This window comes from Carassius auratus, unplaced genomic scaffold (assembly GCF_003368295.1).
Source record: "Carassius auratus strain Wakin unplaced genomic scaffold, ASM336829v1 scaf_tig00216852, whole genome shotgun sequence".
NCBI classification, from domain to species: Eukaryota; Metazoa; Chordata; class Actinopteri; order Cypriniformes; family Cyprinidae; genus Carassius; species Carassius auratus.
Window position 1 is genome coordinate 328,350 of NW_020528767.1, and position 122,790 is coordinate 451,139.

At 38.6% G+C, this 122,790-nt stretch overlaps 6 protein-coding genes, 2 long non-coding RNA genes and 1 pseudogene across 10 annotated transcripts; 6 read left to right on the plus strand and 3 right to left on the minus strand.

Moving 5' to 3' along the window:
• Positions 1 to 553: 553 nt before the first annotated feature.
• LOC113099067 (CD48 antigen-like) lies at positions 554 to 6,340 on the plus strand. 3 transcript variants are annotated; one of them, XM_026264146.1, is made up of 5 exons: positions 2,858 to 3,086; positions 3,321 to 3,650; positions 4,097 to 4,384; positions 4,524 to 4,643; positions 5,678 to 6,340. In XM_026264146.1, exons 1-5 carry the CDS (start codon positions 3,038 to 3,040, stop codon positions 5,683 to 5,685), a joined length of 795 nt encoding a protein of 264 aa, XP_026119931.1. In that variant the 5' UTR covers positions 2,858 to 3,037; the 3' UTR covers positions 5,686 to 6,340. The 3 variants fall into 3 exon arrangements, with proteins under 3 accessions (XP_026119930.1, XP_026119931.1, XP_026119929.1); XM_026264145.1 differs by lacking the exons at positions 2,858 to 3,086; positions 5,678 to 6,340 and adding an exon at positions 554 to 1,071 and having other exon boundaries at positions 4,524 to 5,300; XM_026264144.1 differs by lacking the exon at positions 5,678 to 6,340 and having other exon boundaries at positions 2,859 to 3,086; positions 4,524 to 5,300.
• Positions 6,341 to 20,171: 13,831 nt separating this feature from the next.
• Positions 20,172 to 23,263, minus strand: LOC113099069 (uncharacterized). Its single transcript, XR_003289276.1, has 3 exons — positions 23,117 to 23,263; positions 21,702 to 21,850; positions 20,172 to 20,261 (listed from the first exon to the last, which is right to left on the minus strand). It is a non-coding gene; the product is annotated as an uncharacterized LOC113099069 (long non-coding RNA).
• Positions 23,264 to 29,421: 6,158 nt separating this feature from the next.
• Positions 29,422 to 30,715, plus strand: LOC113099070 (uncharacterized). The gene is made up of 3 exons (XR_003289277.1): positions 29,422 to 29,472; positions 29,788 to 29,895; positions 30,206 to 30,715. It is a non-coding gene; the product is annotated as an uncharacterized LOC113099070 (long non-coding RNA).
• Positions 30,716 to 44,680: 13,965 nt separating this feature from the next.
• LOC113099060 (SLAM family member 9-like) lies at positions 44,681 to 52,162 on the minus strand (annotated as a pseudogene).
• A 4,567-nt stretch (positions 52,163 to 56,729) lies between these two features.
• LOC113099061 (CD48 antigen-like) lies at positions 56,730 to 63,482 on the minus strand. The gene is made up of 5 exons (XM_026264137.1): positions 63,401 to 63,482; positions 60,157 to 60,480; positions 59,475 to 59,810; positions 57,696 to 57,757; positions 56,730 to 56,786 (listed from the first exon to the last, which is right to left on the minus strand). The coding sequence occupies exons 1-5, from the start codon at positions 63,480 to 63,482 to the stop codon at positions 56,730 to 56,732; spliced, it is 861 nt and encodes a 286-aa protein (XP_026119922.1).
• Positions 63,483 to 65,579: 2,097 nt separating this feature from the next.
• LOC113099062 (CD48 antigen-like) lies at positions 65,580 to 98,097 on the plus strand. The gene is made up of 4 exons (XM_026264138.1): positions 65,580 to 65,616; positions 65,848 to 66,177; positions 96,076 to 96,355; positions 97,992 to 98,097. Exons 1-4 carry the CDS (start codon positions 65,580 to 65,582, stop codon positions 98,095 to 98,097), a joined length of 753 nt encoding a protein of 250 aa, XP_026119923.1.
• On the plus strand, positions 70,036 to 78,222 carry LOC113099065 (NACHT, LRR and PYD domains-containing protein 14). The gene is made up of 9 exons (XM_026264142.1): positions 70,036 to 70,119; positions 71,814 to 71,886; positions 71,990 to 72,195; positions 72,389 to 72,425; positions 72,505 to 74,281; positions 74,823 to 75,170; positions 75,682 to 75,843; positions 76,598 to 76,644; positions 76,972 to 78,222. Exons 3-9 carry the CDS (start codon positions 72,022 to 72,024, stop codon positions 77,523 to 77,525), a joined length of 3,099 nt encoding a protein of 1,032 aa, XP_026119927.1. The 5' UTR covers positions 70,036 to 70,119; positions 71,814 to 71,886; positions 71,990 to 72,021; the 3' UTR covers positions 77,526 to 78,222.
• LOC113099064 (NACHT, LRR and PYD domains-containing protein 3-like) lies at positions 83,528 to 92,324 on the plus strand. The gene is made up of 9 exons (XM_026264141.1): positions 83,528 to 83,810; positions 84,625 to 84,725; positions 84,838 to 85,067; positions 85,187 to 85,226; positions 85,327 to 87,097; positions 87,208 to 87,555; positions 90,182 to 90,343; positions 91,097 to 91,143; positions 91,472 to 92,324. The coding sequence occupies exons 1-9, from the start codon at positions 83,713 to 83,715 to the stop codon at positions 92,023 to 92,025; spliced, it is 3,351 nt and encodes a 1,116-aa protein (XP_026119926.1). The 5' UTR covers positions 83,528 to 83,712; the 3' UTR covers positions 92,026 to 92,324.
• Positions 98,098 to 119,387: 21,290 nt separating the features above from the next.
• On the plus strand, positions 119,388 to 121,137 carry LOC113099063 (CD48 antigen-like; the record flags this gene model as incomplete). Its single annotated transcript, XM_026264140.1, has 3 exons — positions 119,388 to 119,415; positions 119,887 to 120,204; positions 120,835 to 121,137. Coding segments are annotated over exons 1-3 (649 nt in total), but the record flags the coding sequence as incomplete, so codon positions are not given.
• Between the last annotated feature and the right edge of the window lie 1,653 nt (positions 121,138 to 122,790).

The window sequence follows — 122,790 nt, forward strand, 5'->3', positions numbered from 1 at the left end:
GGTAAAAAATCTAAAAATGTTTAAGTCCAAATCGTACCGGTTTCGTGGAATGACTCATGTACTTGTCTCAACATGTAGAAGGAGAGATTTAAATAGAGTTAGAATAATAGAAACCCATAGCCTTTTTTACAACTGAATCCTGTGCTGTTGTGAACCATATATTTTTGTCACAAAAAAATTTCTTGGTCTTTTCAGTCTAAATCACCCGTTAACAGAACAGACTCTTTGATTTACTCAGCAGCTTTGAGGTTTCGTACTCATTAGAGCAGACTAAAAAGAGGCTTTTATTTCAGTTAATCAGAGCAGAAGTGATTTTTGATGAAAATGGCAGGAAGGAGTAAACTGGGAGAGGATCTGCAAACCACAAGCTGAACAAAATAAATACATTCGTGCGAAAAAAAATCTGCACCTCAACACAGTTTCTGCTCAAAGTCTTCATCCTGTTTGTGTCAGTGAAAGAGCTGAACTTCCTCTAATGTTCATATAGCTACTGTAAAGACAATCCACGCATAGTTTAGTGTCCATCTTGAGCTCCTCACTGAAGTAAAAGGAGCGGGAGTCGGGACCCTCTGAGGGGCGGAGTTTATCCAGACGAAGTATGCTAACCCAAATCTGCAAGTATGGAAACTGAAATCAAAATTTAGCGTTTTGGATTCTGTTGGCTACTTTTTTCTTCACTTAAAAATATCGTGCGTTTTTAAAATGGATGGATGTACCACAACCTTCAGGATATATTTTAATCGACGTACAGTAACAGTCCAATGCACATCGTAATCTCAACTCTTAATCTTCATGGGCTTTTCTTTTTGTATCTCATCTTGAAAATTTCAAGCGGATACTAATATAAAAGTTATAATAGGCTATTGTTAGCACCGTTAACTGTATTCCTCGAAATGGTCGTTTTTGTTTTAAATGTATTAGGCTACTTTTAATAGGCCTATTCGACTTTGAAAAAAGCGGACGAGCAAACTCGGTCTAATGAAACATGAGTTTATTGATCGGATATTTTGGGAACTGTGAATATGAATCATAAAACTTTTTCCCTCTGCCTATGGATTTGGTTCTCCCATGGTAAGTGATAATTTTTTTATTAAATAGTGTTTCATTCCCAAAAGTTGCCGTTTTTATCTTTTCACACAATATATATTTCGGTATTTTGAATAGCCTGTGTTCAACATCTGGAGAACCTCCTGTCTAAAGACATAAACAACCGACTCATTCTGAGTTGGTGAACAAGTCCTTTTCAGTGGGCTTGTTGTTGTTGTTGTTGTTGCTTGTTTTTTTTTTTTTTTTTATTGGAGAAATATATGAATAAAAATATTGTTGTGTGTTTTTAGGTGTTATTGGTGATACAGATGAAGTGAAGTCAGTGTCAGTGACTGAAGGAGATTCTGTCTCTCTTAACTCTGGTGTCTCTGAAGTACTTAGAGCTCCGAAGGAATAAATTATTTCTGTTTTATTGGACAAAGCTACGAAGTCAGAATTGTTCTAACCCGGCTAGGATTTTATTAGAGGAACACTGGGAACTCCAAATAAAAAAGAGTGTGGGAAGACGTCAATAGGTAAGGAAGCTCAGGATATAGGAGTGAATGATATCATGATCGCACCAGTAATTATTTGGCCTCCAGTACCTCCATGGTTACTGCCAGTCCCTAATGTGGACCTAAGTATTCTAGATCAAATGAAGAAATATGAAGGTAATCCTGTGGATATGGTGTATAATCATTTAAAGAAAATCTGGCCGAGTATGTGCAGATATTTACGGATGGTTCAATGAATTTAAGAAGTAGGAAAACCGCAATAGGAGTAAGTATTCCTCAGCTGAAGTTAATGAATGGAAAGCGGTTAACAGATAGTATGTCAGCCATTACTGCAGAGCTGGTGGCTATTTTATTGGCCTTGGAGTGGGTGGAGGAAAATGGACCAGGGAAAAGAATAATTTGTTCAGACTCAAGTGCTACTTTAATGGCATTAAAGGGAAGGAAAAGTGAAGCCAGGTCAGATTTAGTTGTAGAAGTCTTAATAACACTTAATAGAGTTAATAAAATGGGGAGTGCAGTTGGATTTATTTGGGTACCTGCTCACATTGGTGTTCAGGGAAATGAAGAGGCAGATGAAATGGCAAGAAGTGCAGTAAATAAAAGTGAAGTAGAGTTGGAGGTTATGTTCGGTAGGGTAGAATGTAAAAGTATTATCCAAGAAAGAACAATGAAATTATGGCAAAAAGAATGGAATGAGGGATATAAAGGCAGACATTATTATTCTGTTCAGCCAACAGTAGGACGTAACCTAAATACAACATTAGAAAGGAAAAAGAGTGTCATTCTAACTAGATTAAGGTTGGGCCATTGTGCACTAAACTTTGGGTTAGCAAGGGTTGGAAAACATCCAGATGGCAGATGTAGATGTGGACAAGAAGAAACGGTGAATCATGTAATAATGGAGTGCTCCAACCATCATACAGCAAGACGTCACATGATTTCAGAGTTATTAGAATGTGGAGTCTCTAATATATCTGTTCAGACTATTCTTAACCCAAAGGACTATGAGTCTACAAAGATTTTTATGAAGTTTTTGCACAAGACTGGACTTTACGCAAGGATTTAAAGGATAAACCGAGTCCTCAAATGACCTGAGGAGGGCAGTAATACGCTGGTGATGCGTCTATGCTGCCGCAAATTCAAAAGAAGAAGAAGAAGTAGAAGAGGGGCGGAGCTTTTCCATGCTAACCCAAATCTGGAAGTATGGAAACTGAAATCAAAATTTAGCGTTTTGGATTCTGTTGGCTACTTTTTTCTAAATGGATGGATATATTTTAATCGACGTACAGTAATAGACTAACGCACATTGAATCTCAACAAAGACTGTAGATCTATTGGCTTTTCTTTTTGATCCCATCTTGAAAATTTCAAGCGAAAACGATAACAGTTATACCTTATATTGATAGCACCGTTAACTGAATCCCTCGAAATGATCGTTTTTGTTTTAAAAGTATTAGGCTACTTTTAATAGGCCTATTCGACTTTGAAAAAAGAATATGTTTCTTAAAACTTTTTTCCTCTGCCTATGGATTTGGTTCTCACATGGTAAGTGATACATTTTTTATTAAATAGTCTTTCATTCCCAAAAGTTGCCGTTTTTATCTTTTCACACAAAAACATTAGGTGTTAGGAATATGTTCAAATGGAAAACCTCCTGCCTAAAGACATAAACAAGTCTGAGTTGACGAACAAGTCTTTTTCATTGGGATTGTTTTTTTATGTATTGTTGTCTAAAATTTGAGAAATATATGAATAAAACAATATTGTTGTGTGTTTCAGGTGTTATTGGTGATAGAGATGAAGTGAAGTCAGTGTCAGTGACTGAAGGAGATTCTGTCTCTCTTAACTCTGGTGTCTCTGAAGTACAGAGAGATGATCAGATACTGTGGATGTTTAACATTAACAATTCATACACTCGTATTGCTGATATATACAGACAGAACATCTATATAGATGATAATACTCTGATATTTGGAGACAGACTCCAGATGGACAGTCAGACTGCATCTCTGACCATCAGAAACATCAGAACTGAACACTCTGGAGTTTATAAACTACAGATCATCAAAGCTGGAGTCACATACAAGAGTTTTTCTGTTGCTGTCTATGGTGAGTAATATATCACGTTTAATAATTTCAAGAAATAAAAATTATGTTAACTTATCAGAAGAATTGTTCTTTAAGATGAACATCTCTTTATCTAATAAGGTATAATAGTGTGCTGTATTCAAAATATTATCAAAGCTATAAAACAGCCACAGTGCCTTATTGCTTAAAAGAATATTTATTAAAAAATATTAAAGAAATTGTTAACTCAAAAATGAACATTTGCTGCAAATCTACTTTCTCTCAGACTGTTTAAGATGTAGATGGTTTGTTTTTCATTGAAAGAGATTTTAAGAAATGAAGCATTACATTGCTTTCTCACAAGTTGATTCTCTGCAGTAAATGGGTGCCGTCAGAACGGATTCAAAACACAGAATACCACTTCTTCAATTTTGTGCCCATTTAAATTAAGTAACATTTGTATTTCTATTTATTCTCTATATTTCCAGCTCCTCTTCCCTCTCCTGTCATCACCAGAGACACTTCACAATGTTCTTCATCATCATCATCAGTGTCCAGATGTTCACTGCTGTGTTCAGTTGTGAATGTGAGTGCTGTGACTCTCTCCTGGTACAAAGGAAACAGTTTATTGTCCAGCATCAGTGTGTCTGATCTCAGCATCAGTCTCTCTCTACCTCTGGAGGTGGAATATCAGGAGAAAAACATCTACAGCTGTGTGATCAACAATCCCATCACAAACCAGACCATACATCTCAACATCACTCAACTCTGTCCAGGTACGTCTCTGGTGATATTAGTGATGATAATTGTTGATTACATATTTTCTTCAAGCTTTCCAAGACATGTTAAGTGAGTTTAGAGCTATAGTAACAATATCTTGACTGATAATTATTGTTGTTCTGTTGATCATTACAGAACTCACTCCGCACTCACAGACGGTGGTAATATCACTTTTAGTGATAGCTCTGATCGTGGTTGTAGCTGTGGGGGTGATATACTTGTACAACAAGAAATGCAAACAAGCATGTCCAGAAGGCAAGTATTACTCTTTTCATCACATATTATGAGGATTCTGAGACGAAATCAAGATTTTAAAAGATGTGCCACAATATCTGTTTTTAAACACTATTTAAGACTTAATTGAAAAATGTAACATTATCATTAAAACAGTCCAGACTTGTGAGGAAGAGCTACTTTATGCTGAAACAAGATTCTGTGCACGTAGTGCTCACAGTACGGTAAGACACAGTATTGCAGTGTGCAGTGAATCTGTCTGCAGAAACCACAAGCGCTGAGAGAAACACATGCGCTTACACACGTGAAGATGAAGCAGAAAATGTGCCATTCTGTGCTGATGTCAGTGTTGTACTTATTTGTCTGAGCAATATGTTGCCTTTCAAGCAATTTAAAACACTTATTTTTAGCTCAATTCCTGCTCATGCTTGTTTTTTTTCTGCTTAGGCCAAAGTTTTACATGATAGGCACTATGCAATATCGAGTTGAGAAAGCACATTATACCAGAAAGTGTTCTCATTTCACAGAGCTAGTGCAATTTAGAAAGGATTGAGGTTGACATTTTTCTGAATACTATGATTATTTCTCTGTAAAGCCACAGGCATCTGTAACACGCACAAACAGTGATGCACAGTCATCAAATCACAAAAGCATTCATTATAAACTCTGATTATTCAATGGCAGCTGAATTAAATGCAGCAATTTCCTTGCAGCTCTACAAGAGATTAACAATAAACAGTGTTTAAAAAATTCAAAATAACCACAATGTCCTTCAAAATCTAAAAGCAAAGCTCTTACTTGCCAGTATTTAAGAAAGTTATTTAAAACAATCAAATAAAACACCAGGCTTTTGCTATTATGTCCTTTGCTTGTAATTGTCTGTGTATTTAACCGTTGTCCTTGAGCTGATTTAGTCAAGAAGTATTACAAGAACATCACCAAGACTGTTGATATAGATGTATACACACAAACACTACTTATATACATGTACACATACACAATTTTGTTGTTGTTTTAGTTTTAATTCCTAACGTTTGTGTTTTGTTTTCTTTCAGAAACCTGATGAAGAACACCACATCATATACTCGAGTGTTAATGTAAAATGAAAGGATCAGTGTATTTGCATTTTGGTTACTAATGTGACTCTTGCATGAAAAACTCATTTTCAAGTATATCAGGTTCAATGATCTCAAAGCGCATCTTTAAGTGCAGATTTCAGAGAGTGACAAATGCTTCACAGTTCCGAATGGAAGTGATTAAAGACTAGTGTTTCAGTTTCATCAGTATTTTATCACTATTTCAAGATCGATTAACATCCTGTTTATGTATTATTCATTTCTCTGGAATATTTGACATTGACTGGTCAGTTGGCATTCAGCAAGAAAATATTTCTGCATAACCTCTGCTCGTCTGACTGACTCAGTATAACTTACGACTCATCCCTAAAATCTCATACTATTTAATGGTTTATACCTAATGTTACTTAGGAACTTCAGTGTTCGACGCCAATTTAATCTACCTTTGGCCTTCCGGCATGCTGTTACTTGTTCTGCATTCAGCTGTTTACCTGTTAGACAAGACATGTTCATACACGTTCAGCTCTGTACAGGAATCTTTCTCTTATATTCTGTTAAACATTCTCAGTAGACACTGAAGTCTTAACAAAACATCTTGTTGTTGTTGTTTTTTTTTGTTGTTTTGTTTTTGTATCAGCTCTATTATATATATATATATATATATATATATATATAAAATTGGTTTGCTAAATATATATTTGTGCACTATTTTGTAAACCTTTTCTACATTATTTTTGTACCTTTTAGATTCTTGGATTATAACTTTGTATTGAAAGATGTTTTTTGTATTATTGTACATGCACTTGTAAGCAGATGAAAGTCGGATTCATATGAAATATGAATTCATAAGTTTTTCTACACATTCTAATAAAATATTTTGAACCTTCTGCGTTGTTGTTGTGCCATCAGCAAATCAAAATTGTAAAGATTTTTCTTTCCTGCTTCTCCAGAATGATTATTCAGATGACATTTACAGCATTGGCTCACATGTTGTTCACAGGAGTCCCCTGAACATCACATCTAGTTTGACTGCTTCTGCCTTTGAGATGAATGGAAATTTAAACCGTTCACTGTCTTCAGTTATTATATAGACATCCTTGAGGTAGTGAGCAGACCAATGCTGTACAAAGTGTCTGTTGTGGATCCCAGAGTGTTTGGGGGAGCTGGTGGTGGTGGTGGTGCATGGGGAAAAAGAGGGGAGGGGGCAAGGTCAAGGGAAGTTCAGGTCAGCCTGATGAATAAAAGTCATTCAGTCTTCAGAGCTTCCTCCCTGATGGCAGCAGATTGAAGAAACTGTGTGATGGGTGTGTGTGTGTGGGGGGGGGGGGGGGGGGGGGGGGTGCTCTCACTGTGCATCTTCCGGAAGGATGTGTTGCAGGCGCCATACCACACAGTGATGCAGCTAGTCAGGATGGTGCCTCTGAAGAAGGTGTACATGATTGGGGCGGGACGTATGAGTCTTTTTTGTCTAGATGTTTGAGTGCTGAGTGGAGGGCAGTGGCGATGGCGCAATCGGTTTGAGCAGTCAGACTAATATGCAAACTGGAAGGGATCCAGGGAGGGGGGAGGGCAGACTTGATGTGATGCATGACTAGCCGTTCGAATCACTTCATGAGAATGGGAGTATAGTGCAACTGGATGGAAGTCATGGAAGCAGGGTGGAGACAGCTTCTTCAGGACTGGAATGATGGTGGTATCTTTAAAGAATGTGGGGGCAACAGCCTGACATAGTGAAATGTTGAAAATGTCTGTGAAGACCTGAGTGAGTTCTGTCTTCAAAAGTCGTTCACTAATGTATTTAGCCCAACAATTTTTGGAATGTTCTAAAGAAAGATGTCATTGTGGACTTACACATTAATTATTTGACTAATTCTTAAAACGAACCATGTCTCTGCTTGTCAAGTCTGGAGTTGTTAAACGTGGTGACTTCAAGTCAGTGACATTAGAGGGAGCCAAAACGTTAAACAATGTGCATCTCTTCATAAATAGTATGTGACAATAGAAGTCCAAAAGCCACAATCCATGGTGCTTTTAAGGAGAATTCACAACAACAAATACAAATAGAAAGAACTACAAGAATTTTTAGTTCTGACTTTCATAATTTATTTCATGATTTAAAACCTGTAAATCAATTGCTATTTCATGGTCCACAACATGAGAAAAACTATGTGGCACCATTGTGCAGCAGCAAGCATTTCTACCTCAAGAAACCTCAAAGTTGATCTGTAGATAAATGCGTGCAAATGTATAGGGCCCCATTTCTATATTTCGCCTGGGGCCCTCAAATCATTAAATCCACCCCTGCGTAAATGTTACCATATTTTAAGTTCAAAATAGCCATAATTGAGAAATAAATTTAGTTTGCATCACTGGATATTACTGTCAGTTAACATTTGTCTTTCCTTCAACATTAAAGCTGAAAGTTGCCAGTAACGTCAGTCACAGCAAAACTGTTCCATGTTTTATGTTTTTCAGCAAAATGTACTGTTTGTTATTTATTTAATATCAAAACATTTGCTGGTAGTAATGCCATAAATGAGTTCTACCTGTTGCAACGTTTCTTACTGCCTTCTGTTAATTTTTTTTTTTTATCAAGGTAAATCTGCATATAATTGGAATAAAAATTAAAATATTGTTTAATGTAAAATATGTTAAAGATTAGCAAACAGGTTGTTGATTTATTTGTTTCCTCACAAAAGCTATTTATTCAGTGTAGAGAAGCCTCTTTCACTCACATCCATTCCAAAATACGGACTCTGGTCTCCTGCTGTCATGATCCGGTCTATAAACTTCTGTTCCCACGTTACAGAATACTCTGCCACACAAAGATAAAGCAGCTTTACAGAGGAACATTGGCCAGGTATGGACACTGCACATATATTATTAGCTCTTAAACAAGGTCCAAGTTTGCTGGAGAACTATATTTCGAGAGTATATAGCCATTGCCTATTACTCTGATTTACTAGACTGTTTGTTGATAGATTTTTTCATCACCACAGCACTGCCTGAGGTGGCAACGTCCACTGTGATGCCTCCAGAGGTGGCGGTACATGCTGCAGAACCTTCTGAAGCGGCGGTGCTTGCTTCAGCTCCTTGTATGGTGGTGGCGCTCAGCAATGTTCTCTCAGCCTGTTGTTTGCTGTCAAGGAGACTGTTACTACTGTGGAACTTCCAGAGGTTGCAGGAACTGCTGCAGAACCTTCGGAGGTGTCAGTATCCATCTATGAACTCTCATGTCATGATCCGGTCTATAAACAGGTCACCCGCTCTTCATATGGACTTTCACACTACACTGACTGTTACACATCACCCTGGACTACATTTCCCATGCTCCATTGCTCTAATCACAAGCTCACCTGAAACCAATCACACACAGCTGCTATCAATAAAATACAATATATAAATCAGTCTCACGCCACCATTTGGCGCAGAGTATTTTATTTTTTATTTTTTTTTAGCCTAGCTACCTTAACAAGCACGTCCTAGTTTCCTGTTTCCCAGGCTTGTTCTTTGCCTCGATCGTGTTTCTGTTTTTCTGGGGGATTTTTCTCTATTGTCTTGCCATTTGGACTCTGTTTGCCCCTGGCTGGACTATTACTCGTGTACTTGGATTACACCTCTTGTCAAGCCCTTTGGATATTGTCTGTCGATCGACGACCCACGCATGGAATACTCTTGTGTCTTGACCTCAACATACCTGTTTGCCATTGTTTGACCCTGCTTGTGTTTGACTATATTTCGAAATGAAAGCTTGCACATGGATCCGCACCCCTCATGTCTCGTCGGGTCCCACGTTACCCCTTCCCTGAACACTCAAAAAAGTGTTAGCACTAGCCATTGCAGTTTTTTGGCTAAAGGTTTCAGATTTGCCTTCCAGTTGTTTTGAATTCACTCTCTGCTTTAGTCAACAAAGAATAAAAAGTGTACAGCAAAGCAGTGCAACAATAAGTGCAGAATTCTGCTGTGCACTATATTCTCTAACTGCTACAGAATGATTGACATGCTGGTTTAAACGTGCGCTTGCCGACTAAGCTTCCCTATTTTAGCAAAGTCAAACCATGACCCATCATGGACCTGATTCAGCTGCCATGAGTGACTGATATCAGCATGACGCATCAGCTAGCAGAGTTAAATTTAAACGCTTCTCCTCCTCGATGGTGATTGGTGAGAAAAAATTATCACAAAATATTCAATTTTCCAATCAGCAGATTTTATGTGAGAGTGTGTGCATTATAAAGAGACATAAATACATTAAGTTCCATTTTGTAATGGTTATGTGATTGACCTGTGTTTCTCTATCTTGATTGTGGTTCAAGCTCTGGTGGTTTAACATAGGCTACAGGATGTGGGGGGACGGGGACTTTAAACCCATACAGAGGAAGTAGATCATAAGTGATAGAGCTGATGTGGGAAATTACAACTGTTTGCAGCTAATAGTCTGAATGATTTATTTGATGTATAAAGCTGCATACAACTTCTTTTTAGTTTGTTTTTAATGTAATTATCATGCAAGGGTGCAGCCTCTGAATTGGGACACAGCTGTTGTACTATGAATGGGAGAAAGAAACGCCAACAGCCAATTGATTAAGCCATCACGTCACAGCAGCTGCCTCTATAAGATCTGGTTTGCATAAAAACCAAAAAGTGCCCTGAGATGTGTGCTTAGAAAAGCACACACGCACATTGACTGGGCCAACCTGAAATACAAGCTTTATAATGCTATTTCAGCATAAGAAATACTTTTTTTCCCAGCCGATTTCAAATATATGTGATTTATGTGGCCAAAACTAACCAGAGCAAAATGAACTGAAAGCATTTTATATGAGAAATTGTGGTTCAGCAGGACTTGCATCACAAGATGCACATATACAAACCTGACCACAATAGAAGACCATTTCCAGATAAGTGTTTATTAGTATAGACTATAGACTGTATAGAGATCAAAATCTCATTCTCATTCTCATACTCTTGTGTGAGAGAAAGAAGCCAGGGCATCTTTATGATTTTACATTCTGTGTCTTTAAAACAGTATCAGTGTGCAAAGAGCTTTAAAACCACAAAGTCTTGTAAGCCAAACATATGCAGTTGCTGCAACATTACCACTATAAAATCAACTATAGCCATTGGAAATGGCATTAAGCTGACATGTTTGTCACAAAAATGTTTTGCACTGAAGAAGTTGTGCACAAGGGCCCTTTTTGAAATGCAGAATGAACATGAGATGCTTTGTGCCTTTACTAACAGTTCAGTTTTAGACTCAACATGATACCTGTGGTCAGATCTGTTTAGGTCAGTTTGGGGTATCAAGCGTTTATTTTGTTGAATGCAGAAGCAGGTGTTTTGGCATACACCTATTTTCGGACACACAAGAGTGCACTCAAGTGTTAGTGTGTATAAGGTGTATTTGTGACCACAGCGACTGCTTTCTCAAACTCTTGTAAAACTCCTTTACCACTCTTTGTGCTTCACTGAAAACAAATGTAGCTTCAGAGAACTGGAATACATACTTTACAGCTACAGGTAAAAGATCAGCTTGAAATGAAAGCAGTGTTTAGTGACATTTACGAAGGAATGTTTCTCTTTTATGTTTCTCTTCAGCTTCACTGCCATCATTCTAGAAGGTCTGCATTATTCTAGCTTTTGAATAACACCCATCTGATCAGTAAACTGGAACTGGAATTTCTATTGTGTTGAATGTAGCTTGTCATTAAGATTTGGAGTTCGGGAAAAGCATCATGCTTCAAAACTAACAAAATAAATTGCAAGAATCTTTTTGACCTGATTGTGCCATTAGTTTAAGTTTAAGAGACCCAGAAAAAAGATTACAAACAGATTTCATTGTTTGGCCACAGATAGCATTTTCACAAATAAATATGGAAATAATTGAAATAAAAGTAATAAGAAGCATTTTAAGTGTAATAAAATTTGGTTTCGTGTTGTTTCATGTTGCTTAGGTTAAAACTGAGCTGATGTCTTAAAAAGTATGCTACATTAATAAAACTTATAATTCATGTTCTCCACAGTTAGGATTTTTTAAAGTATTACAAATATATTTAACCTTAAGCATCTGATGAGAAAGTTGGCAAGGAGGTTGAGTTTTAGCTGAAAAGGAAACGGTGGCCAACCAGAAACCAAAGTGTCAACAGAAAAAACTCTTCTAGAGGTGAACTGAGAGCAACAAGTCTGCTACAGCTTCTCGTGGTTTAGGGGTCATGCGTTAGTGCTGTGTGAACTAGCATACTACCATTTTCCTCTGTTCACAAAGTATCTATTTACACTGGGTGAATGTCGGTGTGCTTACCTGAAAGCTTCCTGAAATTTTGTAAACTCTGGTTTGCATTGCAAATTGCATGTTTGGTCACTCAGACTCTCACAGACACAGCTGCATTGTTATATCCCATCCTAGAAAAAGATAAAAAGAACGTAACATGAGATGTTCACTATTAAATGTGGTCCAACTCCAGCTGGAAGATCATTATTTTAATGCCATGGCTTCATGGGGACCAAAGGCAAAAACTAACCAACAAAAGAAGTCATCAAATATAATTAACTTGATTAAATGAAACCAAAATACAAAGTACCTTTCCTAACTACCTGACAAAAAACTAAACAAATCACAAACTATTTCAAAAATAAATGTCAGGTCATCCCTGTACAATGTATTTAACAATGTCTGTAGCAATTCTGAACATTAAAGGGATAGTTCACCCAAAAATGAAAATTATATCATTAATAACTCACCCTCATGTCGTTCCAAACCCGTAAGACCTCCGTTTATCTTCGGGAACACAGTTTAAGATATTTTAGATTTAGTCCGAGAGCTCTCAGTCCCTCCATTGAAGCTGTGTGTACGGTATACTGTCCATGTCCAGAAAGGTAAGAAAAACATCATCAAAGTAGTGCATGTGACATCAGAGGGTCAGTTAGAATGTTTTGAAGCATCGAAAATACATTTTGGTCCAAAAATAACAAAAAACTATAGTTTTATATGACTTTATTCAGCATTGTCTTCTCTTCCGGGTCTGTTGTAGTGATGTCAGGTTCACGATCAAATCATTCGATGTAACCGGATACATTACAATTTGGATCTGCTGATGTGAGGAGAATCTATGGAGCTCTTCTCTCCAAGAGAATCAACACTAAAATGAACACCCTGTCTAAAGACTTTTTAAAGGTTTGTGCTACATTATCCACCAATGCTCTTCCATCTGACACGCAATCCTGCATGTATGTTTATGTGTGTACCAAGAGGAACACTTCCCAGAAAGAAAGAAAAAAATAAAATAATAAAAAACCTTTGCCCCTCTCAATCAATATATGCATAAACATCTCAAAATTGCACTGGCACAAACATTTTAACCACTGTTCTTGGATCTGGGCTAATACTTAAGGTCAATTATGGTAGAAACATAAATGGAATGGACTGCCTTTAATAAATGATTCAACTCAGCAACAGAGATGCAAACAAAAGACGATCAAAACAAGCATTTAATGCTGAAATAAGCATTTAAGTATTTAATGCGGGAAGTATTGATTGTGAATTATTATTGGTATTACTACTATTTTTATTAATATTTGGCAAAACGATTTTTACAAAATGACAAACAAATAACTATATATATATATATATATATATATATATATATATATATATATATATATATATATATATATATATATATATATATATTACTTTTAAATAATAGGAATTTAGAGAGTGATTCGCTCTTAGGTTTAATGAAGTTTATTTGTAGTATTAGAACTTAGCGCTGTTTGCTGATTACTATACTCATAGTGTAGACCAAGGGTGGATAAAGAGAGAGAGAGAGAGAGTGAGAGGGAGAGAGGGAAGGCTTGTCTAAGTGTAGCGTAATGCGTGACTTTATTTTTCAGAACCGAACATTCAAACCTATTGGGAAAACCTTCATGTAACCTAATTGGATTATTTCTCGCTTGTAAACTTTGTTTGTTTGTTTTAATCTCGGACGTTGTTACTGAAGAGGTGATGGAACACTTTTGCTACATCTTTTTGTGAGCAGAGGACCAGGTCGATGAAGTTGTTTTTCACACGCACTCAGTTTTCGCGTCATGTTTAGACAGTTGTTGGGTGTTTATGAAGAGCTTACGAAAAATGATTCACAGCGCATCTTTTTTCTGTCTGTGTCTTTCGCTATCGACTGGTACGTTATAACTTACTACTTTGTCAATTTATTGCAAATGAAGAATCATTAAAACAAGTTTTTTTCTTTTCTTTTTGTTTTTGTATTACAACTTCTCTGAAATGTGATATGTAACTAAGTCATCTGATTAAATATGAACTCAATTGCATACATTTCTGAAGAAAAAAAAAAAATTGGATAATGCAAGGTCCGGAATTCCTGCCTGAAAAGTAATAAATAATAGCCTAATAAACCCTCGGAATATAAAACTGTGCAAGTAGCCAAGGTGTATTTTTTTATTTTTATTATTATTATTATTATTTGTCTGTAGTTTCTTGCCTTAAGAGTAATTAAGTTGTCCTGCTGGATCTTCCTCATTAATATTCTGTTTGAACTTAAACAGGTTTTTCATTTGCTTTATAAACTGTTTTCTGCAGGTGTGTTTGGTGATACAGATGAAGTGAAGTCAGTGTCAGTGACTGATGGAGATTCTGTCTCTCTAAACACTGATGTTACTGAAGTACAGAGAGATGATTACATACTGTGGATGTTTGGACCTAAAGAGAGGAGAATAGCTGAAATCCACAGACAGAACATTTATATAGATGCCACTTATAAAATATTTGAGAAAAGACTCCAGATGGACAATCAAACTGGATCTCTGACCGTCAGAAACATCAGAACTGAACACACTGGACTTTATATACTACAGATCCTCAGGAACAAAGAAATAGGAACCTCATACAAGAGAGTCAATGTTTCTGTCTATGGTGAGTAATTGGTGTCCTGCTAATGATGATCCAGACTGATGATTCTCAAAATTACAACATTTTTTCTCCTGATTCATCTGTGATTTATAAGCATTTAATGACAAACCAAAGTGTAAGTGAAACTTATTTTCTACACCCTGTTTTGCAAGACACTTCCCTTATAACGGTTATTGTTTTATATTTCCTGACTGAAATACTTATGAATAGAAGGACGACAATATTGTTGATATTTTAGGTACAATAAAGGTAAGAAAAGCTGTAAAACACATTGAGAAAGAGAATTAAATCATTACAGTTTAGATTGATAAATTGGTGTAAGAATGAAAAGTCGGTTTAGTATGCAGATATAACTGACATCATCGCTGGTTCGAGGGTCTCTCTGTGTCTGCGGGGGGTTACGCCGGGTGATCCGGTTTTCTCTCACAGCCCAAAGACATGAAAGTCAGGTCAACTGAAGATTACAAATTGCCCCCAGACGTGTGTGTGTGTAAAGACGAGACTTGTGAAAGGATCGAATTGTGTATGGATGAACTGGTTCTGGCTGTGAATATGATAATAGATGTCGGAATGGCATTAAGGAAATAAACAAACAAACAAACAAACGGACATCATCACCAGTCTGTTACATTTTGAAAGTAAAAAAAAAATAATGAAAAAATATGGTATAGCAAAGGCAGAGTTTTTATGTTTAAATGTTCTTGCTGAACAACATTTATTTTTATGTTTTCCAGCTCCTCTGCCTGTTCCTGTCATCACCAGTAACTCCTCAAACTGTTCTTCTTCATCATCATCATCAGTGTCCAGATGTTCACTGTTGTGTTCAGTTGTGAATGTGAGTGCTGTGACTCTCTCCTGGTACAAAGGAAACAGTTTATTGTCCAGCATCAGTGTGTCTGATCTCAGCATCAGTCTCTCTCTATGTCTGGAGCTTGAGTGTCTGGATGATTCCTACAGCTGTGTTGTGGCTTATTCATTCACTAACAGGACTAAACATCTCAACAACACTGATCTCTGTCAGCCATGCCCAGGTATCACATTATCTCTTTTCCTCTAATTTTACATCTTGACAGTTCATTGTTAGCAGATATTATCATATACAAGTGTTTGTCTAGCCAGTCAGGGTATGGCATTCGTCTGAAATGAAAGCCTGTAGGCAGTTTAAAAATATTACAGGCAAAGTAATGACTTTAAATTTAACAAAGTAAAGAATTAATAATAATACAAATAAAAACTGTTGTGAGCGGTAAAGACCCAATTCAAGTATCAAAATATTCACATACTTTATTTGAATACATGCTTAGGTGAAATTGAATAGGTTCAGTGACAGATTGCACCATTAAACTATTAAGATTTTACACTATTGGCTCTTTTCCGTGCATTACAGAACGAGGAGAGAGTTCACGTCTCATTTCAATAGTTGTTATAGCACTGCTGCTGCTGTTAGCTGTAGTTGCAGGTTTGATCTACTGCTACAGGAAGCATAAACTATTGGGAAAAGAAGGCAAGTATTGAAATGCAATATATATATATATTCCAATGTAATATAATATGTAGTTAGGTTTATTAAATGTGATTATCATTAAAACAGATAAGGCTCATGAGGAAGAGATACTTTATGCTGATACTACATTCTGTGCAGATCGAGTTAAGCGTACGGTAAGATATATCATATTTCTGTGTGAACTCTGACTTTTGTGTGTGTGTAAACACCCTTAGCTTCTTTAAAAACCTGAAGTCTGTTGTGTATGTGTCTGAGAATATGTTATCACACTGCTGTGTTTCTCTCTGATGTGATGACGCTGAAAGCTTTTCTTCACTCATTCTGCTCAACTGTGGAAATAGAGCTGCTGTTTTCATTTATTCTGTCCTTCACTTTTAAAATTCAGTTTTCTGAACACTTGATTTTATTTTTGATTGTGATGTTTCCTTGCAGGATGTCGTTGCAGCAGATCAAATATTATATTCATCTGTTAAGATATGAAAGACCTCGGATGAAAGAAGAAAGCCATCGCATTTACAACTGTGACAATAAGTTTATCATAATGCAGAATTTTCAAATATGTAAAGTTTGCACCATAGACATATAAAATATGTTCAAGATTTTTACACAGCGGTCTGTTATTGAGGGAACATTTTAATGCCCTTAAACATGATGTGGCACAAAATAAAATATGATTAGTTGCTTTACCTGTCGATCATGGGCTCTTGGAAGTCCTTTGCCATTCCAAGCCCTTCACTTCTGTCATAATAATTTGCATTTATATTGTACCTTTGCAGTTTAAGTAAGCCATACATGTCATTTATTTCAGCAGGGCATCTTGCTTTATTAATATTTATTATAAATGCCTTAAATAATGAACTTCAACAACATAAGGGCAGATCCCTTTAAAACAGCAGATGATGCTTTGATTGCTTCGTCCTCATTTCCTTTCCTTGTATCTTTTCCTCATATCTTGGTGGAGCTAAGACGCGAGGAAATGTAGCAAGGAAAGGAAATGAGGATGCACAAATCAGAAATGAGAAGCACCACTGATGTCACTTTGATAACACCGGTGTTTGCCCTTACATGCGTTTCATTACTTTTAATTTAGGAGCAGATAAAGTTAAATATTAGTGTCAGGTTAGTGAGGTAGTTTTTGTAAATACATATATTTTCATTTCACTCCACCTTTCACAGTATTATTTTTTTATGATTTTATATATTTTGTAATGCTTTAAGAGTGGGTATCACACACACACACACACACACACACACACACACACACACACACACACACACACACACACACACATATATATATATAATTTCCATCAGCAGTTTTGACGTTATAATTGAGTGTCACGTTAATAATGATGTAAAAGTTCTGATTTGAGCAGCCAGAGGACTGAGACACATCTGTTAAGATTTTCCTTTCTGTTTTTTTTTTTGCGGTTCAATTTTCTTTTTCTTTCATTTGTGATTTTGTTGTTTGTTGGTGTACGTGTTGCTGTTTGTTTCTTTCAGCTGTTGTTGACTCCTGAAGCTGTGCTTCCACTGATGTAAAAAAAGAGAGAGAGAGATAGAGGCATCATTGTTCTTGGTTCCTGTTTGCATTGCGTCTCCATCCTCAACCTATTTATAAAAAGCACTTAAAAAGATGATCCATGTATTACATTGGTGATTATTAAAGTATCTTTTCAAGACTTAAAGTATTTCTTAAAGACTGCTACTCTGGACCGGCACCTAAAGGTTTATACTGTATGTGATCTCCCTCTCTCTGTTATCAGTGAACGAGCAGCACGCTGGCTCCATCAAAATGAAGAACAAATTTGTTTTCCAGAACCTTCACCCTCTCTGTTCCTCAGTGTTGAAAGAAGCTTCCAGCCTCCACACCCTTCACAAAAATCTATAAAAATGATGGAAGCAGATAATGACATCAGTGTGACCTTAAATGCCTTTCAGACAAAACAACTCTTAGTGATTGTAATGAAGGCTAATGGGTGTTGTCTCATAACAATGTTGCATTCAGAACATTTCCTGAGAAACTTTAAATAATGTGCCATGAGAAGGTTGTTTTCACAATTCTTGAAGGTGTTGAAATATTTTCTGAGATCCAACAGTTTGTGAGATTCACAATAAGACTCAATTCTAATACATATCATATATTTCAATAATAATAGATCATTTGTGTCACTGTGTACACAGCATAGGTTAGCACTTGAGAGTCTGTAAGTATTTATTTGGGGTCAAGTTGTGTTATTTTAATCAGAGGCTTAATAACAGCCAGTTTGAAGGTTTTTGGGACATATCCTAATGGCAATGATGAGCTAATAATATTTAGAAGAGGATCTATGATTCTGGAAGCACCTCTTTTAGTAGTTTAGAGTGGTAGGAAGGAAATGAAGTTAAGTGCCTCCCCCTACAGCACACAGAGTGTAACTGTCTCAGATTGACCTCAGTTTTCCAGTGTGCAGTTATAGGAATATTGATTATTTATTTTGTGAAATGTATTCAATGCAACATTTTTTTTTTTTTTTTTCAAATCTCATCATCTGTGTTGAGACACATAATGCACTAATAAATTCACAGTGGAGAGAACAACACAGAAACTTTGAGTCCATCATTAAATAAAGGACTAGCTGTTTTTGTCCACCGAGTGGAAATAAAAGCAAGAATTATGTTTATTTAGTTTCTAATTCCACTGAACACCTTTGGCTTAATAGTCACTCTGTCCAAATGTATTTATTTTTTTAACAAAAATGTCAAATTCATTGTCAAAACAATGTTAACACGAAAGCCTCAGTTTTTGTTAAGTATAAATTTTAAAGGATTAGAGGAATCTGAAATATTACACTTTAAGCATTTTCTCATCATAACATGAGTAGATAACCTGCACAAGTACATAACAATGGATGAGCACAAGATCAAATGGGGAAAACCAAAAAGATGAAGAGAAACTAATGTAATTTATGGTTGTTATTTGTAAATTGTCTATAAAGCTAACACCTGCAGGTATGGCACAATTGTATAATGAGCTATTATGAGTGAGTGACATGACATTCAGCCAAGTATGGTGAGCCATACTCAGAATTCATGCTCTGCATTTAACCCATTCAAAGAGCACACTCACACACACACACATCCGGAGCAATGGGCAGCCATTTATGCTGCGGCGCCCAGGGAGCTGGGGGTTCAGTGTCTTGCTCAAGGGCACCTCAGTCGTGGTATTGCTGGCTCGAGATTTGAACCCACAACTTTAGGATTAGGAGTCAAACTCTCTAACCACTAGGCCACAACTTCCAATGTCAATAAAGGTGTGACATTTCACATATGGTTAATGTGGGAGAATTTTTTTTTTAAAATAATTTATTTAGTGATTGTAATACTGCTAAATATTAGAAATACATTTTATGATGGGAGTCATAAAGTAAATAAAGTACTTTATATATATATATATATATATATATATATATATACACACTGTTAAAAATTTATTGTCATTTTACAGGAAATTCCTGGCAACTAATTGCCGTGAATTTACAGCAAGTAATATACAGGTAATATATTGTTTTTTTAATACAATAGAGTCCTGTATTTTTACAGCAGTGCTACTGTGATTAAAGTAGCATTATTACAGTAAAATGCTGTAATTTGTTTAAATTTACTGTATATTTACTGCAACTCAGTTGCCAGGAATTTCCTGTAATTTTACAGGAGACAATTACAATATTGTAATTCAAAATATATTGTAATTTCTAAATATAATAAAATACTGCAATTTTCCATCTTCCAAAATTAAAACCAAAACAATGGAAACTTTTTATTATTTTTTATTATTAACACACTATGCAACATCACATATTACAAACTTATTTTATCTTTTTTTTTTCATACAAACAAAATTACAGTTTCACTGAAGAATCTAGCTCACTTCCAGACGTCCAGACAGTCTATACTCAGGGGGAACATGGTAATAAATAACAAAAGGTCCCAACCAGTCTTGAACTGGGGAAGCTGTGGGGTGTGGGTGGGCATCAATACTAGCCCATCAACTCAAAGCGTCAGAGTCTTCTTAATAGGGTGCAGACAGGTGCGTTGATCCCCCGTCTCTTCTCTGCTTTGCTGACATCTTGGAATTGATTACACAAAAAGCTCTGAAAACAGAGAGAGTAAAAACAAGTTTTCATATCAGGTAATGATAAATACTGTGTAAAAAAAAAAAACATAAAAAGTAAACTTGCTTGTAGAACAAAAATGACGATGATGTATTTATTTAACATCAACACATTTAACAACATAACATTTAGAATTACATTGGCTTTTACATTGTTTTTCTTAAATATATAATGTCACTGTATGCACTGTAAATTGAATGTCGCTTTGGACAAAAGTGTCTGCAAAATGGGTCATACGACGTTGCTAAAAAGAACATTATTTTGTGTATTTGGTGTACTGAAATGTTTAAGCGGGTTAAAAAAAACACATTATTGTTTCTCCTCTACAGGTACTCCTCTCCTCGCCTTCTGAAACGTGTTGATTTTTACAAAGCTCATCGTTCTGAAAAGCAAAGTGTGCTCTGATTGACCAGCTATCCAATCTTTCTATCATGTGACTGAAATGTTATGCCTCTTAACATACTGTGCCCTGTCCAGCCGAAGCAACGAGACAAACATTTAAATATAATGTTTATTTCATTATAATGTCAAAACCCATTATAAATGTGATATAAACATGATTTCTAGTCGTGTTCTCTTTTGGAAGGCCAAACAAAGTAGTTTCCCTTTTTAAAGAAACAGCGTTTAAGAGTGACGCTTCAATTCAAACGAACGAACAAACACATGAGAGCAATTTCAAAAGCTTAAGGAGCTGTCTGTTCTGCTCTCTTTAGCTCTCGATCGACCTGGATGTTTTAGGCAATATTAAAATCCTGGCGGGGACGTGTCCCATATGAACGGCGCATATGGCCACCCTCTACAGATCTTCTTCATTCACCAAGAGCTTGTAACACTCCAAAGAGAAAGTAAAAAGTAAAATCACATCTAATGACTTTAACCCCCAAAATTTACTTAATGAAAATTGTAATGTTAAACTGCTGTCTGTCAGACTTCTCTGTGTTTACATAAATGTCGTGCAGGGCAATACCAACTCTATGTTAGACACTTAATAGCAATAGCTTTGTCTCCATCCAGCTTTTTAATGCACATTTTAACATTTTGAAAACAAACAAAAAAATCCTGAATGGAAACGGTTCAAATTCACATAAAATATTCTAATGTGAATAAAACTTTTTATGTGGATTGACTTGCTAATAAATGCAACATAAATGCACATTTGTTGCAACTCTATCGGCTGTTTTAAGTTGCCCCTTAAGTTTTGATCCCACAGCGTTTCATGACTTCTCTCCTGTCCATTTCTAATTTACATAACAGAGCTGATGGAAATGCTCTCCAGTTATAGGGTTTCTTTGCCAAATTTCTACGAATGCGCTTAAAAGGTGCAAAGGAATTGGATGGAAACCTGTCTTTTGACATCAATGCATAGAGTATATCATAGAGTCTATTTTCTTTATAAGTGTGCAAACAGTTTTAACATACCTTTAGTGCTTGAGGCCTCTTTAGGATACTGTTAGTTAAACATGTAGACAGTGAAGGTCGCTGCACTCCATTCAGAAGGTTGTTGTGGGGCCCCATCACAGTTGTCCCTTCCAAAGACATCATCCATTTGTCTGCACTTAGTGCCTCTCCTGAAATGCATACACAATATGATAACTAAAAGAGCACTAGAACGCTTCACTACACACACATGAGTGGCAGTATTGGCAGGATGGGCAAAAGTACCAATTTTATTAGGTGGGAGACAAAGTTATGGTATGGTTTTTCCTAATTTAGACTAGGCATTTTAAGTATTTTTGAATTACAGCCTTTCCTTTCTTCTTTGACATATAACCATATGACAATTATTAACAGGGCTTAAAGCAAGCAAACGTATGTTCCATCTAGCAGCCAGTGTGCAGCTGATCCTGCGGAGTGTCTGTAACGTTAGCTGTTCCCGCTCAGTCTTTTCCTTCTGCCTTGACCGTTCATGACCGTGGTACAGTTATGCCGCGTTTCCACCGACCCCCCCTCATTTCAATAAGACGAAATATGATATCAAACACCACTGCCTCCTTTCGTTCTCCTTTTCATTCGTAAACATAATAATAGCCGCAGAAATAAAGTTCAGGGAAATGTGTAACGTTAGGCCTTCATTATATAAAACAAAATATTATACCAAACAGTAGCCTATTGTTTCCTTTTTTCATTTTAACATATTAAAAGATTAACTGAATAAAGACCAAAGATTACCTGTTCGGTTCACCCAAAACGAATTATATTTTATGCTTTACCACTAAACAGACATCACAGCCAGCGGCAAATGTCAGAAGGTCTAGCCGAGTTGAGAGTGCTCCCGACGGATTAATGATCCCTGAGCTCCCGCTGATCGCGTGGAGTTGACCGTCTCCGACATCAGCGAAACACATTTTTTAATAGACGCAGTCTTTATAAATAAACCGCATATTTGAGTTTTAGACAACTAACTTACATTCTCGCCTGAAATAGTTAAAACACTATACCTTTCATGACACGATGACAGTAATATTTTAAAAAATTATCAAAAGAAATGGTTGAAATTACAATGCTGCATTGCCACTCCCGAAAGTTCAGTAACGTTACCTTTGAACAAGTACCTCGCGAGCAGGGACTTTCTGAGGGGCATTTTTTTTTTTTACCCAGAACTTTATTTAGATCATGGTAGCTGCGGTGGAAGCACACCGAGTTCCAGCCCAAAGTCCATAGTTTCTGGGTAAAGTTCTTGCGATGTAAATCTGGATAGAGTATGAAGACGCGATTTTAACTAACTTCACCCTATTCCACTGAATTAACGTTATACCAAATGAAACAATCAGCACTCACTCAGATCACCAGTATTAATATATAAAGACTTATAAAACAAATGTTATGTTACATACCTGAGACATGTTCTTTCTTCCAAAAAGTACCGTCCGTTGGCCGCGTAATTTCAAAATTCAAACAGCAGCGATCCCACAATGCTATGCGGTTGCTGTAAAAAAATGCTTCTACAGTGTAGTTACAATAATTTTACAGGACTGTCCGTTAATTTCCCATCATGCATTTGCATTTACAACAAAAACATGAATACAGTGCGTTGTTGTAAAATTTATTGTAAAAATTACATCAACTGCTAACAGTGTATATATATATATATATATATATATATATATATATATATATATATATATATATATATATATATATATATTAAATGTAGTTAGGTTTATTAAATGTGATTATCATTAAAACAGTTAAGGCTCAAGAGGAAGAGATAGTTTATGCTGATACTACATTCTGTGCAGATCGAGTTAAGCGTACGGTAAGATATATCATATTTCTGTGTGAACTCTGACTTTTGTGTGTGTGTAAACACCCTCAGCTTCTTTAAAAACCTGAAGTCTGTTGTGTATGTGTCTGAGAATATGTTATCACACTGCTGTGTTTCTCTCTGATGTGATGACGCTGAAAGCTTTTCTTCACTCATTCTGCTCAACTGTGGAAATAGAACTTCTGTTTTCATTTATTCTGTCCTTCACTTTTAAAATTCAGTGTGTTTGGACACTTGATTTTAGTTTTTACATCTGTTAAGATATGAAAGACTGATCAAGGTCAGACATCTTGTAGACATCTAAATTCTCTACTTGCACCATGACGAGGTGAAGATCGAGGAGTGAAGAGGCGTCCTGAGGAGTCATGAGCGAGGACACACAGATGTATCATATGAGGAAGTCTTTTTTGGTGAAAAAAAAAAAAATATGCACAGATAAATTCTCCTCCCCCTTCACATCTGTCATAATAATTTACATTTAGATCTTACCTTTGCAGCTTAAATAAGCTATAAGGCTCAATCCCAATTCTATTTTATACCCCTTTATGCCAAAAAAGATTACATTTATGTGTCTTTTTGTTCGCTGTAGCAGCCATGTTGCTGAGATAATTCATACCCCTTCGTCTGAAGTGTGGTCCCGATTTGTTTGAAGGGCTATCTGTCCCTTCCCCTTACCCCTACCCCTCCAACCAAAAGAGAATAGGGAAAGGGGAAAGGCTAAGGTGTAGAATTGGGATTGGACCTAAATGTCATATATTTCAACAGGCCATCTTGCTTTGATAATATTTATTCTGAATGTCTTAAATAACAAACTTTAACAACATAAGGGCAGATCCCTTGAAATGCAGCTGATGATGCAAGTCAGTGATTCTCAACCTGTGGGCCTTCGAGCACCATCTGGTGGGCCATGTAGGCAGTGGTAGACTATGGAGGTATATCAGTAGCTAAACTCAAGAGGTTGAAAATCTGAACATGAGAGCTTGTCATATTAACAACTGTATTTGTTAGTTGAAATTTACACTCACAGCTCTGATGTGAAAACACCCGTGTTTTGAATTGGAAGTTGTGGATTAATAGTCACAAATGTGTAAAATGACATTCACAAAAAGAAAATGACATACACAAATGTTTACGTCATATTTACTTCATACTTCGTTATTTTGGTTCGTTTAGCCGGCCCTGACCCGGTTGGAAGACGTGGGCCAGCACACGGTTTGGTTGGGCTCGGGGTGTGGTACCGGTACCCATACAGTGTGAGCACTAACCAAACAGATAGTATTTTTTGCGTGTGCTACTGTCATCATTATGACCACCAACATATTCTGTTACTAGCCTACTACACTACACTTTTCAATACATTTATTCCAATCAAGTATATTTAGGTTTATATTGGCTCTGGTTACCTTATTGATCCATTTAACAGAAAATGTAGTTTGAAAGTAAAGCTATCATTAAGCTGTTATTCTGTGTGCATACTATTATATTTGGAAAGGTGGTCCTCGGGATGTTTTTAAACAGTCATTGGTGGGCCATGAGTTGCAAAAGGTTGTGAACCCCTGCTTTAAAGCTGTGGTAGGTAACTTTTGACGCTCTAGCGGTTAATAAACACAACTGCTTGCGTCTTGCGGAAGAACATCGTAGCCGGAACTACTTCTCTCCGTTTATGTCTATGAAGAATCACAAAGGTACTGGGTTACTCCGCCGTGGTACCCCCGAACCAATCTAAAATAGTCCGAATATAAACACTTATTATAGGTGCACCCTAGTGATTCAGAAAGCTAAAAACACGGTTTGGAAAATGGATTCATGGTGTACTCGCTTATTATGTTCATTTTTCTACATTTTGAACACAAACAAAGTTACGGACCGCAGCTCTGATTGGTTATTTTTTACAGGGAGCGATGGAGTTTCTGCAAATGGCAATAGGACCACTGGGAGGAGCCAGAGGAGCTTGATTTTTTCACAGATTATCTGTCTCATATTCTACTGTCAGGACATAATGACAGGTTTAACAAAGATGTAAAAAAATATATTTTCACAAAAGTTACCTACTGCAGCTTTAAGTGACGCTCGAGTATTCTAATGTTCATCCTTTAATAATGGATTAATCTAATGTTCATCCTTTGATTCCTCCATCCTCCTTTCCTTTCCTTGCATCCTTCTCTCGTATCTTAAAGGGGGTGGAGCTAACACACGAGGAAAGGAATTATGAAAAATAAAAAGCCCCACGAAGTCACTTTGATAACACTGGTGTTTCTCCTTACATGTTTCATTACATTTCATTTAGGAGCAGCTAAAGTTAAATATTACTGTCAGATTAGTGAGGTAGTTTTTGTAAATATATAAATAAAATTTTCATTTCACTCCTCATTTCACAGTATTATTTTTTATGTTTAGGTTAGTCATTTCTCTCTGCAGTTTTTATGTTACAGTTGTGTCAAAACAATAATTGTGATATAAAAGATCTAATTTGAAAAGCCAGAGTATCCGGACTGAGACAAATCTGGTAAGTTCAATTGCATAAACCACCTCCAAACCACATCCATTCTGAATGATATCTGGATATGCATATATTTGTTGGTACATTGCTGTTTGTTTCTTTCAGCTGTTGTTCTCTCCTGAAACTGTGCTACAACTGATGATTAAAATAAATTGAGAGACATCATCATTCTGTGTTTCTGTTTACATTTACATCTGGTTCAGGTGTGATTAATTAATTGGTTAAATTAACTCTGCAGGACAGTGGCCCTGCAGGAATAGATTTGTTTGAGTTAATGCTGCCCCCTACAGCACAAAGAGTGTAACTTTCCCAGATTGACAGCAGTGTGTGCTGTTATATGAATATTGAGGTTAGATCTTTTGTGAAAAGTAACCATTGCCATTTTTGCATTGCATTGCATTTTCCCAACTCTAACATCTGTGATGAGCCACATAAATGACTAATAAATTCACAGTGAAGAGAACAACACAGAGACCATATAAGTCCATATTTGAAAAAAAGGACAATTCAGGCCCCATCATATCACAGAAACAGTACTTGTTCAAAATATAAACGACCTGCTTCTTGCGTCATATCAAGGATCCATCTCATTGCTAGTCTTACTTGATCTTAGTGCTGCGTTCGACACCATAGATCATGACATACTCATAGATCGATTACAAAACTATATGGGTATTCAAGGGCAGGCTCTAAGATGAATCCACCTGTCCGATCGCTACCATTTTGGTTATTTAAATAGGGAGTCATCTCATTGATCACCAGCAAAATATGGAGTGCCACAAGAATAAACATTTTGTACCCTTGGTAATATTATTAGAAAATCCGGGATTAGTTTACACTGTTATGCTGATGATACTCAACTATACAGGTGCTGGGAATATAATTAGAATATCATAAAAAAGTTGATTTATTTCACAAATTCCATTCAAATAGTGAAACTTGTATATTATATTCATTCATTACACACAGACTGATATATTTCAAATGCTTATTTCTTTTAATTTTGATGTTTATAACATCTTTATTGATTTTAATTGAATCCTGCAATGTTGAAAACAATAGATTTTTGTATTTTACTCAGCAGCTTTGCAGTTTCGTACTCAGAGCAGACAAAGAGGCTTTTATATCATTTAGTTAATCAGAGCAGCTGGGTTTTTATTTTATTTTATTTTTTTGCTGAGAGGAAAGGTGGGAGAGGATCTGCAAACCACAAGCTGAACAAAATAAATACATTCATGCAAAAAAATCTGCTCTTCAACACAATTTCTGCTCAAAGTCTTCATCCTGTTTGTGTGAGTGAAAGAGCTGAACTTCCTCTAATGTTCATATAGATACTGTAAATACAATCCACGCTTAGTTTACTGTCCATCTTGAGCTCCTCACTGAAGTAAAAGGAGGGGGACACCTCTGAGGGGCGGAGTTTATCCAGACGAAGTAACCCAAATCTGCAAGTATGGAAACTGAAATCAAAATTTAGCGTTTTGGATTCTGTTGGCTGCTTTTTTCTTCACTTAAAAATATCGTGCGTTTTTAAAATGGATGGATGTTCCACAACCTTCAGGATATATTTTAATCGACGTACAGTAACAGTCCAATGCACATCGTAATCTCAACTCTTAATCTTCATGGGCTTTTCTTTTTGTGTCCTATCTTGAAATTTTCAAGCGAAAACGATACTAATATAAAAGTTATAATAGGCTATTGAGAGCACCGTTAACTGTATTCCTCGAAATGGTCGTTTTTGTTTTAAATGTATTAGGCTACTTTTAATAGGCCTATTCGACTTTGAAAAAAGCGGACGAGCAAACTCTACTGAAACATGAGTTTATTGATCGGATATTTTGGGAACTGTGAATATGAATCATAAATCTTTTTTCCTCTGCCTATGGATTTGGTTCTCACATGGTAAGTGAAACATTTTTTACAAAATAGTGTTTCATTCCCAAAAGTTGCCGTTTTTATATTTTCACACAATAACATTATATATTTCGGTATTTGAATATTTTTTACATCTGGAAAACATCCTGTCTAAAGACATAAACAACTGACTCAAGTCTGAGTTGATGAACAACCCTTACGAAAATTAACCATGGTTTTACTACAAATAAAACCAAAAAAAACATGGTTACTATAGTTAAACCATGGTAACCACAAAATAACCATGGTTACTACAGTTTTACTATAATAAAATCATGGTTATTTTTCGTAAGGGAAGTCTTTTTCAGTGGGCTTGTTGTTTTTTTGTTATGAATTGTTTTCTAAAATTAGAGAAATATATGAATAAAAGAATATTTGTATGTGTTTCAGGTGTTATTAGTGATACAGATGAAGTGAAGTCAGTGTCAGTGACTGAAGGAGATTCTGTCTCTCTTAACTCTGGTGTCTCTGAAGTACAGAGAGATGATCATATACTGTGGATGTTTAACATTAACAGTTCATACACTCGTATTGCTGATATATACAGACAGAACATCTATATAGATGATAATACTCTGATATTTGGAGACAGACTCCAGATGGACAGTCGGACTGGATCTCTGACCATCAGAAACATCAGATCTGAACACACTGGACTTTATAAACTAACTATCATCAAAGCTGCTGGAGTCACATACAAGAGTTTTTCTGTTGCTGTCTATGGTGAGTAATATATTACATGTTTAATAATATAAAAAAACGAAAGTGATGTTAAATTATCAGAATAATTGTTCTATAAGGTATTTACCCTTACGAAACAAAAATATATTGCAATATACTAGAATTTATATTGCAATACCTTAGAAAATATATTTCAGTGTATCGGAAACTTCCTCATATATTTGAAAATATATAGCAGTATATGGATGGATATACTTTTTATCTGACTGTTTAAGATGTAGATGATTTGTTTTTCATTGGAAGAGATTTAAGAAATGAAGTATTACATTGCTTTCTCACAAGTTGATTCTCTGCAATAAATGGGTGCCGTCAGAAAGAAATTCCAAACACAGAATACAACTTCAATTTGGTTCCCATTTAAATTAAGTAACATTTGTATTTCCTTTCATTCTCAATATTTCCAGCTCCTCTTTCCATTCCTGTCATCACCAGAGACTATTCAAACTGTTCTTCATCATCATCATCATCATCATCTTCATCATCATCATCTTCATCATCATCATCATCTTCATCATCATCTAAACGTTCATCAGTGTCCAGATGTTCACTGCTGTGTTCGGCTGTGAATGTGAGTGCTGTGACTCTCTCCTGGTACAAAGGAAACAGTTTATTGTCCAGCATCAGTGTGTCTGATCTCAGCATCAGTCTCTCTCTACCTCTGGAGGTGGAATATCAGGAGAACAACATCTACAGCTGTGTGATCAACAATCCCATCACAAACCAGACCACACATCTCAACATCACTCAACTCTGTCACACGTGTCCAGGTACATTAGCAATGAAATGAGCGATTTAAATATTGCTCCGGATTATTTTAATGATGCTTTTGTTTTAATGAACACATGATCTCTGTAATCTCAGTTTGAGCATTTTGGAGAGTTTTCCTGTTCTGTGTAGTTTAACACCCTGCCATTAAATCTTTCTGAGCAAGGAGATAAAACAGCTGAGTGGGCAGATCTTTGATTAGATTTTTTTTATATCGTCTCTCTTCACTCTCTAATGACTTGTGTCTTGGCTGATGAAGGTTGCAGTAAGACTCTTTTACAGTAGATAAAGTGTTGTTTTCTATTTGTTTATTACAGGACTGAGGCATCATCTCATACCACTGATCGTTGCAGTGCTGCTTGTAATTGTGGTTTTTGGCCTCATGTTCAGCTGCTGGATGAACTCTAATCAGACCAGAGAACAGGGTAAGTATCACCACAAGTGAGTTTTTAAATGTGTAGGGAAAGTTATCATTTTCACCAGTTCAGATTAATGTTTTATAGTTTGACTGCTACTATTAAAACAGTTGAACGTTTTCAAGAAGTCATGCCAAAGAGGAAATGGTGGTGAAAATTTGGTAATAGACATCTTAATTTGGACCTTCTTGGTGAATTTTCTGTCTGTAGTTTGTTATTCCAACAATTATTTCTGACCTTCCCCAGTGTTAGTTTGTTGCTATAACAGCATCTTTCTTTTTTCCCTTTTCTAACTTTTACCTGTTTCTGATTCTTACAGAAGCCTGAAGGATCTGATTATTCATGCTGTGTTCCCTCATTCAGTGTTTATTACTAAACATTGTGTCTCAAGCTGCTAACAGTAGCACACAGTTGAGTACTGAAGGAGTTATAGGAATACATATGAAGGAATATGGATTAGTTCCCATTCAAAACTGGATGTAAAACCTTCGGTTGGAACATGAAGAAACACACACACACACACACACACACACTTCCTCCTGATGACAGTATTACATGTAAACACTTTACTGCTGTCTACAGCCGTCCATACGAAGGCCAATTTCATGAACTCTATTGTCTATCTCTCAAATATAACCCATTGTAGAATTGCTGCTGTCTCTTTATGAATGAATGGAAGATTCACGTTAGACAATGTGGAGTAATAAATCGCAGTGAATTTTCAGACTAGGGGTGTCCTGGGATTTTAACAAAGTGCTCATAGTCCTTTTTTTTAATACAAAACATTCTCAAAACAACATAAGATGACAGTTATAAAGGGCTTATTATAAATAAATAAACAAATAAATAAATATTTTATCCAAATGGTACCAGAAAATAACTGCAGGGGTTTTATATATAAAATTTAAGAGCTTTAAAGACCTGCCTTTAAAATATTTTTAAGAAAAGGAAAGATTCAAAAGTATTAATTATTATATTAATTTAAATAATTAAATACTAATAATTAGGACTTTGTATAATTTTAGAGTTAACATGGCCTTAAATTCAAACGATTTAACTTGTGTTTTTAAGGACCAGTGGAAACCCTAAGAACATAGTTCAGTGCAAACATTTGGAAATAAGCTTTTGTTGACTATTTATTTTATATATATTTTATATTTATTTTATATTATTTTATTTGAAATTTGAGGCAAGTGCATCTCTGGCGTCACGTTGTTTGTGCCTAGTGATGTGATGGTGATTTTAATAACAGATTTCCAAACAAACCAAACATATGTAAGTATCCCCTTGAACTTGGTAAACACATAATCTGTTTACCATCTTCAGTTTTTCATGTATTTTTTGCTAGTGTTAGTTAATGTTTACATTAGAGTGCACGTACTACTACACTGAAATTGGTTTTAATGGAAACTGTAATGGTGGCTGCTGGTCTCTACTGTTAACTGGTCTCCTTCTGTTGGTGGCAGAAGCGTCTGTTTGTAGTTTTGGTGGGCATAATTGGGAAAAAATCCAGGGCTGTTTTTCACTCCCAGTCCATCCCTGGCTTCTAGTCTTACTGTTTGATGTTATTATATGAGTTTATGCTGTGGTTGTCATAAACAACAAGTGTCATCTCTACTTTATAATATTTCAGCATTAAATATGTCATGTACTACACCGAATCAAAGCAAACAGTCAAATAAACCTTTTTTCTTCACAAACTGCAAAGTGTAAGTGATCTGAATTCTTTAACACATTAAAACCCTCCGCTTGTTCAGCGACCACTTTCCCAAAACTTTCCTGACTAGACATGTTTCCACAGGTCTGACTTCTCTTCGCTTCAGGCACAACTGAAAACTATTCCTACGAATCTTACATGATCTACTTTGGATATTGTGTGTAAACATACAACTTATGCAAACTTGGGCCCCGTCCACACGGAGAATGAGCTTACCCCAATCCGATCTTTTTTTTCCTCGTCTCAAGAAATAGCCGCGTCCACACGAAACCGCAAAATGATGTAGTATACATGCCAGACCAGTATGTGGCGCTGTAATTCTGACACAGAGATACACTAAAAACAGAAAAGAAGACTTGGACTATGCTCATAAACCTTCCGCGTGGTACACAAACGAACATGGAACAATACATTTATTAATCAGTGTTAATGTTAGTTAATAAAAAGACAATCGTTCAGTGTTTGTTCATGTTTTTGTTGCTGTTACGTGACGTAGAGGTGTCTGACTAGGGGGGAGACGTGGGCTGATGACGTCATCGTTTCAGAAAATATACGGATTAGCCGTCCAGACGAGAACGCAAAGACGGCGTTTTCAAATTTATCCACTTTGGGACCCGGTTTCAAAAAATAGCGGTTTCTCCTTACGAAAACGTCGGATGCGTGTGGACGAAACGCCTATCCGATAAAATATTTGTGCGTATTCACAGAAACGCGTCTCCGTGTGGACGGGGCCTTGTTGGTCTTATATTTGGCTTTACTTTTTACATTGTGATTTTAGTTTGTTAAATCTTTCTTAATTGTGAAGTGTGCAACTCTCATGTCTCACAACAGTACAAGTAGAGGGATAAAAAGAAGATAAAAGCCAGTTTGATGTGATTATCAAATAACCTGCTAATTTTCTTTCCTTTGGCACTATAATTTGCGGTCGTGCATTTGTGAAAGTACTGATGTAATAGCCGTCCTCATCCCGATTTAACCCGATACTATCAAATATTATGAGGATTTTGAGACAAAATCAAGATTTTAAAAGATGTGCCACAATATCTGTTTTTAAACACCATTTAAGACTTATTTGTAAAATGTAACATTATCATTAAAACAGACCAGACATTGTGAGGAAGAGCTACTTTATGCTGAAACAAGATTCTGTGCGCGTAGTGCTACCAGTACGGTAAGACACAGTATTGCAGTGTGCAGTGAATCTGTCTGCAGAAACCACAAGCGCTGAGAGAAACACATGCGCTTACACACGTGAAGATGAAGCAGAAAATGTGCCATTCTGTGCTGATGTCAGTGTTGTACTTATTTGTACATTATGTTGTCTTTCAACCAATTCAAACCACTTTTTTAGCTTAATTCCTGTTCATGCTTGTTTTTTTTTCTGCTTAGGCCTCGGTTGTACCATGATAGCATCCCCAGGTCACTTTGCAATATCAACTTGAGAAAGCACATTATACCAATAACTGTTCTAATTTCTCAGAGCTAAAGTTTAGAAAGTGTTGAGGTTGACATTTTTTTGTGAATACTTTGATAATGCCTCTGAAAAGCCACAGGCATCTGTATCATGCACAATCAGTGATGGCATCAAATCACAAAAGCATTCATTATAAACCCTGATTATTCAATGGCAATTGAAATCAAACGCTGGAAAGCAATGTTTTCCTTGTAGCTCTACAAGAGATTAAACAATGAACAGTGAAAAAAAGAAACACAATGTTCTTTAAAATCCAAAAGCAAAGATCTTACTTGCCAGTATTTAAGAAAGTTATTTCAAACAGTCTAATAACCCACATGGAAAGAACCTTAAACAGATATGTTTTATTATAGGTTTTGGTATAGGTTTTTAATATGTGACATAAACATCCACAATCGCTGTAATCAAACGTGTTCTCTATGAACGAAAATAATAAAATAATGGAAAGGATTTCCACATGATTAAGTTGCTTTATTTCAGCATTATGCAATTCTGTTATTCCAATTTAGAGGGCTTTTACACTGGGCTCGTTTGCTGTGGTCCTAGACCAAGCACGATTGTTCCCGGCACTGCCCGCAGCGTTGGTCTACTTTCACACTCAGTAGTTGTATCAAACCCAGGTGCGTTACAGTCACCTTACGTCATTGCAAATGCACGCGGAAAACACACGGAGAACACAACACGACTGAGCATAGTAGTAATTTTTTTTGTTATTTTGGTGCTATTGTGCACAACATAATAATTAATTGTAATTATTTAATTTTAATTAATTTTACTTTTAGGAGTGTGTTTCCCTTTCATAGGTCACTTCGATGCTGCGGTGACGTCACCACGTATGGGAACACCTTCGGTGTGACGAATGTCTGAAGCCCTATACCATCCCGCCAATCCTATTGGCCAAATAGCGCTTGGCACCGCCCTTTGCATGCGTAAGCATCGTATACCCCGGGTGCCGCGCGCCATTTCGCTCAGATTTCATTCCTTCAGGAATAGCGAATCATCTGTGCCCTATCATCTCGCGTTCTCCAGCGATTTTCTTCGAGCAGTGTTTAACTCCTCTTTCGCGGACGCGATGAGTCAACGAAAGGTAAGAGCCGTATAATGGGTTTATCACAGGGAGGCACTCGTGAGAGATTCGTTTGCAGCCTCTCTACATGTTCTCTCTGTGATAGCCTACGGCTATGGTAAAATATAAGAAAAGTATCCGCGCTCTGGAGTGTATTTCTTGAGTCGCCTCGCATCTAACCCCCACCGTTCGCTTCTGCGGTTGCCGAGGCCCCGCACGAGGTGTTGGTTAGGGGCGATATGTGCGGCTTGACTATGAATACAGTGATGCACTGGAGTTTTTCCACTTGCTCGCTCTTCCCCACTCGAGCGCGCTAATCAGAGCAGTTTTGCTTTTAATATGTTTGTCTAACCGCGGCTTCGAACTCAGAGTAGGCTCTGGCCGGCATACGTGGTTCTCATATGCGGTTCTCTCCCTCCGAGCGGACAGGAGAAACGCGCCTCCCCTTCCTCAGTGTGCTATTATGTGGCTATCCGCGCGGTGGATAAACTACCCTTCTCACGGACCTCCACCAAGAGGTTTCGAGGTCCTGGAAGCAGCCTTAATCAGCGCATATCACGAACGGCGCGGTTTTTGCCATGATTAAGTGACATGGCGGACTGCTATTATATAGCGATGCCGTTTGACTACCTCTCTAGCCGAACGGATCGCACCGGACTCCGCCGCGACCTAAGTCTCGTCAAAGACGTATCGAGTCGTGTCTTTTTCGGCAAATTTTATTCTCTTTCTTCACCCCACGCTCTAACATTGACTGTCTCGCAGCACAGGCACTTCGAGCGTCACTGAACTGAGCTGTTATTTGAGCGCCCCCTCAGACACTGCACTATTCAGTCTTCGGAGATTGATGAACGGCATAAGAGACTGGCGAATATTGCCAGTCTATGATGGCTCACACAGCTGCCGCGTTTTTCGCTAGCGGCATGGCCCTATGTTTATTTTGTTGGATTAAATCCTGCCGTGGACACGCTTCAGGATTATACACAACGAAACGCAGCGAGTTTGTCGCATGCGCTTTCCTTCAATGTTTACCAGGGTCTGTGCCCTCCACTAGAGAGTGCTGTTGGACTGCTAATGCACATCCAACCCTCTCACTGCAGTCTCCATGCTCTAACATTGACTGTCTCGCAGCAAACAGCGCTTCGAGCAGCATTGGATCTGGCTGTAACGCCAAAGTAAAAAAAAAAAAAAAAAAAAAAAAGATCCCTCAGACACTCTGCGCAATCCAGCTTTCAGAATTCGAGGGGCGATTCAAGGGTCCTACACAGACGACCCGTTTATGACGGCTCGCACAGCCGCCGCTTTTCGTTAGCGGCAGAGCCCGATGTTCAATTCGTTGGCCTAATTCCTGCCGTGGACACGTTTCAGGATTATACACAACGGGACGCAATGGCTCTTATGCATACACTTCCCCTGTGCACGAATGCCGCAGGTTTTTCCATGCACGGACATTTAATGTGTATTACAGCGTTGCAGAAAGTGGAAATTTTGAGACCGCTAGTATGGTTTCGGGCCGTGTGGAACACTTGCCCGGCCTTTCTCAATGGGTGTTACGCACAATTTGTCACGGATACACTATTCAGTTTTTTAAGAGGCCCGCCTCCTTCCGCTGAATTCTTTCCACGGTGGTAAACCGATGGAAATAGCGGAGTTGCGACAGGAGATGTCAACTCTGCTGAGCAAAGGGGCTATAGAAGACGTACACCCCTCTCAGATGGAGGCAGGGTTTTTACAGCCGTTATTTTGTGAAAAAATAAATAAATAAATAAAATAGAGACGGCGGATTGTGACCCTGTACTTCTCAAAATGCATGGATGCAGCTCTGGCCCCGTTGCGGCTCCAGGGCATCCGTGTTTGAACCACTTAGACGATTGGCAGGTTTTAGCGCAATCGCAGACTCAAGCACATTCTCATCGGGTTCTTGTTCTGAATCACTTAAGAGCCTGGGCTTACACACGAATTTTCAGAGAAGTGTTTTATCTCCTCTCAACGGATAACCTTTCTGGGAAAAGAATTGGACTCTCGCGCGATGACAGCCAAGCTTTCTCTCCCGCGCGCTCAGTCGATTGCGTCATGCGTGTGGCGCTTCAAAGTGGGTCGCAAAGTGACAGCGAGATTGTGCCTCAGACTTTTAGGTCTAATGGCAGCGGCATTCCCCGTAATTTGTCTGGGGTTACTTCACATGCGCCCTTTTCAGTGGAAAAATGGGCGAAAAGATGAAATATTTCACCCCGTTGTCTTCCGCATCGGACGATTTCTGTGACACGGAGTTGTGTGATGTCGTTAAAACTATGGATGCCAACCGAATTCTCCTACCGGGGTTCAGCTGGGGATTTGTGCTTTCCCAGACACCGTCACGACGGATGCGTCTTTGACCGGTTAGGGAGCTGTTTGTCAAGGACGACCAGCCCACGAAGTGTGAACAGCGGCACAACGCAGTTGGTATATAAACAGGTTGGAATTACTGGCAGTTTTTCTGGCTCTCCGGTAATTCGCGAATCTGCTGATCGGCCGTCTTGTGCTGCTTAGATCAGACAACACAGCGGTTGTGTCATACCTGAATTATCAGGAAGGATTACGCTCTCGCCCCCTGTGCAGGCTGGCGAGACATGTTCTTCTTTGGTCTCAGAACAAATTTCTGTCGATCCGAGCTGTTCATGTCCCCGGACGTTTGAACTTCGGAGCGGATATGCTATCCAGACAGGCTCTGGAACAAGGGGAATGGAGATTACACCCCAAACGATGAATCTCTTATGGCCTACGCATTGCCCACTATGCTACTCCCCATCGCCCCTGGGCTTTGCTGCGTTAGCTCACAGTTGGCCCAGGACCAGTCTGTATGTTTTCCCCGATTCATTTGATCCAGCGGTATTATCCTAATAAGGCTGGAAAGAGTGGAACAGCTACTACTGGTGGCTCTGCAATGGCACACGTAGCCGTGGTTTGCGGACCTGATCAGTCTGTTAGCGGGCTCTCCATGAAGTTTCCCCTCAGCCAGGATTTATTATCCAAGCACAGGGACTGATTTGGCACCCTAGGCCAGATCTGTGGAAACTGTGGGCGTGGCCTCTGAGCAGAGTGAGTTGGTATGTCCCGGTCTTTCTGTTGAAACTACCGAGACTATTCTGAATTCTAGAGCAGCTTCTACGAGACGCTTATATGCTTTCAAGTGAAGACTGTTTACGACCTGGTGTGAAAATCTTAATGTGGATCCAGTTACTGCCCAGTGGTTTCAGTGCTGGAGTTCCTTCAGGATCGTTTTTCGAATAGAGTGACGCCAGTCACTCTAAGGTTTACGTGGCAGCTATTCAGCTTACCACAAATATATAGACGGTACCTCAGTGGATTGTTATCCACTGGTTTCTCGTTTCATACAGGGTGCGTGACGGCTGAGGCCTTTCCGCCCCGTGCGAGTCCTTCATGGGATTTATCCATTGTGTTGCAGGGTTATTAGGGCATCTGTTGAGCCCTTGGAAACTGTACCAGTTAAAATCCTGACTCTGAAGACACTTCTTCTTATGGCTTTATCCTCCCTCAAGAGAGTTGGGGATTTACAGGCTCTTTCTGTCTCACCCTCGTGCATGGAATTTGCACCGGGATCTATGTCGGTGTTGTTGCGACCGAGGCCTAATTATGATCCCAGGTCGCATCTAATCCCTTTCGCTCTTAGCAAATGGTCCTAGAAGCTTTATCCCCTGCTGAGGCAGGGTCAGAAGATCTAGGTCTTTGCCCCTTAGGGCTTTAAAGACTAATGTGTATCTTATTGCCCCATGGCGTGAGTCTGACCAGCTGGACATAAGAGTAAGGCCATGCGGTTACAAACAGTGCATGTCCCATTGGCTGATGGAGGCAATATCTTTAGCCTATGAGGCGCGCAGACTCGCTTCGCCCTTAGGAGTTAAAGCTCATTCCACTAGAGCTGTGGCTTCTTCTCAAGCTTTTCTCAGTGGATCTTTTATGGATGATATCTGTGCTGCGGCAGGATGGTCCTCACCGAGCACTTTTATCTAGTCCTACAGTCTGAATGTGAGGATGGCTCCTGGCTCCCGGGTTCTCTCCGCTGAGCAGATGCTTCCTCGGATCCCAGCTATCAGGTACGTCAGGCGTTTTGGTATAGCGTTCCCATACGTGGTGACGTCACCGCAGCATCGAAGTGACCTATGAAAGGGAACATCTCAGTTACGTATGTAACCATGGTTCCCTGAATAGGGAACAAGATGCTGCGGTCCTGGCCGTGCCGTACCTTGATAGCATTCTTCTTCTTCAGTCATGAAATCTGAGCGAAATGGCGCGCGGCACTCGGGTATACGATGCGTACGCATGCGTAGGGCGGTGCCAAGCGCTATTTGGCCAATAGGATTGGCGGGATGGTATAGGGCTTCAGACATTCGTCACACCGAAGGTGTTCCCATACGTGGTGACGTCACCGCAGCATCTCTTTCCCTATTCAGGGAACCATGGTTACATACGTAACCGAGATGTTAATCAACCTTGGCTCATTCGTGTGTTAAACTGATATCGACAATGTTACGAATGTGCGGGATACTTTACTTCCGGAACAAATGCGCACCTGAGTCCGTGTTGCTTGCACCTTCATGCGATCTGCGGCACATTTTCTGCTTCGTCTTTTTTCGCATGTGTTTCTCTCAGCGCTTGTGGTTTCTGCAGACAGATTCAGTGCACACTGCAGAAGTATTATAAGTGAATCTAGCCTGCACATTAATTCAACTTATCAGATGACAAGAGCATGGTTGATGTAAGGTTTGTAAGATTTACCTGCAGCTTAATGTATTAGTGTGAATACTGGCTTAATAGTCATTGTTTTACCATATTTATGTATAAAATATCTTTCATAATTAAACTGCACTGACTGCCTAGTTGCACTGTGTGTTAGCCTGTTGTTTTGGCATTGTTTTGCAATGATGAATGAGGCATTTGGCAATTTTAATAGCTTGTTACAATTTTGGCCTAAATCTGCAGGTCTTCTCCACATTCAGTCCATTATCATGTGTTAGTTTCTTTCATGTTCTGCATGGCCAATATGAAGTGATTTTATGGATTTGGTTAGGCTCACTGTAGGACAGATGATTAAAAAAGACACTAGGGATATTTTCATGATCTCAAAATATTCTAACAAGTAGGCTCTCTCTTTTCCAAGATACATATAACAATCTAAAAAGGGAGATCCCTGTCCGAATTGAAGAGATGCACCATATGCTGGGACTTTCATTTTATACACATACACACATACACACACACACACACACACATACACACACACATATATATATAGTGTGAGCCATGTCCCGGGCACCTACCAGCGTCGCCCTGGCAACAAAGGAGATCCACCTGCACACAATCACCGTGGGCTGATTGGTCCCAGCTGAAGACGCTGAAGAGAGGACTACAAAAGCTGGACCCGAGAAGACATGGGTGAGAAAGTTCTCCAGAAGACAGCCAGCTAATGTTGTGTCTCTTATCTCTCTAGACAGCGATTCCCCCTTGCACTCAGCCAGCCGGGCGAACAGGATCACGCAGCACCGAGGACGAGCACCAGACACTTCTGACACCTTCACGGTCACAACCACAAATAAATACACCCTCCGGGGCTTTAACTCTCACTACAGCCTACCGTGTGATTCTTCAGCCCGCGACAATATATATGTATATGTTAAACAAATGTTTCTTATTTATCTCTCTCTGTCTCTCACTCTCTCTTTCTCTAGAGTTGAAGCCATTCTATCCATGCAGCAACTGATGGAAAAGGGGTTCACTTTGGTGCTGTTGAGATGTTGTTGCAAAAATGACATATACAGTACAGACCAAAAGTTTGGACACAACTTCTCATTCAAAGAGTTTTTTTTTTTTTTTTTTTCATGACTATGAAAATTGTAGAGTCACACTGAAGGCATCAAGGGCTATTTGACCAAGAAGGAGAGTGATGGGGTGCTGCGCCAGATGACCTGGCCTCCACAGTCACCGGACCTGAACCCAATCGAGATGGTTTAGGTGTGAGCTGGACCGCAGACAGAAGGCAAAAGGGCCAACAAGTGCTAAGCATCTCTCGGGGAACTCCTTCAAGACTGTTGAAGACCATTTCAGGTGACTACCTCTTGAAGCTCCTCAAGAGAATGCCAAGAGTGTGCAAAGCAGTAATCAAAGCAAAAGGAACCTAGAATATGACATTTTCAGTTGTTTCACACTTTATGTATATAATTCCACATGTGTTATTTCATAGTTTTGATGTCTTCAGTGTGAATCTACAATTTTCATAGTCATGAAAATAAAGAAAACTCTTTGAATGAGAAGGTGTGTCCAAACTTTTGGTCTGAACTGTAGCGTTCAAAACATTATCTGAGAAACTTTAAAGAGCGTGCCATGGGAAGGAGTAATTCTTCATGGTGTTGAAATATGTTGTGTGCTCCATCAGTTTGTGAGATTCACAATAAGACTCCGTACTAATACATATCATATATTTCAGTAGTAATAGATCATTTTAGTCACCGTGTACACAGCGTAAGTTAGCACTTAATATTTGAACTAATTAGATTAATTGAACTTAATATAGCACTTTTGATATTTGAACAATTTCAGGGGTGTCCAATGCTGCTCCTGGAGGGCCACCGTCCTGCAAATTTTTTTTTTGACCAACTCTAACAGGAACAGATTTTTTTGGACACACCTGATCTAATGCTGCCCCCTTCAGCACACAGAGTGTAACTGTCCCAGAATGACCGCAGTGTGTGCAGTTCTATGAATATTGAGGTTAGATCTTTTGTGAAAAGTAACCATTGCAACCATTTTTTTCCATCTATCACCATCTGTGACTAATCAATTCACAGCGGGGAGAACAACACAGATAAAATATTAAAGTCCATATTTGAAAAAAAAAAAGAAAAAAGTAAATTTCAGGCCCCACCATATCACAGAAACTGCACTTGTTCAAAATACAAATGACCTGCTCCCTGCGTCAGATCAAGGCTGCATCTCATTTCTAGTCTTACTTGATCTTAGTGCTGCGTTCGACACCATAGATCATGACATACTCATAGATCGATTACAAAACTATACAGATATTCAAGGGCAGGCTCTAAGATGGTTTAGATCCTACCTGTCCGATCGCTACCGTTTTGTTTATTTAAATGGGGAGTCATCTCATTTATCACCAGCAAATATATCTTGTTGTAGAATACAACAAGAATACTCCATTGCATTTTGCACCCTTGGTAATATTATTAGAAAATACTGGATTAGTTTCCACTGTTATGCTGATGATACTCAGCTATATATCTCAACGAGAACAGATAAAACTTATAAATTATCTAAGCTAACAGATAATCTAAATAATAAAATTATCTAAGCTTCCATCTTAGAAACATTGCCAAGCTACGAAACATGTTATCTGTTTCTGATGCAGAAAAGCTAGTTCATGCATTCATGACCTCTAGACTGGACTATTGTAATGCACTTCTAGGTGGTTGTCCTGCTTCGTCAATAAACAAGCTACAGGTAGTCCAAAATGTAGCAGCTAGAGTCCTTACGAGGTCAAGAAAATATGATCATATTACCCCAATTTTACAGTCTCTACACTGGCTACCTATTAAGTTCCGTATCAGTTACAAATTATCATTACTTACCTATAAGGCCCTAAATGGTTTAGCTCCTGCATACCTAACTGGCCTTCTACCACGCTACAATCCATCACGCTCCCTAAGGTCACAAAACACTTTTTCACATTTGGCTCCCAAACTCTGGAATAGTCTTCCTGATAATGTTCGGGTTCAGACACACTCTCTGTGTTTAAATCTAAATTAAAAACACATCTCTTTACACAAGCTCCAGTCTGGACCCAGAACACCTGAGATGAGATGATGCTGACCCTCAGAGGACTTCAGATGATGCTGACCCTGAACAAACAGAACTAACAAATACTGATTACAACACATAATAATTGCTGTTAATAGTGTTTGTTGTCTGTTTAATTATGTCTTTAATTGATTTTCCATACATTTCTACTATATTTACATAAACTGAGTCACCACTGATAAGGTACTACTAAATATTATAGAAACATACATTTTATTTGTAAAGTTGCTTTGCAATGATTTGTACAGTTAAAAGTGTTATACAGATAAAATTGAATTTAACTGAATACAATATGTATTGAATGTACAATACAGTCTTGAAGATACAGTACAATCTTCATATTCACAGTAACAATTCATTCTGAAGCAAAATTTTCAGCAGTGTTCTATCTGCTTTTACATATTCAAATCTGCACATTTTTATTTACCTTTATACAAAGGCCGATATATATAAGCACTTCCTGTATGACGCAAGAGGGGGCCCCTTGGGGGGATGCAGATATATTGCTCCATGTTATATTAATAATTACATTTCTGATTGTCCAAATGGTCAGCTGTCACACCCCAAAAATATTGCTATGCCTCTGGGTGCTACCTAAAACCTCATTTACAAAAGTGATAGGATTTTGATATTGTACATTTAGAATACATTCAGGGTCTCTGTCATTGTCATGTTTTTTTTTTTTTTTTTTTTTTTTTTTACTTGTTCCCCATATAATTTTTGCTTTATGGAATGCAAAAACTTGAAAGCTCTGTATCTCAAAACTGCTCAGAACACAGATAGAATCTAATAATTTCAAGGTGACAGTAATATCCAGCGATGCATAATACTTCACTTTTTTCTCATTTATGGCCGTTTTGAACTGAAAAAAAGGTTACTACGCAGGGGTGGATTTTGCTGATTTGGGGGCCTTGGGTAAAACAGAAATGGGGCCCTATAAATTTGCACGCATTTATCTAAAGATCAACTTTGAGGTTTCTTTTTTGTTGTGATGCTTGCTGCTGCACAATGATGCCACATAGTGTGCAACGTTTTACATGAACATGGCTTTTTCTCATGTTGTGGACCACGAAATGGCAACTGATTTACAGTTGACTACAGATTTTCACAAAAATAAAATAAATTATGAAAATGATATACCATTTTTGAAGAAAGTTGGATGAGTCAGAAGTATAAATGCTAGTAGTTCTGAATCCTCCTTAAAAGCACCATGGATTGTGGATTTGGGACTTATTCTATTGTCACATACTATTTATGAAGAGATGCACATTGTTTAAAGTTTTGGCTCCCTCTAATGTCACTGACTTGAATTCACCATGTTTTACAACTCCAGACTTGACAAACAGAGACAAGGTTCTTTTATGAATTAGTCAAATAATTACTGTGTAAGTCCACAATGACATCTTTCTTTAGAACATTCCAAAAATTGTGGGACTAAAGACAGAAATAGACAGTGAAAAACGTTTTTTAGATACTATTTGTCATGGCAAAATAATCTTTATTGGGCCAACATTGATTTAATAACAGAAACACATGGTCAGTGCTGTTTTAGATAGTTTAAATATAAAGATAGAAGCAGATTACACAGGTTTTGTTTGCAGTGCATTACTACTTTACCTGTGAGACAGATCAGTATCTATATGTCAAGATCGGTCGGGCACACATCACAGAAAATAGTATTTAGTAGACTTTTTATTCTTCTATACTGAAAAAGTGCTGTGGAAATAAAACTTTTTCTGATGAGCTCAGAGCTAACATGTAAACATGTCCAGTATTACTTGCACTAATGTCTAACAGACATGTCCTCTCTAATGAGCTGAACAACTAACAGCAGACAAGTAATGGGTGGTCAGTTAGGGTTGGAATAAAATGGGCATCAAAAATGCATTGGTCTCTCACTAAAAATCTGCCTTTAAAGATGCACTTTGACATCATTGAACCTGAAATACTTGAAATGGACTTTTTCATGCCAGCTTCATAGTCACCAAAATACAAATACACTGATCCTTTCATTCTACATTAACACTCGAGTATATGATGTGGTGTTCTTCATCAGGTTCCTAAAAAGAAAACAAAACATAAATGTTACTAAATAAAACTAAAACAAAAAAAATATTGTGTATGTGTACATGTATATAAGTAGTGTTTGTGTGTATACATAATTATCAACACTCTGGTGATGTTCTTGTAATACTTCTTGACTATAAACACTATAAATCTCAAAGACTTCAGTTTAATACAAAGACAATTACAAGCAAAGAAAATGAGAGCAAAAGCCTGGTGTTTCATTTGATTGTTTTAAATAACTTTCTTAAAAACTGTCCAGTTGTACATGCACAATTTATGCCACAAAGGGGAGCTTTGAACTTCGAGCTTCGATTTTGAAAGACATTGTGGTTCTTTTCGTTTTTTTTTTTTTTTTTTTAAACACTGTTCATTGTTAATCTCTTGTAGAGCTGAAAGGAAATCACTGCTTTCCTGAGACAGACTGGGAGTAAAAAAAGGCCTTGGATTTTCTCCCAAATAAGGCCACCACAACTACAAACAGCCGCTACTGTCTCACAATATTACAGCAATCCTATTGCATTTATGCCAAATAACATCACAAAACTCATGGTGACCCTGCTGACAAAACAATGGAGACATAAGCAGGCATTAAGCTAAACAGCGTGGTTTAAATTGCTTGAAAGGCAACATAATGCACAGACAAATAAGTACAACACTGACATCAGCACAGAATGGCACATTTTCTGCTTCATCTTCACGTGTGTAAGCGCATGTGTTTCTCTCAGCGCTTGTGGTTTCTGCAGACAGATTCACTGCACACTGCAATACTGTGTCTTACCGTACTGTGAGCACTACGCGCACAGAATCTTGTTTCGGCATAAAGTACCTCTTCCTCACAAGTCTGGACTGTTTTAATGATAATGTTAATTTTTCAAATAAGTCTTAAATGGTGTTTAAAAACAGATACTGTGGCACATCTTTTAAAATCTTGATTTCGTCTCAGAATCCTCATAATATGTGATGAAAAGAGTAATACTTGCCTTCTGAACTTGCTTGTTTGCATTTCTTGTTGCACAAGATTATCACCACCGCAGCTGCAACCACGATCAGCACTATCACTATAACTGATATTACCACCGTCTGTGAGTGCGGAGTGAGTTCTGTAATGAACAACAGAACAATAATAAATATAAATGAGTCTTGCAGACATTGTTGTCATAATTATTAACTGACTTAACATGTCTTTTTATAATATACTTTTTAAAAACAAACTCATTAATCACCAATATCACCGAGGGCTGGAGGCTATGGCCTATGATATATGATATTTTTCTTAGTTTTGGTCAATATGATACAATTATTATATCAATATGCACTATTAAAAGAGCCTCATACAAACTACCAAGAACGCCCACAACAGATATCTGTGCATAAAAACTTGACAAGTCTATGACACCTCATTTAAAACCATTTAATATTTTTGAGGGAAAAAAAAAAACAGCACAAATAAGTGAATGCTCAACTTTCACACAAACAATAAATGTGAAATCACTGTCAAATAATCATCTCAGACTCACTTAATATACACTACCAGTCAAAAGTTTTTGAACAGTATGAATAATTCTTATATTCTGATTTGCTGCTCAGAAAGAATGTATTATGTGGAAATCAGCTGAGTAGAATTCTTTCAGGTTTCTTTGATGAATAGAACGTTTTCTATTCATCAAATAGAACAGCATTTATCTGAAATAGAAATTGTAACATTATAAATCGAGCGCAGCGTTAGTTCAGTCAGGCCATGGAGGCAAGGCTGTGAACAGCTGATGCGATCAGCTGTCAAATTGCTCCAATCACCACCTCTCTCCTATTAGACACGGGACATATATATACGTGGCTCTACTGCTCGGTAAGTATGCTCAACAGCTCGCAACCCTCCCTCCCTCCGCATTATAAGCATGAGCACATTACTGCGCACCTTCTGGTTGTCATCTTCTTTGTTTCAGATCACTAAGGTTTTCAAGTCTTAGCGGGCATGGACCTCACTGCAGAGAGACACCCATCTTCATAACCAGGCTACAGGATAGACGTCCCACTGCCACATCTACATGATTATCACCGTTTGCTTTAAAGACATTATTAAGAGTCTTAATTGTCATGCATTTCTAAACTCATGGTTCCGGGTGGGTTAATGTTAAAGTTCTTGTATGTTCAGATATTCTGGGAGCAAGAACCCCCATGAGGAACCATACCGCCAAAGATAAAATTGTGTTCAATAAATTGCCAAAGTGGTTTCTGCCTAAAATGTCTTTATCATCAATCCATTTTGAGCATCCTTGCTAAATAAAAATTTCTATAATTTAATTCCAAAACAAAAAAGAAAGAAAGGAAGAAGTAAAGAAAGAAAGAACTCATACTGACTCAAAGCTTTTGAATTGAATAGTGTATAATGTTTCAAAACCTTTTTTTTTTCAGATAAATTATAATCTTTGGATCTTTATGCAAAAGAAATAAATTAAATAAATGTAGCCTACTCAAGTGGATTAGTGATTCTGAAAATTAAAGCTGCAGTCGGTAACTTTTGACGCTCTAGCGGTTAATAAACAGAACTGCTTGCGTCTTGCGGAAGAACATCGTAGCCGGAACTACTTCTCTCTGTTTATGTCTATGAAGAATCACAAAGGTACTGGGTTACTCCGCCGCGGTATCCCCGAAGCAATCTAAAATAGTCCGAATATAAACACTTATTATAGGTGCACCCTAGTGATTCAGGACAAGCTAAAAACACGGTTTGGAAAATGGATTCATGGTGTACTCGCTTATTATATACATTTTTCTACATTTTGAACACAAACAAAGTTACGGACCGCAGCTCTGGTTATTGGTTATTTTTTACCGGGAGTGATGGAGTTTCTGCAAATGTCAATAGGACCACTGGGAGGAGCCAGAGGAGCTTGATTTTTTCACAGATTATCTGTCTCATATTCTACTGTCAGGACATAATGACAGGTTTAATAAATATGTAAAAAATATTTCTTTACAAAAGTTCCCTACAGCACCTTTAAGTATTGATCTCAGGAATAAACTACATTTTAATGTAGTGCAGTTATTTTAAATAGTAAGAATATTTCAAAATTAAACTTTTTTTGCTGTAGCCTATACTTGGATAAAATAAATGCAGGCTTGGTGAGCAGAATTCTTTAAATGTAAGACATATTAAAAACATAAAAAATCTTACTGTTCAAAAACTTTTGACTGGTAGTGTAAGCTGATTATTCTTATTGAATAATTATGAACGCTTCAGATAAAATGAAAATTCCATCAAAACTTTTCTGAAGACAGTCGGTTCCCTTCAGATATAATCATATAAAACACCCGTGACATCTTTTAATTTTGAAACGTGTAGTGCTCATGTTTATTAAATGATGTCAAACGTCACAAATAAATCAATGTATGGGAAATACTGGTAATTTACATTTACATTTAATCATTTAGCAGACGCTTTTATCCAAAGTGACTTACAAATGAGAACAATAGAAGCAGTCAGGTCAACAAGAGAACAACAACAGTATACAAGTGCCATGACAAGTCTCAGTTAGTCTAGTAATCTATATCAACATATCGTAAATGTGTTTAAAAATCATATCAGCATTATTGAAATATAATATATATTTGCTATATATTGATATTGAATTATTGTCCAGCTCTAACATTTCCACTGACATACCTGCACACGTGTGACAGAGTTGAGTGATGTTGATGTTGTGTTGAGTCTGGTTTGTGATGGGATTGTTGATCACACAGCTGTAGATGTTGTTCTCCTGATATTCCACCTCCAGAGGTAGAGAGAGACTGATGCTGAGATCAGACACACTGATGCTGGACAATAAACTGTTTCCTTTGTACCAGGAGAGAGTCACAGCACTCACATTCAACACTGAACACAGCAGTGAACATCTGGACACTGATGAACGTTTAGATGATGATGATGATGATGATGATGAAGAACAGTCTGAACTGTCTCTGCTGATGACAGGAGAGGGAAGAGGAGCTGGAAATATAGAGAATAAATAGAAATGCAAATGTTACTTAATGGGCACAGAATTGAAGAAGTGGTATTCTGTGTTTGGAATTTCTTTCTGACGGCACCCATTTACTGCAGAGAATCAACTTGTGAGAAAGCAATGTAATGCTTCATTTCTTAAAACCTATTCCAATGAAAAACAAACCATCTACATCTTAAACAGCCTGAGAGAAAGTAGATTTGAAGCAAAATTTTATTTTTGCAAAAAAACTATTGCTTTAATATTTTTAATAAAAATATTTTTTTTCCCATTTTTCCTTGATTGCTAACACACTATTTATGAAACAATTCACCATTTACTCACAAACTGTAGACACAATCTCAGAACTACACACCAACTTGTGCAAACTTCAAGGTCAAAATCAAATAATTTAGTCAAAAACAGACTCAAAAACTCAAACTTTGGTCTCAGATGACACACAAAGCTGCCAAGTACACACACTACTTCACTCCCCTTAAAAACACTAGTGAGATCAATTCAAAACACTGTTACAAAATCCTCCTTTTGGGTAGTATGAATCCTTTCTATGAAAGTCTGTTACAGTATATGACAGAGGGAGGGGTGCAGATACAGTTACATTCAGCAATAAACTTTAAGATAAGTTTACTTTTATTATACTACTGTAAAGAGATCTTATTGAAAGATGAATAGCACTGCGTAAAAAGTACAGGAAGAGAGAAGATCAAAGACCAGATAACTTAATTTATGGTAAACACACATTGGAATGTATTGTCAGTCACTGTAAATAATAAAATAAATTCATTCATTCTTACATGACATTTTTGTGTTTTGCAGAAAACAATGAGCAAACTGGACCATTTGGACCAAATAAAGTTTGGGGTAAAAAATGCCCCTCAGAAAGTCCCTGCTGGCGAGGTGGTACTTTTTCAAAGTTCCAGAACTTTCAGGGGCGGGACTTGGGTGCTAAACATCCTGATTGGTTGAGTTCACGCAGAATTGTGATTTCAGCATAGGATTTCAAACACCATTTATTCGGATCATTTTCAAAATATTACTGTTATTGTGTCATGAAATGTTATATTAAAAGTATTTCAGGCGAGAATGTAGTTGTTAAAATCTCAAATCTGTGGTTTATTTATAAGGAGAGAGCCTTTTTAAAAATGTGTTTCACCGATTTCAGAGACGGTGAGCTCCATGCGATCAGCGGGAGCTCAGTGCTTATGCATCCGCCGAGAGCAGCCTCACCTCGGTTAGACCTTCTGATATGTGTCTCTGGCTCTGATGTCTCTTTAGTGGTTAAACATAAAATATAATTTGTTTTGGGAAAATCTAACAGGTTATCTTTGGTCTGTATCCAATTTATCTATATGTTAAAACTGAAATAAAAAGAGGCAATTGATATAATATTTTGTTTCATTGTAATGGCTGTATATATACACCTTTCCCTGAACTAAGTACATTTCTGCAGTTGTTATTATGCTTAAATGAAAACGAAAGGAGGCAGTTGTATTTGATATCCTATCTCGTTTTATTGTAAATATACAGAGAGGAAAATTGCAGTAGCCATGGTCAGCTGATTGATGTTATCAAGTATGCTGCAGTTTGCAGATTTACCGGTTTTGCGTCATCGCAGACATTACACTCCCGAGTCGAATGTGCAAAGTCCGAACTACCAAGGATGCAAGTTCAAAATCAGCGTCCTTTGAATTGAGAAACACGCGCAGACCTACAGTACGTCACCAGACTATTTGCCTAATATTCCCGGTACTTTAGACCGCGGTGGAAACGCAGAAAGCAACAGGTCTGGGGGGAAAAAAAGTTGCTGGTACAAATGTTCACGGTAATTCTGGTGGAAACGCGGCATATGTAACCACGGTTACCTGAATAGGGAACGAGATGCTGCGGTGACATCACTGTATGGGAACACCTTTCGGTGCGACGAATGTCTTAAGCCCTATACCAGGGTTATTCAAATCTTGGCCTGGAGGGCCAATGCGGTGCAGAGTTAAGCTCTAACCCTAGTCAAACACACCTGAGCATGCTAATCAATGTTTCTGGGATCATTAGAAAATCCCAGGTAGGTGAGTTTGATCAGGGTTGGAGCCAAACTCTGCACCGCATTGGCCCTCCAGGCCAAGATTTGAATAACTCTTCCCTATACCATCCCATCAATCTTATTGGCAATCTTATATAGCGCTTATATTGCACTACCCTATGCAAGCGTATGCATATTATGCCTGAGTGCTGAGCGCGATTTCGCTCAGATTTCATGAACTGAAGAAAAAATGCTATCAAGGTATGGCACGGCCAGGACCGCAGCATCTCGTTCCCTATTCAGGAAACCGTGGTTACATACGTAACCAAGATGTTCCCTTTCATAGGTCACTTCGATGCTGCAGTGACGTCACCATATGGGAGTCCTATACAATAACGCCTGACATACCTAATAGCTGGGATCCAAGAAAAGCATCTGCTCAAGAGCCAGGAGCCGCCCTCACATCCAGATTGTAAAACTTGACAAAAGTGCCCAGTGAGGAACATCTGCCGCAGCACAGATATCATCCATAGAAGATCCACTGAGAAAAGCTTGCAATGAAGCCACTGCTCTCGTGGAATGATCTAATTCCTAAGGGCGAAGCGAGTCCAGGCGCCTTATAGGCTAAAGATATAACCTCCACCAACCAAAGGGACATGTGTGGCTTTGTGACAGGCGTCATGGCGTCTATTTTTTTTATTTATTGTTTTTTGTCTGCGAGATTAGCCAAGGGATAGTTTGACCGCTAACATCCAGCCATAGAACTGCTCAGGAAGTGTGTTTGGTAGCAATGAGCGCCAAATCTGTTGCCCGCCACAGCTCTTTCACAGCCTCCGGTCTCGTTAAGAACCACCATAAGTGGAGTACATTTCAGCAATTGAAGCTGTAGTGGGCCAATCGTGAGTAAAGCAAACCTGCTGATTTAATACACTCGGGTGGGGGAGAGCGAGTGAAGTGGAAAAGCTCAACCTTTCTTTGACTCATTGCGTCCGTGAAGAGGAGTTAACACTGCTCTAAGAAAAACTGCAGAGAATGCGAGATGCTTTCCTAGGGCACAGATGATTTGCTTTCCTGAAGAAAATGAAATCTGAGCAAAATAACGCACAGCCCTATGGTATAATATGCGTATGCATGCGTAGGGTGGTGCCAAGCGCTGTTTGGCCAATAAGATTGGCGGGATGGTTTATGGCTTCAGACATTCGTCACACCGAAAGTGACCTATGAAAGGGAAATGTAAGCAATGGCACTGGCTGTCTATAATGTGATTAGCCTTGATAATATTCTGAATACAGCACAACCTCTTATACCTTATAAGATGAAAAAGATATTCATCTTAAAGAACAGCTCTTCTAAAAAAATGTCATTACTTTTATTTCTTGATATTATTAACCTGTTATATGCAATATTACATGCAATATTATTCACCATAGACAACAACAGAAAAGCTCTTGTATGTGACTCCAGCTTTGATGATCTGTATTTTATAAAGTCCAGAGTGTTCAGATCTGATGTTTCTGATGGTCAGAGATCCAGTCCGACTGTCCATCTGGAGTCATCTGGAGTCATCTATTATCATATATATAGATGTTCTGTCTGTATATTTCAGCAATACGAGTGTCTGTATTGTTAAAGTTAAACACCCACAGTATATGATCATTGCTCTGTACTTCAGAGACACCAGAGTTAAGAGAGACAGAATCTCCTTCAGTCACTGACACTGACTTCACTTCATCTGTATCACTAATAACACCTGAAACACATACAAATATTGTTTTATTAATATATAATATATTTATAATATATAATTTTAGAAAACAATACATAACAAAAAACAACAAGCCCACTGAAAAAGACTTGATCACCAGCTCAGTCTCGGTAGTCTGGGTTGGTGAACAAGTCTTTTTCAGACTTGTTGTTATGTGTGTGTGTGTGTGGTATATATATATATATATATATATATATATATATATATATATATATATATATATATATATATGTGTGTGTGTGTAACATATCACTTACCATGTGAGAACCAAATCCATAGGCAAAGGAAAAAGTATTGATGAATCATATTCACAGTTCCCTAAATATCCGATCAATAAACTCATGATTTATTAGAGCGAGTTTTCGCATTTGGGTTTTTCAAAATAATGAAAGTCGAAGAATATATTAAAATAAGCCTATTGGGGGTGGCATCGCAAAGGCATAAACGAATTAGCCTACAACCAAAAGGATTGATCAGTTATCAGCTCGTCTAATCAGACAAGTCTAGTAAACATGACAAACATTAGCATTCTGCTGTCTAGTCAAATCAAATTGGAAATATGTTCTTGTTTTGTGAGCAAATCCAGTGCAAAGTATTTGGTTTTGTCCCTGCTGATGATCATTCAGAGGTTGCATGAAAACGGAGAAGCTTGCAATGCAGTGCACAGATCTGTAATCTGAAAAATGTACCAAACTTATTTTGTCATTATGTCTTAACCAACTTATTACTGTTAAGCATCTGCATTCCTATTGAGGATTCTTTCCTGCTAAGATTTCTTTCTCTATACGGTCCACAAAGAGAGGGAGGAAGAAAGATGGAAGAGGAAGTGTCATACTCGTGGTTCCTCTCTTTAAACTACTGGATCATTCCTCGCTTCTGAACAATTCTATGTGGATATATTTTTATCCCTGAAGAAAAGGAGTATGTTAACTACATCTAAGAAGGAAAATGATTGTTTATAATGTTACTAGATGAATGTTTAATTGCATTTATTTGTCTCATATGCAAGATATTGGAGACAACGTCATATGTGAAGAATGATTCATGAAGCAACTTTACTCTGTCTGTGTTTATTGATCTTGAGTGGTATGTGTTAAATATAATTTGTTTTTTCATCAACTATGAGGAACATTTGTTTGCCTATTTGGAGTTAAAACAGAAAGTTTTTGAACACTGATTACAGTTTTGTTTAAATTATTTTAGTATATTTTCTTCAATTAGAAGTTATTTGATATGAGACAGGTTTTTATTAACTTATGGGACTTTCTGCTTTTTACATCCCAGGTGTGTTTGGTGATAAAGAAGAAGAGAAGTCAGTATCAGTGACTGAAGTACAGAGAGATGATCAGATTCTGTGGATATTTGGACCTAAAGAGACGAGAATAGCTGAAATATAAAAGCATTTTGTTAATATGTTTGAGAGTAATGTGACATTTGGAGACAGACTCCAGATGGACAATCAAACTGGATCTCTGACCATCAGAAACATCAGATCTGAACACACTGGACTTTTTTATAAACTGATCATCATTAGTAGAGTAACCTCACTGAAGAGCTTCACTGTTACTGTGTACTGTGAGTAACTGATGTCCAACTCATGATGATACAAAAGCAAAAAATAAAACAAATAAAGCATCTTTTTGATAAGATGACCTGCATGTTTAATGATCTTTAATAAAAATGTCTTGATTAGTAAAATTTCAACAATTATTACTGAACTAACAGTATCAGCATCAGTCTCTCTCTACCTCTGGAGGTGGAATATCAGGAGAACAACACCTACAGCTGTGTGATCAACAATCCCATCACAAACCAGACTCAACACAACATCAACATCACTCAACTCTGTCACACGTGTGCAGGTACATTAGCAACGAAATTAGCGACTGAAATAATGCTCCGGATTATTTTAATGATGCTTTTGTTATAATGAACTCATGATCTCTGTAATCTCAGTCTGAGCATTTTGGAGAGTTTTTGGAGACCTTCCCCAGTTTTAGTGTGTGTTGCTATAACAGCATCTTTCTTTTTTCCCTTTTCTAACTTTTACCTGTTTCTGATTCTTACAGAAGCCTGAAGGATCTGATTATTCATGCAGTGTTCCCACATTCAGTGTTTATTACTAAAAGGTGTGACTCAAACTGCTAACAGTAGCACACAGTTGAGTACTGAAGGAGTTATAGGAATACATATGAAGGAATATGGATTGGTTCCCATCAAAAACTGGATGTAAAACCTTCGGTTGGAACATGAAGAAACACACACACACACACACTTCCTCCTGATGACAGTATTACATGTAAACACTTTACTGCTGTCTACAGCCGTCCATACGAAGGCCAGTTTCATGAACTCTATTGTCTATCTCTCAAATATAACCCATTGTAGAATTGCTGCTGTCTCTTTATGAATGAATGGAAGATTCACGTTAGACAATGTGGAGTAATAAATCGCAGTGAATTTTCAGACTAGGGGTGTCCTGGGATTTTAACAAAGTGCTCATAGTCCTTTTTGTTTAATACAAAACATTCTCAAAACAACATAAGAGGACAGTTATAAAGGGCTTATTATAAATAAATAAACAAATAAATAAATATTTTATCCAAATGGTACCAGAAAATAACTGCAGGGGTTTTATATATAAAATTTAAGAGCTTTAAAGACCTGCCTTTAAACTATTTTTAAGAAAAGAGTCAAAAGTATTAATTATTATATTAATTTAAATAAAAAAATACTAATAATTAGGACTTTGTATAATTTTAGAGTTAACATGGCCTTAAATTTAAACGATTTAACTTGTGTTTTTAAGAACCAGTGGAAACCCTAAGAACATAGTTCAGTGCAAACATTTGGAAATAAGCTTTTGTTGACTATTTATTTTATTTGAAATTTGAGGCAAGTGCATCTCTGGCGTCCCGTTGTTTGTGCCTAGTGATGTGATGGTGATTTTAATAACAGATTTCCAAACAAACCAAACGTATATAAGTATCCCCTTGAACTTGGTAAAAAGATAATCTGTTTACCATCTTGACTGCAAAGTGCTGTTTTCAATGGTCAGTTTTTCATGTATTATTTGCTAATGTTAGTTAATGTTTACATTAGAGTGCACGTACTACTACACTGAAATTGGTTTTAATGGAAACTGTGATGGTGGCTGCTGGTCTCTACTGTTAACTGGTCTCCTTCTGTTGGTGGCTTTTCTTAAAACCATTAAATTCTAATGTAATATGTCCCAGAAAACACACTACATGTTATTTAAAAGTTTTAGTGGTTAAAAGTTGATGGTTTGTAGTGTTATTTGTAGTGGAAATCATTAGAATTTCTGTGATGGTTTCTATTGTTTTTGTCAACAGGGTCACATGGGTGTTTTAATGTTATTTGGCATAAATGCAGCAGAATTGCTGTAATATTAGACACTAGATGGAGCCAGAGAGTGGAGCCTGACAACATTAGAGCTAAAGTTCAAAACAATTCAAGAATGGATTTCTGACAAGAGTTACGGGTGATTTATTAGGTCTTATATAAGCTTATGTTATATAGCTATATAGATGTTTTAGTGTACAGAAGTGTACATTTTTGATAAACTGAAGTAGAAAACCTTATGAAGTTCTGTTTATGGTTTTTTGTCCAATTTTTATGGATGACAGGAAAAGTATTTAAACCATGGATCTGTCCAGTAAACTTCTGTGTGTGCAGCAGTTTTTCCCCAACCGTGCGGACGATTGATGATTGTGAGAGATAAAAACAAAACACCACCACCAACAACAAAACAGTTACTTAATAGAATAATAGGAGAAATGAAATATCACCTGAATACAGTTTCCTGTTGGTCTAGATAAAACAAGGTGTTTATATTTGTATTAATATTATTAATTCATATTGAATAATGAAACTCCAGGGAAAGATTGGCCTTGGAGCATTGAGGGTTATCTCTTAGTGTGCTTTGTGTCAAACACTTACTAGAGGAAGACTGTTTGACAATCTTTTTTTTCCCCATTACTTGTTAAACTTTTCAGCTTTATGTTCCAGGATATATTCTGAAAAGTGATTTTAATATTAAAAACCACTTAACTACTTAAAACAGCATAAAGCACAACAAACGTTTATTTCAGTCAATACAATGTTCATTAATTAATGCTGAAATATAAAATACACAAACACTGAAACTTGAAGGCAGCTGTAGAGCATGAGCTCTAGAGATCAAGTCAAGACAAGTTAACTCTGTCGTGTAGGCAGTTCTTGTGCATTATGAAGCTGTTACTGAATCCACTCGTTCTCAGAACTTTTTAAGATCGATTAGTTCAGGAGCTACCAGAGTCTCAAAGTGACAAAAGTCCCTGAAATACATGACTCCTTGTACAGTTATCTGTCAGAGATGGTCTTCGAAATCTCAGCTGAAAGTCAGATTTTCTTTGATAAATAACAATGAAATGGCAGTGAGGAAATAAATAACTAAAAAAAGAATACATTTGTATACTTCAGTGATTCTCAACTGGTTTCATTTGAGGTCTCAAGTTTTAAATCAGACATTTGACCAAAATTGCTAATAATAATAAAGTGACAGTAATAATACTAAAATCAGCTCGAGTGCAAAAATTGATTCATATTACGATGAGCTTCATATCAATTATTAACATGAAATGGGTTGAATATGATCACTATTTTAGTTTCTAAATCCTTCTATTTTCCAAAACACTTGTCATGACATGATTTCACTTTACATGCCGCATTTCAATATCTGCATGCAACATTGCATCTCTCATATATATCCCAAAATACTGAGCTCATGAACCGGCATTTTCAGTTCAAAAACACTGGTCTGTATGGCAGTTAGATTTTTTCTTTTTTAAGAAAACAAAACATCACAAATGTTTCACTCCTTAGGTGCTGCAACACTTGAGTACACTATTTCGTCTTCTCCATCAGGTGTCTGTGGGAAAATAATCACAAAGACAAAATCAGGAATCATGTTGATGGCACAATCACAAAACTGAAGAAAGTAAATCTCTCTGAAAGTAACAAAATATGGACAAAAAATTCTTCATATTATTAAACTGATCAACAGAGTTGAAGGTAAGATGCTTAGCTCTTAAACTGCTGCTTCGTATGAAATTACAAAATTTCAAGAACAGCGAAAACTGCTCTAGAAAACCAAACAAGACGTTCATTCATCCGTTCAACTTTTATCAATGCCACTATTGGTCACAGAGTCTGTGAATACACTATAAAGCCTTCTTTTGTGGGACAGAATTGCAGAACTTCATGGCTTAATTTCAATAAAAGTTCATTTTATACAGGAGAGGAAGTTCTGAAAGGGGCACTATACCTAAAAATGCAATTTCCTATAAAGAATTCAGAATTTTAATGAAAAATCAGTGAAGGAAATTATTAACACATCACAAAGCCAGACATAACTTTATGATATTAAATACTGAAACAAACTGTAAAAGCGAGCAGCATCTCACAATCACAGACAGAGCAGTTTGTGATAAAACAAGTCTTCATGCGACTAATCAATCTGTAACGAATATGACATGATCTGAACACACATGCATGAATGATCATGTTGTCATACAGCAAATATACACACAAGTACAGTAAAGCAGCAACAAGACAACAGCAAGACAGTTTCCTCTTGATGTCTATTTCAAAGGGAGTAAAAAAAGTGTCACTATACAATATAATATAAATATAAATAAAACTTGATCTATAAAGCAGACTTGACTTGATATTGAGATTTTTTTTTTCTTTGATCCTTATAAATCCATCAGTTCTCTAATGCTAAGTTTTCTACAGGCAGGCAGCGAGACACAATGCACACAGCAAATCAACATCTTACCGTATGATGTAAAGGATGTGCAACAAATTCTGCAGTAGCATAACGTATGTCTTCATTTTCATCTGTTTTAATAATAACCACAATTCAACTATAAAACATTATACATGAAAATTTGGTCATAAAATAAAAACTTTTCCAACATAAAGATACATGCAGTTGCAGTAATACTTGCCAGGTTGTGCTGTTTGTTTACGGTTCTTGATGTGCCAAAACAGAATCACGCCCAAAACAATTGCCAGCAACAATACACCAACTACCAGTAGTGTGAAATAGGAACGGAGAGATTCTGTAATAAAAAAAAGAGAAAACAATACTTAGTATAACGCAGATTGTCTAAAAGTGTTTAAAGTTACAAATCAAAACTTAAAGGGGGGGTGAAATGCTCGTTTTCACTCAATATCCTGTTAATCTTGAGTACCTATAGAGTAGTACTGCATCATTCATAACTCCAAAAAGTCTTTAGTTTTATTATATTTATAAGAGAAAGATAGTCTGTGCCGATTTGTTTCGGAAAAACACGAGCCACTGGAGGCGTGACGTGTGGGCGGAGCTAAAGAATCACGAGCGCCAGTAGGCTTTTGCGTTGAGAGCATGTGGAAGCTGTGACATTACCGTGAGGAAAAAACCATCATCCAAAACAAACCATGGCTAACAGTCAGATTCAGTGTATATTTATGATCCAGAATCAGATCCCGAGGCTGAAACTGAACGAGAGCAGCAGCAGCAACGACTCGCTCCGAGCGGGGCTCGAACCCGGGTCTCCGGTATGGGAGGTGGACGCACTAACAAGGAGGCAGAGATATTTTAAGCAGTTTTACTCACCGCCTGCGGTTCCAACACACGATCGTGACCCTTTTTCATTGGGATTGCATCATCCTTAAGAAATAAACGATACGTAAATCCGTCGTCAAACTGGGCCTTGTTTGTAAAACAAGCATCTTCGAAATGCAGGGAACAAACACAAACACTTGCACAACTCCGTTGATGCTCTGTAAAAATAAACTCCGTCCACTGGTCCCTTAATGCTGTTCCTCTTTTGGTAATCTGTGCAGGGTTGTCTTGCCCTCGCAACCAAAAACACACTCCTTTTGTGACATTTCGCGACGCTCTTGCTCTGATCAGTGAATGTCTGTGCTCTCAGTTCTCTGCTCCACGGGAGCGCGCGCTCTTCCGGCAGACGTGCCCTTAGGACCCACATAAGGAAATTCCGCTCCATCTAACGTCACACAGAGCCATACTAGGAAAAAACTTTCCGAAACTTGTGACAAACCGGAAGAGGTATTTTTGGAACAGAAATACTCCTTCAAACATACAACTTAATTTTTGAAACTTTGTCCATGTTTAGCATGGGAATCCAACTCTTTAACAGTGTAAAAAACTCAGTATGCATGAAATAGCATTTCACCCCCCCCCCCCCCCCCTTTTAAGAAAATGATAATATATTTTATTTTTTGCAGCGGTTCTAATTAGCATAAGAAAATAGCTATATTCTGAGTATTAATCTAGTAATGATTATTAAGAAATGACATGTGGGGAAAGAATTAATATTGCTAGATGATTTGGTTTTGGAACCTTCAGAAAACTTCGTCAGTTTTTTCTCGAAATGGACTTTGCTGACTCTATAAACTTCCAAAACTTTTTCTTTTTCATTTTGAAGGTCTTTTAATGGAGAATGTAAAAATAAAAATTTTGAACATTTGTTCATTGTGACTCATTAAGCCAGCACAGGTCACATATTTATATCAATACAGGTGATGAGATTAATCACAGCAGATGTACCTGGACACGTGTGACAGAGTTGAGTTATGTCCAGATGTGTGGTCTGGTTTGTGATGGGATTGTTGATCACACAGCTGTAGATGTTGTTCTCCTGATATTCCACCTCCAGAGGTAGAGAGAGACTGATGCTGAGATCAGACACACTGATGCTGGACAATAAACTGTTTCCTTTGTACCAGGAGAGAGTCACATCACCCACATTAACAGCTGAACACAACAGTGAACAATTAGACACTGATGAATGTTTAGATGAAGATGATGATGGTGATGATGATGATGATGATGATGAAGAACAGTTTAAAGATTTGCTGGTGATGACTGGAAGAGGCAGACAAGCTAGAAAATATGAGGGGAAAATTTTACAGATTTTTATAGAACTTTTTTTTATTTATAAAACCAGAATAATAAAGGTGTTATCTCAATTGATTCAAGAAACAACAACTAGTGGTTGCCAGAAATGCACCATAAAAAATACAGCTACAATGGTGCTATAAGATAATTGGTATTTTACAGTTATATATATACATTTATAAAGTTATATACAGTTATATAAATTTCTCTCCCTCTCTTTTACTATGTAAAGACAATATCATAAATAATTGTTTTTGAAAAATTAAACTGTAATGTTTGATTTTTGTAGAGGGATGTGCGCAAGGTAAAATATAATAAGGACTTTACTCACCATAGACAGTAAGCTTTATTGTCTTGCATGAAGTTGCTTCGTTTGTGACAATCTGTACTTTATAAAGTCCAGAGTGTTCAGTTCTGACGTTTCCGATTGTCAGAGATCCAGTTCGATTGCTCATCTGAAGTCTGTCTCCAAATGTCCTGTTACAGTGGTATGTTGAAATGTTTTTTCTATAGATTTCAGCTATTCTCGTCTCTTTAGGTCCAAACATCCACAGAATCTGATCATCTCTCTGTACTTCAGTAACATCAGTGTGTAGAGAGACAGAATCTCCTTCAGTCGCTGATACTGACTTTACTTCATCAGCACCAAACACACCTAAAGCACATCAAGAAACAGTTTTTTACTTCTACAACAGACAAAACGTGTCTTGTGATTATTACCAGCAGAGGACCAAAGTTGGGCAGTAACTAGTTAATGGTAATGAATTACAGTAATAAAATTGCAGTTACCATCCACAAAAAAAATTACAAGTTGCTAGTTACTTTTTTCACAATGTCTAATGATTTGAAATTCAATTATGCCTACTGGTTTTCATAATCGTTGTCGTGCGCACATGATGTCACCAACGCAGCAAGCTAGCATCGTCAGAAAATGGAGAAAAACGGGTCATCTCAAACTACATCTTTCCTTTACAAAAAACAAAACAAAACTTACAGTTGTTATAAATCTACAGTTGTATAATATTTTATATATCTGGCTAATGGTTTGTAATGTCTATTATTAGCTATTATTAAGAATTAATTGTTCAATTGTCGTGATTTTACAAACATCTGGTTACGAATGAGCAGAAGTAGGCAACAGGCAACATGTCCAAATGCGGTTTAAGATCCTTTTAATGGCAATCCACAAAGACATACATGCCAAATACATGACAGAACCAAGAAAGGATCACCAGAAGCACAGAAGGTAACACTTATCTACCACTCACACTAGCAGACCAGGGCTTAATATACACAAACACAGGACCAAGCAGGAAATGGAATACAGCTGAACCAGACAGACACTAATAAAAACACAGCATGATGGGAAACTGAGTCCATAACCAGAGCAACTGCCCCTTTTAAGCAAATGACCATATTGTCTTCTTAGTGCTTTCAAGATTGGGTGCTGTCATTTGTAAATTGAATGTATGAGGCTTTCAGTGTACCTCGTTTCCAGTTATTTTAAGCTTTACAAAATGTATTGTTATGCTGCCTGACTAGGGTGGCCATTCGTGCCATTTTCGGAGGACACGTCCTGGCCAGGATTTCTATATTGCCAAAAATATCCACGTTTTGGCTTTGTTAGCGCTGCACAGACCAGTGGCTTCTTTTGCTTTTGAATCGCTTTCACGTTACTTTGATGTCATACACCGATAAGTCAGCTCAATGCTGCTTTCCAGTCCGACACTAAAATGTATATGTATTTACATCGCTTTGACCATTCTCTGTAGATCCCACCTTCTCACGCACCACGATTGGTCGATTTACGTACAATGTCTGCAGGTTATCGGTCAAGTGATCATTACCGTCATAAAGTATGTTAACAGGAAACCAAAGCTAAAATCTGGATGTATAAAAATTCGTGATTAGGACGTGTCCTCTGAAAATGGCACGAATGGCCACCCTATGTCTGACCTCCCAAAATGGTATTTATTATCATATAATTTTAATGCAAGAATTATAAACACACTTATTTCTAGAGTAAATAATTTTACAATATGCTGAACTTTATTCGGTCCCACTTTATATTAGGTGGCCTTAACTACTATGTACTTACATAAAAAATGAGTACAATGTACTTATTGTGTTCATATTGTATTGTAAAATACTTTTGCTGCTGTTGAGGTGGGATAGGGGTAAGGTTAGGGAGAGGGTTGGAGGTATGGGTAAGTTTAAGGGTGGGTTAAGGTGTAAAGTATGGGTCAACAGTGTAATTATAAATGTAATTACAGAAATTAAATACAGATGTAATTACATGTAGGTTTTTTAAAAATATAAGTACAATGTAAAAACATGTATGTACACAATAAGTACATTGTACTAAATTATTAATTAAAATGTAAGTACATAGTAGTTAAGGCCACTTAATATAAAGTGGGTCCTGTAAAATAAACAAAAAAACTACACTACCCAGCTTCCCCAAAAACGAAAGTGATGGCCATTGATGGCCATTTTCTTACACATTTTCTTAAAAAAAGTTCTGATGCTCTAATATCACAACATCATAAACATTCTTTTCTAATCAACAAGTATATGAAAATCGAAAAAGAGAGAGAAAAAGTCAGGTAGCCCAGCCAGTCATATCATACGGTGATTAGCGGGAAACATGTTGGTTGGAAAGAACACGTGCTCTTTAGTTTCAGTTCTTATTCTTTTAAGTAGTTCCACTAAATAAAGTATAACCATTTCTGCGTTGCTACTGTATAAAAGATTATAAAGCTTATGGGCATGCAAAGTACGAACAAGTTCTAACATTTCTTACTTGGTGACTTCATATAAAGCATTATAAAACAAATCTTAACAGTGTTTACTTATTCTTATAGCCTTTGAGAAAAGTGAGAAAAACAAAGCAAGGTCAACTTACCATGCACAACTAAAAAGGACAGAGTTAATACAAGCAGTTTCTTCATTTTCAGTGAAAGTTATTTCCAACAGGGAAACAAGTCCATTCTTCATCAAATCCCACATGGATCTGCACAGCCAAAAAGGGTTACGTAACCCTGTTGAACAGGTTTTGAGGCTATAAATATGCCTAACTGAAGCAAAAAAAGCATTCTCTGTTTATGTAGAAGACAAAAGAGGCTTCGTTGAAGATATAATGTTCTAGCAAGTCTGTTTAATGTTTAATAATTTATTATCAAAGAAGCATGCAGTACTAATCAGGAAAATATGATTTTCTTATCAGCGATAAAATGTTGTTGCAAAAATGAGTACGCCTTCTTGAAAGCTAAAGGTTTTAAACTAAATTTAAACACAGGTTTTTACCCCAAGAAGGTGCATATGTGATAGGCTGTTAATTAAAAGGTCTTTTTTTAGTCCCAAGTCACAGTTTCACCCAGTTCTTTCACTCTAATTCTAATGGACTTAATTGTCCATTATTCAATTTCTTTGACTGTTATAATAATGCACCTTGAAAGTATCACTAGATAATCAAGGACTTTGTTTAATCACAACACGGCACATACCACTTCCTTGCGCAGGCTTGTCATTAACTCTATAGGTATTGACTCATTTAAATGTGTTGGAATTCTTACCTGTGGTTTGCAATGAGAAATCTGTCATCATCTTCTTTCTGCTCGTGCTGTTCATCATCCCTCTGCACTCATCCATCAGCATCTGTGATGCAAAAACTGGTATTTTAAATAAATTAACATACTAAATAATATACGAATAAAAATACAATGGAGGTTTCTTTTTATTTTTAATTTAATTTTCATATATTATTTTATTTTTATTTAAACGATTACATACATTTTCTAACTGATTCGTTTAGCCCAATTTCCTAAAACTTTCATTCAGTTTCCAAAACATAGACACGTTTCTCAAAACTTTTAACCCATTTCACCTGTTTGCACACATGCTCCAGTTTGCTCAGTGTTTTTCTGCAAAAACACTACACAAAAACTCATTTCACAGTGGTTTAACCATGTTCTCATTCAAGAAACACAAGACACACTATAATTAACTCAAGCATCAAACAGCACACATTTATCCATGAGTGAACATTCAGTAGCAAAACTGATGGCACACAGGTCAGAATCTCAGGATAATGTGAACAAGAGCGCAAGTGATTGGAAAATTAATCATGATTGTCAAAAAAAAAAAAAAAAAGAGAGAGGAATAGGAGGGGAAATAAAAAATGAAGGGGATGAGGTCAAAGGTCATTTGTTCCTGATGAAAAGCAAAGCACTATAATTGACCATGTTCTTCTGCATGGACTGACCATTAAGGGGAAGTTGGACTACAGGCTCATCAAGGTTTCAATGCTACTTACATATGCAATATAATTATAATACATACAGACTACTGCTTCGAAAACACCAGTAAGATCAATTCAAAACACTGTTACTAAAACCAAATCAGTGGAAGAGTGAAAGGACAATAAAATACAAGCAGCATTTAGATTCTTTTTTTTATTATAGGACTATAATATTATAAACACTTTCCAAAAAATAAAAATAAATTAACACATAAACAAGTGTAAAGAACAGAGTATGAACTCAGTATGCAACAAAAGACAGTTACCGTTTTATCAGTTACAGTACAGTTAAAAAAAAAAAAAGATCAGTTACTCAAAGCATCCTCGGCACCCATAGAATCACATGTCTAGGCAGGATCAGGCTACATAGCTTCATCTAGCCTACATCACAGAAAGTATTTTTTCCTTGTAAGGCAGTGGGGAAAACATGATCTGCTGTGTCTTATCCAGCCTTGGATCGACTCTATAACTGTCACGATCGGTAGCCGGGCTCAAAACCATTCACTCTTGCTGAAAAACAAACTTTTCCCTCAGGCATCACAAGCCCTCAAAAACACACACACTACAACAGTCTTACACACTGGTGAGATAAATTCAAAACAACATTTTCATAACCCATAAAGTTGGGTTGCCTTTTCAGGTGTCCTTGTGCATGCCTGATCCAAATATGGCATGCATTTACTGTTATGTCTAGTCAGGTTTCTTCCATGGCCTGGAGGAGGGTGAACTCGGACATAAGGTTCTCGGTTATACACTTTACACCAAAAAAAAAAACTTCTCTTAAAACATTATGTGAGTGCATAAATGAACGTGAGTAATTTTACCTGATGCTGATATTAAAATAGACAGTATTAACAATTTACGTGATCTGGCCCATCTGACAGAGCTTCACAGCCTTTTGGGTGCTTCATTTTCTAGTAAACCACCAGCTGTTTTTGACACTCTAGAAACATAGTCTTTTCCCGGAACAGTCAGGGGAACATCTCGGGTTTTGAGGCTTCACTTCCCCATCCCTACTAACCACTAATGCTGTTTTGCATACACAACACCAGACTAACAGAAACCACAATAAACAGGTTAAAAAATGAATGCATTCAAATGCTGCTTTATTTCTAAAATGTAAACAGACTGAAAATGTAATTGTATGAAGAAAGCTTGCTTACAATAAATATAATAATAATAATACAAATCTGCTCGTAGGCCTGTGTATAAATCTAACACTCAGTAATACTCAAGCTACTCTCCATCTTGTACACATGATAGAATGTAGCATATACTATAAATAAGGCCAGATCTACTCTTAAAGTTCATGCTGAACAAAGCCTAGCTAAAATCTGCACGTTTCATTTCGGACTGAATCCACCCCATAGCAGTATCAGTAATGATGTCACCATCATTGGCTACATTTCATTCCACCACTACAGAGACTCACAGTCAGTCAGACCTCAACCAACATGTGGCTTTATATCATATTTTCCATTTGTTTGGGAGGTAAGATAATTCTTATTATTTATACTGCTTTTTGTAAAGTGTGATTAATAATTTGTTTTTAGTTAACAGAAAATTAACTTTTAATAATTTGTAAATCATTCCAAATAAGCATTAAATGACATGCTGTTGTAATATCTTACCTACACTTGTTACTTAACTTTTTACCAATACACTAAATAATAAGTCCTTCACATTTATTTGCTCCAGTTATTAAGCAGCGTTTTATTTTAGGTGTGTATAATGTGGATACAAATGCTGTTAAGTCAGTGTCAGTGACTGAAGGAGATTCTGTCTCTCTAAACACTGATGTTACTGAAGTACAGAGAGACGATCAGATTCTGTGGATGTTTGGAACTCGAGACACTCGTATAGCTGAAATCTATAAGCAGAGGATTTCTGTTTATGATAAAAAAGAAAAATTCAGAGATAGATTCAGCGTGGATAGTCAAACTGGATCTCTGACTATCAGAAACATCAGAACTGAACACTCTGGACTTTATAAACTACAGATCTTCAGTCACAGAGGAACTTCATATAAGAGATTCAATGTTACTGTGTATGGTGAGAATTGTTTTGAAAATTGTTCATTAACTTATGTCATGATTATACTTAATTTTGCTTTTGCACTGAAAAGCTCATATAACAATAATACTTCTCATAAAAACATAATAATGTTGCCTTTTTTTTAGCACATTTGCCCATTCCGGTCATCACCAGTACTTCAAATTGTTCTTTTTCTTCATCATCATCATCATCATCATCATCTTCTTCTTCTTCTTCGTCAATTCAGAATTGTTCACTGTTGTGTTCAGTTGTGAATGTGAGTGCTGTGACTCTCTCCTGGTACAAAGGAAACAGTTTATTGTCCAGCATCAGTGTGTCTGATCTCAGCATCAGTCTCTCTCTACCTCTGGAGGTGGAATATCAGGAGAACAACATCTACAGCTGTGTGATCAACAATCCCATCACAAACCAGACTCAACACAACATCAACATCACTCAACTCTGTCACACATGTGCAGGTACATCATCAGTGATGTAAATACAGGCTATGCTGATTATATTAGAGATGATCTGTGGCTCTTAAAGGTTTATTCATGAAAAATGCTAAATTTACTTTATGAAAATAATCAGATTACTTACAGATTTCTAGATTTTCTACATAATTTAACATAATTTAATTATTACCTAATGTCCTGAGTTGCATTTGTGCAGGTAACCAGCATAAAACATTCCCTTTTACCCTTTTGGATTTGCTGTTTGTCTGGTTTGTTTTAAGTCACACCAAAACAAAAGATTCAGTCAGTATCTGTTTAAAAGAGTTACATGTACATGTACATATACATGAAGTAATGTTTCCATTTTCTTCTAGCTCCTCCCTCAGACCCTGTCCAGTGTTGTGGTTTCACTGAAGCTGTCATCCGATTGGTTGTCTCTGCTGTGGTGGGCGTGGCAGCTATTGCTGTAGTGGTTTATGACATCAGATCCTGAGGTAAACAGAAGAGTAGAGCACAAATGAGGACTCTAACAAACTGTGTTTCTGAAAAAGGAAAAAGGCTCTAATGTCAGGTTTATGTTGATGAATATTATAAGAAAAGTATCAGAAAACATTACAAAAGAAAATGTGTCTGGCAGATAGTAGAAAGATTTAACCACAATGCTTAGACATAGCAGCAGTTCAGAATATCTAGGTCTATTTAATTCAGTTCTTTTTTTTATTGTTCACTGCATCATGTAGATTTGGTTTGATTTGTCATTTAAGATTCATATCAATGCGGTTAACTAAGGAGGGAACTCTTTTAAAGAAGATTCATCATAAATATCTAATACAAGACAAGGGGGAAAGTTTCTACTGGAAAAAGTGTTAGAGATGCCAGCAGGTGGAGCTCACCATGTGCTTCAATGTCAAAGCTGATGCTCAAGGCTTAAAAAGAAATGACAACGTCAGCAAAAGTGTAAATGGTCCAGTTGCAGTTTGTACAGTCTTTATTTGATTGCTGTTTAGTTACAGCTTGGATTATTTTTTTCTTTAGGTAAAGCCTCATGCACCATCATAGGTATATGGTAATTACTTAGAATACACTTAAAGAATGAAAGGGCTCCAAAAATGAAACATCTGTCATAAAAAAGCCATACAGATTAGAAACAATATGAGGTTAAGTCAAACCATTTTTTAAGGAAGTGAAGCAATTAAAAATAGGATATCAAAATGTAGAACATGACATGAGTGTTCATAAAGAGAACTTAAACGAGAAGCATGAATACACCACAGAAGATTCTTACAGGAAAATGTATCTTTGTGGATCAAATGCTTTGAGTCATTTGATGCACATATAATACAAAATTAATGAGCGGCAAGCGGCAGTCTGCTCCCTCAGGACCCTTTATATCGCTCTCCCACTTCCGCAGCATTGTCAGCTCCCGCAGGAGCCTTTTTTGTCTTTCCCTACTCCTGCAGAAATAGCTGTTCCCGCAGGAGCCTTTTCTGTCTTTCCCTACAACTGCCGAAATTGCAGCTCCTGCAAGAGCCTTTTCTGTATTTCTTGACTGCTGCAGTAGTGTCAGCTCCCGTAGGAGCATTTTCTGACCAAAGGACCTCTAAGCATTAAGCCTTGCTTTTTGGGGGGCTGCAAATGTACGTATCTGGCTGCGGTCCTGTTCTGATGCATGGGGGGGGGGGGGGGGCTATGTCATGATCATCAGCTGGAGTGCCCATGAACTCCAGCAGAGGGCTCTCCACTCTGGACTGTTGTATTTGGTGTCCCATTCTTAGGGCTAATCAAAGCCAGGTGTTCCCCATTACCATTCCCCTACATAACCTAAGTCTTGTTTAGCCTAGTCTGACATTTCAGAGAGTTTTCCCTGTGTCTCTTTCTTCTGTATCTCATCTTGGGTTGTTTATACCGACTGTGATTCTCTGCTCCCTGACCTGACCTCTGCTTGTTACTGTTTCTGATTTTGGATATCCCCTGATATACCTGATGCTGTTTTCTGATCTCTGCCTGTTTGACCATTCTCAATAATAAACTACTGCATATGGATCCGAATGTCTCTGACTCCATGTTGCAGGTGGGGCATTTCTTAGTGGTTTAACAGATAACACAAGCAAATTGGTATGCAGCTTTATGCAAGGATGTTTTAAAATATTCGTGTATATGTATTTGTCCAGTTTGCTGTTGTCTGAGTGCAACAGAGCAGTCAAAATGCACTTAGTAAAAATGCTTGCTAGGAAACCACGCCAAAGTACTCTTGGTTTTGGTTTTGTATTATTTAGATTTTTTTCTTCATTGTCTTATTAACTGTTTAATTGCTATGTAATGTGTACTTGATTTAAAACACGTTAAGGCTACATGTTTTACACTTTATTTATAAAGCCTTTTGGATATAATTTAACAGCAATACCAGCACTTAAAGTTTGTTATTGTGTTCAGTCTCTCACTGGATTATAGAGCAGTGGTTAAGGAAGGTGGTGATAAGGAACCTTCAATACCAAGACTTAGGTGTCCTATATATATATTCTCATGTACAATTTTGTTCTGGAAGGATTTCCAGATATTTATATGTGCTCACCACAGTTTACAGACTTATACAAATATGTTTTAGAGGGTCATCAAAACTTTGGATGGAGATGGGGGGATAGCAAACACGCAGATAAATGTTCTTCTGTAGAACAATATTTTCAAACATCTGTCTAGACATGGCCTCTATATAGGCTACCCTTTCATCAGAACGTACTGTTTTTTTATTTTCTCTGATCCAACACTAATTAATCATACAGTACTGAGGAAAACTGTTTTAAGCAACTGTAAACTACCCTTGCACATCTATCTTACACATCTCTGTAACAGCTAAAGCAGCCATATGCATATAATTTGCAGATTAAGTTGAAGAAAATAAATAAATTTCCACAGAGACAAATCTATTTATATTAATATAATGTGTATTTTCTAGTGGTAAATGTATAACGTAATATAACATAACTGTGTAGCCTAATAAACCTATTTGCTTGAAATGAAACAAGTGTTTGCTCATTATAGGCAGGAGGGGTTATAAATATATATAGGGTCTAAAAACTGGAAAGTTGCTGAATTTAACAGGACAGAGAACTGAATTTACATGATTTAAACAGCTTCCTGAAGCAGTGTGGCCAAGCGAGGCTTCGGAAATCAATGATGTCATTGCTCTAAAGCGATAAAAGCCTCGACATTGATAGCAGCCGGGATTTCTCCACACACGCTCCGAGGCTTTGGCACAGAACTTAACATCACTACATCTCAGAAGAGCCTTATTTCGTCCTCCCTCTTGACACCGATCCACTTCAGTCACGTGCACCGCTGTTAACACCATAGCTTAACACGCGCTTTCGTTTTTACTATTTGGGCTAAAGAGACGGAAACGGATATTCAGTGATTCAGCTTGTAAACATGATCAACATGAAGCATATGACTGAGAAGAAGAATCCTTTATTACAGAAGAAATCGATCAAGCGCCACTTGCCTACAGGTAGACTTTTACTGTATATGCCGGTATATTTCCGTTCAGGACTGTTAAGAAAAAAGGCAGCGATATAATTGTAAATGAGTTGTGCAGACGTGTGATGTGTGATGTTATTATATCGCCAAAATAGAATTTAAACTAGGCTATTTAAGACCAATATATAAGACAACAGTGAATGTGTATTAAATCCGATGGTAAAAATTTATGAAGGCAGAAACTTTTAAATGTATTTATTTATATATTTATTTAAGATTATTAGATATTATGGGGGAAGGGGGTATATAGTTATTCATTCTTCACATATGCACATATCACATATATTCAAAGTACACTTTTTTTTTTTTTTTTTACAGGTAACACTTTATTTTGATTGTCCACTTTAGACATTCTACTAGCAGTAAGTAACTTTGCAACTACATGTCAACTAGCAGTTAGTAGATTATTAGTAGACTGTCTGCTTAATATCTTCTTTGTCAACACTTTCTTTGTCAACTTATTGTCAACTTATAAGCCTAAACCTACCCCTTAAACTAACCCTTAACCTACCATAACAGTCTACTCTGAGAGTTAGTAGACATGTAGTTGCAAATTTCTGAGATTTACTTGATATGTAGTTGACATGTAGTTACAAAGTTACTTATAGTCAGTAGAATTTCTAAAGTGGACTATAGAAATAAAGTGTAACCTTTTTACATACTGTTGTTGCAGCACCCCTCTTTCCAACTTGTCAATTTGTAACGCTCAGTACCACCCCTTCCTTCCCTTCCGAGAAACCCATGTTGTATTTTGTCAGCGAATTTGATCATGCTGATTTGGCTTTTAATTTATTTTATTTTTTTTTAGATATTGCATACTATATTCAAAAAGGCAAAGGAAAGAGGAGATGCACCAAGTACGCCAGGAATACGTGTTAAATCCTTTTGTAAAAAAAAAAAAAAAAACAGAGCAGGCACAATCCAAATTTTAACAATAACAATATTTTTCTTCTACATGTTTTTTTCTGTGACAGAAATTATATCTGTCCACTCCTGTGGACACCATGCTCCTAGAGTATATTTTGCCTATTGAGCCAATATATATAGATTCTCGTTTTGGATGTTTTATCAAAATTATGATATAATTTACACTTTAAAGCAACAATAGTCTTTTTATAATGTATTTAAATGGCTACAGTCTATATTTATGTATTAGGCCGTATAAAAGTGTAGGCATATATACTGTTTGAGTGCATGTCTGTATTGATTGTGTTTGTGTGTGTGGTGGGAGGGTGTGTGTTTTTTATTTGTGCTCACCTGTGTATGAATAGCCTGCCACCAAAAAGTTATTGGCATAATTTTTCACTTGTTCAAAAGTAACATGTAAAAGAATATTACTTTGTAATTTAATAATTCATGCATGAAAGGGTTTTAAAGTAAATGCTGTTGGATGCATTAAAGAATCGAGAAAAAAAAAAAAAAAAAAAAAAAATATATATATATATATATATATATATATGACATTTTCCATAATAATATTTATATCTGCATTTTTTATAAAATAGGCTAAATGCAGCCTTGGTGAGCATGAAAGACTTAATTCAAAAACATTTAAAGTTTAAAAAACATTAAAAGATCCTAAACTAAAATATATATTTGATTTTTGATGTCAAATAAACCTTAATTATAAAGCATAGCAGTCATAAACTGTTTATCCTGAAACAGCAGAAGAACTGGGAGGTTGGAAGATCCTCTGAAAGAGAATGAATATGGAAAAGATAAAACAGACGTATCGAAAGTAGGAACATATTTCTCACTTATTTTGTTTTTAAGAACCTGCTCAATATTCTTTACCGCAAAATTTGCACAGTTTTGTTTATGTATTTTTTTTTTTTAAACAGATGGTAACAGCATTAAAACACAGTTTGGAAACATGGCACAGCAAGACGACATTCCACAACACACATCGCTCAGACAACCATCAATTCAAGATTCAGACCAGTATCTTCAAGATTTCAGAATTAACCTGAGTAATGGTGGCACAGTAGTTGCTCCAAACATACTAGGATCCACAATAGCTGGTGATGTTACAGTGAATGTCAATGTGGTGAGTGTTTGATCATTAAAAATACTGTAATATTGTTCATTTTGCTGAGTTGCGCATTTAAGAACTGGCTTATATAAGGGTATATATATATATATATATATATATATATATATATATATATATATATATATATATATATATATATATATATATATAGTTTAAATTGATTTGTATGTTGCTGTTTTTTTTTCAGCAACAGGTGCCACGCTTTACCTCAATAAACAACAATGGTAAGATTTGTTGCTTATAAAAATCTTAATTCGTAAGCACAATATTCAGTTAATCACATAACTTTGTCCTGATTTTTAGAAACTCTTCAGAGCGTAAAGAATAAGATGAAATCAAGAATGATGGAGGACTCTGAGAGGATTTTGGAGGGAAGCTTACAACAGTCAGTTTCTCTAAATAAAATCTACACTCAACTGTTCATCATCAATGACGAGTCAGACCCAATCAATAAAGAACACGAGATCTGGCAGATTGAGACGACAAATGATTTCAACACATCAGCGCAGACGGTCATAAACTACAATGATATTCTTAAACCACCCTTGGGTGAAAATAGGACAATGAAGATGGTTTTGACAAAAGGAATCGCTGGTATCGGGAAAACAGTCACTGTGCAGAAGTTTGTCAACGACTGGGCGAGCGGAAGAACCAATCAGGATCTAGAGTTTGTTTTTCTGCTCCCATTCCGGGAGATGAACTTACGTGAGCGAGAAAACCAGAGTCTTCTTGACCTTCTTTGTGCCTTTTACCCAGAATTCAAAGAGGCGAGACCGATCTCTGACTGGATCTGTGATAGAAACGTTCTGTTCATCTTAGATGGTCTGGATGAATATAAAAATGAGTTGAGCTTTCAAACCGGCATTTTGTCAGATGTTGCTAAAGAAGCCAAGCTGGATGTTCTTCTAGAAAACCTTCTAAGAGGAAAACTGCTTCCATCCGCACACCTGTGGATCACCAGCCGGCCTGTGGCAGCTAACCAGCTTCCATCTGAGATCTTCAGATGGGGATATGTCACGCAGATCAGAGGATTCACAGATGAACAAAAGGAGGAGTACTTCACGAGGCAGTTTGAGGATCCAGATCTAACCCAAACAGTCACCCGTCACCTGAAGTCTCATAAGAGCCTGTGGATATTGTGCCACATACCTCTCTTTTGTTGGATTTCATCAGTTGTTCTGAAAACCATCATTAAAAGTCCAAATAAAGACAGGGACATGCCCTCGAATCAGACCGAAATGTATATCCACTATCTGCTCATTCAGACTGGGTTAAGCCACAACAAATATCAAGGGAAAAACGTGCCACCAGAAGACGCTCTCACAAAGTACAAAGAACTGATTAAGAAACTGGCGAAATTGGCATACTGGGAGCTGAAGAAACAGAATGCCATCTTCAATAAAGAAGACTTGAGGAAATATTATATCACTCCTGATGAAGCTCTTCGATATCCTGGCATCATCACCTGTGTCTCTGAGAGCAATTTTGGATATAACAGGACTAAGTTTTTCAGCTTTGTCCATCTCAGCGTCCAGGAATTCTTTGCAGCCTTGTTTGTTTTTCATGAATTTTTATCAGGAAACCAAGACTCCCTGGAATTAACTAAAGTGAAAAATAAGGAGAATTTGTCAGATTTTCTCAAAAGCGTGATTGATATGGCAGTCGAAAGTAAAAATGAACACTTGGATCTTTTTAACTGTTTCCTCTTTGGAATTTCTTGTGATTCCAGCAGACGTTTACTCAAAGGATTCCTGCCTCATTTGGAAGACAGTAGTTTAGAAGATCACAAAAAAGTGACCAAGTACATTAAGTCTTTGAGGAGGAAAGATCTGTCCCCCGAGAGATGCTTTAGTCTCGTCCGTTGCATCGTGGAGCTCAAAGACAGGTCTTTTTTGCAGATGCCAGATCTTGAAAGCTTACGGACCACAAAGCCCCTCACACTGTTCCAGTGCACGCTTCTGGCTTTCCGGTTTGTGATGTCAGATACAGACCATGATGAGTTTGTCCTCAGGAAATTCAACATCACTTTAGAAGGATTTCAGAGATTCTCTCCAGCCATTACATGCTTCAGAAAGGCTATGTAAGTAATATGAAACCATCTGTAAACATCTTCATACTGTATCATAAAATATTCCCAGTCAAAGTTCAGTCTAACAGTTCATACGGGACACGTCCCAGCCAGGATTTTAATAATGCCTAAAATATCCAGGTTTTGGCTATTTGCACTGTTCAGGTTGATCATTGTGTAACATTCATGAGAGCTATAAAGAGCAGAGCAGATGGCTCCTTATGCTTTCGAATCGCTTTCACGTGTTTGTACATTCGTTTGACTTGAAGTATTGTGGCGGACTTTGTTTTTTTTGGGATTTGTGCGCAGCGACGCTTCAAGTCAATCGAATGAACAAACACGTGCGCATATTTGCATCACTTTGATCGTTCCTTCTAGATCTCACCTTCTCACATGCAGCCTCACGATTGGTCGATTATGTACAATACCTGCATGTTATTGGTCAAACTGCTCTGGATGTTTTAGGCATTATTAAAATCCTGGCCGGGACGTGTCCCCTATGAATGGCGCATATGGTCACCCTAAATATGGAACATTTAAATAATATCGACAGGCTCAAAGGAAGCGACTTTACAGAGAAACACTGTAAAATCCTGGTGCCTTTTCTTACCTCGCCAAACTCTCACCTGACTCATCTTGATCTGAGCCACAATAGTCTGGGACTGTCTGCACTGAATCAACTTTCTAGGGCCTTCTGTGATCTCAAATGCCAGATTCAGATGCTGAACCTCAGCCACAACAATCTTCAGAGTCAGGACATGGAGCTCATCAAGAATTTGCTTTCAGGATCAGATGTGAATCTGAAAATCCTGGACCTCAGTGACAATAATATAGAGGACGAAGGAGTAAAAATCCTCTCTGCTGGGCTGCGGAGTGCAAATTGTCATCTTGAAGTTCTGAAGTAAGTCAAACTAGCTGACAACATCAGGGTCCAGACAGGTGAGATAAATAGATTTTGTAAGGACATCTATGGTAAGTTTGAAAAGATGCTTAGGTGTTTGAAGAACGTAATTGAAATTGAAACATTGATTTTATAGTGTGACTCTTTATATAAAAAAAAAACAAACATCAAATGTAATATTTGTTTGATATTTTCATGTTGTTGGTAACTAATTGACTTGTATCTGCAAAAAAATAATAATAATAATAATAATTAACAAAGGCACTTGCTGTCAATCAAAAATAAATCAAAGACAAAGATGAAATAATTATTTTGTTTAGCTGCATGTCACATGACCATAAATGTATTAAAATGTATACCTTGAATACAAAGTAATTTGCCTAATTGGTGAATAAGTTATATACAGAAACCAAACTATGCTGCTTGGTCCCTCAACTAGGCAAACATGCAAATGTCATGAACGTCATTCCTTGGCCAGTTGATCTAAACAAAATTCTGATTTGCCTTACAGACTCTCAGGCTGTCAGATTCAAGAAGGAGTTTTGAAGTTGCTGTCATCTTTGAAAGAAAGTCTGAGAGAACTGGACCTGCAGTATAATGTCCTCGGAAAGATCTTGGAAAAGAAAGTTTGTGTGAAAGTTCGTGTACTGAAGGATAAGTTGCCCTTACTGAGGTATGTAGCTTTTATCTGGTATTGGTTCATTTGGAAAGTTGGAATGAACATCACTGGATCCCATGAAACATGTAGTGAGGACTTTGATTCTTCTTAGCCATTCAGTGAATTGCTCGCTGTTGCGTTCAAGTATACTTCCTTTAGACAACTTTGATACACAAGCACTAATGTAAAGTTAAAAATTAGAATAGTTTTCGAACAAGAGACTATCCATTCATGTTTAAAGGGGGGGTGAAATGCTATTTCATGCATACTGAGTTTTTTACACTGTTAAAGAGTTGGATTCCCTTGCTAAACATGGACAAAGTTTCAAAAATTAAGTTGTACGTTTGAAGGAGTATTTTTGTTCCAAAAATGTATGGCTGAATCTGACTGTTAGCCATGGTTTGTTTTGGTTGGTTTTGTCCTCACACGGTAATGTCACAGCTTCCAGCTCTCAACGCAAAAGCCTACTGGCGCTCGTGATTCTTTAGCTCCGCCCACACGTCACGCCTCCAGTCGGTCGTGTTTTTCCGGGAAAAATCGGTACAGACTATCTTTCTCTTATGAATATAATAAAACTAAAGACTTTTTGGAGTTATGAAGGATGCAGTACTACTCTATAGGTACTCAAGATTAACAGGATATTGAGTGAAAATGAGCATTTCACCCCCCCCCCCCCCCCACCCCCCCTTTAAAATATGCTTCAATAAATGTGCAATGGTGTGATTCTTGTCTTAACATATTGACCCATACTAACTCTAACTCTAACTAGAATTTACACTGGAGGAGTCTGCAACCACCAACCAGGACTGTACAAATGTGAGTTTAAACATGCGCCAACAGAAAGATTGCAGCTTAAAATGTAACTGCTTCACCAATTTTAACACCTTTTTCCATTTCATTTGAAAAGGTCTTGAGGTGTGACCAATACATTTATTGCAGTGCAAATACTGTTTCTTTAATTTACTGTACATGAGTTCATCAAAACCTGCTCTTATTAAAATAATGAAAGAATTACCAAAATGCTGTTTAAAGTATGGCATGTGACTTCCCTAAACTATTTAACATAATCTACACTCAATATGCTGCTACTGTTTATTGTAGATATTTAAGCTGACATTTTCTGATAAATCTCTTTGTTTTTAGATGCTGTCATGCTCACCTTTGACCCTCAGACGGCTAACGAATACCTCTGTCTGAGCGAGGACAACACTGTAGCTGTTCGTAAGAGAGAGAGGCAACAGTTTCCAGCTAGTAATGAAAGATTTGACAAGTGCAACCAGGTCCTGTGCTGCCAGCCGCTGTCAGGACGTTGCTTCTTTACGGTGGATGTGATCGGGACAGGGGTGAACATTGGTGTGGCCTGTAAGGGAATCAAGAGGAAAGGTGCAGATGACACAGTACGTCTGGGACGCAATAAGATGTCATGGTGTTTATGTTGCACAAAAACTGTATGTGTGGCTCATGACAAAATAACTGAATCACTAACTAAACCGCTTCAAACAGAGTCCACCAGAAAACTCGGTGTGTTCATGGACCGGGAGGCTGGTTCTGTTTCCTTCTATAAGTTGAGCCCAGACTCAGAGCCTGAACTCTTGCACATGTTTGATGCAGAGTTTCCTCAGGACCAGGAACTTTACGCTGCCTTCAGTATTCAGGAACCAGACAGCTCAGTCCGTTTAAGGCAAGCATCACTATAACTATACCTTTACAGTTATGGTTTGTGCTCCAGACATGAATGATGCCTCAAATTAGGAGAGTGTGATTGTTACAGTAAAAACCTGGCAGACCTACTGAAAGAAGCCTGCTGGGAAAAGCACCTACTGTAGAAGATCAGCAAGTGTTGAAACATGACTTCATCTTTATTATTGTGCGCTTTATAAACTCTAAACCATAGTGCTATAGCATTATTTTGTCTCATATCAGTTAACATGTCTTTAGTTTTGAATATCTCAGTGGAACTGGTTTCATTTAATCAAAAATAGAGTTTTACTAATTGGATCTGATGCAGTTTCTTTGTACTGGGCTGATTTTTCAAACCTGCCATCCCAAACCTATATGACTTACTTTCTTCTGCGGGACAATACAAGAAGATACTTTGAAGACACTTTTTTTCCTCTCTGTACAGTGGAAGTTAATGGGGTCCAATTATTTTTGGCTCCCAACATTTCTGCAAAGTATTTTATTTGATGTTCCCTATAAATTCCACCTGCCTATTTGAAACCAAAATGTTAAATCACATTTCCGTAATCATATTTATTTTTTTATTTTACACTGCTATTTTCTGTGCATTACAAGAGTAAGCCCCTTCAAGAAATAATGAGCGCATCATGCCCCTGCATGTGCACATGAATAAAGTCCTCTTCTCCACTCTGCTGATCGCTGAAATCAAGGAAGTTAAATGATGCCCCCTAGACCACAAAGAGTGTAACTGTCCCAGTAATGACAGCAAAATATGTATGGATTTAACATCATTTCACAAAGTGTCCAATACAATGAAAAAAACAAAATTAAACAAAGATTTTATAATAATACTGGTAATAATACATGGATACTTGTGTTGCCATGAAATGAGGGTTTGCATTCACTGAGCCTGCTAGTATCATACTTAAAACCTTTAAAGCAGTATTCAGAGAAACTTTCAGTCCACTACATGCTCTGGTTCAGCAACCAGCAACGTTTCTAATGTTGAATTGTGACATTTGGTGATCAAGTCAAGTCACCTTTATTTTTATAGCGCTTTAAACAAAAAAGATTGTGTCAAAGCAACTGAACAACATTCATTAGGAAATCAGTGTGTCAATAATGTAAAATGACAGTTAAAGGCAGTTCATCATTGAATTCAGTGATGTCATCATCACAGTTCAGTTTAGTATCTGTGCAATCAAGTCAACGATATCGCTGTAAATGAAGTTTCCCCAACTAAGCAAGCCAGAGGCGACAGCGGCAAGGAACCGAAACTCCATCGGTGACAGAATGGAGAAAAAAACATGGGAGAAACCAGGCTCAGTTAGGGGACCAGTTCTCCTCTGACCAGACGAAACCAGTAGTTCAATTCCAGGCTGCAGCAAAGTCAGATTGTGCAGAAGAATCATCTGTTTCCTGTGGTTTTGTCCTGGTGGTCATCTGAGACAAGGTCTTTACAGGGGATCTGTATCTGGGGCTCTAGTTGTCCTGGTCTCCGCTGTCTTTCAGGGCAGTAGAGGTCCTTTCTAGGTGCCAATCCACCATCTGGTCTGGATACATACTGGATCCGGGTGACTGCAGTGACCCTCTGATCTGAATACAGACTGGATCTGGTGGCTATGGTGACCTCGGAACAAGAGAGAAACAGACAAATATTAGCATAGATGCCATTCTTCTAATGATGTAGCGAGTACATCGGGTGTTATTAGAAGTGTTCCCGGTTCCGGTTTACCTAATTAATGCAGCCTAAAAATCCTTTAACGGATTTGGATATTAGAAGCATATTAATGTGTTATGTGTAAGCCAGGTTAAAGAGATGGGTCTTTAATCTAGATTTAAACTGCAAGAGTGTGTCTGCCTCCCGAAAAATGTTAGGTAGGTTATTTCAGAGTTTAGGCGCCAAATAGGAAAAGGATCTACCGCCCGCAGTTGATTTTGATGTTATAGGTATTATCAAATTGCCTGGATTTTGAGGATGCAGCGGACGTGGTGGACACATAGATGTCCTCATTTTGTTTTCAACTGACATTTCAACAGTCATTTCAACAGTCCAACAAAAAAATTTTGTATATAAAAATGTTGTGCTAATGTTCATGTTGAGTTATGAAAAATTTATTTCTGAATGTTTCAAAACGTTGAAAACAATTACGTTTTCTAAATGTTTTAGAGACATTTTTCTTAGCTTCTCTTTTGCTGTTGGAAAAGGTGAAACTAAAATGAATGAATTTGACTGCTGTCTTTTGCGTATCCAAATAGTCCTGTGACAAACGCAGACACGTTTGCATGCACAGCGATAGTAGTAAAGAAAAACACAGGTGAACGTGATTTCGCCATGTGCAACATTCATGAGACATGAACAGACAGACATGTTCCTCAGCATCTTTTGCTGATCCTGGATCAACATTACTGCCCCAAAACATAGACCTAACCCTGCCCCTAATGCAACCCTCCAACCTAACCCTACCCGTGACTTATTCCAAATTTTTTTCATTGATGATTATATGGTTTATGAATATGGTTTATTTTAAAATGGCTTAAAATAATTTACATTTAATTACAATAGATCGTAAACTTAATTAGGCTACTTTATATCTATACTATTCTGACTCAATTTTAAAGAACATTTTATGCCAAAATGGTAAATATATATATTTTGGGATAAAATGTTCTTTAAAATTGAGTCGGATAGATCTCCACTAAACCGCTGTGAATAGTGTTGGCTTTAGAAGCACTGACACGTGATAACGTCACAACTCACGATACGCTTTCGTTTTCATTTTGGGATTCTCTTGTAGAAGAAGATTACTTTAAGCTATAATACTTACAAATGCAGTAGCCTACAGCTTTCTCCAGTTAGATTACATAAGGATGGTGAGTGATGCACTTTTAAAAACTCTACTCGATATTTTCTATTACTGTAAACCAGGGATTCTCAAAGTAGGGTTGTGACCCGGAGTCAGGGGATCCGCGAAATGTCGTGATTTCGGCGATGCGCTAAACGCGAACTGAATCAGGGGGCAGAATTGTCACCAGAAGGATGGATCTTGGTTCAGCCTCAAAGACCTGCAAAAGTGCGTCAGGCTTACCATTCTTGGACCCCGGACGGTAGGAGTTGTTAAAATTGAACCGACCAAAGAATAGTGCCCAGCGAGTCTGTCGGGAATTCATTTGTTTAGTGGTGCGGATGTATTCTAAGTTCTAATGATCTGTCCAAACTAAAAAAGGGACCTCCGCGCCCTCTAACCAGTGACGCCACTCCTCCAGCGCCAACTTAACAGCCAATAACTCCCTATTCCCGATGTTGTAATTCTGTTCCGAGGGGGTTAAACGATGAGAAAAAAATGCACACGGAAATACTCTGTCATCCGAAGGTGACCTCTGAGACAAAATTGCCCCTGCTCCCACCTCTGACGCATCCACCTCCACAATGAACTGACGAGACAGATCGGGAGTAACAAGAATGGGAGCCAAAACAAAGCGACTCTTTAAATTAGAGAATGCAGCCTGAGCCTGCGGCGACCAACAGAAACATCTTCGAGTGGAGGTGAGATCCGTCAGAGGGGAGGTGATCTGGTTAAAATTCTGATTGAACCGCCTGTAAAAATTGGCAAACCCCAGAAATCGCTGGACCGCTCTACGACTATCTGGGGTGGGCCAATCAGCAACTGCTTACCTGGGCAGGATCCATTCGGATTCCTTCGGTGAAAATAATAAATCCCAGGAACGGAACCGACCGTGCGTGAAACTCACACTTCTCCACCTTGGTGAATAAACGATTCTCAAACAGCCGCTGGAGCACTCGCCTGATGTGTTGGACATGGGCATGCTCGTTCTGGAGAAGATCAGGATGTCGTCGAAATAAACAAATACAAACCGGTCAACCATGTCTTTAAGCACATCATTGACGAGTGCCTGGAAGACCGCCTGGGAGTTAGAAAGTCCAAAGGGCATGACCAAATACTCAAAGTGCCCCGTGGGGGTGTTAAAGGCGGTCTTCCATTCATCCCCCTCCCTAATCCGAACTAGGTGATAAGCATCGCGAAGGTCCAACTTCGTAAAGATGGTCGCCCCCTGCAAGAGCTCGAAGGCCGATGACATCAACAGCAAAGGATAATGATTCTTGACCGTGATGTCATTCAAACCCCGATAATCAATACAGGGACGGAGCAATCCATCCTTCTTCCCCACGAAGAAGAACCCTGCCCCAATTTAAATTATTCCCTGCTCCTCACGATTCTATTATATTCTGCCAGAGAAGACTGCAACTGAAATGCATTGTCATTTCGTCCCCTTGGAATTATAAGGTTCTATCTGACATTTTTGTCAAAATTGAGTTATTCCCATATTGTTATTCTGTGACAATTTATTTACATTATGTGATAGATTTTTCTTATGTTGTATATATTATGGGATTCAAAAAAAAAATCAATAAGGTTCGATCTACAAAAACTTTGAAGCTCAATATTTCAAAACTACTTGGAATGCAGATACCTTATAATCCTTATATAGAACTTTATAATCCCAAGGCGACAATTTGGATTACTGTGGTAATGCTCTTTGAAACATCTGCAATAAATTATTATGAGTTACATATGTCTATCTGTTACGTTTCTCTTATAGATGGTACAATTTATTCACTCACTCTTTATTGCTTGATTTGTTCTTTATAAATAATAAATAGAAAAACCAATGTAATATGTTTTTTTTTATTGCACATGATGTGTGGGTTTTAAGTCTGATTTTCTATTCAGTTTAATGTACTTTATTGGCATAGTTTGTGTCTACATTCCCAGACAGCAAGCAGTGTTGGCCCAGATCTGGCCCACATGTGGCCCACGTGAAATCCATTCAGGCCGGATCTGGGCCGACAATTCTTGCTGTCTGGGTTGGGTCTGGGCTATATAAGGCTCAGGTGTGGCTCAAATTGGGGGATTATGGCTTACTTAAGGCTGAGAATTGGTACCAATAATAAAACCTGTTTTGGCCCAGTTCAGGTCTAGCTAAGGGTGATTAACTGGCTGAGATTCGGGCCGGTTATGGCCCATGTGTGGCCCTAATCTTTAATCCAGTTCTGGCCCACTTCAGGGCCGTCATTCTTTGCAGTACTTAGGCCGAGGGAAAAGTCATTGTGTGGCCACAATCTGGGCCAGAAGACATTTGCTATGTGGGATGTTAATGAAAATGACATAAATGTCCTTATTGAAATATGATCCTGGCTTAGTCTAAGCCCTGTCTGTGAAACCAGGCCATTAGCTCTCAAACCTTTACTAGCACCAACATTAAACAGGACTGAAAGTTTTCTTTTAAAATCTTACTCCAGCATTAGTGAATGCAAGGTTGCATAAATAAATTAATTAATAAAAATAATAATAATAATAATAATTCAAATGAACTTGCTGGGAAGTGCTGTCTGTCAATGTCCCAGAAGCTCTCCATTGGCACTAAACTTCACATTTCATGAAGCTGCACACCGTCTCTCCTGTCAGTGTGAACGGAAATGTTCCAAAGACGCAGGAAAGTCAGAAAAAAAAATACCTTGAGGAAAGAAAGAAGAAAAACAAAACAGAAGAACAACCATTGTTATAAAACATATTCAGTCATTATAAATGGTTCAGTTGAGTGAAAGCAATAAACCCAATTGCACTCCAAAGTTTATATATACCTAGCAGTATCTGCAAAATGTTAATAATTTAAGCAGTAAGAGGGCCTAGAGGTAGAATCATTTAAAAAAATGCAATTACTGCCCTGATAAAAACGTCTGACCACATCTGCATCACCTAGAGATGAAATGACGTTACCTCAATCATCATGGCAACATCTTAGAAGAAACCCGCTGCACACCCTTTCCAGGAAACATTGTAAAAAAGGCCACACGCAGGTTATATTCATTTGGCTAAGTTTCCCCTGCAATACACTACACTCAACGCACATCTGAAGTGTGCACAAGGTAATGTAGGTTTGTGTGTGTGTGTGTGTGTGTCAATTGGTTAGAAATGTAGATGGACACTTGAATCCACCAATCAAGCGTGTGTGTCAACATCTCTTTCACGTACGAAGCGCAGAAACATTGACCTCAGTCACAGGCGAACATTTTTCGACCTCCAGCTCGATCGGCGTATGACAGTAGTCCGCGCTATTTAACGCGCTTAAGTTTTCACAGTTTAGCTACCGTTAAAGCTACAGAAAAATACACACAAACGGATGTTTGTGATGGAGCGCGTGAACACAATCAACATGAAAGATATGACCGAGAAGAAGAGCAATGATTTACAGAAGACACCGATCAAACGCAAGTACAGGTAGCCTATTAATGTTACCTACATAGATTCTTTCTTACTTTCTTTCTTTCTTTCTTTCTTTCTTTCTTTCTTTCTTTCTTTCTTTCTATCTATTTATCGTTCTTTCTTTCTTATGTATTTATTTATTTATTTACTTTCAACGAGATTTTATTGTTTTTCAGCTAAGATCCCATATTTTGCACATTTGTTTTGGGGGGTATTCTAGTTTTCCATTGTTGAATGTTCAAAGGATAACCCTGCATGTTTTTTTCACATATTGCATATTGTTGCAGCGCCTATTTTCTTTGTTCGTCTGTACAGCTCTGTTTAGTTTCGGTCTCTAAGAAGCCCCTCCTTTCGAAGGCTCAATATGTTGTGTTTGGTCAAAGAACATGTTACAAATCATTCTAATATGCTGATTTGCTGCTCAATTAGCATTTCTCATTACTAAGCTGTTGAAAACATTTTTTTTTTTTTCTGCTTAAAATTTTTGTGATGCACTATGATTCAAACACATTTGGTGTCCTTTCTGGCTTTTCATAAGACTTTTATAATGTTACAAAATATTTCTGTTTAATAAATACTGCTCTTTTTTAACTTTCTATGCATCAAAGAATGCAGAAAAAAATGCATGACAGTTTCCATTAAAAAATATTAATAAGAATCTGTATTTTGATCAAATGCAGCCTTAGTGAGCGTAAGAAACTCTTTCAGAAACATTAAAATATTTTTAATATTCCAACCTTTTGAATAGTGTATATTTTTGCTTTCAAATGTAAACATTAAAAAAATCTAAAACATTAAAATGTATCATGAACTGTTTATCCTAACAAAGCGGAACAACCAAGAAGTTGGAAGACCCTCCGAAGGAGAACATTTTTGAAATGAAAAAAGTATCACAAATGGACAAGGGCTCCAAAAGGAGCCGTATCAAAAGTAGGAAAATATTTCTAATTTTCTTTGTTATTAGAAAATGCTCAATCTTCAATAAGCTTTACTTTAATATTGTGCTTATTTGGTTATTTATTTGTTGTTGTTTTTTAAACAGATGGTAACAGCATTAAAACACAATTTGGAAATGTGGCACTTCAACGGCATGACAACATTCTACAATATAACAATAATAAAAGTCCTACATCACTCAGACGATCATCAATTCAAAATTCAGACCAGTATCTTCAAGATTTCAGAATTGATCAGAAAAACGGTGGCACAGTAGTTGCTCCAAACATACAAGGATCCACAATAGCTGGTGATGTTATAGTGAACTTAAATGGGGTGAGTGTCTGATCACTAAAATACAGTAATATTGTACATTTTGCTGAGTTGCTCATTTAAGATATGGCTGAAGTGTATATTATATATACTGTTATATTGAAGTATTTGTTTTCTATCAGATCTCACAGGTGTCTCGCTGCACCTCAAGAAACAAAAAGGGTAAGAGACAAAAAAGACATACCAGAACTATTGCTGCACAAAACATATTTATTCATCAGTGGATGATCCTCTTAATAACATGACTTGTCATGATATTTAGAAATTCTTCAGAGCATAAAGAATAAGATGAAATCAAGAATGATGAAGGACTCTGAGAGGATTTTGGAGGGAAGCTTACAACAGTCAGTCTCTCTAAACAAGATCTACACTCAACTGTTCATCATCAATGACGAGTCAGACCCCATCAATAAAGAACACGAGATCTGGCAGATTGAGACGACAAATGATTTCAACACATCAGCGCAGACAGTAATAAACTACAATGATATTCTTAAACCACCCTTGGGTGAAAATAGGACAATGAAGATGGTTTTGACAAAAGGAATCGCTGGAATCGGGAAAACAGTCACTGTGCAGAAGTTTGTCAACGACTGGGCGAGCGGAAAAGCCAATCAGGATCTAGAGTTTGTTTTTCTGCTCCCATTCAGGGAGATGAACTTACGTGAGCGAGAAAACCAGAGTCTTCTTGACCTTCTTTGTGCCTTTTACCCAGAATTCAAAGAGGCGAGACCGATCTCTGACTGGATCTGTGATAGAAACGTTCTGTTCATCTTAGACGGTCTGGATGAATATAAAAATAAGTTGAGCTTTCAAACCAGCATTTTTTCAGATGTTGCTAAAGAAGCCTCGCTGGATGTTCTTCTAGAAAACCTTCTAAGAGGAAAACTGCTTCCATCCGCACACCTGTGGATCACCAGCCGACCTGTGGCAGCTAACCAGCTTCCATCGGAGATCTTCAGACGGGGATATGTCACGCAGATCAGAGGATTCACAGATGAACAAAAGGAGGAGTACTTCACGAGGCAGTTTGAGGATCCAGATCTCACCCAAACAGTCACCCGTCACCTGAAGTCTCATAAGAGCCTGTGGATATTGTGCCACATACCTCTCTTTTGTTGGATTTCATCAGTTGTTCTGAAAACCATCATTAAAAGTCAAAATAAAGACAGGGACATGCCCTCAAATCAGACAGAAATGCATATCCATTATCTGCTCATTCAGACTGGGTTAAGCCACAACAAATATCAAGGGAAAAACGTGTCACCAGAAGACGCTCTCGTAAGGTACAAAGAACTGATTAAGAAACTGGCAGCATTAGCATACTGGGAGCTGAAGAAACAGAATGCCATCTTCAATAAAGAAGACTTGAGGAAATATTATATCACTCCTGATGAAGCTCTTCGATATCCTGGCATCATCACCTGTGTCTCTGAGAGCAATTTTGGATATAACAGGACTAAGTTTTTCAGCTTTGTCCATCTCAGCGTCCAGGAATTCTTTGCAGCCTTGTTTGCTTTTCATGAATTTTTATCAGGAAACCAAGACTCCCTAAAATTAACTAAAGTGAAAAATAGGGAAAATTTGTCTGATTTTCTCAAAAGCGTGATTGATATGGCAGTCGAAAGTAAAAATGAACACTTGGATCTTTTTAACTGTTTCCTCTTTGGAATTTCTTGTGATTCCAGCAGACGTTTACTCAAAGGATTCCTGCCTCATTTGGAAGACAGTAGTTCAGAAGATCACAAAAAAGTGACCAAGTACATTAAGTCTTTGAGGAGGAAAGATCTGTCCCCCGAGAGATGCTTCAGTCTCGTCCGTTGCATCGTGGAGCTCAAAGACAGATCTTTTTTGCAGATTCCTGAAAGCTCACGGACCAAAAAGCCCCTCACACTGTTCCAGTGCACGCTTCTGGCTTTCCGGTTTGTGATGTCAGATACAGACCATGATGAGTTTGTCCTCAGGAAATTCAACATCACTTTAGAAGGATTTCAGAGATTCTCTCCAGCCATTACATGCTTCAGAAAGGCTATGTAAGTAATATGAAACAATCTGTAAACATCTTCATACTGTATCATAAAATATTCCCAGTCAAAGTTCAGTCTAACAGAATTAATATGGAACATTTAAATAATATTGACAGGCTCAAAGGAAGCGACTTTACAGAGAAACACTGTGAAATCCTGGTGCCTTTTCTTACCTCACCAAACTCTCACCTGACTCATCTTGATCTGAGCCACAATAGTCTGGGACTGTCTGCACTGAATCAACTTTCTAGGGCCTTCTGTGATCTCAAATGCCAGATTCAGATGCTGAACCTCAGCCACAACAACCTTCAGAGTCAGGACATGGAGCTCTTCAAGAATTTGCTTTCAGGATCAAATGTGAATCTGAAAATCCTGGACCTCAGTGACAATAATATAGAGGACGAAGGAGTAAAAATCCTCTCTGCTGGGCTGCGGAGTGCAAATTGTCATCTTGAAGTTCTGAAGTAAGTCAAACTAGCTGACAACATCAGGGTCCAGACAGGTAAAATAAATAGATTTTGTAAGGACATCTATGGTAAGTTTAAAAAGACGGTAGGTGTTTGAAGAACGTAATTGAAATTGAAACATTGATTTTATAGTGTGACGTTTAATAAAAAAAAAAAAAACATCAAATGTAATATTTGTTTGATATTTTCATGTTGTTGGTAACTAATTGACTTGTATCTGCAAAAAAACTAATAATAAATATAGCTGCAAGCAGCAATAACGGGGCCAAGCACTACAGAAGCAAGCTTCAGACGAACGGCAGGAATGAGTAATTAAGACAGTTTTAAGATTATTTTAGGCAAAATGGCTTGAAAACAATAAACACAACAACTAGTAATAGGATTTATTGGCTTATCACGTGTAACCAATAGGTGGCGCTGTTACCAAATTAGTTTGGAATGGTCAGTGTGAGGTGATGATGACACATACAAAGTTTGGTGCAAATATGTCAAAGCTTTGCAGAGATACAGCCTCAAATGAATGTTGGCATCATTCCAGCAAATTCGTTGATGCGCAAAATGAGAACCGTTTCATATATCGACATGAAATCCATAACATTTTGCCAGCATGGTCGGAAGATGATCCACGTCAAATTTGGTGAAAATCTCACTAACGGTCTAGGAGGTGTTCGAAAAAGTAGGTTTTCAACATTAATCAAAATGGCGGACAGGAAGTTCAACCAAATAAGGAAAACTTGGTATCTATGTTCTCATCTTGACCCAAGGAATCTATTAAGATCAGCGTCATGTCAATAGCCAGATCTTTTCAAAAGTTATTAGCCTTTATGTAAATTGCGTTATAACTTTTATTTCAAAATATTTGTTTCAAAATATTTTGAGTACCTTCAGGGGATGGTGTTGTTGGCACATTCTGAGTTTTGGAATATAACACCAATGCATTTGTTTAGTATAGCCTTTTATTTCACATAAGTGTATTGAAGTCAATGGGAATTTCATGTTTTGTTCTATTATAGCGCCACCAAGAGGCTCAGTCCCACCATTTCTTTTATGTGTCATCAGAGTGAGCCCATACATATGCGTGTCAATTTTGGTGAAAATGTCTCAATTCACTTCAGAGTTATAGACATTTACATGAAAAAACACGTAAAAATTTACTGACTCTTGACTTTGATTGAATATTACTACCCCTTACTATCAATATTTTTGCATTTGGGCATTGGCATATTGCTAATGACCTATGTTTCCGAACTTCTGACGGTGGTTTCGTCTCGATCAGACAAGCGGTTTCGAAGATATAGCCAAATGTTTTTTAAGCGCTAAATCACAACGCTACACAAATTGTAAGGCAAAACCTAGCATGTTTGGTATTGTAGGACTCGGTAAGGTTTCAGGAGTCTAATTTGATGAGTCTCGTGAAAATAAGTCGACCACACCCAAAGTTATAAGCGTTTAAACAAAGATGATCACCACTAGGTGGCGCTGTTTCGAAACTTCTCACGCTCCTTCAGGACATTGTGCTGATGACCCATACCAAGTTTCGTAACAATCCATTGATGTGTTCTTAAAATACAGCATTTTAGCACAAAATTCAAAATGGCCGACAGTCAAAATGGCCGAGATGGTAAAATTGGATATCAGTCGACTCAGCATGTTGCCCTGAATCTAACAAGACCAATGTTATGATTTTTGGACAAACTGTTCAGAAGTTATAAGCAAAAATAGCAGTTTTTCATATCTCCGGACCAGTAGATGGTGCTGCGCCGAAACGCAGCATGTAGCCTCAGGTCATGCTTGTTATGACATGTACCAAGTTTGGTCTGAATAGGATAAGTCGTTGTAGAGATACAGCCTTACGACTGTTTTTGTAAGCGCTACGTAAAATTTGTTAGAGCGTTTATCGGAAACGGTTTGACGAATCAATTTGAATTCCATAACTTTTGGTCAGCACTGCCGGAAGATGATCTGGTTCAATTTTCGTGTGAATCGGACAAACCGTCTAGGACGAGTTCGAAAAAGTAGGTCTTTCAAAAAATTCCTTATTTGTATAGACTTGCAATCGATTCGGCATGAGCTCAGAAATCAGAGGAAAAAATAATTTTGTTGATTGGCCTTACGGTAAAAAAGTTAACAAAATAAAAGTGAAACTTTGGACAGTTGGTGGCGCTAGAGGGAATGTCTTAGACACACCAGAATTGGTGTACTTAATGTTGGCACTGTCCTCTATCAGAATGTCAATCCAAAACAACTTTCCCGCAATCGGTTCTATGGGCTGCCATAGACCCCCAGTCGGAAGAATAATAATAATAAGTAACGGCAACAAAAACAATAGGGTCCTACGCACCTTCGGTGCTTGGCCCCTAATAATTAACAAAGGCACTTGCTGTCAATCAAAAATAAATCAAAGACAAAGATGAAATAATTATTTTGTTTAGCTGCATGTCACATGACCATAAATGTATTAAAATGTATACCTTGAATACAAAGTAATTTGCCTAATTGGTGAATAAGTTATATACAGAAACCAAACTATGCTGCTTGGTCCCTCAACTAGGCAAACATGCAAATGTCATGAATGTCATTCTTTGGCCAGTTAATCTAAACAAAAATCTGATTTGCCTTACAGACTCTCAGGCTGTCAGATTCAAGAAGGAGTTTTGAAGTTGCTGTCATCTTTGAAAGAAACTCTGAGAGAACTGGACCTGCAGTATAATGTCCTCGGAAAGATCTTGGAAAAGAAAGTTTGTGTGAAAGTTCGTGTACTGAAGGATAAGTTGCCCTTACTGAGGTATGTAGCTTTTATCTGGTATTGGTTCATTTGGAAGGTTGGAATGAGCATCACTGGATCCCATGAAACATGTAGTGAGGACTTTGATTCTTCTTAGCCATTCAGTGAATTGCTCGCTGTTGTGTTCAAGTATACTTCCTTTAGACAACTTTGATACACAAGCACTAATGTAAAGTTAAAAATTAGAATAGTTTTTCGAACAAGAGACTATCCATTCATGTTTAAAGGGGGGTGAAATGCTATTTCATGCATACTGAGTTTTTTACACTGTTAAAGAGTTGGATTCCCTTGCTAAACATGGACAAAGTTTCAAAAATTAAGTTGTACGTTTGAAGGAGTATTTTTTTTCCAAAAATGTATGGCTGAATCTGACTGTTAGCCATGTTTTGTTTTGGTTGGTTTTGTCCTCACACGGTAATGTCACAGCTTCCAGCTCTCAACACAAAAGCCTACTGGCGCTCGTGATTCTTTAGCTCCGCCCACATGTCACGCCTCCAGCCGGTCGTGTTTTTCCAGGAAAAATCGGTACAGACTATCTTTCTCTTATGAATATAATAAAACTAAAGACTTTTTGGAGTTATGAAGGATGCAGTACTACTCTATAGGTACTCAAGATTAACAGGATATTGAGTGAAAACGAGCATTTTAACCCCCCCCCCCCCCCCCCCCCCTTTAAAATATGCTTCAATAAATATGCAATGGTGTGATTCTTGTCTTAACATATTGACCCATACTAACTCTAACTCTAACTAGAATTTACACTGGAGGAGTCTGCAACCACCAACCAGGACTGTACAAATGTGAGTTTAAACATGGGCCAACAGAAAGATTGCAGCTTAAAATGTAACTGCTTCACCAATTTTAACACCTTTTTCCATTTCATTTGAAAAGGTCTTGAGGTGTGACCAATACATTTATTGCGGTGCAAATACCGTTTCTTTAATTTACTGTACATGAGTTCATCAAAACCTGCTCTTGTTAAAAATAATGAAAGAATTACCAAAATGCTGTTTAAAGTATGGCATGTGACTTCCCTAAACTATTTAACATAATCTACACTCAATATGCTGCTACTGTTTATTGTAGATATTTAAGCTGACATTTTCTGATAAATCTCTTTGTTTTTAGATGCTGTCATGCTCACCTTTGACCCTCAGACGGCTAACGAATACCTCTGTCTGAGCGAGGACAACACTGTAGCTGTTCGTAAGAGAGAGAGGCAACAGTTTCCTGCTAGTAATGAAAGATTTGACAAGTGCAACCAGGTCCTGTGCTGCCAGCCGCTGTCAGGACGTTGCTTCTTTACGGTGGATGTGATCGGGACAGGGGTGAACATTGGTGTGGCCTGTAAGGGAATCAAGAGGAAAGGTGCAGATGACACAGTACGTCTGGGACGCAATAAGATGTCATGGTGTTTATGTTGCTCAAAAACTGCATGTGTGGCTCATGACAAAATAACTGAATCACTAACTAAACCGCTTCAAACAGAGTCCACCAGAAAACTCGGTGTGTTCATGGACCGGGAGGCTGGTTCTGTTTCCTTCTATAAGTTGAGCCCAGACTCAGAGCCTGAACTCTTGCACATGTTTGATGCAGAGTTTCCTCAGGACCAGGAACTTTATGCTGCGTTCAGTATTCAGGAACCAGACAGCTCAGTCCGTTTAAGGCAAGCATCACTATAACTATACCTTTACAGTTACGGTTTGTGCTCCAGACATGAATGATGCCTCAAATTAGGAGAGTGTGATTGTTACAGTAAAAACCTGGCAGACCTACTGAAAGAAGCCTGCTGGGAAAAGCACCTACTGTAGAAGATCAGCAAGTGTTGAAACATGACTTCATCTTTATTATTGTGCGCTTTATAAACTCTAAACCACAGTACCAGCATTCTTTTGTCTCATATCAGTTAACATGTCTTTAGATTTGAATATCTCAGTGTAACTGGTTTCATTTAATCAAAAATAGAGCTTTACTAATTGGATCTGATGCAGTTTCTTTGTACTGGGCTGATTTTTCAAACCTGCCATCCCAAACCTATATGACTTACTTTCTTCTGCGGAGCAATACAAGAAGATACTTTGAAGACACTTTTTTTCTCTCTCTCTGTACAGTGGAAGTTAATGGGGTCCAATTATTTTTGGCTCCCAACATTTCTGCAAAGTATTTTATTTTATGTTCCCTAGAATAAATACACACATTAATTAATAAATAATCACGTATCCGTAATCATAATGTTTTTTTTTTTTTTTTTTTACACTGCTATTTTCTGTGCATTACAAGAGTAAGCCCCTTCAAGAAATAATGAGCGCATCATGCCCCTGCATGTGCACATGAATAAAGTCCTCTTCTCCACTCTGCTGATCGCTGAAATCAAGGAAGTTAAATGCTGCCCCCTAGACCACAAAGAGTGTAACTGTCCCAGTAATGACAGCAAAATATGTATGGATTTAACATCATTTCACAAAGTGTCCAATACAATGAAAAAAAAAAAAATTAAACAAAGATTTTATAATAATACTGGTAATAATACATGGATACTTGTGTTGCCATGAAATGAGGGTTTGCATTCACTGAGCCTGCTAGTATCATACTTAAAACCTTTAAAGCAGTATTCAGAGAAATTTCCAGTCCACTACATGCTCTGGTTCAGCAACCAGCAACGTTTCTAATGTTGAATTGTGACATTTGGTGGTTAAGTCAAGTCACCTTTATTTATATAGCGCTATAAACAAAAAAGATTGTGTCAAAGCAACTGAACAACATTCATTAGGAAAACAGTGTGTCAATAATGTAAAATGACAGTTAAAGGCAGTTCATCATTGAATTCAGTGATGTCATCATCACAGTTCAGTTTAAATAGTATCTGTGCAATCAAGTCAACGATATCGCTGTAAATGAAGTGTCCCCAACTAAGCAAGCCAGAGGTGACAGCGGCAAGGAACCAAAACTTAATCGGTGACAGAATGGAGAAAAAACATGGGAGAAATCAGGCTCAGTTGGGGGGCCAGTTCTCCTCTGACCAGACGAAACCAGTAGTTCAATTCCAGGCTGCAGCAAAGTCAGATTGTGCAGAAGAATCATCTGTTTCCTGTGGTCTTGTCCTGGTGGTCATCTGAGACAAGGTCTTTACAGGGGATCTGTATCTGGGGCTCTAGTTGTCCTGGTCTCCGCTGTCTTTCAGGGCAGTAGAGGTCCTTTCTAGGTGCTGATCCACCATCTGGTCTGGATACGTACTGGATCCGGGTGACTGCAGTGACCCTCTGATCTGGATACAGACTGGATCTGGTGGCTACGATGACCTCGGAATTAGAGACAAACAGACTAAATTAGTTGTGCTAATGTTCATGTTGAGCTATGAAAAAAATTATTTTTAAATGTTTCAAAACGTTCAAAACATGAAGTTTTCTAAATGTTTTAGAAACTTTTTTATTCTTCTTCTCTTCTTAGTTTCTCTTTTGCTGTTGGAAAAGGTGAAACTAAAATGAATGAATTTGACTGCTTTTGCATAACCAAATAGTCCTGTGACAAACGCAAACACGTTTGCATGCACAGCGATAGTAGTAAAGAAAAACACAGGTGAACGTGATTTTGCCATGTGCAACTTTCATGAGTGCCTTGATTTTGCTAAGACGTTCTCCAGCATCTTTCGCTGATCCATGATCAACATTAGCTACTTCCCAAAAACATAGACCTAACCCTGCCCCTACCGCAACCCTCCAGCCTAACCCTACCCGTGACTTATTTCCATTTTTATTTATTTATGATTATATGGTTTATGAATATGATTTATTTTAAAATGCTTTTTAATTAATATTTGTTATTTAATTACATTTTACTTATTTAGCAGCTCCTAAAGGTAGACTACCTTATTTCTAGAAGAAAAAAATATATAGGAAAAGGTTTTTTTTTTTTTTTTTGTTTTTTTTTACCGAGTCTTATAGTAGGTTCTCCGCTAAACCTCTTGAATGGTGCTGGCTTTAGAAGCACTGACACATCTGTAAACGTCACCACTCACGTGATACGCAGGTGCATTTTTCGTTTTCATTTTGGGATTGTCTTGTAGAAGAAGATGACTTTAAGTTGACACTTAAAGCTTTCTCCAGTTAGATTACATGTATGATCTTCACAATGAGAGACAGCAGAGCAGCTGATGGAAGCACGATGGAAACTCTTCATCTATTCAAACTGAAGAATTTGAATTTTTTTCTTGCTTTGTTCTGTTTTAATCTGTGTAAGAATGGTGAGTGATGCACCTTAAAAAAAACTCTACTCGATATTTTATATAACTGTAAACCAGGGATTCTCAAAATGGGGTTCGTGACCCAGAGTCAGGGGATCCGCGAAATAAGGGTGTCGTGATTTCAGCGATGCGCTAAACGCGAACGGAATCACGGAAACCAGTCGAACTGGAATTTACTGTATAACGCGGAATGTCACGAAATTAAATCAAATTTTCGTAAGTAAATCAAAAGTAGATCAGTAGGCCTACGCTTAATCAAATCGCGATCGATCTAGTGTCTGTGAATATTAAGCTACTATTTAAATACGTTTCTGTATTAACCAATGAAGCTTATATATGCTTATACTAAACAGTGGAACGTTTGAAAAACTCTTTGGTGAACAAAAGAGTAACTGAGATTTTGTCCTTTTGAATAACTAATAGGCTAGATCATCGATCACACACACATAAACACACACAAATACTGCAACTTTCCATAACAGTGTCTAAGATTAATTTTCAGATGCATTCACAATTTTTTTTTTTCATCACTGGCCATATTATACCTATTGCTGTAATTCAATTTTTTACTAGATGTGAATGATTTTGCGAGGGATGAAATGGTGACACGTTTGACTGAGAGAGATTTCATCATCCTTCACAATGATATTACCGATCACGTGCTGTGGATGTTCGGGTCCCCAAATATTCACACCCCTGAAGTCTATGAAAGGATCATCGCAGAAAGTTATGAGGGGTTTAGAGACAAGCAGAGCAGAGCACACATTATCTGGAGCTTCGGCGACACTCAAACTCAACTACCGTTCTTTTCCAGAACCTGTGAGTAGAACATGCTAATTCTGGCTAATGATGCTACCAGGATGAGAAGAATTTTCAGTTTACAATGAGTATAAAGTTTAAACTGGATTCTGTGTTGCACAGATGTAAGAGTTGAAAAGAATGGTTCAGTGATGGAGGGAGACTGCGTGCTATTTTTCCCCAATGCTACTGGAATACAAAGCGATGATCTGATACAGTGGAAGTCTGCAGATGGATATCATCTATGTAGAGCTAACAGCAATGAAAAGAAAACGATTGAATGTGATGAGAAGTTCAGAGACAGATTTGAGCTTGATTGTCAGACGGGATCTCTCACCATCAGGAACATCAGCACAAATGACCCTGGACGTTATGAATTTACCATCATCAGAAATGGAGATATAGAGGCATTCAAGCGTTTTAGTGTTAAAGTCTATGGTATGCAGTTTTCTTCAACACTTTCATGCTGGTTATAAATTGATTTGTCTTACAAGTGAGACTTCATTAAAAAAAATATGAACATTCTGTCTTATTCTCATGTCGTTTTCACACCTCTATGATTTTTTATGTTGTGAGAAAGAGTTGACTGATGTTGTGAGATTGTTTTTAAGTTTCATAAAGTTTAGAAATACATCAGACAACATTTGTGAAATTGTACTGTTTGTAGTAATTAGTTTATTAATTTGTTTTCCAGCTCCTCTACCCATTCCTGTCATCACCAGTAACTCTTCAATCTGTTCTTCTTCATCATCATCGTCAGTGTCTAATTGTTCACTGCTGTGTTCAGTTGTGAATGTGAGTGCTGTGACTCTCTCCTGGTACAAAGGAAACAGTTTATTGTCCAACATCAGTGTGTCTGATCTCAGCATCAGTCTCTCTCTACCTCTGGAGGTGGAATATCAGGAGAACAACATCTACAGCTGTGTGATCAACAATCCCATCACAAACCAGACCACACATCTGGACGTCACTCAACTCTTTCAGCCATGTCCAGGTATCTCTTTTTCTCTAATTGGGTTAATTTCATCAAAATCGTGTTTTATAATATTTACTCAATCGGCTTTAAGGTTATCTGTATGTGTTCTCTCATCCGTAATGTTATCTTAAATACTGACAGTTCATTGATAACAGATATTATCATGTACAAATGTTGGTTTAGCCCCGTTAAACATCATGTTTCAAAAAGAAAAAAATTAACAGAGTTTAAAAAAACACCTTTTTTTATGATTTGCAATATTAATGCTTGTAAAGATTGCAGAATATCAGACCTGTTGTGAGCTGTAGACATCAAAAAATTCAAGTATGCCTACTTTACTTGAATACCTGTTGAAGTGTAATATGTTCAATGACAGATTGCATCTTTCACAATAATTGTTTTCTTTCAAGTTTTAACTGTACTGTATTCAGATAACACTAATGACTGTTTTCTCTGTGCATTACAGCACTGGATGAGAGTTCACGTCCCATGTGGCCAAGAGTTGTTATTCTAGTGTTCGTAGTAGCTATTTGCATTTGCATTTGCATTTGCATTTGCAGGTTTATGTACCTCAGAAAGCGTAAACAACCAGGAAATGGAGGCAAGTATTGGAGTCAGGTTTATTAAATGTCTGATAATTATTAAAACAGTTTATACTAAGGATGAAGAGATATATTATGTTGTTACATCATACTGTGCACATGGGTTTCAGACAGAGTATGGTAAGATATATTGTGTTACTGTGATGTGTGTCTTGTTTCCATGTAAAAACACTCTCAGCTTTTATACATTCCTGTAGTCTATAGTGTATGTGTCTGAGCATGTGCTTACATGATCACCCTGCTGTGCTTTAAAAAATACACCTGTAGTTTTCTATTATTCTGTCTTTGCTTATATAAATTAGTATGACACGTGTGTTTAAACCAGCTTGATTTTATTTTTAATTGTAATTTTGTTTTCTTGCAGGAGAATCACACACTGAACGCAATTGTTAGGACATGAATTTAGGATCAAACATACTTTGTATTTACTGTTATACTGTAGGTCAATGCCATGAGTTCTTGCAATTTTTCCCCTACTTATATATGTTTCATTACATTTCATTTGGGAGCAGCTGTTGTAAAATTAGTTAGTTATTGTAAATATGTATCTTTTTGCTTCACTCCACCTTTCACAGTATTGTTTTGTATGTTTTTATATATTTTTTATTTATATAATGCTTTAGGGGTGGGTGTCATATAATCCTTCATCTCTTTCTCACTTACAAAAAAAAAAAAAAAAATCTGGATGCAAAAATCAGCTTTTTGCTGACAGTCTGAACAAGGCCTGTGTGTGTGTGTGTGTGTGTATTTGTTGTTTTTGTGTGTTAAGTTAAAGTGATTAATTTTGATATATTTTAAAAATTTATTTTATTTCGTTTTTTTCATTTGGGATATGGTTTTTAATTTGTGTGTGTTGCTATTTGTTTCTTTTGGCTGATGTTCACTCCTGAAGGTGCTTTCACTGGTGTTAAAAAAAAGTTTGAGACGTCCCCAACCTCAGCTTATAAAGATGATCAGTTTCCTATAATGCTGATTATTACTGTGTCACTTCACCAACCATCTTTTAACTTGAACTCTGGACTTCAGGACACCGGATCTGCACCCTTCCAGGTTTCTATATGCCCTCCCTTTCTCTGCGATCAGTCAATGTGCATCACCTAGTGGTTCCATTGAAATGAAGTACAACGTTGCTGTCTAGAGCAATCTTCACTTTCTCTGTTCCTCAGTGTCTGAGACTTTTAAGAAACAGCTGAAGGTATACAGTCCTCGCATGAACACTTATACCACAAAGGCACTCCCTATTCATTTATTCCCTCTATATCAAGTTTGTTCGTTTGACTTGTGAAACCTGCCATGTCAGTACTGTTGGATTTGTTTCCTCTTGGATGATAAATTGCTTGACATGTTTCTTATTTGAAAGGCATGCTTGCATATAACCCTGAAAAAATCCATAACGATGATGCAAGCACATAATGAGAACAGTTGTGACCTTAAATCCCATTCAGACAAAACAAGTCTTTGTGATTGCAAGGGAAACTGATGGGTGTTGTCTCGTAACCATATAGCCTTTCAGAGAAGCATCTGAGAAACTTTAAAGAATGTGCCACGAGGAGGTAGTTTTCGTAAATCTAGAAAATGTAAGCTCCATCAGTTTGTTTCTCACAAATCAATACTAATATAACATTTCAATAATACGTCATTTTAGCCACAGTTTCATCGATGAGCACTTCATTTTACATATGAATAGAGTGCTCTTCTCTTCCCTGTTGATATTTGAACTAATGCATTGGTGTCCAATCCTGCTGCAGTGTGTGCTCTTATATGAATATTAATGCCAGATCGCTTGTGAAAAGTATCTGCTGCAAAATCTGCAGTTTACATGAAACAAAACAAAGTGATCTATATTAAACAATGTCCAATGTACAGTCTTGTTCAAAATAATAGCAGTACAATGTGACTAACCAGAATAATCAAGGTTTTTCGTATATTTTTTTATTGCTACGTGGCAAACAAGTTACCAGTAGGTTCAGTAGATTCTCAGAAAACAAATGAGACCCAGCATTCATGATATGCACGCTCTTAAGGCTGTGCAATTGGGCAATTAGTTGAATTAGTTGAAAGGGGTGTGTTCAAAAAAATAGCAGTGTGGCATTCAATCACTGAGGTCATCAATTTTGTGAAGAAACGGGTGTGAATCAGGTGGCCCCTATTTAAGGATGAAGCCAACACTTGTTGAACATGTATTTGAAAGCTGAGGAAAATGGGTCGTTCAAGACATTGTTCAGAAGAACAGCGTACTTTGATTAAAAAGTTGATTAGAGAGGGGAAAACCTATAAAGAGGTGCAAAAAATGATAGGCTGTTCAGCTAAAATGATCTCCAATGCCTTAAAATGGAGAGCAAAACCAGAGAGACGTGGAAGAAAACGGAAGACAACCATCAAAATGGATAGAAGAATAACCAGAATGGCAAAGGCTCAGCCAATGATCACCTCCAGGATGATCAAAGACAGTCTGGAGTTACCTGTAAGTACTGTGACAGTTAGAAGACGTCTGTGTGAAGCTAATCTATTTTCAAGAATCCCCCGCAAAGTCCCTCTGTTAAAAAAAGGCATGTGCAGAAGAGGTTACAATTTGCCAAAGAACACATCAACTGGCCTAAAGAGAAATGGAGGAACATTTTGTGGACTGATGAGAGTAAAATTGTTCTTTTTGGGTCCAAGGGCCACAGGCAGTTTGTGAGACGACCCCCAAACTCTGAATTCAAGCCACAGTACACAGTGAAGACAGTGAAGCATGGAGGTGCAAGCATCATGATATGGGCATGTTTCTCCTACTATGGTGTTGGGCCTATTTATCGCATACCAGGGATCATGGATCAGTTTGCATATGTTAAACTACTTGAAGAGGTCATGTTGCCCTATGCTGAAGAGGACATGCCCTTGAAATGGTTGTTTCAACAAGACAATGACCCAAAACACACTAGTAAACGGGCAAAGTCTTGGTTCCAAACCAACAAAATTAATGTTATGGAGTGGCCAGCCCAATCTCCAGACCTTAATCCAATTGAGAACTTGTGGGGTGATATCAAAAATGCTGTTTCTGAAGCAAAACCAAGAAATGTGAATGAATTGTGGAATGTTGTTAAAGAATCATGGAGTGGAATAACAGCTGAGAGGTGCCACAAGTTGGTTGACTCCATGCCACACAGATGTCAAGCAGTTTTAAAAAACTGTGGTCATACAACTAAATATTAGTTTAGTGATTCACAGGATTGCTAAATCCCAGAAAAAAAAAATGTTTGTACAAAATAGTTTTGAGTTTGTACAGTCAAAGGTAGACACTGCTATTTTTTTGAACACACCCCTTTCAACTAATTGCCCAATTGCACAGCCTTAAGAGCGTGCATATCATGAATGCTGGGTCTTGTTTGTTTTCTGACAATCTACTGAACCTACTGGTAACTTGTTTGCCACGTAGCAATAAAAAATATACTAAAAACCTTGATTATTCTGGTTAGTCACATTGTACTGCTATTATTTTGAACAAGACTGTATGTATGATTTTTTAGTGGCATATGTGTTTTTAGACTTTAAGTGCTTCCACAGCTCTGCAAAGGGACAGTCAAGGGACTGATAAACTACAGGAATACACATATCAATTAAATTCTAGTTTATTTGACCAATTATCCTTAAACTTGCATTATTATTTTTTTCCTGGCTTGAACAGTTTGATAAGCACTGATCTAAGTGAAAATCTTTCATTTCAGAGAACATTTGAGCCAATCGGGTGCGTTTCCCAAAAGCATAGTTGCTAACCTGTGAGCAACTTAGTTGGTTGGCAATGGGAAATTGAAATTGTATTGCAACCAACAATGTTGCTAACTTATTTAGCAACTATGCTTTTGGGAAATACACCCCAGGGCAGTTATTTTAAATAACAAACTAGACACCACTCTTCCATGAACACAAACCACATGGACAACTTTCTCTCTCTCCGTTTATATATATTCTGTCATTTTTTCCAGTTTCACTTGGGCTGAAGTTCACTTGTGAAACCTGCCACGGCAGTACTGTGAGATTTGTTGCTCTTAAACGAAAAATTGACATTTGGTAGCCACATAGATGTTCATTATAAAGGTTTTCAGCTGACATTTTCACAGTCAATCAAGTAAAATGATGTACATAATAAGTTATGAAAATAAGTTATGAATACATAATGTGAACACACATTTAAAAATAAATAAAAAGTTACATGAACATCCAACTGACCCAGATTTACTGTAGAAGCACTTTGACAACGTCACAACTCACGTGTTACGCATGGTGCATTTCTCCGCTAGTAGTCATTTTTTGGATAGTCTTGTGGTAGGCTATGACCTATAAGTTAAGACACTTATATTAAAATTTAGTACAGCTTTTTTGTAAGTTTACGGGTATGATCTTCAGATTAAGAAACATCAGAACAGCCGATGGGAGCACGCTAACTCTTCATCTATTCAAACTCCTGAACGCCATTTATCTTCTACACAAACTCAAAGATGCATGACACTAAGGTTTTTTTGTTTTTGTTTTTTTTGTCTCACTGACGCCTATATGACTGTAACGGCATTAAAAACTTAATCTTCAGAGCTGCTCTGAGAGTTTCTTTACAAGCATTTTACCATTTCATTTGAGAAAAACTATCGTCATATTATATTCACACAGAAACATTTGAAAAACTCTTGACCAAACGAATGGTTATACCGAAATTAACTTTTAGCCTTTCAATAATGAAAAGATTATCACTAGAAATAAAGGCTACTTTTCAAAGACAATGGGTTTGGTTTTCATCCAATATTACAGCTATTGCTTTATTTTTTTCTTTTTACCAGATGTGAATTATGACATGAGGCTAATTACAAGAGCAGTGACTAAGAGTGACATGTTTCCACTGACATCAGGTCAAGTAAAATGCAAACTCATATTTACCCACAACACAACAATATAAAAAATATATATATCTGTTTGATCTTAAATTGATATCTTAATGCTTGAGTATGTTTTCCCTTCCATATATTGCCTTATCTCATACATGAGCAGCTATCTAGTGGGGAAAAAGCGCAACATATATATATATATATGTGGCATTGGGGGGGAAGTGGTAACGGAGCTCTAGTTATCAGTAGTAGCGACTACGCCACCCCTGGCTAAACGCCTGGGGAAAATAACACTTAAAGAAAAGCACACCGGTTCGTTCGCTCCCACAGAGCATCCACCAATGAGGCGTGAATCAATATAAGAATACAGCTTTATTATCATAAAGGTAAAAATGACCAGAATGAACACAAGTAGTTCAGAATAAATGGCCAGAGCCACAAGCGATAAAACAACCGGACGAAATCAAAAGGGTTAACTCAAAAGGTTACATCATAGAACTGGGGTGTCTCAGAAAGTGGGTCGGCCACACATGGAGCATCACAACAGCCCAAATTAAAGCAGCCTTCCCTTGTGGATTTCAATCTCAAAAGACACTCTAGTGGAATTACACTACAAACATAAGTTACACCCCACACTTTTGACAAAAGACCACCTCCACACCCTAGATAGCCGCCACTCTGATACACCCCACTCCTAAGTCAAAAGAAAGAGGGAAGAGAAAGAATAAACATTTTTTCTTTAAACATAAAACACACAGCATTGGGCTGATTACTGCTCCATTAACAAACTAATAACAGAAAAAAAAACGATACAAAGCAAAATACCAAATAAATACCAGCAATAACCGCAGGAATAATAGTGGTAATAATAAATAATTATTATTTTCTGAAGATAAGGAAAAAATGATAAGCAACAATAGGAATAATACACAATGACAAGAATGAAAAGAAACAAAATAAATGAAAATAAATCAATAAATGTTACAGGCAAACAAATTTAACCAAAAATATCATAATTCACACAAAAAACCGAAAGAAACGAGAAAGAAATCAAAAAAATGAAACTAAAGCAAAACAGCAATGTCGCGGCTAGGCCATGCCGTCAAGCATGCCTCTTGAATGGCTACTTCAGATATCACTAATTAAGCGTGCACCCAGATCGCCCTTATGCTGATCACTGGGGAAGGAGAGAACACGTTATTCAATCGTCACCAACTCATTTGATCAGTACGGGTATGGTATGGGAATACCACTTACCGAATCCGGGGAGAAGCAAATCACCTACAGTCTGTTGTCCAACACACATATATGGTCGCTTTATTTCCAGTTGTCAAAATAACATCGCGAGGAAGATCAACCTTCTTTTTAACAGTCATATAAACTCCCACGGGCCAACTCTAGCTGCACAGAAAACCTAGTAATTTCACCATACACCTGCCAGCCATCGGCAAAACGCCAAACACACATACCTCCAACTCAGAGCGGTGGAATCCCGGAAGCGGCAGCAACGCCGTGACGCAATCAAATGACGTGCCTCTATGCTTGGAAATGCCGCTTTTATACCAACTGAGGTACCGCTTAATTATCGGCGAACTGGTATTCACCACAATCTACCCCCCTCAGCTTTTGCATCGCCGACCCGACGATGCACCAGCCAATAACAACCCCGTCACCTTAATTCCAAGGTCTAAAAATAGCCCCTATACAATTAGACCCGGAAGCCACTGTCCCGATCACCGTACGAGGGAGGTGGTGAAGGTTGGAGTGGTGACCTGCAGTTACTCGCCCTGTTCGTCTCACCCCTTCAACTACTTCCAACCCTAAAACTGATACTGGGGCAGGATGACTTTCTACCACCTCTACTTCACCAGAGGTACCTATAAGCCCTGGATCAGCCAAGTCTAGTACCCCCTCTGGTGACCGATCTTCGTTGCATGCCGGTGAATTAGGCACCACACTCTCCCTGCTCAATACATTGGAACCACCAGCTATTACTTGTACCAAATCAATCTCCTCTTCCTCCTCCTCTTCCTGCATAGGCACCTCTCTAAACTCTAACTGCTGCTGTGGTGGTTCTACCGCAAAATCACTACCCTGTACCCGCCCTTTCAATAAGGAACGGTGTACATTCCTCACCTTACTCAAATCGTCCCTGGGAGCAATGGAATAACCCCCACCACCTTCCGAAGGAGCCCGCACTACCTGATACTCAATCGAACTCCACACATCCTGGATCTTATGCCGACCTTTATGACCATATTCTCGCAGGTACACCCGCTGGCCCTCCACCAAAGGTACATCCCGTACCTGCTGGTCATGCTTCATTTTCCGTCGCTTGGCTGCCTCCTGTAATCGCCCTTGTGCCCCTTCAAAAGCCGTATGCAACCTGGCTTGATGCTCCAGAATCCATTCGTGTATACTACCAGCCACTGGTTCCTGTACCCTACCCAACAGGAAATCCACAGGCAATCGTGGTTCCTGTCCCAGCATCAAAAAATAGGGTGACTCACCAGTGGCTTGATGAGGGGTGGTATTATAATAGAAGAGAAGCTGAGGCAAACATGACACCCAGTCCCTCTTCCTGGACACTGGTAAAGTACGTAACAGATTGTGCAAAGTCCGATTAAAACGTTCGCATTGACCGTTACCTGCCGGATGATAAGGGGCCGTACGAGACTTCTCCACTCCATACAGGCCGCACAGCTGGCGAATAAGTGCGGACTCGAAGTTCCGTCCCTGATCTGAGTGCAACCGGCCTGGAATACCAAACTTGTAAAACCACTCATTGACCAAGACCTGAGCAACAGTTTCAGCCCGCTGGTCCCGTGTAGGAACAGCAAGAGTATATTTGCTGAAGACGTCAGTCATTACCAGCACATTTTCTACCCCTGAGGTCGAAGGCTCTAACAACGTATAGTCAATGGCCAGAATCTCATTAGGCCGTGATGCCAACAAATGACCCATGAAACTCTGCGCCACTGGCCGTGTGTCTTTAGCAGACTGACATCTTTCGCATTCCTGGCACCAGCGGGCCACATCTGATGCTAACCCGGGCCAATAACACCTTCGCCGAACTAATTCAGCAGTTCGCTCAATGCCCTGATGTCCATGACATTGATGCAACTGTGTCAGCACCTCGGTCTTCAAAACAGATGGTAATATCAGCTGCAAGAACTCCTCTCCGCCCTCCGGGCACTGAACCCTACGGTACAGTGTCCCATCTTGTTCTACAAAACGGTCCCACTGGCGGAGTAACTTCAATGCCTCCACAGACAGCCCCTGCCTCTCCTCAACCCTGGGACGGGCCTTCCGCCTCCAAAATGGCAGGAGCTCCGAAATAACTGGATCCTCCATCTGCAATAAACAGACATCAACACCAGAAGGACCAGGTAAAGTAGTGATAGCTGCTTGCTGTACCTCGACAACTGATCTGACCTCCTCTACTTGCTGCAGCAATGCTGGTATTGCTGCTCCCGGGGCTAATGCATGCAATGGCCCCTCTTCTGGAAAATTCTGGCGGGAAAGAGCATCGGCATTCACATTACTTTTTCCCGACCTGTACCGTATCTGAAAATTAAAAGCAGCCAACTGGGCAGCCCACCGCTGCTCGGTGGCCCCCAATTTTGCTGTAGACAAATGACTCAAGGGATTGTTATCCGTGAAGACAACACACCGACTACCCAACAGGTACTCCCGGAATTTTTCAGTCATGGCCCACTTGAGCGCCAGAAACTCCAGCTTCATAGAGCTGTAGTTAGACATGTTGCGCTCAGTGGGCCTTAGACCACGACTAGCATACGCAATAGGACGTATTTTCCCTTCCTGTTCCTGAGAAAGGACTGCTCCCAGGCCACCATGGCTAGCATCGACCTCCAGGATAAAGGGTTGGGAAAAATCTGCGTAAGCAAGTACGGGGGCAGTAGTGAGTTTATCCTTCAAGTCCTTAAAGCTCTGTTGGCACAGTTCGCTCCAAGCCGCCATAAAACCCAATCCAACTTGCTTCCTAGGCCTAGCCCTAGCACTCGAAAACTCTGCCGCTAACTTATGCAGGGGGGCTGCAATCCTAGCAAACCCCTCCACAAACCGACGGTAATAGCTAGCAAAGCCGAGAAAAGAGCGCAGCTCCGTAACATTAGTCGGACAACGCCACTGAGCCACCGCCTGGATCTTACTAGGGTCTGTAGCCACCCCCTTAGAGGAAATCACATGGCCTAAGTACTTCACCTCAGACCGAAGAAACACACACTTCTCCAGCTTAGCCTTTAAGCCCTCCCGATCCAGTCGACTCAAAACCACCTCCAGCCTCTCCAAGTGCTGCTCGACAGAAGAAGAAAAGACCACAATGTCATCCAGGTACAACAATAATGACTGGCACTGTTGATCACCAAACAGACGTTGCATGAGTCTCTGGAAGGTACTAGGCGCATTGCAGAGCCCAAATGGCATCCTATTCCACTCGAATAGGCCAAAGGGGGTGCAGAAAGCGGTCTTATACTTATCCCCCTCCCTAACAGGAACCTGGTTATACCCACTGGTTAAATCCAGAGTCGAAAACCAGCGTGCACCGGTTAGGGCATCCAGAGACTCCTCGATGCGAGGTAAGGGAAAAGCATCCTTCCTCGTCTTGGCGTTCAACTGGCGGTAATCTACACACATGCGTAAATTCCCATCTTTTTTCTTTACAAGCACAATTGGAGAGGCAAAAGGGCTACAACTTTCTCGGATGACCTGGGTCTCCAACAACTGGTTAATGTGTGCCCGTACTGCTTCATAATCAGTTGGAGGTACACGGCGATACCGCTGCCGAACAGGAACATCATCTAGTAATGGGATATCATGCGAGATCAAGTCGGTACATCCTAAATCTCCTTCAAAAGTGGAAAACACAGACTGATACTTCCGAAGGAGATCTTTAACCTTAACCCGATCTTCCCCCGACAAAAGAGACAAATCTACTGTATCCAGCAGATCCTGTGCATAAGAAACACCAGTCTGGGAAGAAACAGAACAGACAGTACCAGGCTTAACCTCTGAGACCCCAGGGGGTAATGAAACAACAGATACGCTCGTCAATGAGCCTATAACACGACGAGGGAACAACAGAACATCTGTAGTCCCCACATTAACCACAGGAACATAGACTGTACCCCTAATCACTCTGACTAATGCTGGGGAGATTAATAACCCCATGGGGAGCCCACCCTCGGGGGGCTCAAGAAGTACTACACTGTCAGAGTAATGCTCAGAGCAGGTGGCCGCTACCAATTTAATGGTGCCACCTGGAACACGACCTGCTCGAGGACCACGTACCCTCACTGCACCAGACTTCCCAGAAGCAGGCTGAGTACTCGCTTGGTGACAATATTGTAACGCCTGAAAGACTAACTTGGGCACAGCTGATACTAGTGGAGACTCAAAAAGGGAAGGCCCGTGCTGCCCAAAAAGTTCCTGATAGCAACGACCCAAGATATTCATCCCCAAGACACCTGGTGCCTGGGCACAAATACCACCAGGAGGGTCCCGGACTACCAAGACACCACATTTTGGCAACAACTTCCCACATAGTTCAACGCTTAACTCCATGTATCCTATGTAAGGGATAGACAACCCATTGGCGGCTCTAAGCTGTAACCACTGACAAGTCTTAAGACGGTCCTGACCCCAAGGCTCGAAATGCTCCCGAAAACAACTTTCAGTGATTGTGGAAACCATGGATCCCGTGTCAACTAAACAAGGAACTGGCACACCACCCATTACCACCATCAAATGAGGACAAGACGACATTAACTGCAACACGGAATCACCTCTACCTGGAATATCAGAGCCAGAGTGGCCCCCTACCGAACTGTGGCTCAACAACTCGGCGGGAACTAGTTTCCCGACTCCGCACCTGAACGAGGGAATGCCCCTACTAAAGCCCTAGTATTAGGACGGGTGACAGAGGGAGAGCGGGGTGGGACCCTTTCCCCATCGCAATCCCTCGCAAAATGACCAGGTTTTTGGCACCTCCTACAGGTCACAGGGCCACCTACTGCTCGAACACTGCGTGACGGGTTTTGTAACTGAGCAACACTTTGAGTAAGCCGAGTTAACTGTTCCTGCTGCAGTTTCAACATCTCTCTAAGCTCACTCATTTCTACAGACGGAGAGGGTTGGTCCACCCGTGAAGGTGCACTGCTTTGAACCCCATACTGAAAGCCATGGGCTAAGGGGACGGAATGACTACGGCTTCTTGTACCCCCAGACAAACCCTCCCGTTCCCATCGAATAGCTTCACTACGAACATGCAGTAATGTTACTTCGGGTTGACGACGGACCAATTGCTTTAACTCATGACGTAACGTACTATCAAGGACGTTTTCCACAAATTGATCACGCAACAAAGTTTCTGCATTGGACAACATAACCGGTGACCTCTGCTTCACCCTCTCCAGGAGGCCCATCAGGACAAGAGAGAACTCTAAAAGAGTCTCTCCCTCCTGTTGCCTTCTGGAGAAAAAGGCTTCTTGCAAGGAGACATAGGACTGGGTATCCCCATACAATTCCCTTAAGGCGGCAATGATCTTATCTGGATCCTCCCGTTCACTTGCTGGCCTATATCTAATTTCCTCACGTGCCTCCCCCTCCAGGTGATCAAACAAAAAGAATGACTGGTCTGCCGTAGATAAGTGCCGGGCCCGAATACAAGCCTGCACTTCTTCAACCCATTCATTAATTCCCAAGCCAGACCTGCCGTTAAATTTGGGGCATTTTCTGTCCCTAGGTACCAATACAAACCGCTCCGCTACGGCAACACCAGCTGAAACAGATGGCGTTGCTGCAGGGAACTCTGGTACATGGTCACTGCTAGGACCAGGTACACTGGCCTGGGCCTGCTCCTGACGCAGCTTTAAATTATCGGCTTTTAATTGGGCTACAAGTTCTCGTAATTCCCTTAACTCGTCTTCCATGATGACAAAATAAGGAATACCACTTACCAAGGTAAAGGAATTCAGCCCAAACAGACACTCCTAACCAAATGGACACCGCTGTTTTGCTTGTACTAGACACAGAAAAACAACACCACAAGAAAAGATGAAAAAACAAAAACAGCTAGAACGCAAATTGAAAATCCAGGGAAACAAAAACAGCTAGAATAAAACATCCACGCCTCAAGTTGATGTCTCATACTGAGAGAAAACCCTGCCGACTACGTCAAATGTGGCATTGGGGGGGAAGTGGTAACGGAGCTCTAGTTATCAGTAGTAGCGACTACGCCACCCCTGGCTAAACGCCTGGGGAAAATAACACTTAAAGAAAAGCACACCGGTTCGTTCGCTCCCACAGAGCATCCACCAATGAGGCGTGAATCAATATAAGAATACAGCTTTATTATCATAAAGGTAAAAATGACCAGAATGAACACAAGTAGTTCAGAATAAATGGCCAGAGCCACAAGCGATAAAACAACCGGACGAAATCAAAAGGGTTAACTCAAAAGGTTACATCATAGAACTGGGGTGTCTCAGAAAGTGGGTCGGCCACACATGGAGCATCACAACAGCCCAAATTAAAGCAGCCTTCCCTTGTGGATTTCAATCTCAAAAGACACTCTAGTGGAATTACACTACAAACATAAGTTACACCCCACACTTTTGACAAAAAGACCACCTCCACACCCTAGATAGCCGCCACTCTGATACACCCCACTCCTAAGTCAAAAGAAAGAGGGAAGAGAAAGAATAAACATTTTTTCTTTAAACATAAAACACACAGCATTGGGCTGATTACTGCTCCATTAACAAACTAATAACAGAAAAAAAAACGATACAAAGCAAAATACCAAATAAATACCAGCAATAACCGCAGGAATAATAGTGGTAATAATAAATAATTATTATTTTCTGAAGATAAGGAAAAAATGATAAGCAACAATAGGAATAATACACAATGACAAGAATGAAAAGAAACAAAATAAATGAAAATAAATCAATAAATGTTACAGGCAAACAAATTTAACCAAAAATATCATAATTCACACAAAAAACCGAAAGAAACGGGAAAGAAATCAAAAAAATGAAACTAAAGCAAAACAGCAATGTCGCGGCTAGGCCATGCCGTCAAGCATGCCTCTTGAATGGCTACTTCAGATATCACTAATTAAGCGTGCACCCAGATCGCCCTTATGCTGATCACTGGGGAAGGAGAGAACACGTTATTCAATCGTCACCAACTCATTTGATCAGTACGGGTATGGTATGGGAATACCACTTACCGAATCCGGGGAGAAGCAAATCACCTACAGTCTGTTGTCCAACACACATATATGGTCGCTTTATTTCCAGTTGTCAAAATAACATCGCGAGGAAGATCAACCTTTTTTTTAACAGTCATATAAACTCCCACGGGCCAACTCTAGCTGCACAGAAAACCTAGTAATTTCACCATACACCTGCCAGCCATCGGCAAAACGCCAAACACACATACCTCCAACTCAGAGCGGTGGAATCCCGGAAGCGGCAGCAACGCCGTGACGCAATCAAATGACGTGCCTCTATGCTTGGAAATGCCGCTTTTATACCAACTGAGGTACCGCTTAATTATCGGCGAACTGGTATTCACCACATATATGTAGTGATATGATCAACCATTTTTTTGGGAAAGTGGTACATTCCACCTGTATAAAAGGGGATGTGATTGACATCCAGGTAGCATGTCATTTGGGGTCACGGACATGACGTCATCTTGTGTGCGCCGTGTTTATGTCCAGCAGGTGGCTGAGGAGAGATTTTTTTAGATGCGGATAAACTTCTATCTCTACAAACCTCCAACTCGTACAACAGTGAGTGCGCGGGTCGGTGTGAGTCATTATTTGCAGGTATGTCACATGTGTATGTCTCATATAGGTGTACATGTAGGTGTTTGCTGGGGATCCTGAGGCGGTAAATTTTGCATTTAACACGTTTTGTGTTTTTAGTGATACGGGGGGCCAGGAGGTGTTGCAGCAGGCTTTTGTGGTCTATTTGAAAGTATTTGCACGCGTTTCAGTCTCGGCACCGGAGAGCTTCTGGGCGGGGTGGACTGTCCTTCATTGTGCCTGCTAATTCTTTCAACTACTCTTCTGCCATTTACCGGACGGTGAATGTTGTGGTACTGCATACTTTGATCAAATTGACCGACTTAATTGTAGCGCACTGGGGGGTTACCGTGACAACCGGAACCGCTCGCGTTCCCGGCCTGAAGTGACTCATTGCCCTCAAAATAATTTGACTTTAACTTTGTGGGGGGTAATTACAGACGAATCATTAAGTGTTTGACGCAACCATTGTGTTTAACTGCCGTTTCTCTGTCAGACTAGTTTCTTTTGAATTGCTTTACTTAAGATTGTATTTTATTTTATTTTGTTTGTATGCATACTGTGACACGTCACAACCTGTTGTGTTGCCCACAGTCTGTGAGTACCAGTGAGTGAGGATTGCCAGTGACCTGGTGTCCTTGTTTCCGTCAGGCAGCGAGTGATAAGTGTTTCTGACAAATAATAACCTGATGTGCATATGTGACTGTGTATGAATGTGAGTATTTTGTTTCTTATTTTGTTCTGTTTCCTTTCCCTTCAGAATTGGGGTACCAGTCCTAGCCAGTGTCGTGTGTGGTGGTGGTGCGGCTGTAGGTTTGCGGTGTTCACAACGTGGGTGATGATGCTGTGTGGTTAGAGCACAAGTGTTTGCTGTGTTCATTGGATAAGTAACTTGAGTCCCCCAGTTCTGAAATCAGAAAATTGTTTGTCTTTCATATTTTTATGATCCATGCTTATCCCTTTTTTTAGTGCTTATTAAAATAATCAATTTTGTATATATAAATTAGTGATTTTGAATAAATTGTTGAATTCTGTGTACTGTGTCTGATATCTGTCTCAGCCACCACGTATCTGTGTGCTGGTGATACATTTGTATACCGGTAGGTCCCCGGCCAGTTTCCGGGGTGGTGTAGTCTATATTTCTTGCCATAGTTGGCGCTGGGTTAAATTCCCGACAACAGCATTGCCACATTTGGCGTAGTCGGCAGGGTATTGTGGCTGCTGTACAGATTCAGAGACATTGTTTTTTTTGTTTTTTTTTGTTTTTTTTTTGTTTTCTAGTTGTGACAATACAGTGGAGATTCGTCTGGTAAGTACCCCTAATCAAATATAGCTATGGAAGCTGAATTACAGGAAATGAGAGAACTAGTGGCTCAGTTGAAGGCTGATAATGAGAGACTGCGACAGGAGCGGGCACCGGTTGAGTTGCTTGATCCTGGCGCAGCCTCTAGTAGTGTGTCACGGCCGGTAACTCCTAGTTCTGTCGACCCAAATGTCGGTACCGTTGAGCGCTTTGTGTTTATTCCCCGTGAACGGCGTTGTCCAAAATTTAATGGTAGGTCTGGTGTAGGCATTGAAGAGTGGGTCGAAGAAGCTCAGGCGTGTATGCGTATGCGAACCATGACTGTTGCTGAACAAGCTTTCTTTTTGTTTGATCATCTCGAAGGAGAGGCTCGGGATGAAATCAAATATCGACCGAGCATTGATAAAGATGATCCAGAAAGAATTATTTCAGCACTGCGTGAGTTATATGGTTGTGCAGAATCCTATATTGCTCTGCTGGAGGTTTTTTATTCGCTCCGACAATTGGAGGGAGAAACACTACAAGAGTTCTCCCTGGTATTGTTGGGCCTAATTGATAGACTTAAACGACAAGCCCCACATACCATCCCAAATGCAGACAGTGTAGTAAGAGACCAATTCATTGAAGGTGTGTTAGATAATGCATTACGTCGAGAATTAAAACAACTGGTTAGACGTCAGCCTGCTGCAACACTGTTGGACGTGCGAGGGGAAGCTATTCGCTGGGAACGAGAGGGGATGCCGGGTGGTGCCAGGGGGCGAAGTCAATCTGTTCCACTGGTGCGGGGAATTCAATGTGGGGTTCAAGGCGATACTGGGGTTCGTTCAGAGCATGGGGATCGCCCATCTGAATTGGTTGAATTACGGGAAATGTTTAATCAGCAGCAAAAGCAGCTTGACCAGCTTACTCAAATTATAACCCGAAGCCAAAGTACCCAGTTACGTGGTCATTCGCCACGTCCCACTTCTGTGATTTGTCGACGGTGTCAGCAGCCCGGTCATTTTGCCCGTGAGTGTAATTGGCGACATCATTCTCCCGGCCCGCCTACTCGTTCCCAGGCTGATTCTTCCAGCGACGCAAGGCCAGTTAGGTCTAGTTTCCCGAACCAGTCGGGAAACTAGTCCCCACCATGCTGCAGAGTCACAGTTCGGTTGGGGGTATGCGTGGCTCCCGTGTTTTACAGGATGACATATCCGTGTCTCGTTTAGTCTCCCCATGCCCACATCTTGTTGTTTCCATGGGGGGTGTCTCAGTACCATGTTTGTTAGATACTGGTTCCATGGTATCAACCATTACAGAAAGTTGTTTTAGGCTTTGGTTTGAACCGTGGGGCCAGGATCGATTACAGTCATGCCATTGGTTGCAGCTCAGAGCCGCCAATGGACTCTAAATTCCTTACATTGGGTACATGGAACTGGACACTGAGCTGTGTGGTCACGTGGTATCAGAGTGTGGAATACTTGTGGTTCGTGATCCTCCAGGTGGCAGCTCTAGCATCCCTGGTATTCTGGGGATGAATGTTCTTGGGCGCTGCTACAGGGAGCTTCTCGAACAGTATGGATCCACCCTGTTTGAGTTGCCATTAATGACGAATGAGGTGGAATTGTCTCAGGCTTTTCAAACTTGCCAAAGGGTTGATGGTGTTCTCACTTGCGGGGGTAATGTAAAAGTCCGGGGTCGTAGAGTGTGTCGTCTTCCAGGCGGCACCTTAAAGTTCATAACCGCAACGTGCTCATCCATATTTCGTGATAAGATTGTGTTATTTGAGCCCCTTGAGACTGGGTTGCCAGCTGGCTTATTAGCCTCCCCATCCTTAGTGCGTGTTAAGGGTGGGACAGTTTCTGTGCCTGTCATTAATGTTGGGGTTCTTGATGCTGTTTTATATCCCACAACCATTCTTGGGAGGTTGTGGGAAGTGTGTCTAGTTGACTCCCCTGTTGGGCTGACCGAGGTATCACTGGCAAATGCTCAGATAACGACCTGTGACACGATCGTTGCGTCAGAAGCAGGGCAGGTTAAAAATGTCGAATTGCAAGGGTTGTCGGACGAGGAGCAGGAACAGGTAAGGGCTCTCCTTTTGGAATTCCAGAGTGTGTTTTCCACTGGTGAGCGGGATGTCGGGGGTACTGACCTCCTGTCTCATGAAATTCCGCTAATTGACGAGACTCCAGTCCGACAACGCTATAGACGAATTCCTCCATCCGAATATGAGTTGGTTAAGACCCATATCAGCCAGCTTTTAGATTCGCAAGTGATTCGAGAAAGTTGCAGTCCATATGCCTCTCCAGTTGTCTTGGTTAAGAAGAAGGATGGTAGCCTACGCATGTGCGTAGACTACCGTCAGCTAAATGCTAAGACTCGAAAAGACTCCTTTCCATTGCCGCGAATTGAAGAGACACTAGATTCTTTAACAGGGTCTCGCTGGTTTACCACGTTAGATCTGGTCAGCGGGTATAATCAAGTCCCTGTTGCTGAATCTGATCGTTATAAAACCGCTTTTTGTACACCTTTTGGGTTATACGAATGGAACCATATGCTCTTTCGGCCTGTGCAATGCCCCAGGCACTTTCCAGCGCTTGATGGAGCGGCTCTTTGGCGATCAGCGACACCAGTCTGTCCTGTTGTATCTTGATGACATCATTGTCTATTCCTCATCCGTGCAACACCACCTGCAACGGCTAAGGATGGTACTGGAACGCCTAAGAGCTGCTGGCCTCAAGGTTAAGCTGGAAAAGTGCGCCTTTTTTAGGGAAGAGGTGCAGTACTTGGGACATGTAATATCGTCCCAAGGAGTAGCTACAGATCCTGGTAAGGTCGAGGCCGTAGCTCAGTGGCCCTGTCCCAAGACTGTGTCACAGCTGCGGACCTTTCTAGGTTTTGTTAGCTACTATAGGCGATTTGTAGAAGGGTTTGCCCAGATAGCAGCGCCGTTGCATCGGTTAGTGACCGAGGCAGGTAAAGGGAAGGTGAGTTATCGTAGACAGGAGTTGGGGGCGTTGTGGTCCGAACAGTGTGAACAAGCATTTCGGACGTTGAAACAAAAACTTACTACCGCACCCATCCTTGCATATGCAGATTTTAAACTTCCGTTCATCTTGGAGATCGATGCCAGCCATGTAGGGCTAGGTGCGGTGCTGTCCCAAGAGGTTGATGGCAAGGTGAGACCAGTGGCTTATGCTAGCCGGAGTCTTCGTTCAGCGGAGCGTAATACTGCGACATACAGCTCCATGCGGCTGGAGTTTTTGGCCTTAAAATGGGCCATGGCCGAAAAGTTTCGTGAATACTTATTGGGACATCATTGTATCGTACGCACAGATAACAACCCGCTGAGTCATTTGGTAACCGCAAAATTGGGCGCCACCGAACAGCGGTGGGCGGCTGAGCTAGCAGCCTTTGATTTTGAGGTGCAGTACCGGTCAGGTATGTCCAACCGGAATGCGGATGCATTATCACGGTTGCCTTCAGGAGGGCAGCCTTTGGAAGGCAATAGTCAGTTAGGAACGTTAGTCCCTGAACTGTTGAGGTGGACCACCACTGTAAGTTCAGCCTCACCCACCACTGTGAGGGCTGTGCAGGCGTTGCCAAGTCGATCTGGTCCCGAACTGTTGCTGTTGCAAGAGGAGGATCCCACAATTGGTGCAGCCCTTAAGTATTGGCGTCAAGGGCGAGGCCCAGGGCCTCAAGAGCGACGACAATTGTCTAAGCTGATCTTGGTGCTGCTTCAGCAGTGGGACCGTCTGGAGGAACAGGACGGCCTGTTATATCGACGGGTTTGCCGTCCCGATGGCGGTGAAGAGGTGCTACAGTTGGTGCTGCCTGCTGTGTTACAGACTGAGGTACTGACCCAATTACATCAGTGTCATGGGCATCAAGGCATTGAACGAACCCTGGAGTTGGTGCGACAACGTTGCTATTGGCCAGGGATGTCGGCTGATGTAGCACATTGGGTACAGCGATGTGAGCGGTGTCAGCAAGCCAAGGAGGCTGCACCAGTTGCTCGGAGTTACATGGCACATCTACTGTCCTCCCGTCCAAACGAGATCGTGGCCCTTGACTTCACAGTCTTGGAGCCTTCCCATTCTGGGCACGAAAATGTGCTGGTTATGACGGATGTTTTTAGTAAATTCACATTGGCAATACCTACTCGTGATCAACGAGCAGAAACCGTGGCCCGTGTTTTGGTGGAAGAGTGGTTTTATAAGTTTGGAGTTCCGGGGCGGATCCATTCTGATCAGGGCCGGAACTTCGAATCCCATCTCATTCAGCAGTTATGTAGCCTCTATCAGGTGGGTAAGTCTCGCACCACGGCATACCATCCAGCCGGTAATGGCCAGTGCGAACGGTTTAACCGGACTTTGCACAATTTATTGCGGACATTGCCCACTGGGAGAAAGAGGGACTGGGCTTCTTGTTTGTCCCAGGTGATATTCTGCTATAATACAACTCCCCACCAGGCCACGGGTGAAACCCCTTACTTTTTGATGTTTGGGCAGGAGCCGAGACTGCCGGTGGATTTCTTGCTTGGCCGAGTGCAAGAGCCAGTGTCTGGTAGAATCCACCATTGGGTGGAAGAGCATCAGGCTCGTCTCCAAGTGGCCTTTGAGGGTGCCCGAGAGCGGCTGCAAGCAGCAGCTCAAAATCGTAAGGCCAAGTTTGATCAAAGGGTTAGAGAGCAGCCTTTGGCGGAGGGCCAATTGGTCTATCTGCGAGAGCATGGATTCTTGGGACGACATAAAATCCAGGATTTATGGAGCTCGATAAAATATCAGGTAGTTCGGGCACCCTGGGGGGGTGGATCCGTGTATACGGTAGCACCTGTACATGACCTTGGTAAGCTCCGCCATGTTCATCGTACCTCTTTAAAACCCTGTGTTTGTGGCAGTCCGACTCTGACGGAATCTCTGGGGAATCAGTCTGAACGATCAGCACCCTTGATGATGGAGGATGAAATGGAGGATGAATTGGAGGATGGGGATGTAGCCTATGTGGTGGAAGCGCCACCAGTAAGTGAGAGGGGTGCAGAGGTGAGTAGAGCTCCTTCCGAAGGGGGATTAACTCCTGCCTCTGGAGTCGAGAGTTTGGCTATCAGGCCTGCAGTAGGGGTAGGTGAGAGTAGTGCAAGTTTACATCCAGAGCCCGTATCCGTTGCTTTGGGGATGTCCAATATATCTGGACGGGCCCCAAGACGAACTGGACGTGTAGGGGCAGGCCAGCATTCAAACCTGTACCGCTTACCACAAGCTGTAGGGAGTGAGGATAATCAAATCTCTGTCACGTCTACCGTGGGTGCTAACTCCGTGGTGGCCTGGTTTAGACCTTGGGATTAGCAGAGTTGTTCATCGTTGGGACTACGATGACTAATGGGGGGGTGGATTGTAGTGATATGATCAACCATTTTTTTGGGAAAGTGGTACATTCCACCTGTATAAAAGGGGATGTGATTGACATCCAGGTAGCATGTCATTTGGGGTCACGGACATGACGTCATCTTGTGTGCGCCATGTTTATGTCCAGCAGGTGGCTGAGGAGAGATTTTTTTTAGATGCGGATAAACTTCTATCTCTACAAACCTCCAACTCGTACAACAGTGAGTGCGCGGGTCGGTGTGAGTCATTATTTGCAGGTATGTCACATGTGTATGTCTCATATAGGTGTACATGTAGGTGTTTGTTGGGGATCCTTAGGCGGTAAATTTTGCATTTAACACGTTTTGTGTTTTTAGTGACACGGGGGGCCAGGAGGTGTTGCAGCAGGCTTTTGTGGTCTATTTGAAAGTATTTGCACGCGTTTCAGTCTCGGCACCGGAGAGCTTCTGGGCGGGGTGGACTGTCCTTCATTGTGCCTGCTAATTCTTTCAACTACTCTTCTGCCATTTACCGGACGGTGAATGTTGTGGTACTGCATACTTTGATCAAATTGACCGACTTAATTGTAGCGCACTGGGGGGTTACCGTGACAACCGGAACCGCTCGCGTTCCCGGCCTGAAGTGACTCATTGCCCTCAAAATAATTTGACTTTAACTTTGTGGGGGGTAATTACAGACGAATCATTAAGTGTTTGACGCAACCATTGTGTTTAACTGCCGTTTCTCTGTCAGACTAGTTTCTTTTGAATTGCTTTACTTAAGATTGTATTTTATTTTATTTTGTTTGTATGCATACTGTGACACGTCACAACCTGTTGTGTTGCCCACAGTCTGTGAGTACCAGTGAATGAGGATTGCCAGTGACCTGGTGTCCTTGTTTCCGTCAGGCAGCGAGTGATAAGTGTTTCTGACAAATAATAACCTGATGTGCATATGTGACTGTGTATGAATGTGGGTATTTTGTTTCTTATTTTGTTCTGTTTCCTTTCCCTTCAGAATTGGGGTACCAGTCCTAGCCAGTGTCGTGTGTGGTGGTGGTGCGGCTGTAGGTTTGCGGTGTTCACAACGTGGGTGATGATGCTGTGTGGTTAGAGCACAAGTGTTTGCTGTGTTCATTGGATAAGTAACTTGAGTCCCCCAGTTCTGAAATCGGAAAATTGTTTGTCTTTCATATTTTTATGATCCATGCTTATCCCTTTTTTTAGTGCTTATTAAAATAATCAATTTTGTATATATAAATTAGTGATTTTGAATAAATTGTTGAATTCTGTGTACTGTGTCTGATATCTGTCTCAGCCACCACGTATCTGTGTGCTGGTGATACATTTGTATACCGGTAGGTCCCCGGCCAGTTTCCGGGGTGGTGTAGTCTATATTTCTTTCCAAAGTTGGCGCTGGGTTAAATTCCCGACAACAGCATTGCCACATATATATATATATATATATATATATATATATATTTGTTTTACAGTTCATTGTCAGGTAAATAAAGCATTCTTGTAAATATGTTATTTTGTTTCTCTTCACCAAAGATCTGAAAGATCAGTCTATACTGGTCTATACATTATAGCTGTTTTCCTGGCATGATATTAGTCAGGTGGTATCAATGTTTATGGCTGATGTCATGTGTTTTGGGTTCAGTGTTTACTCTAATAGCAAATAATGAATTTTTTTTTCCGTTGATACACCCAGACTAGTTTTTCTTGTATCACCAGATATTATACATGTGATGGTTGTTACAGTAAACATCTTAATTCCTCTATAGCTTCCCTTGCTCCCCTTTAGTTAGACTGGGATCATGGATAAAGAATGAGCAAAATTAAAGTCCATCTGCTCACTGTTTCTTATGGCACTGTAATGTCATGTCTCATAATCTACAAATAATTAATGGACATTTCTTTTTTTTCTTTTTTTTTTTTTAACTACAAATAATAGTCTCAAATCATTGAATGACTTTATTTCATTACCATTTTTGAATAGCCCACTATTTACACATATTATCATTTACAATCACAATTTTTATATTTATGCTAGACTTGGCTTTATTAGCTGTTTGTGAAATACTCAATGGGCTTTCTTTTCGCTTTGCTGACATGTAAACCGATCTCATAGCTTCTCTGGTTTCTGTAGGGCTGATTGCAAAACAGGAGGCTCCACAATAGTATGTGAGCGTTCAAGGGAGTTTCAGTTTGAGGGTGTTTTGGGCGACTTGGTACCAGCATAAAAAGCATCATTGGCATCGTGAAACACGACAGGTGCATAGGGAGTGTCTTTTACACTTGATGTCTTCCCATATGAAACTGACTGGAGTTTTATATCGCACAGTTGGAATGTTTTAACAACACGTCGCATTGTGGACTCCGAGAGTAGCGACTAAATTTAGAAGAATATGTCTTGGAACACTTGTGTCCTTTGGCTGTGCATATTGATCTTAGATGGTAGGTTGCCCTTTGTGTTTTATTAATTAAAAACATAATAATGTGGGTATAGAACATACTAAGCATACTAAGAAAAATATAAAGTAGATATCTAGTGAAAGTTTTTTTAATAAATTGTTTTGTTCTAGGTGCGTTTGGTGGTACAGGAGGCGTGAAGTCGGTATCAGTGATGGAGGGAGATTCTGTTACTCTAAACACTGGATTATCCAATATGCAGGATCACATATTAATGTGGAAATATGGACCTCAAACTCTCGTAGCTGAAATCATAAAAAGGGCTAACCTGAGCTTTATGTATGATGGGAAATTCAGAGACAAACTGCTTGTGGACAACCAAACTGGATCTCTTACCATCACAAACATCAGTATTACACAGTCTGGACTTTATAGACTTCAGATCATCAGTCGGCAAATAACAGTAAAGAGATTCAACGTTACTGTCTATGGTGAGTATGTTAATAAATCTTAATTACCGGAAACTAGGCTAAACACATATAAAGTTTTGTTTTGTTTTTTCCTTCCCTGTGGGATGCGAGAGATGGAGAAGTATACAGATATACAGGATAATTTAATAAGATTTGTGAGACATTTTCTGGCACTTTGTTTCACAGACAGGTTGAATAAAGAGTACACCACATAATTTAAATCACTTCAAGCACTTACCCTCAAGTTGTTCCAAACTTTATTAATTTCTTTCTTATGGTGAACGCAAAAGATGATGTTTTGATGAACCAAACATTGGCTGATATGCATTAATATCCAAAGTATTTTTTTTTTCATTGGGGACCAACTGATTGGTTACCAACATTCTTCAAAATATCTTCTTCTGTGTTAAACAGAAGTAACTTTTACAGGTTTGAACAACTTGAGAGTGAGTAAATGATGACAGAAGTGTTATTTTTGCATGAACTATTCCTTTAAGGGTTCGTTTTGTGTGTGTTTATGTACTGCTCCCACAGCATTAGCTTGGACTTCCCATATTGACTTGGTTTATTTTAGTGAAAGCAAGCAATCATATCCTCAGCAGACAACTAGAAATGGTTCATTCATGAAGTTTTTTTTTTTCTTTTTTTCAGAATTGCTACCCATTCCCAGCATTAGTAGGGATTCTTTACAGTGTTCTCCATCATCTTCATTGTCTTCAAATCACAGTTGTTCACTGTTGTGTTCTGCTGTGAATGTGAGTGCTGTGACTCTCTCCTGGTACAAAGGAAACAGTTTATTGTCCAGCATCAGTGTGTCTGATCTCAGCATCAGTCTCTCTTTACCTCTGGAGGTGGAATATCAGGAGAACAACATCTACAGCTGCGTGATCAACAATCCCATCACAAACCAGACCACACATCTGGACATCACTCAACTCTGTCAGCCATGTGCAGGTATGTCAGGGGTAGTAATAGAGTCTAGGCTGCTCTATTGTTCTTTGTAGGACAAGACTGATATATGTATTGTACTGTAGTACTGTATCACTGCTACTTTCCTGTGACTCAAACCGTAGAGCAGAGCACTAATAATGCCAAAGTCATAAGCTTGATTCCGATGTAAAACAAGTGCTGTTATCTATTTCTATTATAGAATGGAGACACTATTTATTTCTAATAGTACTAATACTTCCTGTACTCCTGGCCACCATTGCCATTTTTAAAATGACATCCTTGTTCCGTGGAAACTGTGAACACACAAGAAGGTAATTATGATTGCAACTTTAATATTCACAACTTAGGCTTAATTGTTTAAAGCAGTGCTATAAACATTACAACATTACAACATTACAACAGGTGCATAAAAATTGACATGGTTTTAACATATGCTGTAGTTGGATCATTTTTGGTACTTCAAATGCATGCCACAATGTGTCTGAGAGTTGAGACAACATTTTGAATATGTTTTTGAACACTTTTCTTTTGCCAGGTACATTAGGCTACAGCTCCGTTCTGGGTACTCTGTGTACACAATACGGTAAGATACAGTTTTACTGTAAACACTGTGTCTCTCTGTTCAGCTCCATCGCAGATGTGATCAGTATTTGTTTTTGCTTGCATATATGTATGGGCATGATGCTATTGTTCTGTGTTTCCTTCGGCATTCTTGTACAACAAAATCATATTATAACTAACCCCTTTTTTATTTTACAGAAACCCGACAGCAGATCACATGATATAATCAAGCGTTATGGCAAACTGAGGATCCAGCAGCATTAGTATTAGTTATATCCTACAACAGCTGAATCTTTGGCCACTGTATAGAGAAATGATTCTATTTAGTTCGATATTTAGTAAGATGACCAGGCCTCCGTATATTATTATTGTTATTGTTTTGTTATTATTATTTTTATTTATCTGGAAATTATTATACAGTATGCCATTTAACTGAAACTAACTTGTTTTAATATAAAATCACACTATGAAAAAGTCATTTCAAACATGAAGAATATGGGTAACCAAACAGCTGCTGCACTGAGGGGGAAATACACTGGGAACCAGAAAGTGTCAGAAAACTTCACACATTCTTCAAAATAATTTCTCTCATATTCAGTAGAAGACAGAGGTGGAGGTGAGTAAATGATGACAGTCTTTTCCTTTTTGAGGCGAAATATTAATGTAATGTAATGTTTATTAATATAAAACCTGCCTTCTTTTATTTGATTGGTCATCAGTAATTTAAAGTGCTGTAACTTGTTAACTTCTATTATATATATATATATATATATATATATATATATATATATATATATATATATATATCCATTGGAAAAACTTTATTCTTAAACTGAAAATAACAAAAACTTAAAAGAGTTGATTTAGATATGTTGATGTGTGGGGTGAAATATAATTTATTATGCAGCTCTGTAAAGAAATCTTAAACATGGAAAGCCACAGTAGATCCTATTTCAGGGCTTCCAATATATCTAATAGAAAATAAAATAAGACACGATATTTTTTTTTTATGACTAAGCGAAGAATTTAAATGAGTGAAATTTGCCCAAATGGATGGCAGTGAAACGGCTTCTCTTCATGTGTTCATTAAGGTTT

What these genes read in the sequence shown, in the direction of transcription:
- LOC113099067 (XM_026264145.1), top strand. Translation starts at nt 1,023, where the DNA reads ATGAATCATAAAACTTTTTCCCTCTGCCTATGGATTTGGTTCTCCCAT. An exon ending in TTTTTCTGTTGCTGTCTATG is followed by an intron (nt 3,651 to 4,096) that starts GTGAGTAATATA and finishes CTATATTTCCAG; the next exon opens with CTCCTCTTCCCTCTCCTGTC. An exon ending in CATCACTCAACTCTGTCCAG is followed by an intron (nt 4,385 to 4,523) that starts GTACGTCTCTGG and finishes TGATCATTACAG; the next exon opens with AACTCACTCCGCACTCACAG.
- LOC113099061 (XM_026264137.1), bottom strand. Translation starts at nt 63,482, where the DNA reads ATGCTGATGGATGAGTGCAGAGGGATGATGAACAGCACGAGCAGAAAG. An exon ending in TTTCTCATTGCAAACCACAG is followed by an intron (nt 60,481 to 63,400) that starts GTAAGAATTCCA and finishes GATGTGCTTTAG; the next exon opens with GTGTGTTTGGTGCTGATGAA. An exon ending in ACTCTGTCACACGTGTCCAG is followed by an intron (nt 57,758 to 59,474) that starts GTACATCTGCTG and finishes TTATTAAAACAG; the next exon opens with ATGAAAATGAAGACATACGT.
- LOC113099062 (XM_026264138.1), top strand. Translation starts at nt 65,580, where the DNA reads ATGTGGCTTTATATCATATTTTCCATTTGTTTGGGAG. An exon ending in ATTTTCCATTTGTTTGGGAG is followed by an intron (nt 65,617 to 65,847) that starts GTAAGATAATTC and finishes GTTTTATTTTAG; the next exon opens with GTGTGTATAATGTGGATACA. An exon ending in ACACATCTGGACGTCACTCA is followed by an intron (nt 96,356 to 97,991) that starts ACTCTTTCAGCC and finishes CTTCAGGACACC; the next exon opens with GGATCTGCACCCTTCCAGGT.
- LOC113099065 (XM_026264142.1), top strand. Translation starts at nt 72,022, where the DNA reads ATGGCACAGCAAGACGACATTCCACAACACACATCGCTCAGACAACCA. An exon ending in TACCTCAATAAACAACAATG is followed by an intron (nt 72,426 to 72,504) that starts GTAAGATTTGTT and finishes CCTGATTTTTAG; the next exon opens with AAACTCTTCAGAGCGTAAAG. An exon ending in ACATGCTTCAGAAAGGCTAT is followed by an intron (nt 74,282 to 74,822) that starts GTAAGTAATATG and finishes TAATATCGACAG; the next exon opens with GCTCAAAGGAAGCGACTTTA.
- LOC113099064 (XM_026264141.1), top strand. Translation starts at nt 83,713, where the DNA reads ATGTTTGTGATGGAGCGCGTGAACACAATCAACATGAAAGATATGACC. An exon ending in CCGATCAAACGCAAGTACAG is followed by an intron (nt 83,811 to 84,624) that starts GTAGCCTATTAA and finishes ATCCTAACAAAG; the next exon opens with CGGAACAACCAAGAAGTTGG. An exon ending in TTATAGTGAACTTAAATGGG is followed by an intron (nt 85,068 to 85,186) that starts GTGAGTGTCTGA and finishes GTTTTCTATCAG; the next exon opens with ATCTCACAGGTGTCTCGCTG.